We start from the raw sequence: 122,387 nt of genomic DNA, 5'->3' as shown, positions 1-122,387 counted from the left end.
AAAAAAAGTTTGCACAGAAAAAAAAAAACATAGCCCCCCCCCCCCCCCCGCCCCCCCCAGAAAATCAAATGGTTGCAACCTTATGTGTAATATGGCTGACTATATATTTGGTATATTATAAAATTATAAAAAAGGTATACATGTCCTTCATACAAAGATTACATCAGTTGTCTTGTGTTATTGCGTTGGTCTCAAGTTGGACCCCCTGGCATGTTAAAACCAATGATTTAAAAAATGGCATTTGCTGCTGCTCTATTTATGGATTGCACAAAGTAGGCTTAATATTCATGAACCTGTCCTGAATATGCATTTAATTGCCACAGGCCTTTAAACAGCAATTCATTATTACCATCCTGAGGGAATGCCTAGCCTAAACAAGTCATGGTTCAGTGATTAATGTTCAGTTTTGTGATTATGTATTTGTTTCTCTGAAACAAGGTAATTCTTCATGTTTATTTATGTTTTAATGGATGGAATGATTGTATGGTGCACATGTCTGTCTTACAAGGTTCTTCTGACCTTGACCTTATTTTCATGGATATTTGTTCATATTTAAATTTTGTGATAAGGATTATTTCTTGGATACTATAAGTAAAAGTTATAAGAGATATTAAAAAAAGGGTCAACTATATTTGGTATACAGAATGATTATATAAAGGTAAACATGTTTGTCTGATGAGGTACATCTGACCATGAACTTATTTTCATGTTTTTAAAGCGCCTGCAACTTTAGTGGCAAAAGCAAGACTATCTAAGCCATCCTACATTTCTTTTGTAGTCTTCTACAAATATTCACTCAGTTTTTGAAATTTTAATAACTCTGTACTAAACATGAACAGAAGTTTGTTTACAATCAAGCTAAGGCCGTGTTCACACCAAACGCCGTGTAGAGTAAACATGTTTACAATTAGTTTAGTTTAGTGTACACTGGTTTCACATTACATTTGTTCACATCTATACACCTTGTTTAGCTACCTGTACATAAGATTTGTTCCCACTTGTAAACTATCTGTCATTTAAATGTTCATTACGTAGAACTGAATTCAAAATTTTTGACAATTTTAGTTGCGGTAAAGGATCAATCATTTGACTCAAAATGGGGGTGGAAATGGAAATATTCCGATCCCCAATTTGATAAAAAAAAAAAAAAATGGTCATACAGATGATAAAATAAAATATTCTGAATCAAGAGTTTCCCCATACATTATAGTGTTAAATATTGAAAAAAAAAAAAGTATTTGATCACCAGCATCGAAAAAAAAAGGAATAAAAACGTTCGCGCGAAAAAAAAATCTGACTCAGATAAAAAAAAAAATAACCCTCCCCCATTTTTTAAGTTAAGTGGTTGCTACTTTATGAAAGCCATTTTTATAATTTGCAGTAGTTTGAATATACTAGAGACGTCTTGATTACGCATTAGAAAACGTTAGCTGCAGCATCGTGCTTACAGCCGAAAAAAAGGATTGAGATATTAGGGATCACTACATTTTTATCTTTTCTGTTTGTTTCAAATGATGATATTTCTTCTCCAAGGAGTATTCGGTAAAGCAATAGGGTAACGATTTTTTTTAATTTATTTTAAGTGTTATTTAACGGATCTGAGATACTAGACAAACGTATCATTTACCTCACACTTTTTTTAGTAGTGCATTTAGGCGTGAATCGTTGTTTGAGTAAAGACCAGTGGCGAATATTTATGAGTACGTCAAGCCGATTCGGGAAGACCTTTTCAAAATGAATCAGGCAGCAACTATTAACTTCATTTTTTGGAGAGGGTGGGTGGGGGGGGGGGGGCGTAGGGGCGTGGGCTATTGATTTTTTTTCAGTACAAATGTTGGTAACAAGTCGAAATCAATTTTTTCAGGGCCAAAAACTAGAAACTTTTTGTTTCCAAAACAAAATCCATAGCTCCCCCACCCCTTGCCTTATGTTTTATACTCAACTATAATAGCATAAAAACAACACAGAAAAAAAGTAAAAACACAAAAATACTGAACTCCAAGGAAAATTCAAAAAGGAAAGTCCAAAATCAAAAGGCAGATATCAAAAGTCCAAACACATCAAACAAATGGATAACAGCTGTCATATTCCTGACTTGGTACAGGCATCTTCTAATGTAGAAAATGGTGGATTGAACCTGGTTTTATAGCTAGCTAAACCTCTCTTTTGCATAGGCGGATCAGGGGGCCCTGTGGGCCCGCCCCCTCTTTGGTGGGAAAAAAGTGGTTGATTATATTGGGAATCATTGAAGCATGACTGGAGCGGGCCCCCTCTTAGTTCAGTCAGCGCCCCCCCCCCCCCCCCCCCCCCCACCCCCCCTTAGGAAAAGTTCTGGATCCGCCACTGACTTGTATGACAGTCGTATCAAATTCTATTACATTGTCAACGATACACCTGAACAAAACAAACATACTCAAAAAGTAAAAATGTCAAAAATAAGGGTACAGCAGTCAATATTGTGTTATCATCTTAATCACTGTAAACAACAACAAATGTAACGAAGAAGCACAAAAAGGCATATATCAAATTTAACATACTCATTTTGCTTATCTTATACGACTTTATTTATCTATCTAAAGTCTACCCGTAAAGGTATGACGGGATGAATAAGTACAGTTTCACGTCAAATGTATATCATAAAAAATAGACTTAACAGAAAAAGTAGTATTACTGAATAAAATAGTTTTGTCATTCAAAGTATGTCAAGATCCATAAGTAAAAGTAATATTAATAAATGAAATAATTTTGTCGTTCAAAGTATGACGTTTTACATAAGCACAGAGTCACGTCAAATGAATATCTAAAAAAAAACTGACTTAACAGTAAAAGTAATATGAATGAAGACAAATAGAAGAATACTATAACACGTTCTAAAACTATTCATAAAGTTCAAGAAATCATTATCATCATAACAAGACATTACAAAAGCCATTATTTCCATGATAAATATTTTAAAGTGTATTCATGTTTTCTGCATGGGTGACCGCTAACGCCAACATGAATTTATTTTGTCCCTGACAAACCAAGCTTTTACATTGCGGTCGCGAAGTTCTTTTATAAGTGTTACCAATGTTATAGTACTTTCCTGCGATTTTGAACATCTTTTGGTAACTGCTCTATTATTCCAAAAACCTTTCAATGTTTTGGCGGTTTTTTTCGCACTAGTTCACAGTGTACATATATTAAGGTAAATTTGGGTAATATTGGTCTGGTCTTCTCGCCTTTTTGCGAATACGATTGACATCTGTCATGACAGCTGAATATGATCTGAGTTTTCGAGCTTCATTGTAAATTTATAAAAGTCAAGTGTAACATCTGGACACTTTTCAACTACATTTTCCGGGATATTGTAAAAATCAAATTGTTCGATACTAATTTCATTTGGACTTCTAGAATACTAAGTCACCCTTTTGTTTGCCATAGTTATCCCTGGTGTGCTGCGAACACTTTTCTACCTGTTTTATCTGGTCATCAGTAGATTTAGTACCCTGTTCAAGGCGGATAACTTTGGCATTATTTGTAGTAAAAATGCAATCAATTTGATCAATTTTATTTAGTTTCTCTAGAAATGTGTCCATGCGTTTAAATAGTCAATCTTCCCTTGGTGGTCTCTGTTGTGAAATCAGTGATGGTGTAATAAGCCGCCAAACATGCTGCATACTATGTTGTGGGTACATTCCTGTTGTAAATCTATAGAGCAGGAATATTGCTGTGATAACGAGAATGAAGAACCCTGTTGGTACATAAATGTGTAGTAGCCTGATTTAATTGTGCTTGATTCCGGATGTTCATGTACCCTGTACCTAGTCAGGAATATGACAGTTGTTATCCATTCGGTTGATGTGTTTGGACTTTTGATTTTGCCTTTTGATTTTGGACTTTCCTTTCTGAATTTTCCTCAGAGTTCAGTATTTTTGTGTTTTTACTTTTTACCATGCCAAGAAATTGCCCCCGTTGAAATTCTGCAAACACCCCATAGAGCAAATTACATGGATGATTAATATTGACCATTCGGTATATGACCGTGTTCTAAGCAACACATAGATGAAAGTCATAAATTAATTTGTTGAATGAAATCAAAACTACCAATGGGTACCGTGGGAGGTCTATCGGAAATTTTTAGCCAATATTTTCTTGGCATGATTTGTTTATGTTAATTAATAAAAATACATTTCAGGTACGCTACGTCAACCTTTAAAGACCCAAATGTTGCAAAAGACCTATCCGACCTCCATGACAAATATGTTGTTGTCCCCGCAGATAAAGCCCCAAATAACATCGTTTTTGTGTGTAAAAGTCATTACATTAACTGCTTGATAAACGAATTAGGAATTGACAATTCACTTTGAAACTCAACATATACCCTCACGACACTTACCAAAGAGGAAATCCTGGATAATCATAGGTCTGTTCTGTGTTCCTTTGGAATTTCAACTGAAGATGAAGAACTGCATCTTCCATCACTGTATTGGATACCTAAACTACATAAGAGTCCTTACAAACAACGGTATATATTGCTGGGTCTTTCAAGTGCTCCACGAAACCTCTTTCTATATTATTAACATCTATTTTATCAGCAATCAAAGACGGGCTTCAAAGTTATTGTGAAACCGCCTATTCTAGAGGTGGCGTGAATCAGATGTGGATACTTAAAATTCCAAAGATCTTTTAGAGTACATACAATCTAACTCTCTTTCATCTTGTAACAGTATCCAAACATTTGACTTTTCTACTCTTTACACAAGTATTCCACATTCCAAACTAAAATACAAATTGAAAGATTTGGTATAACTTTGCTTCATAAAAACAATGGCCAACGTAGAAACAAGTATCTTGTCTTAGGGAGGGATAAATCCTACTTTGTAAAGAATCACTCTGATTCTAACAAAAAAATCCCTGAAACTGATATTATTTAGATGCTTGATTTCTTGATTGAAAACATATTTGTTACGTTCGGAGAACGTGTTTTTCAACAGACTCTCGGCATTCCAATGGGAACAAACTGTGCCCCTCTACTTGCCGACTTGTTCCTTTATTATTATGAGAGTGACTTCATGCAGAAACCTTTTAGGAAGAAAGATAAGAAGTTAGCAATATCCTTTAACTCTACTTTCCGCTATAAAGATGATGTTCTCTCACTAAATTCAAAATTTGGTGACTTTGTGGAACGCATCTATCCCATTGAACTAGAGACAAAGGATACTACAGGTACAGTTAAGTTGGCTTCATATCTTGACTTCAGAGATGGGTATGATTACTTTCAATGTAATTGATTAGATTACAATTACTTTGTCAATTGTACGATTAAATTAAATTAACAAGTACATCATTTCTGAAAGTATCTGATTAAATTAATGATTACATTGACAAAGTAATCATGATTACATCTGATTACAATGAATAAGAAAATTACATTTTTGATGTCAATGAATAAATGTTTAAAAATATAGCTATATAGATATAGGAAGATGTGGTGTACATGTAAGCCTCAATGAGACAACTCTTCATCCGAATTGCAATTTATAAAAGTATAATAGCATTTTTGAAAAGGATTTTTTTTCATAATTATAAAATGGTTACTTCAATTTTCATCAGTTTAATAAACCACAAATGTTCAATGTATATATACATGTACATGCACATTGTGTCTTGGTTATGACTTATCACACTTTATCGCCATTGATCTCTGAAAAGTTTAATGAATAAAGTTTTATGAATAATTTGCTGTCACTTGTCTTCTGATCTCTTCCAGGCTTTATATGAATTACAAGGTGCAATTTATGGAAGTTAAAATATGAATGAAATAAAGTTAACAGTTAAAAAGTATGCGATTTTTTTTTAATAGAATTGTTACATCATGTCGTAAACAAATTATAAGTTCTTAAATCATTGCATTTTGCATGTTCAAATCCATACCAAAATTTGTTTATTTAAAACAGCATGTTTGTCCAACTTTTATTTAGTTTGTGCGAATTAGATAATTTTTATCCTTTATCATATATGTATTGCCCTACAGCTATTCTCAATTGGTAATTGCAATAAAACCTTAATTAGTCTCCTACCTGTCAATTCAAAGTTGACAAAAATCACAATTTTAACAAAAGAATATAATTTAGGGTTTATAATGAAAAGTATTACTTGAATGTAACAGTTATTATCAAATGTATTTATGCATCTGTAAATTGTGAATATATTTACAATATCTTTATTCAAAGACTAGAGACATACAATTGTGTTATATGTCTCTGTTTTGGCTAATGATGAATTTTCAATACTGTAACATTTTTTTTTGTTAAGTATGCAAATCAATTAGCATGCTTAAAGTAAACAAAAATAATTTAACATGTAAAATATTTATTAAATATGAATAATAAAAAGTTCATTTATTGACATAAACACAGTTTTAGATTTTTTTCATTGTAATCAGAATGTAATCAAAATGTAATCAGGATTACAGTCTATTTTGAAAAGTTATTGATTAAATTAAATTACATGTAATCAGATTTGAGGCTGATTAATGATTACACTGATTACTTGACAAATTGTAATCAATTACAGCTGATTAACGATTACAATTACAATTACCCCAACTCTGCTTGACTTACATCTAGAAATTGACAATGAGGGTCGCGGTTGAAAAAAAAACTTTACGACAAAAGAGTACATTACATGTAGCCACATCAGGTGCCATATGTAGAGCATGATCTGCTACCATTCCGGAGCACATAGCTGTGATCACCCCTAGTTTTTAGTGGGGTACGTGTTGCTCAGTATATAGTTTTCTCTGTTGTGTTGTGTGTACTATTGTTTGTATGTTGGTCGTTTTCCTTTTTAGCCATGAAGTTGTCAGTTTTTCACTTATGAGTTTGAATGTTTCTTTTGTATCTTTTGCCTCTCTCTAACGGTGTCTCTTCTCAAATGTAAAAATCTGCTCAATCCTACTCACCTAGATGTGTTATTTACATTTATGCACTAGTCTATAATGGGTGTGTATTCAATTCCCCTGCATTTTCAATGTGTAAGGTACCGACTTTATAACCTATTAGAAAAATAAAGGGAATGGATATAAAATCAGTCCATGCACAACAAAAAGACACATAAAGAACCGTTTTTTATGCCCCACCTACGATAGTAGAGGGTCATTATGTTTTCTGGTCTATGCATCCGTTTGTCCGTCCGTCCGTCCGTTCATCTGTCTGTCCCGCTTCAGGTTAAAGTTTTTGGTCAAGGTAGTTTTTTTCTGAAGTTGAAGTCCAATCAACTTGAAACTTTATACACCTGTGTCCTATGATAAGATCTTTCTAATTTTAATGTCAAATTTTTAAAATGATTGTGTAAATTTCAGGTTAAAGTTTTTGGTCAAGTTAGTTTTTGATGAAGATGAAGTCCAATTAACTTGAAACTTAATAGTACACATATTCTCTATGATATGATATTTCTAATTTCACTGTCAAACAAAAGATTATACCCCATTTTTACGGTCCACTGAACATAGAAAATGATAGTGCGAGACGGGCATTCGTGTACTGGGGACACCTTCTTGTGTTTTGCTGTTATTCCTGTCTCAATTTAAAGTGACAGGGTAGCTTTATCACATACAGGGGGGAAATGTCACCCTACTAATAATGTAATGCGGTCCCTAGCACCGGTTAGGCGGAAATATTTGCAAAATTAATTCGGAGAGACATTCAAAGATGTAAATATACATGCATATGATCACGGAAGAAGGAAAGATAATGTGTCATAAACACTCATGACGTTTGTGTTTAAAAAAAAATAGTAGCCATATTTTCATTAAATTGATAAAGTTGGCTTCAAATCTTTTTTAACACAATCATACACTATTCTCTAATATAGTTCACGTTTCCTATATTCTCTGTTGGTTAATTAAATTCCTATGTATCTACGCTTAAAATATCCGTTTATTGATTTAGTTATATATATATATATATATGTTTACATGGATGTTCCTTGGCGAAGTAAAAATGCCGCATTTATGTTTTGAAATAAACTTTTGTATATGAGTTATTTCGATGTGTACTTGACTCAAATAGGTATTTATGTGGTTCTCGGTTAGAATGTACTATCATGTGATTGATATCTAAGTGGACATTTCTTCCTGTATGCATATCATCATATATTTATATATATAAAAGAAGATGAGGTATGATTGCCAATGAGACAAGAGACCAAAATGACACAGAAATGACAAAGAAAATACACAGAATATGTATTTCATGTATTGTGTCAAGTTAGAGAAAAAAAGACAATGTGGAGACAAACTATTCACAAGAGATCAAACGAAACAGAAACCAACAACCATGCGTAGGTCACAAAATGGCCCCCAACAACGGAGCAAAGCTCACACCTCACGGTCAGCCCAGAAAAAGACCCGACATGATAAATATAAAACAATTCAAACGAGAAAACCAACGGCTCAACCTATGTACAAAACAATGAACGGAAAACAAATATTAGTGTACAACACAGCAACAAATGACAACCGGCTTTGAATTGAAGATATACATCAGAGACCTATAGACAAGTTCTGGTTTCAATTGTTTAACATTGGTGTTTTTCTGAACCTTTTTTTTAGCTTACTTTATGCATGACATGGGTTTTGTTCCTTTTAGAAGACCGTATTGTAACCTAAATAGTCGTTGACTTCTATGTCAATTAGTCTCTGGTGGAGAGTTCTATGATTGGTAATTTTACCACATCTTATTTTCATATTAACTATGTCCTTCGTTTCAAGGATTTTCACCTTTTACAGTTTCTTCGCTGCATTTTTGCACCTGCTCTTCGTAAAGAACTTATAGCCTTTTTTAGTCTTGTATGTTTCTGGTGTGTTTTCTGATGTTCATTTATATGCTTCAGAGTTTAGTGCGACGTCCAGTTTCGCTGAACTAGTACATATGTTTGTCCAGGGGCCAGCTGAAGTCCCCCTCTAGCTGCAGGATTCTCTCGCTGTGTGGCATTAAGCTGTTGTCTGCTCTTTGGTCGTTTAAGTGTCTCTTTGACACATTCCCAGTTTCCATTTTCCATTTTATTCATAAGCTTATCAAAAGGATATTCAATTAAATGATTCATATTTATTAAATGCACAAATAAAAAGTATGTATTTTATAATACAGTTTTCCATGCTATACCGATCACTATTGTTGTTTATAAATTGGCATTTTTATTGTGTACTCTTTTACATGGTTGTCTCATTTGCAAACATGTCAGCCACATATATATCGAGAATGGAAGTGTTCAATTCTCAAAGAGACAACATCCCAACGAGAGAGCAGGCGACAACCCTATTTCATACTCAAACGTTAGTATGGTCCTATCGTTGTTGTGCGTTGCTACAATTAGGGAAATCATGACAGCATAATCAGACATTATGGTGGTCACCAAACGGTAGAAGATATTACCAGAATTTACAATATGGAGATTCTTCCCTTCTTATTGTATACTTTCCTTTTCTTATTGTTAGTGCATTTACCGGTATATACTATATACTATTGAAAAAGTGTTTAACCTCACAACTTCTGATTGAAAATAAACTATAACAAAATCTCGATTTATCTGTCATGTTTATGTATTCTTAACCTTCACTCATATATGTTAGTCAAATTCGATAGCCACCCTCTTCGCAATCTTCTAGGAAAGCGGCCACAATTAAAAGATGGACAAAAGATAACAGAGGGACAGTCAAACTCATAAATCGAAAATAAACTGACAACGCCATGGCTTAAAATAAACAAGACAAACAAACAAACAATTGTACACAAGACACAACATAGAAAACTATAAAGAACGAGCAACACGAACCCCACAAAAAAATAGGGGTGATCTCCGGTGCCCCGGAGGGGTAGGCAGATTCTGGTCCACATGTGGCACCCATCGTGTTGCTTATGTGATAAAAAATCCGGTAAAAAGTCTTATTCGGGGAAGTCACATGCATGAAAGGGAAGGGGATTGTTGTTACGACGTAAGGAATATATCTGATATCATTTGTGAAACGGTTATTCAATAACGGTCAACCAACTCTTGATGGCGTCCGCAAAACTAACGAAGGAATGATTTTAACTTCACTATTTAGAACTCTTGGTTTAATAGCTTCCTTGTGAGCAGCAACCCTCTATAAAGTAAATCATGAAGGTCACAATTTCAACTCCTTTTGCAAATGGTCCAGTTAAAGGAATCATACTATGCGCAAAATTGACAAATCGGTGATTCTGACGGCACAATTTATTACAAGCTGTTTATTTCAGAACATTTTGAACATTTTCTACAAAGCCAAGATATAAGCCTTTAAAGTTAGATCCCCTCTGGTGAATCTCACACGTTCTTTATAGTATTCTATATATATATATGCAGGACGGCTGCAGTGCAGGCGATTTGGTGTCACGATATCACAGTAGCATGGGTTTGAATCCCGGCGAGGGAAGAACCAAAAATTTGCGAAAGCAAATTTACAGATCTAAGATTGTTGGGTTGATGTTTAGACGAGTTGTATATATATATATATATATACGTTGAAAGTCCGGGGCGCCGAATGGGACTCCAGTGGTTTTGTACAAAATTCAATTCTGTCATAACAAAATCATTTTTGTCTTACAAAACTATGTGATACAGACTTGTTTTATGAAAACTTCAATTTGGGATGACAAAATTCATTTATGTAGACAAAAGTCAATTTTGTCAAAAAGCTATACAAATATAAACTTATTTGCATACAAAATTGACTTTTGTTACTTAATATAGATATTAAAACACAAAAGTCAATTGTGTGAGACAAAATTCTCAAAAACTCACAAAGTCAATTTTGTCTCACAAAAGTCAGTTTTGTTACTTTTGTTAGACAAAATTGACAAAATTAAATTTTGTCTCAAATAAGTCAATTTTGTCTCAAAAAAGTCAATTTTATCGCCGATTTTATCTCACAAAAGTCAATTTTGTCTCACGTAACAAAAGTCGATTTTGAAAGCAAATTAGTTCACAGAATTCAAACTAAACTAATTTGCATACAAAATTGACTTTTGTCACCCAATTTTCAAATTAGGTAACAAAAGTCAAGTCTGTGTAACAAAAATGCATTTTGTCATGACTGCATATTTTGTCCACTGGAAGATAATTTTGTATGACAAAATTTTAAATTTGTAGTATGTTACAAATTTTGTTAAACTAAACTCATTTTTGTTGAACAAAAGTCAATTTTGTCCGTACAAAATTGAATTTCGAGTACAAAACCACAAGAGCCCTGTACAGTGAGAAATTGTCCTTAAATGCACTCCGTTGAATTTCAGCAATTATTGACGTTCTTGGGAAAGGATATTGTGTTTCTGTATATTGGGGTGGGGGTAGTGGTGAGTCAGATCAAATTTATTTAATTTAGACACAAAATATGACATACTAGTATAATGAGTCATTTATTTATTTTTTTCTTTTGCACTTAGTTTTTATTTTACTCATTAGATTACTCCACACTGTAGAACATTAAACTTTTTCTTTTCAGTTATACCTTGAAAAAAGGTTTTCCTTAAATGAGGTTATCCGGATTGACTTTTGATTCCGCGCACAATCCAGTGAACGATCATCTGAAGTTCAGCGGCTGCTATTTCAAAATGACAGTATATTGATTGTGGACTGTGAACTTGCTGTTAGTATACGTTAGAGCATATATTTCGATACATACATACCATGAATAAAATAAAGTGAAAAGCAGAAAATTTCATTAAAGAATACACATAAAAAAATGTTTAATTATTTGAGTCCAAAAAGTTTTTTTTTAATTGCTCCATTGCAAATCTATGCAACTCAATGCTACATTTTAACGTAAAATAACCTTTTTTAAAAGGATAACTTAATATGTGCTTCGATACCGTTAAAAGATGGACGGAAACGTCTGTCTACTGTCAATGAATAAAAGAGCAATACATCTGAATGATTTGTCCGTGTTATCTGTCCTTCATAGTTGTTAATGAAAAGTATTTTCGGAGAAAAAGATATTATATTGTAGAATAAAGTATAGAGCCTAAATGATACAGGCAAAACTTTAAATTTTCTGTTTTGAAGTTAGAATTCTTAAACCTTTCCTCAATTTTTTAACCTCTTCATGGCATTACGGTTTTTCGTTTTATCATTTCTCTACGGTTAAGTGCAAAATATAGATGAAAAACATGAATCATTAATCGTTCAGTTTTTACCCAAATACAACTTATTTCAGAGACTTGTAAGCCTTTAATCATAAGCAAATTTATGAACGCTTAATACCAAACATCTTACAAAAATAGCATGGCACAAAGTTCAGTACATGTATCTAAATAAAAAACATCACAGAACACCAAAAAATCCATAGTACAAGTGAACGACGGCAATTCCACGCAGTATAGTTTGAAGTCAAAAATTGTACAGGTAGGAAAGCCATACGTTCATTTTCCCATGGTGAAGCCGTGTCTCTTTTCTGTTGTTAATTCCTTGTCATTCATAAAAAGGAACCGACGAACGAATTAGTCCTCATTCCGCTTAAAGATCGTCAAGAAAGAAACTTTATCTTAAAAAGACTTAGAAGCCATACAGCGTTATCTGGACTCTTATCAAGAAAAATCACAACCAGGTAAATCTTTATGTTGTTTACCATTTAGAATCCAATGTTGCTTGGGAAAATTAAATATGGGCTCTACAATAATTACGACCTGACAATTTACGCTGCCATAATATGCAAAATACCTATAAAGTTCAAAGTTCATTTTGGCTTATTACGGGTTGTATATTTCCTTTACAAGTGGGCTATCTGTAAAGTTGTGTGCGTATCTTCGACTTCTTTATCTGGAATTTCATGGTAATATAAACGTTGATTTATCGCATTTTACGGCCAACATGTCCTCCGCGCGCGCTATCTTTACCGTTGGGCAATACACAATCAGTGATAAAGTTTTATCATTCTAGTTTTCGTATCTTTGCTCTGCTCTCGAACCATTTAGGGAAAGTTTGTGGACAATAACGCATGTTGGCTTGGAATTATTTTAAACTTCTAAACTAAGGATTTAAAACCTTTCTTTCATCTTCCAAATTCAAAAAGTTTAGAAAGGGCGTGGTTATACCTTACACTTTGGAGTTTATTTCTACCATTTTTTTTTAACAATGTTTTTTGAATCACCGAACAGGTAAGAGGAACTATTTTTGAACCTAGTCGAAAAAATTGGTCAGCGAATAAAACAGAAACTGGACTTCAGTAAAAAATATGAGATCAGAATAATTAAACACGAAAATAATAATCTTCTTTTTTAAATGAAATCTTTTTTGTATTTCAATGTGTTATTGTTTTTAATTTTTGGAAATTGGCGACAAGTAGGTGTTTCTGCTGACGTTGTACAGTAGCTTATGTTCTGTTCTAATTTTAACAGGTGCGCGAGTTCACAACGACAGGTGACGAGAGACCAGCATACAGGTATATGGATTTGTGACTTTGAACCGTACAAGCTAAAACAACGCCTCCTACATTCGAACCGTTATACTTTATTTCCAAAATGACGGAAGTCGATCAAGCTTGGCAAAATAATTCACCTGAAGCATATTCAGATGAGGAAGCAGACCCAGCAGCTTGTGAAGAAATAACAGTCATATCATCTCAAGAACAAGAAAATTCTCAACCAAGTGATGATACGCATCATCACTTTTCAAGCGGTTCAGAGTCCACGGACATCAGGTCAAATTCTAATGTGGAACTCTACACGACGAACGGAGTAACTCCCCTCTGTCACCAAGTTGTAATACAATCGGCTGAATCTGCTGCCGAGACAGCACAAGCCGTGGAAAGTATAAGTCAAGAAATCTCTAGTGAGAACCCGGATGAGGACAATACACTGGCACACGAAAGCGACGGTAATGTGACATACACAGAGTACAATATACAACCACCGGGTACTTTGACACAATTAACACCCGTGCCAACGTTTGAAACTGCCACGGGGCATTTATTACCTAAAGAGGACGTGGAAGCATTTTTTAGCAACATGGACCGACCAACTGCAACTTCTGTGACATTAACCACGCCCAATTATCAGGCTGGCACGGGGAACGGTGAATTTACGACTCTGACACCCGCCCAGTCATTGTACCAAAATCTTCTATCGAGTCAGCATCAGGTCACTGATAACAACACAGCCTACAACATGACAGCTTTGTATCCCAACCCTCGGGCTTTACAGATGCAGTACGGGGTAACCACGACAGGATGGAATTTATCTGCCACGGGCGATGCTCTATACAGTTCTCCGTCATCCAGTCCCTCCGCTGGTAAATACAACAACTTCTCCATGACAAATGATCCCGGGTCTCCGTCCAGTGGCCGAAGTGATAATTCTGTGGACACACCTTACAGTAGACCACCCATGTATACCAACTTCATGACTCAGGAAGGAGTTCCTGGGTACAACTACACAATACCATATGGCTCTCAGGGTAAGTCTTTTATTTAACAAATATATACCTAGAATGTCCATTTACTTTATACCTATAGCATGCATGTATTTCATCCTTCCCCAAATTTCTAACCATATTGTTCACACAAATTAATATATTCGAATATCTTATTTCAATGTACATATTTTTAATGTATTTTAATTTTCTTTCAAAAAAATATGAAAAAAAAGTATTTATACTCATACCGTATTTCATGACTCCCTGAAAGTCCAACCATATTGTCTATATATATAAATTAGTTTATTTGTTCGAATATCTTATTTATACGAACATATTTTTAAACATTTTTATTTTTCGGATTTTTTTAATTTTATTTTGTATGTTAATTTCAAAGTCTAACCATATTATCTTCACAAACTAATTTATATATTCGAATATTTTAAAATTTTATATGGATACATTAATTTTTTTAATGTATTTTCTACTTTTAAAAATTATTTTCGTATGTTGATTGTATGCTTTCCCGAAATTCTTACCATATTTTCTACACAAACTGATATATAATATCTTCGAATATCTTCTTTTATCTATATGCACACATTTTTTATACATTTTTAAAAAATGAGTTTTTGTTTACTTTTTTAATGTTAATTGTATGTTTATTCATTAGTTTATTAGGCTGTTCTATATATTCGTGTTATCAAGGAGGGTTATGTGTAATTATGTGAACATGTTGTGGAAAGACTACAGTTGCTTTGCAAATAGAAATAAGAACATGGTTTTGTGGATATTATTTGAACATTGTCTTCGTGGTTTTTTTTGGGGGGGGGGGGGAACAGTTCCCCTTTCTGTTATTTTACTGCAATTTAAAATATTCCGGCATAGACTTTACCCATAATATACATTACTATTTATCATAACCGCTTAGAGTTTAAATAAGTAGAAATTATTTCAAAACTGTATATTGAAATTTATTAAAAACATAATGTAAAATACATATTTATTTAACATAATTGAGTGAACAATAATAGTTTGGTTAATTTTTATTTTTATAGAGTTGATAAATATAAATACTTATTTGAAAAAAATATGTGCATGAGTATTTTATTTTGAAAAAAAACCCACATCAATACATTTTTTTTAATTTAATGCATGCATTTTTTTTAATTTTAATAAAATCGTCAAATATGTACAGTTCAAAACATGAATAAAAGTCATTTATGAATAAAGCAGTTTTCGAGAAGAAAAAAAATTGTAAAAATGTAAGATAATTTTTTTTTTAATATTTTTTAAAGTTACAATTTATAACTCAAGTCTGAAGTATCATATTTACTGCTAAAAGTTTAATTTAGGAAAAAGATAACTTTCATAAAATCATTGAGTTTATTATGACCAGAGACATATATACACATATATGTCTCTGTTATGACCCAATGGTGTCATCATGTCAGCGGAATTTGTTTCTAATTCACAGACTCGTATAAATTCACTTTTAATTAACACAGTTTGTTGGTGTCAATTCCATCAAATATTTATTATCAAAGATGACATGTATATTGCCAGAAATTTAGTGGTCTTTGTAATTGCATAATATGTTTCATAAAATATGAATTTAATTTTATAAATAAAGATTAAAACTGTAAGTTAATATTTCTTCTTTTTTTTTTTTAAGGTTTTAAAAAAAAAAAAAAAGTTTTTTAATTTCGAAGTGACATTTATATATTTTCTTTCATTTTTTTTTTAATTTAAAGCAATATTCCTGTATAAATGGGGAAATATATATGGACTGCAGTAGTTCATGAACGTATCCACATTGAAACATGTATGTTTTTAAAAGATCTTCGCCGAATTCAAAAATGTATTTAAAAAAAAAAAAATTAAAAATAGTAAAACTATGTTTTTTAAGTTTTGTTACAGACGAAAATTCCAAATTCCAAGACAAAAGATTTTAAATTGTCCTGTAAACAACATCGAGATTAAAGGTTGTCTTATAAGGCGTTATCTTTTAAAAGTATATTGCAATGCAAACAAATTAATTAGCATATACAAACAAAATGGGCTTCAGTTTCTTTGTTATTGTTCAATGTAGATATTTTTTATTAACCGCGTTGAAATAGTCATATGAACAAACTCATTTGAAAAAATTCTTATTTATCAATGTGTATTGAAACGTTTTGTATATCTCTGATGTATATATGATAAGAAATTGTATCTGTTTATAAGAAACTTAAAAACTTATTTTTTTCAATCTTAAAGACCGAATTTAAGCTTATTGTTTGCTTATCCTTTCACAAATCATTCAAATTGGTTTGATAACCCCCCTCCCCAATCCTTGTCCAGAACTTGAAATTTGAATTTTTGAAGCAAAATTTACAAAAGACAGTATTGTTCTTCAATTAGTTCCCCTTCTAGTTCTCATCTAAAACTCTTGGAACCTCACAGAAAGATACAGCTCGAAAGATAACAAACATGTCTTGAAGTTGTATAGCTTTTACGTTGATATTGTTAAAGATATTTTCCCTCATTTTTTCTCATTTTACATTTGCATCAAATTGAATGTTCATTCTTCATGCATTGTTTTACACATTTCCTGCGCAACTCGGCCATACGACTTCTTTTGTTTTATCCATTTCAACATAATTTCACAATTACAATTGTATAACGAGGCGAAAAATATCAAATGGACATTTAAACTCTGCATAAGTTTAAGAGTATGAAATTGCATATTTTACGGATAAATATAACTCTAGTGTCCAGCTTCCTTACCAAGTTTGGCCGGTCACAAATTAATGAATTGAATAAATGAGTTAGTTTTTAAAACTTCATTCAAACTCCATGTATATGTCAAAGGGTGAGACCTGAACAAATCGTTAGGAAAATCAAAAAAGAATTATAAAACAAGGGTACCAAGCTGTTTTCTTTTTGTTTCATGCAACAAGAGTTTATACAAATTCAAGCATTTTTTTTTGCTAAACTTATCATAGTGTGTGTAAAAAAGCACAATACTGTAAAAAAAATGTCAGCCATCTTGAATTTAATAGTTGTATCTTGTACATAAAAGCTGTGACAGTAAGTCTCGAGTGTTTACAGTAACACAGATTTTAAAGCTATAAATTACCAGATTTACTGCCGCTTATTCAAATATTTACAATCATAAACATGTACTCTGAAGACTCAAATTATGAGAATGAAATTATGGTGCGTTTTAAATTTGCCGTTTTTATGAACCTACCAGCAAAAAACGTGTTCCAAATGATATTAAACGAAGAAAAGCAGTGTCTGCATTTTATGTACCATATGTATTCCTTTTACGGCATTTGAACTATTTTACATGAAATAAACCTATTTAGGTTTAAATGATTTAACCTTACCCTTTTCACAATACTGTTTGAAACCGATGATAAGTACATGTAGTGAATGGTGCAACACCATGCAGATCGAGACGTTTTGCCGTATCTGAGGTTTATTTTGGGATTTTTTCGATTCAGATTTCTGATAGTTGATTTTGATAGGATAATTCAAGTATATAAATCAATTTAAATGATACTGAGAACAGATTTATGTTAAAACTTGCATAAGACTATTTTTCTGTTTTGAATGTCCATATACTCAGGGTCTCCGCTTGGATTTTGAGGTCTTTAGGCGCATTTGCTCGATTTGAAAATCGACTATGTTTTGGGTGATATAGCAAGGGACAAATGTATTTATTACTAGCGATATCTCTTTGAAGGACTTAAGAATGCGAAGGAGTTATTACATATTTGACTGACTTTAATTTGATGATTAGGATATACAACTGACCACACCAACTTCCGAAATTTAACTTCGATGATATCTTGATTGTTGGTTGCTTAACTTCCAGTGGCAAATATTTCATGCATGTTCAGTACATCAAAAAGACGCAAAAATAAAGATACAACAAGGAACAACACATGGCACAGATAGCTTCACTTTGTACAGACACAAAATGTGATGGTTCTGAACCTGCTTAATTCAGGTTTTCTTTCTAAGCTTTCCTAGTATATGACTAAAGTATTAAGAAGTATACCATAATGCTACTGATATACTATTGGATTAAGATAAGAAGTTTATGTCTTGTAAATAAAGGGATTGACTGTAGTGTCTTGATAGGAGTTTATTTGTCATAGTAGTTTCATTGAAGCAGTCATTTATTTTTCTAAAAGTTGATTTCAAGGAAAAAGAATTGATATTTTTCTGTTTTAAATTTATTTCAAACCTTTTAGGGAAAAATAAATAAAAATAAAATCACAGTATTTTGCCAAAACTTTTTCTAGGTTTATAAATCACATCCCTTTATTTCATTTAACTTCAGGTAGCCGTATACATTGAGACGCTTTTAGTCGATTTTGACCTATAAATTTCCGCGAAAATCAATTTTGCTTTAAACAAATGACATGTTGTCCCTCGTAACCTAGCAACAATCTTAGACCGAGTGTTGTTTTGTAAAAAGTTTCATTATAAATAATCCAAGACTTGACAACTTACTGTTTAGGTGGATTACTCAAACTTTCTAAAACTTTAATATTGCAGTTGTTTTGTTTTTCAATTTAATATATTTTAGCTGAGTAGTTATTTTGAAACCCTTTCAAACACATTTCCTATTCATTGTATAAGTTGTAAATTTACGGATAACTTTGATGAATAACAATGCCAGTAGATATATATGAGAGATACGGTTGTATTTCGTTTCTTACCATTTTTGTATTGTCCTTTAAAGGACCGATTGTATCGAAACAACAGCTTAATATGAGAGATATAATATAATGAGAGATATAATATAATGAGAGATATAATATAATGAGAGATACAATTTTAAATCTATCTCTGGCCATTTTTTGTATTGTTCATTTTCGGACCAATACTTTTTTTCCGTCCCTCTTGTTCATTTTGACCATGTGTCGAAACTGGATAGCACGATATAAGATACGGTTTTATTTGGTCACTTTCCATTTTTATATTGTTCATATATGAGTCAACTGATGTCGGAGTACATATTGAGTTCACCCGTCTTCGAGATACGTCAAATCTCTATTTTAGATCTCTGATCTTTATTATAATTTCTGCAGTACATGATTGTAAAATAAATGTTTTATTTGCAATGAAAGTATAAAGCATAGACTCCGGCAGACCTATACTATACGTACTCGTGACTCATGGTAAAAAAATAGTTTTGAAAGTAAACTGGCACCACGGACCTATAGTTGTTGAATATCGCCTTTCTGTGAAATGTTAAATATTTCTCTTAAGAATGTTATCGTTATAGAAAAATAAAAATCACTCCCCTTTTCAAAAAAACAATCATTTCATTTTGGTTTACACATTGACCTGGGGTTTTTACTGTACAAACAAAGATATAAACAAAATTTCGATTTATTTATAAATTTCATCTGAAATTTTATTTTGTACAACAGACCTAAAACATTTAGACATGTCTTAAGTTGTTTCAAGTTCTTTATTGTATAAACATGCTAGACAAACATGTACTAACTAACATTTTTCTGAAATGAAAAAGGTTAAATTTATTCCACAACACTATTTTTTGTAAAGTTTTTTGCTTTTATCTCAATTGTTTTATTCATTTAAATGAAAAGTTCCACCGTAACTCCCGGACAATGTCTCAGTAGCGTTTTTAATATCGGAATTAATTTCATTAATTCAACATCAGATTTCGACCATTTTTTTAAAAATTTCGAAGTATTTTTAGTTAGTTAGTAGGTAAGTAAGTACATTTATATCATTTTAATATTATATAAATTAGACGGTTGGTTTTCCCGGTTTAATGGTTTTACAAATCATTTTATGTCATTTTTAGGGGCCTGTATAGCTTGATGTTCGGTGTGAGCTAAGTTACCGTGTTGAAGACCGTACTTTTAAAATTGTGTGCTTGGATGAAGAGTTGTCACATTGGCACTTATTCCACATCTTCTTATATCTTAATAATAAGATGTGGTATGAGTGCCAATGAAACAACTCTCCATTTTTCTATACAGGAATGTATTTAACAAAGTAAGAGACCAATGCTGATTTTGGACGCGTTACTATTCTCTTCCTCCTATTACAAACTCGAAATTTTATTACAGTTATATCCCTTTCGTTTGTTGTACTCGAAGAATACTGTATACGTTTGTGATTGCAGGGGTGTATGGCTAAACAAATTTCTTCTACATTTTTAAATGTCAAACATAACTTCATTTGTGAATAATCAAATTTTATTTTCGTCCATCATTTTAACCTGTATGTAGAATGAAAAACCTAAATAGGTCCTTTCTTTGAGAATGATTATTTTAAATTGACGGAACTGTATATTTGATGAGTTTGTGTGTTTTTTCATTATAATGTCAAGAAATCAAACGTACAAATTGCAATTTGTCGCCTAAATTGCTGTTGTCAATTACGAAAAGAAAACAGGGATAAAAAATACAGCTCTTATTGCATTTTCAGTTTAGTTTAAACATATTTATTTATAGTGGATTGGGAAACAAGTTTTGCAACTTATATTAATCCCTTTCCACTTTGCGGGTGCGTGTGCTGCATTGTAGCGGCATTAGCCTACTCTTTTTCGAAAATCTACAAGGGTGTCTTTAACGTGCAAGAGATGTGGCTCTCTCTTAACACGGGTCAGCCATTTATCGTCCCTTTCCGACGGACTATCATCGTTTCCTCAAGACCATACTCGCAGATGGTGTCAAGGGAGAGCCGAAAATTGAGTTCCTGAAATTTCCATCCCCAACGGGAATCGAACCAGGAACCTTTGTGTTAGTAGTCCGATTTTCATTTTCAGTTATAAAATACTTGGATTTGATTCCGTCATGTCTAAGTCTTACCTCATCAGTTTGTACCATAAATGTAAGGTTATAAGCATTTCATCATAAAAGTCTTTTTATAAGCAATTGCCATTATAAAAATTGCTTCTTATAATATTCAAGAATCTGACCCATTTTCGATACAGATATTTCCATATTCTATTTTTATGTTATTTACAATTACAAATATTTAATAAGTCCTTAAATCTATGTGGTTCATAATATAAATACAATTGTTTATTGGTATAGATATCATAAGAACAACATGTCTGTAAAAATATGAACATTAAGCTCTTTTTGCAGTTAACCGGAAAACAAAAAACATAAGTGTTTGAGAAAAATCTAAGCTGATAACACAATATAAGTATTTCAAAACAAATTTAATATAATTCATTTTATCAACATATATATAGTTAGGTATTGCTAAAAAGATCAAGAAAAAAAAAGAGACAAAGTACACCCACAAAACCCCTCGTATATGATGAAGGATTGTCTGAGACATAATCTAGGTTTTTACCAAGTGATAACCAATTGTTTTTTTGGCAAATGACGGCGTTGTCTCCCCTTTCAAAATTATCTGCAATGCATTCTCTAGAAATCAGATGAAAATAAACATGTCAATGCGTATATAATGACTGAATATTTCGTACACCCAATATCTTGCAATGTTTTTTATGTGGCTTTTGTTCAGATTTTAAAGTTCACTGTTCACTAAAACAACCTTATCAATATTTAAACGTATTTAGCAAACTTAAAAGTCCTTGGACATTTCGAAGTCCACAGGTCTTTTGGTCTTTGTGTCTCCCAATTTATTTTGAAATGCTTTTTGTGTACATGGTGTTTAAAATATTAAAGTTCACTATTCACTTAAACAACCTTATCAATATTTAAACGTATTTAGCAAACTTAAAAGTCCTTGGACATTTCGAAGTCCACAGGTCTTTTTGGTCTTTGTGTCTAGTTTATATGTGAACAGCCCAGACGTTGTTCTCTGTCAACACGGCAGTGTATAAAATGTGGTGCAAAGTTCTCATTAGAGATAAAATATTTCGTTGTTATCTTGTATTATCTCTGACCTGATGACAGAACGTACAAAATACGACAGAATTAGTCTCTTGTCATCGATTTTATATCTAAATATTTAATCTTTTTGATAAAATTCTAAAAGTATGTTATCTATTTTCTGTTTGTTTACATGCTGTTTTTCATTCATTAAGTTCATCGTGAATAATTCAGGTAGTTTTGTCATCGGCTTCTTTGCAATAATTAATAATGCATATACATGTACATTCTCGATTTAAACAGAATTAATGCAAAGTCGGAAAGTGAAGCCAAAACGTTCGAGGCATGCTTAATTGAAATTGAATAAAAACGAAAATATCCCTTCTGTAATGTACTTTAAGGAAACATGCAAAAAAAATTGAATAATAATAAGCAATGTCAAGTGGTAAAAAAATCACATTCATATCACTATATCTTCCCCACATTTCCTTTTGTTTATTTGCTAAAATGCTCAATTAATAGTCATATAATGGAATTGGGAATTTTACAATGCAGTTTGTCTTTTGATTGCCACAGTTTTCTTTGTTTGTCGTGGCATCGTAAAGTTTTTCTTCGACATGTGTGTTTAACTATTTGGTATCGTAAAGTTTGTCTTCGACATGTGTGTTTAACTATTTGGTATCGTAAAGTTTGTCTTCGACATGTGTGTTTAACTATTTGGTATCGTAAAGTTTGTCTTCGACATGTGTCAGTGTGTTTAACTATTTGGTATCGTAAAGTTTGTCTTCGACATGTGTGTTTAACTATTTGGTATCGTAAAGTTTGTCTTCGACATGTGTCAGTGTGTTTAACTATTTGGTATCGTAAAGTTTGTGTTCGACATGTGTGTTTAACTATTTGGTATCGTAAAGTTTGTGTTCGACATGTGTGTTGGACTATTTAGTATCGTAAAGTTTGTCTTCGACATGTGTCAGTGTGTTGGACTATTTGGTATCGTAAACTTTGTCTTCGACATGTGTGTTGGACTATTTGGTATCGTAAAGTTTGTCTTCGACATGTGTGTTTGACTATTTGGTATCGTAAAGTTTGTCATCGACATGTGTGTTTGACTATTTGGTATCGTAAAGTTTGTCATCGACATGTGTGTTTGACTATTTGGTATCGTAAAGTTTGTGTTCGACATGTGTGTTGGACTTTTTGGTATCGTAAAGTTTGTCTTCGACATGTGTGTTTGACTATTTGGTATCGTAAAGTTTGTGTTCGACATGTGTGTTGGACTATTTGGTATCGTAAAGTTTGTCTTCGACATGTGTGTTTGACCAATGGTATCTTAATTCAGCATCTCTGATAACATTTTGTCTTCGACATGTGTGTTTGACCAATGGTATCTTAATTCAGCATCTCTGATAACATTTTGTCCTGAACATGTATGAAATAAATGCCACTGGACGTTAAGCAACCAATTATCAAACAATCTTATAACCATTGAATTTGTTTTAAACTTTGCTAACCGTTGCACTAATTCATGCAACTGTTGGGACACATAATATAAGCCAGTACTTCCTTTTTTTGGTAAACATGCAGAAAAAAAAATTAACGATGTGTTTATTTTTACTCATTGTTGAAAGCCGTTTGCTTGTCTATTATTTCTAACATCCACTCATATCATTTGGTATTAAACTTGTTATCGACTGATAATAACACTTTGTTCATGTTTAAGTGTAGCGTAATACAAGCGGATACCAGTTAAATTTGGTCTTAGGTGATGAGTAGTCTCTTTTGCAATTATGCCACGTCTCCATATTTTAATGATTTTGCTGACTAGGAAACTTGCTAAAATTTCAATCATCTGCAGAACATAATTCAAGAAATGAGAATAGTTTTGGTTGACATGTGTAGGGGACATTGCTAATTAAATTGAAATTCATGATACAATTTAACAGTCAATATGTTTCCATTAATTCAACACATTGCTTTGATGCGTAAAAGTTATTAAGTTTTGTTTGTGTGACCGATAATGGCTTCACTTCATTCCTTACATGTAGATGTCTTACTTTTGGTAGTTTATTACAGTAATTTGGGTTTAACATATTTTGACATCTAACCAACACAGACATTTCAGGTTTATGGAGATCTTTAGAACTTTTTACCATGTAATTTATTTTTCAAAAATGGTTTCCGTGCTAAGCTTTTACATTATAAACAAGGATGTCAAGGCCGGGCTTTAGAAGTGAAATCAATTAAATTGTCCTCACTCTCAACCTGATCGACTTTAATGTGGACTCAGAATAATGTATGCTAAGCTCAGAGGCGTTCAGAAAAAATGTGCATGCTTATATAGGGAATCATTGAAGCGTGACTGGATCGGTCCCCCTCTTAGGTCAGTCATTTGGCACCCACTTATGAAAATTCCTGGATCCGCTACTGAAGCTTATAGAAAGGAATGTGTGTAGTATTACTATACAAATCATTGCTTATACATTGTAGTCTTACATACATAATATTTAATTTGTTGTTACTGCCTTTGTGTTATCTTTCAATAACTGAGAGTCAGTATCTCAGATTTGTACATATTTTTTGTGTCTTTGTTCATTGTGGGTTTTTTTATACCTTTATTTGTATTTGAACTTGACTATCTTTTCAGGGCTTGTATAGATGTGTGCTTTTTGGCTTGTTTCTATTTTTTCTAAAACGTCATTACTTCTCTTTTTCTTTTTTTTTTGTGACAAAAGTGTCGGTTATTGGTTTTGGGACGTACAGTGGGCGGGCGGGCGGGGGCAGCTTAATGTTGTCTGTGCATTAACTCATCAACCGTTCAACCAAAGCTTTTAAAATCTTTTAAATATGTTGTTACTGACAACAAAATTGAGGTCAAGTTCAATAATAGCCTTAAGAAATATAGTACGTCTTGAAGAAACTCTATGGAGATCTTCCAATCTGATATAATTTTCATATTTTTAACGGTTAACTACAGTCTTTTATTCCTTAAGTTGCTTTGCGGACCATTCTTGATGTTTTCGTAGTTTCATTTGTGCCTTTATCTGTTTCTTCCACTTGTACTTCTGATTTACTTTTCAATTGGTCCTAGTTTTATTGGAATTTTTAGTTTTTCGTTTTTAATTACATGAGTTATGACAACTCTTCGTCATAAAGAGAATGACGAAGAAGGTTGGCTAAAGATCAAACTAAATGGCCTTCAACAATGAGCAAAACACATACCGCAAAGTAAGCTTTAAAAATGCCCTAAAATTAGAAATATAAAACTATCAAAATGTCTTTTTTCGAACATTAATGTCTTTTGATCAGATATAACATTTGTATAAGATAGTTCTTTTACTATTTCAACAGTTTTAAAAAAAAAAAAAAAATCACATCTAAATTGTTAACGAATTTAATGTCATTGAATATAAAAAATACTGTAAAACGATGTCAAAGGGGAGATAATTCTAATATCACCTGGCATGCCAGTTAATCTGAAACTTGATACATTCAAGAGTATTTCATTACCCCACGCCAGCCTCTCTGAAGATAAAAACAGGAATGGCGATGTTCTGATAACAATTTCAAACAAACTTTCCATTCATTTTTTACAGACGAGGCAGCTACATACTTTGACATGGGGGAAGGCCGTGAGTGTGTGAACTGTGGGGCAGTGTCCACACCCTTGTGGCGGAAAGATGGGACGGGACATTATTTGTGTAACGCCTGTGGATTGTATCATAAAATGAATGGATTGAATCGCCAGCCAAATGGTAAACCGATCCAGTCACCCAGTAGGGTAAGTTTATTTAAACAAATATTTTTGCACATTTTTTTGTCCATTTAATAACTTTTTTTATTTTAATAGTTTCTTTATTTGCACTTACCTAGTCGGTACACTAATGTAAACAAAGACATATATCATGTGTGTGGCTCTTGTGTAATGTTTTGTTTACAGTTGCATGACATGATTCATCCGGGTTTTTTCTTTTGACTATGGTGTTTTTTATACGGGTTTTTGATATCGCCCTTTTGAACCTTCTCTTCCCCAAAAAATCAGGAAAATTCAAAAACAAATACTGTGAAATTTAACATATCTACATAGAACAATGCAAGTCATTCATTTTTGGGTATATCACTATCATTTTCCAAAATCAAATATATTCTGTTCAATATTTTCACTGTAAAAATATATCAATATCGATCTTTTGAAATTTTGGACCATTATACAAAAGGAAAAGCGGAAATGTTTATATATAGAAACAAACAAAATATTATCTTTTAGAAGTCTGGCCTTATTAAATATATGTGTAAATATGCATTATAGACGAGTATTATATAAACCTATTTGCACTGATTATGTTAATACCATTTCATACTGACAAATCATTTAATCCCTTCAATAAACATGACCTGTTGGGATGACATCGCCAAATTGTACCCCTGGTGAGCCTCATTGAACATGGCCAGTTTCTTGGATTAACAAGGAATGTGTTAAAATGGCATTATGCATGTCATCTTACGACACTCCTGGGTACTCAAACTCCAGATGAAAGTTTGAACAAACATGACATTGCCAAAAACTACTCCCCAATAGTGCCTCTTTAACTTTCTCATGGAGAGGGTGTCATGTTTCTGCATCTAGTAAACTTTCTTCATAAATTATTCACCAGCATAACAGGACACACGTGTTGAAATTCACCTAACATTTTGGACATTTTTAGAACTTTATTTGATATTTGACGTTAGGAATAAACAAACACATATAGACATAAATAATATAAGTTTTATAACTATATTTTGCGTTGTCGACAAAAAAAAAAATCCTAGTGTTTGTTGGTGTAGTTGTTTGGCACTGAAACTTATTCGGAACCGTATTCGGACCCCTCCAAGATGCTACAGATGTATCAGTTCGGAACACAAGATTTGTCTTATTTATTTCAGGAACAGGTGGAAGAAGAAAAACCAAAGAAATTTGAGAAGAATTTTGACAAGGTATACTTAAATTATTTTTTTTTATTTATTTTTATCTCATTTTATTTTTTATTTTATTTTTTTCATTTATGTTACATATCATTTTATGTATTTCTTCTTTTTTCCACTTATAAGATGATTTTCAAGTTAAATTGGCGTCAAATAAACATAATCTGTTTAAATTGTCATGTTCGTATATTTGTGGTTATACGTTACAGTTGTGTAAATACATTCTGACAGTTTAGGTGCAGGTGCGGATCAATGGTTAGTAAGGTTCTCCTGAGAATTAAGAATAATAAGACCTAATTTTAATACAAAATGCCTGTGATATAAACCTCATTAATTGACTTTTCTTCGTTTTATGGAGAGGATGTACTCGGCCATTTTTTTACCTGAAGTGTACCATCATTCCAAAAAGAAAAAAAGTTTAAAAAAAAATCTGTACCTACATATGCAATTTATGTGTCGTTGGATTGCTGTATTATTTTAAATACCTGACATCTTTTATTTATATCTTTTTATATGATTCAAGAGGACAGATATTTTAATGAAGTAACCCATTTCTTGAATATTAGTGAAATATATTTAAACATTATATATCCCTTAGTCTGTCTAAAACCTCTCCCTTGGATAAATGTTGTATTTTTCATTAGAATATTTTCATAAATCGAAAATTGGACAGAGTTCACTTGTATTTTTAACAGATGATAATATTTCTGTGAGTGTTCACCTTTTTCAACGCTTTCATAAAATGAAAAATTGGACATACTTCATTTATATTTTAAGCAGGTGATAATATTTCTGTAAAGTTTACCTCTCAGTTAGATATTTTTGGAATTGCAAAAAACAATGTTTATGTTTACATAACTGTAACTTGTTACTGAAAGAGGCACTTCGAATGTTGCTATACATTAAACCGTTATAATAACAACACTTAACCAAGATTGACATTAGACAATAGGATGAGGAGAAAATTGCGTAAAAATGGAAGACAAGGCTATATTTTAGTGAAGGGTTTTTAAACTTGATGCAAAACACGTATCGCCATGGTTATCTAGGCATAACTATAGCAGGGGGTTCAGACGGTGAAAAAACCCTGGATTTATTTCAAAAGTTTCAGTCCTCCCCCCTCTACATTTAAACTGACTAGACTCAAGTTGGCAGCCACTTTCGGCAGCCAATGAAGAAAGCAAACTTTTAAAATCGGAACTGGTTATGGTAAAGTTTTGAATAAATAATGCGTCTAATTTGTGTGTTTAATAAGCCAAGGATTCATAAAATATGCCAGATTTGTTAACTTTACAAAATTTTGGACAAGCATTTACAATTTTGAAATATCATAGAAATTATTGAATATGAAATAGTTATTGCTTCTTTGGTGTAAAGTTTGGAATGTATCAGTTTTCTCTCGCTCTTGACAGCCGATATGAATATAGATAAATAAATCTTTAGATAAATAATTTACCCACCTATGAAGTGTCAGTATTTATAGTTTAATGAATTAATTTACAGCAGTTACTAATTTAGAGATTGATGTATTACCCTCGTTTTTATCAATGAGCTTTTATACACCCAATCAAGTTTATATTGTTAGTGCGAAGTTTTTGAAGTGTTAACATTTATTGTTTCAATGTGGATGATAACTAATTTAAGTATAAGTATCAGATGTCCAGAGGTTGAACCTCGTCGGTGTTTTGGATTGATTTGAGATACAATTGGATCAAACATACAAAAATGCAAGCCCTACCTGGGCATTTCTCCATAGCAAATTATATATTTGTATTTTATTTATATATTTTACCAAACAAACAAAAAAGCAACGTATGTATTTTCTAATATTTGTTCTTTACTGAGACAAGTCAACTTAATCTTGAGAAATAAAGCCATGTCAGTTGTATACCTTTTTTTCAATCAAATTCTCAACACGGTTTTTGTTTTAATTCGTAATAAATTTATGTCGCCAACCACCTAATTTTATACACGTTTGCATAAGTTATTGTACGTGACCAAGAATATTCAAATTTGACTTGCTGCAGTGTGCATGTTTAAGGGGGTCATATTCCTCCAACCTTTGATGATTCGTAGCTTGTCCTGTATAGTAGATTTAATGCTGCTCCCTTTTGTTTTGCGAATATTTGGGTCAATATAAAGACAATGATGATGACCCTTTTTACTTCAATGAATAGGCGGATTAAAAGGAGGCCCAAGGTTCCCGCCCCTTTTGTTTTAAGGAAAAGTTCATCATTTAGGGAGTTACTGAAGCTTGATCGGAGAAGGCCCCTCGGCTAAGACAGTCCGTGTCACCTCCACTTTCTGAAAACTTCTGCAATGCATAAAAATATACAAAACTGTTGCGATGATTATCAGATTTTAGTAGTAAATCCGGGCCTGAAGGGTTCTTTAGGTGATTGAGTGTCTGGAAAGAATTATATTTCGGGTGTGTCTGTTAGTCTTAATCAATATAAATAAATCTTGGGTAAATCAGAAACATATATGTTTAAGGCCGTACTTTAACCTATAATGGTTTCATTTTTAAATTGTTATTTGGATGGAGAGTTGTCTCATTGGCACTCACACCACATCTTCCTATATCTATAGATGTCTCTTGGTAAATTAACTAAAAATTCAGTTCCTTGGTTTATGCATGATATTCGAGTAGTTTGATTTAAATATTTATCATGTTGATTTGGACTTTAGAAAATATTGTGTGTTTTATATTTTGTAATGAAAGTTGAACATTTACACCCTTGTAAAGAATTTCTAGCTATAGTAATTTGTTCTGTTTGGCCTATAGATCAAGTGTTTACTTAATATGCGTGTATTTGTTTTAAACTAATAAATCAGACATTAAACGAAACCGGCGATAGACACGTTTTGTATCCGGAAGTGGTCAACACTTCAATATTAAAAGAAAACTTAATGGTTTACCATGATAAATTACTAACTTCAAATAGTCAAACAAGTCTCCGTTCCGCCACGGTATACAATGTAATTAATAGAACGCAAAGACTAAAAACTCTTATAAAATCGATTCACATACATTCAAGTGCAACAAATCATTACTAATATAGAACAAAGCTCATTTGGTATTTAAATTATCAAGAATCCATCCTAAAAAAACAACTTGGTTTGTAGTCCTTGAATATTTAAGTGAAGTAAAAGGCTGTGTTGGTAAACGTCAACGAGACAGCAATAAACGACAAAAATCACCAAAAGACAGCATGTATATTTCTGCTCTTTGGTCTCGTTGTTGTCTCGGACACATTCTATATTTCCATTTCTCAAACGACACGGTTCACTTATGGCACAAAATGGCCTAAAAAATCAACTTTATCATAAAACACTAGAATGGTCTCAATTTGGTTCTTAAATGGGTCTATTTCAAAAGTCTAAAAGCTAAATATATCAATTCTTTTCATAAAAGTACATAATATTCTCCAAAGTATGCCCATTTGGACATTTTGTAAAAATATGATGATTTTGTGCTTTTTTCAGACCTAAAAGCTTTAGAAACACATTGGCCGACATCTACAATCAAAAATGGGTTGTAACCAAAAGATTCCAATTTTGATATATATTTCATCAATATAAAAACTTTTTGGATCGTAGATGGCGGCCAAGGTTAATTATGCCAAAAACAATTAAAATTATGGGGGAAATGAACCAATAAGATTATGTCTATTGAATTTATAAAAGTTTTGAATAAATCAAACAGAAACTGCAAAAATAGAAGCAATCATGAAGTATCAAATCCCCAAAAGATAAAAATGGAAAATACGTGACCATTTAAAAAACTACGAGAACGAGGTTCTTAATTTTGGACAAGCTCATCAATTTTTATACGACCGCAAATTTTGAAAAAATTTTCGTCGTATATTGCTATCACGTTGGCGTCGTCGTCGTCGTCGTCGTCGTCGTCCGAATACTTTTAGTTTTCGCACTCTAACTTTAGTAAAAGTGAATAGAAATCTATGAAATTTTAACACAAGGTTTATGACCATAAAAGGAAGGCTGGTATTGATTTTGGGAGTTTTGGTCCCAACATTTTAGGAATTAGGGGCCAAAAAGGGCCCAAATAAGCATTTTCTTGGTTTTCGCACTATAACTTTAGTTTAAGTTAATAGAAATCTATGAAATTTTGACACAAGGTTTATGACCACAAAAGAAAGGTTGGGATTGATTTTGGGAGTTTTGGTTTCAACAGTTTAGGAATTAAGGGCCAAAAAAGGGCCCAAATAAGCATTATTCTTGGTTTTCGCACAATAACTTTAGTTAAAGTAAATAGAAATCAATGAAATTTAAACACAATGTTTATGACCACAAAAGGAAGGTTGGTATTGATTTTGGGAGTTTCGATCCCAACAGTTTAGGAATTAGGGGCCAAAAAGGGACCCAAATAAGCATTTTTCTTGGTTTTCACACCATAGCGTTAGTATAAGTAAATAGAAATCTTTGAAATTTAAACACAAGGTTTATGACTATAAAAGGAAGGTTGGTATTGATCTTGGGAGTTTTGGTCCCAACAGTTAAGGAAAAAGGGGCCCAAAGGGTCCAAAATTAAACTTTGTTTGATTTCATCAAAATTGAATAAATGGGGTTCTTTAATATGCCGAATCTAGCTGTGTATGTAGATTCTTAATTTTTGGTCCCGTTTTCAAATTGGTCTACATTAAGGTCCAAAGGGTCCAAAATTAAACTTAGTTTGATTTTAACAAAAATTGAAACCTTTGGGTTCTTTGATATGCTGAATCTAAAAATGTACTTAGATTTTTGATTATTGGCCCAGTTTTCAAGTTGGCCCAAATCGAGGTCCAAAATTAAACATTGTTTGATTTCATCAAAAATTGAATAATTGGGGTTCTTTGATATGCCAAATCTAACTGTGTATGTAGATTCTTAATTTTTGGTCCAGTTTTAAAATTGGTCTAAATTAAAGTGCAAAGGGTCCAAAATTAAACTAAGTTTGATTTTAACAAAAATTAAATTCTTGGGCCTCTTTGATATGCTGAATCTAAACATGTACTTAGATTTTTGATTATGGGCCCAGTTTTCAAGTTGGTCCAAATCAGGATCTAAAATTATTATATTAAGTATTGTGCAATAGCAAGTCTTTTCAATTGCACAGTATTGTGCAATGGCAAGAAATATCTAATTTCACAATATTGTGAAATAGCAATTTTTTTTTAATTAAGAGTTATCTTTCTTTGTCCAGTATAGTAAGCAAGAAATATCTGCAAGAATTTTTTTTAATTGGAGTTATCTTTCTTTGTCCAGAATCAACTTAAATCTTTGTTATATACAATATACAATGTATATTCACTTTTTACTACCAACTGATAAATTTAAATAATCTTTACCATTCAGTGATAACAAGCAGTTTTTTTACATCTTAATATTTTATGATGTATTTAAATGAGTAGTAATTGTTGCAAACTCCATTAGAATATTTTAATTGAAATTAGTTTTGGAATAAGGGAAAGGGGGATGTGATTAAAAAATTGGGTTCAATTTTTCTCATGTGAAATTTCATAAATAAAAAGATTTTCTTCAAACATTTTTTTGAGAGGATTAATATTCAACAGCATAGTGAATTGCTCTAAGAGAAAACAAAAATTTTAAGTTCATTTGAATACATTCATTCTGTGTCAGAAACCTATGCTGTGTCAACTATTTAATCACAATCCAAATTTAGAGCGGAATCCAGCTTGAATGTTGTGTCCATACTTGCCCCAACCGTTCAGGGTTCAACCTCTGCGGTCGTATAAAGCTACGCCCTGCGGAGCATCTGGTTTTGTTTATAAGCTTAACTAGTTTTGTGAAATATAAGTCCTCTTACTTCTAAAACTCGGTCTTAGCGGACGATGTACAATATTAAATGGGTGAGGCGAGATAAGGTACTTTTTGCAATACATTTTGGCATTCCTGAAATGGGAAATTTACATTATGTTGTCTTCAATGTGATAGAACGGTTTACACTCTTCAACTTACAACTTACAACACCCGGGAACCATTATATCCACCTATCCATCTACCAATTTAACGCGTTTGTTCGCATAAATTAAATTGGACTGAGTCCCCCGGACTCATTGAAATAAGTCATATCAGGCATCTGATAGATAGGCGCAATGTTAAGCAGAGATCTACAGTTTTATATGTAAAATTCAATGAGGACCGCCATCGGTCATATATAAGAGGAGAATATACCATAGGAATTCTTGTACAGTAATGTAACGAGGAAGGTGACACCCAAACAATTGAAAGCAGACGTGCAATTTAAGGTTTCTTCATGATATACATATGTTTCTGACGACATCTGTTAATATATTGTTCTATAATTAGACACAAAACATATGGTCAGTGTTTAACACAGTAAAGATGCATACTTTCTCATCTATCATAGTATCTGGTAAATTAACGGGTTTGTTTTGAAGACTTACAGTGCTTGTCAACTACAATTACGAAAAGTCTGTCTCGTTTATCTTGTTCCATTCTTCCGTGATATGACTAGAACATACGATTTTATTTTTTCTATGAATGAAGAATACTACATAAGTACAAAAATGTAGTTTGTTTATGTTTAATGCTAACAAGTCGGTTCACACAACAGAAACATATAAATTGTTTAAATACATGTAGTTTAGTGATTTTGACTTTTGTGGATTTCTGCTTCCTACGTTTTGGGGGGAAATGGGGATGCAGAGGGAGTTATATTCTCTTTCGACCTCCTGTTACAATAATAGTAGGTCTATGCACTTATAAATATGGCTTTCAGAAACAATATATATAGTCTTTGTGTATTTTCCCTGTTTATTGTGTGTATATAAACTTGACCAAGGAACGTTTCATGAGTTATTTCTCAAATTTAAACAAAAGAACATGTCAGTTAACTATGATCTAAGATTCTTTAGCTGAAGATCAAGAACGTTTCTATATGATATATGAACTTAACCAAACACAAGGGGTATGAACAGCTTGCTTTTTTCTCCATGCATTTTATAGACACAGAGAGACCTCGGTCTTACCGTCTTTATGTATATGGAAGAATATTCATATTGATAGATTTTGAGAAAGCTTCATCAAATCTATCAATACGAATACTGCTGCACGATGAGACCAAGGTCTCATTGTTCTCTGTTTGGTGAATATATTTCTTATGATACTAACCCGAATAATTCAGTCGTTATATTCCGCGGATCTACAAAGGCTACCTCGTGTGGGAGAAAAACGGACACGGAATGGGCTTGAATTATTCGAGTTATTATGATACCGGAACATATTGGTTCTAAGCACATGTCTCAACGGACCAACTCTGATGTCACATATCTTTGCACATAGTTTTTGATGTTTGAATCACCTTTGAATAAAGCTTTCACGCCTTACATCTTAAAACATATTAATATGTAATCACAGGGGGAATGCGGTGAATAAAATCATGTGAAAAAAAATATCAGATTTGATGGGTTCATATGAATTACATTCTATTTATAGTGATACGCGCGTGCATTAAGTAATAAAACAAAATTTCTCATTAAATTGTATCAAAAATCTTTACGAAAGTTCTCTCTATGATTATTTCTATAAGTGACTCAGCTGTTTTTAAAGGTTTTTTGCGAGAACTATCTCTAAAAAGCATCTTTGTGACGCAGATTTATACAGTATAACGGTTGGGCGAAGATTTGAGAATTTGAAGCCAACCGTTTGTTTCTCGACTTAGAAAATAATCCTAGATATAAAATAAACAGAAGTAGATTCGGCATACAGAGCTTGAATAAACATAGATTGTAAATATCACAACACGGACTGATAATTAAACTAACTCAAATTCTACATTTCACTAATCACCAGAACCATCACAATTATGCCAAGAAAACATCCAAATACCAAACGAAAATAAAACTACTACCGGGGTTTTACATTTACTTATTTCAATAGACAAGTATTGATTTACCTAATGATAAACTGCAAAAAAAAAAAAAATTGTATAAATCTTTTATTATTGTTTTACCCCTTTGGCATGTCCTCAATTGTGTGTAAACATATTTACAAAGTTGAACGATCTTGAAGAAAATCAGAATTAATGGCCCTGCGGTCATATAACGTTTGAGTACGATTGTCGTACTCAGTCGTACTCAGAATCAGAAATCAACCAATCGAAATACTTGATTTAATGTTTCTACTTTCGAGTACAGTTTATTTACTCTGACTGCTGAGTCAAGTTTAACGCTGAACATTGATAACAAGATGGTGCCCGATCTTTTGATATTTCAATAATTGAGATTGAGATTTATTTTATTGGGTATTTCAGTGCGGATTTTTTTTTTTTATTATATTGCAACTTTTTATTCCACCAGTGACGCATTTCAAATCCTCTTTCCCTACTACAATTAGTCCATTCAACTGAATTTTTCTCTAAATTTGAACAATGGTGAATGTAGTATAAAACTGTCAAAAAATGCTTACTTTTTGCCAGATTGTTATGCGAAATTTATAGCTGTTTCATCCCACATAGGTCGGAGCCGCCACCGCGCTAATGACTTTCAAATTAATGACTGATCCGCCTAATTGGTAATTTAAACTTAATGACCAGGCCGTCTGTGATTCGTCAAGGAAAACTTCAATTAAGAAAACATTCCATATATTTAATGAGGTCAAAATGAACATTTTTTTAAAATAAAAAACAGAAGTTCTGTGGCAATGAAAATTTTAAAGATTCCATGTTAAATACGTGTTCGTTAATTTGTCTAACATTAATGACTTATTATTAAAGGACCTTAGGTAAAACCGAAATTAACGCGAGCTATCATATTATGTCTATTGTCTTAAAATGACTTCTGAGCAGAAATGATTTTTTTGTGTGTTAATTCGGATATTTGAAAGATACCAATAAAAGAACACTTTGAAGAAAAAAAATAGACGAAAATGGAATATAATTTGATTTTTCCAGCAGTTACCTAATACCAGAACGATTGAGAAAAAAAAATATACATCTTTATTGTTTATTTCCTCATATAATCTCCATACTTTTATAATTACATTGAAGAATTTATTATTCGTCCTACAGACCGCATTAAATGAATAAGTATACCAATAGTTGATTTTAAACCTGGATCAGTATAAAACCATGAATCCATCTGGAGAAACCGGGACCCAAGGAGTTTAAATTCCTAAAGTCGTGATATGCGTATTATATTTCATCCATATGAACTCAAAAACTGAAGTTTCTATTTTAAGTTTCATTCCAGGCAAAATTAAATGCATTAAGAAGAATTGTAGAGATTATAATTCATCAGGATATTATGTGATTGTGTTAAAGCTAAATGTAAAATTTATTAATAATAATTTTCCATTGAACGTCAACACGCTGTTCAGGATTTTTTTCGAGATTATGTTGAGGGCATCCTGTAAAATGCAGACTTGAGTATCAAAAGAAAGTTTTTACAAAATTAAATACCGAATCACATTGCAAATCACAATTATAAATTAATTGATAAGAAAACTATTAATTTTAGAAGTACTTAGGCTTTTTTACCTCAGGAATAGATTACCTAAGCTGTATTTGGCAAAACTTTCAGGAATATTTGGTCCTCAATTCTCTGCAACTTCGTACTTTATTTTTTTTTGTTTTTTAACATTTTTTTATTCCAGCGTCACTGATGAGTCTTTTGTAGACGAAACGCACGTCTGGCGTTAATATAAAACTTCAATCCTGGTATCTATGATGAGGTTATTTGCTCCTTACTATCAATTTTGTATTTAAGTGTCTTTCTCTTATTTGAAATACACCTTCAGAGATGATTATCTGTGAGGGGAGGGTCTTATACCTTATTTATTTTTTTGATGGAAATACAAGTTATGCATGTAAAATAGGATCCTCTAAAACTGTTTATGTATTCGGTTTCGTTCGTTTTGGAGTTCAGATAACATGATTCCTCCCCTTTCTCTCTCTTGGTTTCTGTTTTCTGTTTAAAATGCAATATAAAAGGAAAACAAGTGGAAGTTTGACTCCTTCAAAATAGCTATTTCAAGAGCAGTTTGTTTGTAATGTTGCCCGCTACTACATACCAAAGATAACCTGTACAATGTTATTATTCAGATGAAATATTAATTACAAAATATTAATATCAGATGCCATATCTTAGGGATCATTTAACAGGCCCTGCTTATTTTCACCGATGAAAGTTCCGAAACATTAATTCTGAAATAAATATCTTGTTTTTCGTATTATTTTTGTATTTGCTGATATAAATTCTTTTGTTTATAGAAAAATATTATTTTTCAAGCACATGCTTCTCTATTTTCAAGAATCAAAACAAACAAACAAACACGTTTTAACCAGTGGGAGTTATTCCCTATATCTGAAGATCATAAAGGTTCATCTCAATCATTGCTCAATATCCTAACTCGAAAAATTCGGTGCCCTCTAACGGTTTATATAGCCTTTCGATGTTCCAATGATACCAGAGACCTACGGTATCTACGACTAACATTCTACCAGTTAAAAATATCTGAGTTTTAGCTATCGTACATATTTGGATATCCTGTGTCTGCAACCAATTTAAAAACAAGAGAAAAACTAATCTTCGATTCAAATACCATTCCAATCAAGTCAGTTTGAGTTCTCCAATCCAATCTGATAAGTCATACCATATTTTTGTAGATGCCATATTTATATCCACTGCATTAGGCACGCTGTTCCAACTCTCCACGTTTGTTTGTTCAAGTTAAATAGGAAGGCGAGGGGATTATTGGTGCTTTTAATACATGTAATCGTTTAAACATTAGTATCCATGACAACACAATGAATAAGCATGACTAAAACAAAGGCTGTCAATATTTATATTATGCAAATTATAATTGAATACGTCACGTCTCTGAATGATACACGTAACCAGTGAGGATCGATCTTTCTTTTGATAAAAAATATTTTTTTCATATGAAGCTTTAAATTCAAGTTTATCTGAAACAAAGGACTTTTTTAATTACTAACGTCCCTGCTTGAACACATATTTAAACGTTACATTTGGAATCAATTCTTAAAATAACTGGTGATCTAAATGTCCGCAAAATATAATTTAGAAAGATAAAGGGTATTCAAACAAACATGCTAATATGATAAAAAAAATCATTTGAAGCTTCAAAAGCAAGTTTATCTTGAACCAGGGACTTTCTATACTAACGCCCCTGCTTGAACACACATTTAAATTTGAACAGGGGACAATGAAAACAATAAGACAAAGATAAGTTACATTTGGAATCAGTCCTTATAATGGCGATCAATTTATAACTGTCCGCAAAATAGAAGTGAGAAAAATGTTAAGGCTATTCAAACAGTTTGATGAATTGAGCACCACTAACACTTTTCTAGTTTTCTACTGAATACGTGAACAAATATTATGATTACAATATTTAAGTGAATTGGTTATCAACCTCGTTTTCCCGTTTCAAAGACTAAATGGTCTTTTGCATGTTTAAGTTTGTGATGGATGGCTGTTTCACTTCCAGCATAAAATAAAATATACATTCGAACCCATAACATCCCGCACTCAATTTGGTGACCAGTGGCGGATCCAGAAATATTCATTGACTGATTAAGAGGGGGCCTGCTCCACTCACGCTTCAGTGATTCCCTATATAAATAACCAAATTTTTCCCCAAAAGGGGAGAAGGAGCGGCCCCCTGCCCCCCTAAATCCGCCTCTGGTGACGCTACCACTAAGGGTGGTGTATATATATTGAAATGATGCTTGTTGACTTGTGACATTTGTTATGCATACCTGTATGAAGTAGACAATTTGTTGATTTTCCGAGTCAGATTCGTTTGTTTGTAACATTTTACCAAACATTACAAAATTATGAAGGGTGTTTATAAATTTAAGAGAGCAATACGCCTTATCCATTAAGAATGAGTTCCAACTTTCGGATGAGAAATGTAGGAAACAAAAATATAACAAAAAAGCAATCTCCTGTTCCATGAGGGTTCTTGGTAAAGAGTTTTAAAAAACTCTTTGAATGCGACAGATTCTACATGTTTCTTTATTTCATTATTAAACAGCAAAGGTTTATTGAATTGAGGTACACATTCTGAGAAAAAAAAACTATACTTTCAAATATTTTTCAGGTTAATAACAGAAGTCGGATGGGCTTGTCCTGTGCTAACTGTGGAACAACCACAACGACTTTATGGAGAAGGAACAGTGAAGGGGAACCAGTTTGTAACGCATGTGGACTCTACTATAAATTACACCAGGTATACAAGCAATGGTCTTTATATATAAATAAAAGAAGATGTGGTATGATTGCCAATGAGATACGTCTCTATAAGAGACAAGTTATTTTACCTTTCGCCAATAAAGCACAAAGCTATTAGATGTTCAATTCTTCATGAATACTGATTTGAACGTCACCATGAAGGTTATAATTAGAACTAAAATAACGACTTTGATATAAAAAAAAAGATTGATAGTTTGCAAGTTCCTGCATAATTTTGCCTACAATTTAATCATGTTTGACTGAAGTGTAATATTTTTTCACATTTTAGGTAGCCAGACCAATGTCAATGAAAAAAGATGGAATCCAAACAAGAAAACGTAAAGCAAAAATGGCGTCAAAAGCAGCTACTCCAACACGTGACATGAATAATACACCAGATCATAATATCATGACTTCATCATACGCAACATCTATGCCATATACAGGGAACCAGTCATCAGGATTACTAGATCTTTCCGTAACCAGATCAGACAATCAATTAGGTACGTATTGTCACCAGTACTGTATACAACTGAATTATACCCTAGAGAAAGCATCATACAGTTATTCCTTATCTTTACTGTTTTGTTGTTTGTTAACGTATGTGTTATAATGTTAACGAGTTTCCGATGACGGTAGATAGTCCTTATAATGATTGAGTCTGCTTGGTACATGTTTCATAAATCCCCATTGAAGCAAATCAATATGTTCAAAGACGTCATAATTATTTGGACCAGTGCCGAGTTTGCAATATGGTTTACTGTAGAAGTTGAAATTTAAGACTGCAAGTTGTTTTTTATTTGTTGACTTAAATTGTTTATACCATTTCTCTATTCTTTATTTATTTAGTCCCTTTTTCTTCATTCCTAATTTGAGCAGTCTAATTTTCTATATTTTGTTTTAATTTTTCACCCTATATTTTCAATCTTAATATTGTGACCCCTAATCAGACACATGGAAATCGGTAAAAGATTGATAGAACTTGGGTGGAATTCCGAAACCGTGAGTTCCATTGACATTCCGAGTTGACCTATTAAAGAATGCTTTTTTTTTATTGCAGTGACTGACATGAAGCATATCACAACATATCCTCAACTATACCAGAGTCACAGTTCTGTCTTAGCTGCTCTTAGTGCGCCACCTCCCGCTCTTCTACAGGTTGGTAGCCCTCCACCTGGCATGCTCCCATCTTTTCAACACGTCACATCCGGTCACATGACTGAATTAGAGCGTTCCATGACATTTCATTCTGATATGGTCTTGAAGCAAGAGCCAATATTTGAACCATCACCGCCAAAGGCTGTTCCCGTATCAGTTCCAGAATTAGAGGCAGAAAGTGAACTCAGGACCACTCCAAATGGCACACCACCTTCAGATATTACACCATTAAGAGCAGCCACAATGGTGTCACAGAATTAATGGATGATAGTTTGAAAACGTCTGCTTTTCGAATGGACCAGAGTAATTTTATAAATATACTCAGTTTTAAAAATAGTTTTAAGTACATATCAAATTTTAATATGAAATCAAAAGCATAAGCATTGAAAAATGTATTGTCTACTCATCTGTTGATATAAGAAAAATGTATAGAGAGCATCTGGGGTGGTGTTCTCGAAGGTATCTTATGACAAGTCTTTGTCCTAAGTCGTGTTCTCGAAGCTCTCTTTACTTATGATATATCTCATTTTTCGTCCTAACTTTAGGACACCCAATAAGGTGTCCTAAGAGCATCCTATCTTCATCCTAGTGTAATAATGTTTGGATTTCGCTTGTTGCTCATTATTTTACGTGGAAATGAACATGAAATGAAACGCACCATCGGTTATTAACTCGTATATAAAGAAATTGTGCATGCTTTTAAACTTTGAACTTCGTGTTTCACGATACGATTACACAGCAAATTTAATTCTCATTTCAAAACATATTGTTTTCAAGTTTAAATAACAATCCTTTTTCATATAATTACATTGGTAATTATGCATTTAATTCTGTACATGTTATTATAAAATTCTTAAACAATTTTATGAAATAATTTCGTCATTAATAAATGTTTTATCAAAAAATATCTTTAACGATTTAAAGTTTCGACTTAGGATATGTTTAGGACGTCCTAACATAAGACTCGTCTGAGAGAGCTTCGAGACACAACTTAAGAGTGTCCTAAGTCGATCCTAAGTCCATCCTAAAATATGTCTTATCTATGACTTAGGACGAATCTTAGGATACCTTCGAGAACACCACCCCTGGACTTCATATTCTTTGCTTTTACATTAGTTTACAAAGATGATATTTTTCAAGTTGTTGAACGTCTTTTATCTTTTATTTTGATGACAATTTTACCATCAACTATGAAACTGTTATTCAGTTTTCTTATGCTGTTACTAATCAAACAACCTCAAGAATTGAAAAGCATAATATATATTTCATGTAAATAAGTACGAATCGAGTGGTATTGTAGCATTCGGCAATCCTCGGTATAATTCGCTACTCTATTTCTTAGATGAGAGTACGGAATCGACCGAGATGTGACGAATGGGTATTGTAGCTTTGCTCAAGATATCGTGGGTAAACGAGGAAAGGGCAGTAATCCATGTAATACTTCAAAACTTTATATAAAACGAGAATTCCAAGTGAAGGCCTACCTCATTTAATAGAAGTATTGATCGTTCATATTCACTTTATTTTGTATAATGAAATAAGCAGATTAAATGGTTATAATTGCATTGTTATACAGTTGGATATGGTCAAATATATAAATAATCTTTATAATAAAATGATGAAATATAAATAAATAAACTGGATTTTTTTGTTATAGATTCTCGTGATTGCATTTCTGATTTATGAGTGTATGAAAATGTGTATTTTGTGTTAATGATTTCATGTAAAATTCCTATCATTTATTTTGCGCTGGAAATTAAGCAAACAACAATCATTCAACCTTTCTGTTTTATTTCTTAAATTACCCCGAGATTAAAATATAATAATTAGTAATAGATTTTCCATTCATGGTTTTTAGACAAATAATAAACATTTTTTTAACTGTTTTCTTTTTGAAGCAGTTTGGAACCGACCCACTTTCTTAAATTGATTTTGTTGGAATTCTTTTCTGAGTCTGATTTATATAATTTTAAGAATTAAGTGATAATTTCATCAAAACTGAGCATTTAGGTTATGAACAGTACAGATATTGATACATTAACAATTATGAAAATAAATTTTGATAGGTCTATATGCATTTCATATGAAACATTTGACAAGCTGGTATATATATTATTTGGAGTATTTTATTTATAGAACAGGGTATGCATACTGTAAATAGATTTTTTGTTTGGAAGATGTATTCAATTGCTTCCAATTTGTGATTGGAATTTGTATTCATCTTCAGTGAATTCGTTTGCATCTAAATATGTAAATTTTGTTTTGATTAGAAAGGTGCTATTTTTCTTGACATGTTTTAGTATTTGATAGATATATGTGGTGTGAGTGCCAATGAGACAACTCTCCATCCAAATAACAATTAGTTCATATAAGATAGACCAACAGAACATTTCACAGTACTATTGACAATATTTACTAAAGGGAGATAATCAAAGTTATTTAAGAGGTATGTCCTAACGTTCATTCGGCAATCCTCGGTAGATTCCGCTACTCTCCTTTTCTCCGTTAGATGAGGATACGGAATCGGCCGAGTTGAGACGAATGTCTTACGTTCTGTACTTAAAATAATCATATATGTGGAAACAATAATTTTCCCCCCATTATTATTGCATCGAATGGTTGTGTTAGATTATTATTATGGGAGACAATCAAATAAAAGGAATACCTCCAAAGTAGAAAAACTAAGAAGAAGAGAATAACTTACACATTTAATGGTTTACATAATGGAAATTATAAATAAAACAACACATTTAATGGTTTACATCAGTAATGGAAATTATAAATTAAACATTGGGATACAGCTCGTTCCTTTTTGAGTAAAGTGTTTGAGCTTTTGATTTTGTCATTTGATAAGAGACTTTCCGATTTGAATTTTCATTTTTGCCAATTACCGAATTGGTTCTGTCATAACTACATACATACGCAAGTTTGCCAATAGTAGACTGGTTCCCAACTGGACAAAATGGGCTCTTGCTCATGCAAAGCTTGCTATAAAGTTGAACGTGATATATAGGAATCTTAATGTTATTGAAAAACAACTTTTTTTTATTAAAAGTATTGAACTTCACAGAAAATTTAAATGTTATAAATAGATTTGTGAAATTTTCAGGTTACACACATTACACTTAGATGGCTGTTCCCCTTTACCCTTTATTGAAAATAAAAATGTATGCCTATACCTAGGGATACAACCAGTAAAAATAATCTAAATGATTACCAAGGGCGATCAGTATTCCGTATCAATCAAGATAATAGCACTTTTTAATAACAAATTATCATTTTAATTTTATTTTGCATAATTATGTCAGAAGGGTAAATATTCTAAACTCATATTTATTTCAACCATATTTTTCATATCATGCATTTAGTCAGTCCAGTTTTTTGCCCACTGAAATACAAGACTGACGATTTCAAAGATTGTTACAAATATATTTTTGGAAAGAGAAATTGTACGATGCCATCTGGTCGCGGACTTGCTTGTCAATTAGACTTTTCAGAATCTAAAGAATCATGGGTAATTTCATTGTTCGTACCCCAAAATGAAAATAACGTCAGGTCTTTGGTTGAATTTCCATTGTTTATGACATTTTTAACCAATCACGAAGGTGTACACTTTTGAAAATATTACCCAGGATGCATTACATTCTGAAACGTCCAGTTTGTCTCTGTTGGAAAAATGTCTCATTGACTAGCATAGGTACAACGTATTTTTATATTTAACAGATAGAGGCAAACTACTTTCTCAGATAAACAAAAATACAGCTACTTCAAACATAGTTCTCTCAGTACCAAAGAACTTAAGTTTTAAATTTCTTTGATCATTCATTAGAGTTGTGATAAAAATGTTGGTTGAATTAACATATATCAAGTTTTATCTTATTATTTTCCATATTTAAATGCTTTGTATTTATATACTTATAAAACTTTTATTATTGTTTATTTTAATCTAAAAATGTCTACAATGGACATATATTTTCATAGATAACGAAGGACTTAAGGTACCACTTTTTTATACAGTTAGAATAACTTTCAGTTTAGATGTTTTCTTTCATCTTTGCATTGGGTGTACTTCACTACACAAAATACTATACACACAGTTTTATCTGAATGTAAAGGTTATTAATTCAAGTTTTATTAATTTGATTTAAAGATTTGTTTAAAAATCTTATATTTTTTTCCACAAACATTTCACGATTTTCATGTGTACAATAATCTTATCAACTTTTATTCTGTCATTCTATACAACAGATTTATTGTTATTCATTATGTAGCTGGTCTGCAACTTTTAAGGAACATATGTTCAGTTCATCATAGAATTATATTGGAGTCATGTAAATTGTATATGTATTTGTCATTATATGTTTAGTCATAAGTCATCAGGCAGTTGGTCACGCTTGGACTCGTGGTATATTTTTTATAAACCACAAAAGAACCATCCTATAACCCTTACATTAGTTGTTGAGACCATTACTTGCCATTTTATGATAGATTTCCAGATAACAGGACCAACATGTCTTGCCTGTAGTTTGACAAATACATTCCATAAAATAGAAATTTGTTGTTGTCTTTATGTTCATGCCCCGCCGAAATGGAGGGGCCATTTAGTTTTATTATTGTCCGCCTGTACTTGTACACAGTGCTTATTACCACGAACACAGATCAAGCTTAAAAAGTAAAATCACAAAAATACCGAACTCAGAGGAAAATCTAATCGGAAAATCCATAATCACATGGCAAAATCAAATGACTAATTAGATATAGGAAGATGTGGTGTGAGTGCCAATGAGACAACTCTCCATCCAAATAACAATTTAAAAATTAAACCATTATACACCAAATACATCAAAAACGAATGGACAACAACTGTCATATTCCTGACTTGGTACAGGCATTTTCAAATGTAGAAAATGGTGGATTAAATCTGGGTTTAAAGCGCTAAACCTCTCACTTTGGTGACAGTCTCATCATATTCCGTTATATTTACAATGATGCGTGAACTAAACAGACAATTTTAAAATTTCACATGAGCATACAGGGTTAAACAATCAAAAGTATGTAAGAATTAATTTCAAAAATAGACCGAGATTTAAAATGGTCCAAAAGTTATATAGAATTTATAAGAATCTACAAATAGTTCATTCTACTACGCGATTGATTAATTATGACGTTTGTGGTTCAACGTATTTTCTAATTCATGATTGAAATATAATAGAACAATATCATAATGACGGGATCTTTTAAGGTACAGAGTCACGTTATAAGAAACAAAGAAAGCCAAAAAATCGCATATACAAACACACCAGAAAAAAATGAAAGATAATACAAACATATTGACGGGATGTTAAAAGTACCGAGCCACGTTAAATTACAGCCGATTGCATTCAGTGTGTAGGTAAATGTAATATCTTTGATTAGCTTGCTTGCTAGCTGAACCGTGAATCCATTATTAGATAAGGTATACTACCCTTCTTTCGAAGTAGCATAGTCCTACAGACAGATAGATTGGTTATCTGACTTGTCTACTCTGAAAGGAGGATAGTTTGCCAAGTCTTATTATGACTTCATGGTACAGCAAGCAAGCAAGCTAACTAAATATATATTACTTTTACATACACACTCAATGCAATCGGCTGTAAGCTGGCGTCACTTTTATCTTTCTAGAGTAATGATTTTTAGAAATTCAAAAATTGTGTATTTTTACGTTTCCGTCGTATAATTTAACTCTGCCTCAACCAAATGTTATGAATCTTAAAGATCCTTAAACAAAATTCTTATAACCACAAATCACAGAACAATATAAAAAAGATTTGGTACGATTGCCAATGAGACAACTCATCACAAAAGACCAAATTACACAGACATTAACAATTATAGGTTTCTATAGTGTGCCTTCAACAACGAGTAATGCCCGAAATGACAAATGTAAAACAAATCAAACGAGAACGCTAACGGCCTAACGTATGTGTAAAATAATGAACGAAAAACAAGTAAGTAACACATCAACAAACGACAACCACTGAATTACAGGGTCCTGACTTGGGAAAGGGACATTCCGAATGTTGCGGAGTTAAAAATGTTAGCGGGCGCCGAACCCTTCGACTTACCTGGTTCAGAGGTGCAACAGTACAGCATAAGAACGAGCTATAAAAATCAGTTGATTAATTCATCAGATGGATAGAGATTGAAACACATCTAACAAAAAAAAGAGTGGACGTGGCTGTGTACATGCTCATCGCAATAACGAAAAGACTATAACTACAGAGAGTACTCGAAGTTACTGACAGCTAGTTCTAAGCAAATAACAACTTACAAAAACAAATCATACATCTAATCCTAAATCATCAATAATGAATTTGGTGGCGTCATTTTTTCCATTCTAAAGTTAAGCTCCTCTACAAATGGAAATGTGTCCCTCTTTTTTTTACTATATTTTAAGCAAGGAAATAGTTGCACCATTTGCCGAGAGAAAAAAGAGAGGGTTATATTCGGTTTAGAAAATAATCAACAAAAAGTGCAGAATAAATGGCAAATTCAATGAATAGTAAAGAAATATACACCCCCCCCCTCAAAAAAAATAAATAAAAAAAATAATAAAAAATAATAAAAGATTAGAGAATGATCGGGTGATAAAATACCCCAAAAGTAAAAAAATTGTGCATAGCAGTATATGATCATCACGTAAATGAACTAGTGTTAATTTTCGTTTTTTGTTCGAGTAAAGCCTTCCAATTGATATTTTATCTTGTGGTGTTTATTTTGTGATGTTATGCTATGGTTTCAGAAAAAGGGAGAAGGTTTGGTACCATTAAAACGTTTAATCCCGCTGCAATTAAATGTTTACATCTGTCCTAAGTCAGGAATCTGATTTACAGTAGTTGTCGTTTGTTAATGTAATTTATACGTGTTTCTCGTTTTTTATATAGATTATATCGTTGGTTTTCCCGTTGGAATGGTTTTACACTAGTAATTTTGGGGCCCTTTATAGCTTTTTGTTCGGTGTTAGCCAAGGCTCCGTGTTGAAGGCCGTACGGTGACCTATAATGGTTTACTTTTATAAATTGTTATTTGGATGGAGAGTTGTCTCATTGGCACTCACACCCCATCTTCCTATATCTAGGTTTAGTTTTAAATTGATGAATTTCCAACATTTTTTTAATCCAATTCTTTATGATAATGAAAAAATGAAAACAACACGTTATATAAATTTCATGCGTCCGAAGCGCATCCCTGAATTTATCTTCGTCATGGACGCTCAACGTCAACTACTAGTATTTGAAAGCCAATGATGTACAAGAACCAAAAACAATTGAAGAGCTGTGTGTGATATATAAGTAAAATTAACAGCTATACAAATCTAGAGGTCAACGTCTTCAAATTGGACTAATGTCATTACAATTAGTAAGGTTTAGTTTAAGCATATTTATTAATAGAGGATTGGGGAACAAGTTTGTAACTTAATCCCTTTCCCCTTTGCGGGTGAGAGTACTGTCTTGTTGCGGCATTAGCCTGCTCTTTTTTCAAAATCTACAAGGGTTTCTTTTACTTGCAAGAGATATGTCTCTCTCTTCACACTGGTCAGCCATTTATCTTCCCCTTCCGATGGATTATTATCGTTTCCTCAAGATCATACTCGCAAATGGTGTCAGGGGAGAGCCGAAAAATCAGTCCCTGAAATTTTCATTCCTGACCGGGAATCGAACAAGGAACCTTTGTGTTAGTAGTCTGATGCACTAACCACTATAAACTCTCTTAGGTTTACACCAGAGCTTTTGATATTTCAAACTAAAACTGGTGTTATACCTGATGTATTTGCACCCAATCCGCACATACATTCATATAAACAAGACTATGTTTAGAAGCCTTAGTTTGATTATTTATTGATAAATTTAGTTATAGCGGTATATTTGGATGCATTCCCCGGATTATAAACGCCAGGTCCATGCAAGCAAAGTATTTTAATTCAACAAGTCTGACTTGAGAAGGCAGTAAAAGTTCCAAGGATTTTTAAAAAAGGGTTCCTTCCAAAACATGTACTTAAAAACGGTATCGAAAAGTAATAAATACCGTATGGTTGTCTATATTTGGAAATATACTTGAAGGCCGCACGGTGGTCAATAGTTGTAACGTAAATATACGTACAGGCTGTACGGTGACATATAGTTGTAAACTTCTATGACATTTTGCACAAAATAATTCAAAATAACAGTTACGACACACATTCATTTGTTCATACACAAATATTCTGAGTACCGTCTTTGTTGGTAGTTTATAAACTTGACGCACATTTCAGTCGTGATGTCTGCCAAATCACTGCTCTGCAACTGACTGTATATATAAATGTGATTTAAACATGCACATAAGTAATATTAATATTGCACAAATCCGATGTCCAACAACCGTTTAATCTCAGTCGAATTCATCTGTCGTTTTGAAGCTTGTTCCCTCGGGTCTGACTCGATTGCCTTTTGTCATCAACATGAAAGTCCGCGAAACACTTTTTGATGCGTTGTATGGAAACGGAGATTCCTGAAAAATATATGATAATTGTTATTAAGTACTTGCTATAGAATTTTAGGTATGTACAAATATACAAAACAACTTATAGGTGTGCATCTTCCTCATGTGAAAGACAAATGACTGTTATTATAAAAAAAGATGTGGTATGATCAGATTGCCAATGAGACAACTTTCCGAAAGAGACTAAATGACACAAACAAATCAACAACTATAGGTCACCGTACGGCCTTGATTAACAATGAGCAAAGCTCAAACTGCATAGTCAGCTTTAACAGTTTAAAAGGCGCCATTTGACTAGTGTAAAACAATTCAAACCAGAAAACTAACGGCGTAATTGAGGTACCAAAAATGAACGAAAAACAAGTATGTAACAAAAAACGACAACCACTGAAAAACCAGTAGGTTAATTTTTAACTGAATTAATGGTTAGATGTGTTTGCCTTACACATCGTGGCAAATATTTTAACCAATACCAGGACCAACACGTATATTAATACGACAGGAAGGTTAATTGATGCTTGCGTAAGCGAAAAATAAGAAAAGGGAGAGGAGAGAGGCGTAAGATACAAATCTTTTTTTTTTATAATTTTTTTTTAACACAAACTGACAATGGCAAGAGAAATTAAAAACGAAAACATACCACGACACAAAACAGAAAACAAAGATTCATCAACTCAAACCACCTAAAAAACGGGGGTGCTCCGGAATGGTGAGCAGCTTCTACCCCACATATGGCATCGGTCAGGTCGTGCTGCTTCGGAATGGTGAGCAGATCCTACTCCATATAAGGCATCGGTCACCTACTGCACATATGGCATCGGTCAGATCGTGCTACTCAGGGCTGCTCCGGAATGGTCAGGGGTGCTCTGGAAAGGTGAGCAGATCCTACTCCACATCATATGACATCGGTCAGGTCGTGTTGCTCAGGGGTGCTCCGGAATGGTGAATTGTACCCCACATATGGCATTGGTAAGTACAGTTCATCTCTCTCTCTCTCTCTCTCTCTCTCTCTCTCTCTCTCTCTTGTCGTTTGTTTATATGTTACTTATTTGTTTTTCGTTAATTTTTCGTACATAAATAAGGCCATTAATTTTCTCGTTTGAATTGTTTTATATTGTCATTTCGGGGCCTTTTATAGCTGACTATTCGGTATGGGCTTTGCTCATTTTGAAGGCCATACGGTGACCTATAGTGGTTAAGATTTCTGTGTCATTTTGGTCTCTCGTGGAGGGTTGTCTCATTGGCAATCATACAATATCTTTTTTTTTATCTATATTTTCATAACCCGACCAAAAATACTATTTGAAAAACTATATATACATATGATAGAAAGATGACTCATTTAGACCCAATTAAAACTGGAACTGTTTTGCGAAAGTTACTGTCATACACTTACCGCTCTTTCGACATGTTTTGGTTTCCGGTCCACTTTTGGTTCAGGCTTTGGTTTGGGCTTCTTTGGTTCCTGTTTTCTCTTTTCTTTATCTTTATCATTGGGAAATCCATAATCATAAAACGTATCGTATTTGTGGCCCTGGTAATCCTCGATCTTCCGTTTTGCAATGTCATCTGTCGTCCGTGTAGGGGAATACCCTGTCTTTTGCTTGAACGGGTCGGTAGGCTCACTAAGTGTATTAGTTTTCTTCTTTTCGAACGGATCGATGGTTGAACTTGGGTTATAAGTTTGTACTTCATAGAGACCATTCTTACTACTGATGTTAACCTTTGATGGAACATAGGTTTTACCAGCTGAAAATATGTATAATACATTAGCAAATAATTTAATTTTGGTTGTAACATGTCTTTTGATTGGTTATTTTTTCTTTCAACTCGTAGACATAATTATGTCATGTAAGCGTGACGTCGATCATACGTCTTTTTTTAAGGTTTATTCCTTAGAAATAAAATAAGTTTATATACGAAAATACACACACTAAAATGTGTGTTACCTTTAAAATTGATAGTAATGAAATTGAGAATGGAAATGGGGAATGTGTCAAAGAGACAACAACTAGACCAAATAAAAAAAAAAAACAGCAGAAGGTCACCAACAGGTCTTCAATGTAGCGAGAAAATCCCGCACCCGGAGGCGTCCTTCAGCTGGCCCCTAAACAAATGTATACTGGTTCAGTGATAATGAACGCCATACTAATTTTCAAATTGTACACAAGAAATTAAATTAAAATAATACGAAGACTAACAAAGGCCAGAGGCTCCTGACTTGGGACAGGCGCAAAAATGCGGCGGGGTTAAACATGTTTGTGAGATCTCAACCCTCCTCCTAGCTATACCTCCAACCAATGTAGAAAAGTAAACGCATAACAATACGCACATTAAAATTCAGTTCAAGAGAAGTCCGAGTCTGATGTCAGAAGATGTAACCAAAGAAAATAAACAAAATGACAATAATACATAAATAACAACAGACTACTAGCAGTTAACTGACATGCCAGCTCCAGACTTCAATTAAACTGACTGAAAGATTATGATTTCATCATATGAACATCAGGCACATATATGAGAAGAACATAACCCGTGTCATGCCAACAACTGTTATTAGAATAAATGTGTTTAGTTCCGACGCAAAGACCTTATCAGTGACTTAATATTAACTCCAAAATATGCAATCTTTAATGATTTGACAACAGTATCGTAATTATCTCCCTTCTTAATAAGTCTATTCAAAGGTTTTGTAAGTTTCTTAGGTGAATACTGACACCTTTGTGCTTTATAAAGAATATTTCCATAAAAAAATTGGATGTGAAATACCTGAACGTATAAGAAGTCTGCATGTTGAGCTATATTTACGAATGATGTCTTTATACCGATGATAAAATTTAGTAAATGTTTTGACTAGTTTGTGATATCGAAAACCCTGGTGTATTAATTTTTCAGTAATACATAAATTTTTCTCGCTAAAATCTAAAACATTGGTACAAGTTGAGATATATAAACACCGTAAGATGGTGACAAGGGATAAGTATATGCAAAAGAAGATGTTGTATGATTGGCAATAAGACAACTCTTCACAAGATACAAACAGATATATCGAACAAAACACAGGGTGGACGTGGTCGGGTACATGTATATCCAACAACAAAAAGACACTAATTACTGACCTGAGAGTACTCGCAGTTTCTGACTAGAAATGTTTGGTTGAGAATTAAACTTTATGACAAAAGAGATAGTTAAATAGTTTAATCCATCACGAATGACTTTGAAATAGAAATGTCGTCACTTTGGGCTTCTTCCAATCGGCATTGAAACCCTTGCCTTATATAAAAAAGAAGATGTGGTATGATTTCCACTGGGTCAATTATCCACAAAAGACCAAAATGACACAAACATTAACAACTATAGGTCACCGTACGGCCTTCAACAATGAGCAAAGCCCATACCGCATAGTCAGCTATACAAGGCCCCGATAAGACAATGTAAAACAATTCACACGAGAAAACTAACGGCCTTATTTTTGTAAAAATATGAACGAAAAACAAATATGTAACACATAAACAAACGACAACCACTGAATTACAGGCTCCTGACTTGGGACAGGCACATACATAAATAATGTGGCGGGGTTAAACATGTTAGCGGGATCCCAACCCTCCCCCTAACCTGGGACAGTGGTATAACAGTACAACATAAAAACGAACTATAAAAGTCAGTTGAAAAAGGCTTAACTCATCAGATAGACAAAAAATAAAAGTGGACGTGGCCGGGTACTTATACATCCCGACACAAACAGACACAATGAACAGATCTGAGAGTACTCGCAGTTATCTGACAGCTAGTTCAAAGCCACTAACAACTAATAAAAAAATCATGCCTCTAAGACTCAACACTCAATCCGTACACATCCAACATACAATTGATTTAGGGTAAAGACGTCATAAACAGCCAGAGAAGAACATGACCTTGTGCAAAGCCAAGTTACAGGTATCGACAGATTGCAGATTGTTTATTTGCCTTTCGGGATGTACAAGTACGTTCATGTCCAATCTGAATGACACCTATTAATCCGATGCCTTATGTAAAGAATATGTAACAGTATTTTTACCAAATCTTTCTAATTATATTGTTTTTTGTCCTCTAAAATTGCTTACTAGTAAATATACATTTATTTAAAGCACTTCACAAAGGGAGGAATGCGTTATAACATTTTTGATGAAGTATTTGCCACTGGACGTTCCCAAAACAACATTCATTTTATCAATAAAATATTTACACTTACAAGTTATACTTTTTTCAGTCTTGAAGTCCATTTTATAAATTAAATGAAATCCTGAACGAGTTCAGTAACACGACAGTACAGTTCTTCGTTCAACAGCGGTATACTACTGTTGCCTTTATTTTCTATTCTACTTTTGTACTGTACAATAAAAATATACTCTTCTGAAAATCACCAAACACTTGTATCGCAATAGTCTACTTTCGTTCGTGCTTTCGACTGAATTTTTACAACACTATATAACACAGTGTATGCGAATTGCCAAAAATATTAATTACGCAATATAAACAAATCTATCCGTTATCCTATCTGATTTTAATTCACCGTAAGACAACTTTATCAACTACAATTCTTATTCCTTAAACTATATTGTCCCCAAGATCCAATGCTATAAATCACCCCGTTTTGAATTATAATTTGTCAGACCACAATCCATTCAGAATGTCTTTTTTTTTTAAAATCTGTTTCCAGTAATGTACCGTTTGCTTTTACTTCTGTACACAATAAAACCGATCAAGCCTGTCACGATTTTTATCAGGTAAAAAACTTGTCTTAAAAAACCAAACGTCATCCGATCCTTGTTTCTATATAAACAGTAAAACACAAGTTATATATATACAGTAATATATCGTTAAACACTAGTAAATTGACTTAGGTTTTACTACAAGGCTAAATAATGTGAATTTTCAATCTCAAATTAAAAATTTAAAGGGAAAAATTCCGTGTTTGATTTTAAGTGCACCCGATTTTAAACCAGAAATGTCAAATAATCAGTATATTTCATCAGTAAGGTTTGAAATGTATTAAATCATAAAACTTTAAGAGTTTTAATGTCAATAAAACTATAGGAAAATGTCGATGAATAATTTATTGCAGTGTAAAGTTTCAAAATCAATGGTGAATGTATACATTTTATTTGGAGAAGTGTTGTAAAATCCATTTGATGTATTGTACAGAAATATCTGAATAGACAATACAGTGTTACAAATGATTTTTTTGTGACATTTTATCATTCCATCCACCAAAACACCAATCCCCCCACACACATTTTGAAGAAAAAAAACCAAACCCAACAAAAACAATAATAACTCAGAAAGAAAAAAAAAACATCAAGAAATATTCTTGAAACAAACAAAAGAATCCAAACAGCGCATTCCTGAAAGTCGAGTATGCATAAGCAAGACAAGCTAATAAAAACAAATATTTAAAAAAATATTATCAATATTCAGTGCATAACTAAAAATTCTAAAAAATGTAATACATATTTATTACACAGATGACTATTTTATTATCGAAATTTTCATTCATACATAAGTCACACATAGAGCAACAAATGTTAACAGAAAGCCAAAGTTTTATAAAAAAAATAAATACATATGATAAAATACTACAGTATGGAAGACGTCGATTTACGTCATAGAGTTAAGTAACCCAACTACACATAAACAACCAAAAATGACACCCTATACCAAGGTCAATATGCTGCCTTCAACAATAGACAGAAACCTATACCAGGCCCGTAGTCAGGAATGTCCAAGGGGTGGAGGTGTATATGGATTCGCGAACTTAACTTTAACAGACAGTAAAAATTCAAACAGAATGTGGTCTTTTTAACAGTGCTTATTTGTTTTCAAGAGGTTCTTACGAACCCCCGAACCCCCTGGCTACGCGTATGTGTTCAGTATACCAAGCCATAAACTGTCACCGGTACTATTACTGTGTAAATAAATCCATGCCGAGGTCAACAAGAGGCCTTTAACAATAGACAGATACCAATACAGTTTACCAAGCCATATGCTGGCCCCGATCACCCAACTGTGTGAATAAATCCATACCAAGATCAATCTGCGGCCTTCAAAAATAGACAAATACCAATACAGTGTACAATATATATCAAGCCATAAACTGCCCCCGGTCCTAATTTATTAAAAATGTGTGAATAAATTCATGCCATTGCCAAGATGCGGCATTCACTAATAGGCAGATACCAATACATTATACCGAGCTATAAACTGCCCCAGGTAATAAAACTGTGTGAGTAAATCCATGCCAAGGTCAATATGTGGCTTTCAACAATAGACAGAGACCAATACAGTATATCAAGCCATAACCTTTACGGATACAATAGAGAGAAAACTACAGACTAAGCAACACGATCTCCATCAAAAACAGGGGGTAATCTCAGGTGCTCCGAAAGTCTAAACAGATCCTGTTCCACATGTGGCACTCGTCGTGTTACCTAAGTTATTACAAATCCTGTAAATAGTCTAAATCGGTAGGTCACATTCGTCAAAAGGGAAGGGTATTGTAGTCACGACATAATGAACTTATCCGATATCATCTGTGAAACGGTTATTTCATAACGGTCAACTAACTCGTGGCGTAACTGTCTCCGGTACTAATACTGTTTGAATATATTCATGCCAAGGTCAATATGTGTCCTTCACCAAAAGACAGAGACCAATGAAGTATATCAAGATATACACTGACCTAATACTAAAACTGTAACTAAGAGCAAATCTATCAAGGTGTTTCAAAGGTGTGCCATCAACACCAAATTTCTCAAATGAATATATGGCAAACTGTTAAAAACTTAAATTAACACAGAGAACCGAAATCATTGCAAAACTTCTACAGAAATAGCGATATATGATAAAAAAAAAATAGAATGTTTAAAAATCAAATGAAATTCAATTTTGTAGAATGTTTTGCACAATAAAACTGTCTCTGTATCAAGTTCATTTTGGTATGTTTTAATACAACCGATTTATAAAGATCGGAACCGAAGTAGTATCAAGTGCTCAAGTTCTTGTTTAATACTAAGATGTAAACATATTATACTTGAACACTTTGAGATCTTCCCTCTCACAACAGTTACACCGTTCCGGTCATTAAGCTGATAAAACGTTTTAAAGATCTTCAATTGCATCAAATCTGATAATTTATAATTATATGTAAATATAGACATAGTTTGTTTATGAATGAGCTTCGTGATTTTTAAAACCCACTTAAATAAAAGATCATTTAAGATTAAATGTTGCTACATGTATTTATGCATGATCAGTGACTCAAATGTAATTATTTAAAGATCTTCAAAACAAAAAATATTTGCTGCGTATTTATTTCTCATTATTCACTCTAACTTTTTACGATAAATAAATAACTGCACTTGTACTACGAAACACAGATTGTTACGTTAGGGCTAAACCGTTTTGTTCATAATCGTACAATCTTCCAAAAGTCATATATATTTTTCATGATACCTCACAGTTTTCATCTTCTAAACCTTCTAAGGGAAACAGTAACGTTTAATAAACACAGAAGCGTGGCATCAAGAATTATGGGTGGCACTCCGTTTGCTTTTCACCTTTGAATAAGTAAACGAACCATGGATTAAACAAACAGCCAATAGAATAAAACGCCTTTTATGAATAAACAAATCACACTGGTTCCTTTCGAATTATTTTCGCATTCACTGAGCGGAGCAATCGGAACCACATAGCACTTTTCCGACTTTTGACAAAACGGCTGATAATTATCTCGACTCGAAAACATTTCTTTTTTTTCACCTCGCACTGTTTGGATCGGATGCAGCAAAGTTGTACTTGAATGGTGTCTTTAATTTATGGATAACTGTTCTAAGCTTACAGTTTATCCCTACCACTCTAAATCATCCTTAATTGTCACTTTCTTTGGTTTAACTGCAGTCGGTTTCTTTTTCATGATTTTATCTTCTTCTTTCATATAAAGTTCAAGTGTCCTCTGTATGACCTTGGCATGACATCTGTTCTTTCGGAATTTGCCATGGCATAGTACATCTAAAACCTGTAAGAATAAATACATGTATACATTTAAATTTGGAGAGCAGGGTAAAGGGATAGTATACCAACACAAATTGAAAACATATGACAAAAAATACTTCGATGTACTGTTGTTCAATATTATAAGTAAATCAAAAGGACATAATTTTTTCATAAATAAGCAGGTTTAAAGACGATTCGAAGTAAAAAAATAAATCTAAAACAGCTGATCTTGAATATGGTTCGACATCAGTTGGGAAAGTAACACAACTTTCAGTCGCAGAATCTTTTTTATGCTTCTTCTGTTTGCCTTTCGAAAAATGGAGTTGTCTTTTCTTTTCGATTTCTGAACTTTGATTGCGTCAGATAAAAAAAAAAGCAACGCAAAGAGCTAAAATGAAATAAAATATTTTGAAAATACCAAGAACAATTATGACGGGAATTCTCTGAGTAGTGCTTTCAGCGTACTTGCCGAACAGTCAATGTCACTCATGCAGGCAACCTTTCTATGTCCTTGTAAAAAGAAGCTTATGCATGCCGGTAAATAATGACACAATGATACAATGATTTTTAAAAAAATATATAGAACTCAGAAACACTTGTACAATGCAATTAAATTCTTAATCTTGACTTATGATAGCCAACGTTTGATTCAAAAGTCGAGTTGTATGATTTCAAAACATTCACTTGTATTTGATTCTTTCTTTCCGTGAACGACGGACGAAGTTCAATACACATATGCCCCTGTACTGTCCGCAGAATTTCCACGCAGTAGTTAAAACCGACACATTGTCGGGTTTAACCTGTGGCTGTGATTTAAGGTAAAATATCTTAAAATGTTGAACACTACAGAGAAAAGTCAACCAAAGAGCGGCGAATGACACCAAAGTAATAGTCATACTCATGAGGCGAAAACAAAGTAACAATGGCGTGGCAAATAACCCATACCAAAATGAAAGACAGGTAACAGTCTGTAAAACACAATATAGAAGACCAGCTAGATACCGAGCAACACGAATCCCATTAAAACTCGAGTTGATCGCAAATGCATCGAAAGACGGAAGTACAAGTAGATCCTGCCTTACATGTATATATGAAAAGCTAGCAACCCAACAACACAACTAAACAATCAAATCTAGTATGTACATATACCTAAAGTGGTTTATTATAATTAGGACATACACCTGAAGGGTTTTATTCTAGTAAGTACATATACCTAAAGTGGTTTATTATAATTAGTACATACACCTGAAAGGGTTTATCCTAGTACGTACATATACCTGGAGTGGTTTATTCTAGTGAGTACATACACCTGAAGTGGTTTATTTTAGTAAGAACATATATCTGAAGGGGTTTATTCTAACTAGTACATACACCTGAAGTGGTTTATTCTAGTAAGTGCATATATCTGAAGGGGTTTATTCTAGTAAGTACATACACCTGCAGGGTTTTATTCTAGTAAGTACATACACCTGGAGGGGTTTATTGTAGTAAGTACATATATCTGAAGGGGTTTATTCTAATTAGTACATACACCTGGAGGGGTTTATTCTAGTAAGTACATACATCTGAAGGGGTTTATTCTAGTAAGTGCACATACACCTGACGGGGTTTATTCTAGTAAGTACATACACCTGAAGTGGTTTATTTTAGTAAGTACATATATCTGAAGGGGTTTATTCTAACTAGTACATACACCTGAAGTGGTTTATTCTAGTAAGTACATATATCTGAAGGGGTTTATTCTAGTAAGTACATACACCTGCAGGGTTTTATTCTAGTAAGTACATACACCTGGAGGGGTTTATTCTAGTAAGTACATATACCTGGAGGGGTTTATTCTAGTAAGTACATATATCTGAAGGGGTTTATTCTAATTAGTACATACACCTGGAGGGGTTTATTCTAGTAAGTACATACATCTGAAGGGGTTTATTCTAGTAAGTGCACATACACCTGACGGGGTTTATTCTAGTAAGTACATACACCTGACGGGGTTTATTCTAGTAAGTACATACACCTGACGGGGTTTATCCTAGTGAGTACATACACCTGAAGGGGTTTATTCTAGTAAGTACATACACCTGAAGGAGTTTATTCTAGTAAGTACATACACCTGACGTAGTTTATTCTAGTAAGTACATACACCTGAAGGGGTTTATTCTAGTAAGTACATATACCTGAAGGGGTTTATTCTAGTAAGTACATACACCTGACGGGGTTTATTCTAGTAAGTACATATACCCGAAGGGGTTTATTCTAGTAAGTACATATACCTGACGGGGTTTATTCTAGTAAGTACATACACCTGACGGGGTTTATTCTAGTAAGTACATACAACTGAAGGAGTTTATTCTAGAAAGTACATACACCTGAAGGAGTTTATTCTAGTAAGTACATACACCTGAAGGGGTTTATTCTAGTAAGTACATACACCTGAAGGAGTTTATTCTAGTAAGTACATATACCTGAAGGGGTTTATTCTTACTAGTACATACACCTGAAGTGGTTTATTCTAGTAAGTACATACACCTGAAGGAGTTTATTCTAGTTAGTACATACACCTGAAGTGGTTTATTCTAGTAAGTACATATATCTGAAGGGGTTTATTCTAGTAAGTACATACACCTGCAGGGTTTTATTCTAGTAAGTACATACACCTGGAGGGGTTTATTGTAGTAAGTACATATACCTGGAGGGGTTTATTCTAGTAAGTACATATATCTGAAGGGGTTTATTCTAATTAGAACATACACCTGGAGGGGTTTATTCTAGTAAGTACATACATCTGAAGGGGTTTATTCTAGTAAGTGCACATACACCTGACGGGGTTTATTCTAGTAAGTACATACACCTGACGGGGTTTATTCTAGTAAGTACATACACCTGACGGGGTTTATTCTAGTAAGTACATACACCTGAAGGGGTTTATTCTAGTAAGTACATACACCTGAAGGAGTTTATTCTAGTAAGTACATACACCTGACGGGGTTTATTCTAGTAAGTACATACACCTGACGGGGTTTATTCTAGTAAGTACATATACCTGAAGGGGTTTATTCTAGTAAGTACATACACCTGACGGGGTTTATTCTAGTAAGTACATACAACTGAAGGAGTTTATTCTAGTAAGTACATACACCTGAAGGAGTTTATTCTCGTAAGTACATATACCTGAAGGGGTTTATTCTAGTAAGTACATACACCTGAAGGAGTTTATTCTAGTAAGTACATACACCTGAAGTGGTTTATTCTAGTAAGTACATACACCTGAAGGGGTTTATTATAGTAAGTACATACACCTGAAGGGGTTTATTCTAGTAAGTACATACACCTGAAGGGGTTTATTCTAGTAAGTACATACACCTGAAGGAGTTTATTCTAGTAAGTACATACACTTGAAGGAGTTTATTCTAGTTAGTACATACACCTGAAGGGGTTTATTCTAGTAAGTACATACACCTGAAGGGGTTTATTCTAGTAAGTACATACACCTGAAGGGGTTTATTCTAGTAAGTACATACACCTGAAGGAGTTTATTCTAGTAAGTACATACACCTGAAGGAGTTTATTCTAGTAAGTACATACACCTGAAGGGGTTTATTCTAGTAAGTACATACACCTGAAGGAGTTTAGTCTAGTAAGTACATACACCTGAAGGTTTTTTTTCTAGTAAGTACATACACCTGACGGGGTTTATTCTAGTAAGTACATACACCTGAAGGGGGTTTATTCTAGTAAGAACATATTCTAGGAGGGGTTTATTCTATTAAGTATATATACCTGGAGTGGTTTATCTTTTACTGTTGGTTCATGATATTCTGTCTCTTTGTCTCCGGGGAAGATGTTAGCCTGATAGCCTGGGTTTTCAAAGATATCTTCTCTCGTCTCAAATACATCTATGCCGCCACTTTTATGTGCTAGTATATCGTTGTCTGATTTGTTCTCAAATACGTCGATGACTTTTTTTGAAAATATATCGTTTGATTTCTTCTTGAAAATATCATCCATCTTTACCAAGACTCATTAAATACCTGCATACAAGACAAAGAAAGCTTTTTAATTGACAAAATGGTCGTTATATCTAGTAACACATGTTTAATTGTTCTGTGTTTAAGACCGTACATTGACATAATATGGCATGGTATACTTTTAATAAGTGTGACAGTAATGGAGAGCTGTCTCATTGGCACTCATACCAATTCTTCTTATATCTTATTAATGAAGTTTTTCCTAATATTAAAATGTGCTTTTTTCAAAATTTAATGAATCTGATTTTTGATTTATTATCTACAATGGACAGTAACTTTATGAAACGACGTTAGCATAATACTTTCGAATAGGGTTAACTTATATGAGACAGCAATCCAAAATACAAAATACAAAACAAGACATCTACAGTCAAAATTATACCAAATCAATATTCAATATCTCATGGTAAGTATATCTAACAACAACAATACAAAAAAAACCCGAACAATTGAATGCCAATTGTTAAATATACAAATACAAGACAAACAAAGGTCTCGACATCTGACTTAGGACAGGCGCAAAATAAAGACGGGGTCAATATTTCTTTGTGAGATTTCAACCTAATCACCTAAAGTAAAGGGACTCGAATATCAAGACTTTGGCTTCAAGGGTGATGAAGGACATTGAGAGACAGGCCATAAATCAAAGACTCCAAAGTTTTTGTTTTACTATCCCCGTATGAATGGTTCACTGAATATAAAGATGACAGAGGCGGATTTAGGAGGGGGGCCCAGGGGGCCCGGCCCCCCCCCCCTTTTTGGAAAAAAATTTGGTTGCTTATATAAGGAATCACTGAAGCGTGACTGGAGCGGGCCCCCTCTTAGGTCAGTCAGTGGGCCCCCACTTATGAAAATTCCTGGATCCGCCACTGGATGACATATAATTCACACACAAAAAAACCTGATTTTTTTTTTATAAATTTCTTACGAGAGTTTTCATGGCTAAGGTAACTGTATAAGGAATATAAGTAGTCGAATTAACGTTCCGAACGACAATTATTCATTAACAGTAAAACAAGATTTTGACAAGATTAAAGATTTTCCTTCAAATGAAAATGTATGCACACTTGTTTATAGAAAACTCAGTCATTCCAGTAAAAACACGCAATAATTTGTTTTGTTATAATTGATGTTTTACGTGACTTTAAAATTAAAGTGCTCGCCATGTATTTTTTAATGTCCGTTTTAATGTGTCCTTTAAATTATTCAATTAATACTACAACATTCAATTATTGAATAAAAAGAAAGCTTTTAAATCCAATCAAATTAATTGAACTGGAAATTGTCAAAATAATCCTTTATTACACCTACTAACTGAAAGATTGACTTACATATAATAATATCGTTTCTTATGGACGATTACAGATTCTATTTCTTGATTTTAGTTCTATATACATTCTACTATGAGTGTAAATCTTAACAAACAGATTTTTTTTTTACTGTAAACGAGAAAAATGTATTTAATATCTATAAACTTACAATTAATGCTCATCTTAATTCTCAATACACTGTACAATATTTGAAATATTTAAATCAAAATATTGCCTTTTGTTTTAATTGTAAAAGATGTTAAAGACGATAATCAATCGGACAAACTCGTAGTTAAAACTAACATAAGATGAACAGATAACATACATTTGTAATTAAATCATCAAACTGGTCCACTTAACTGGTCCCATATTTGCATTGATTGTCATCGTGACTATTCTCTGTCCCAATGTCCTTTTTGCATATCCTGTTTGATGGAATATTCATCAAGACTTATGTATGTTTTTCTGTACGGTCTGACAGACTTGGTGTATACCGAACAACTGACGAAACGCACCAACTACGAATACGTGTGAGTCTTAAATAGCGTGATATAGAGAACTAGAGGCTCTAAAGAGCCTGTGTCGCTCACCTTGGTCTATATATGTGAATATTAAAGGAAGCAGATGGATTCATGACAAAATTGTGTTTTGGTGATGGTGATGTGTTTGTAAATCTTACTTTACTGAACATTATTGCTGTTTAAAGTTTATCTCTATCTATAATTATATTCAAGATAATTACAAAAAACAGCAAAAATTCCTTAAAACTAACAATTCAGGGTCAGCAACCCAACAACGGGTTATCCTATCCATCTGAAAATTTCAGAACAGATAAATGTTGACCTGATCAACAATTATACCATATCAGATTTGCTCTAAATGTTTTGGTTTTTGAGTAAGAAGCCAAAAACTGCATTTTTCGCCTATGTTCTATTTTTAGTCATGGCGGCCATCTTGGTTAGATGGCCGGGTCACCGGACACATTTTTGTTAACTACATACCCATAAAATGATTTTGGCTAAGTTTGGATTAATTTGGCCCAGTAGTTTCAGAGAAGAAGATTTTTGTAAAAGATAACTAAGATATACGAAAAATGGTTAAAAATTTACTATAAGGGGCAATAACTCCTAAAGGGGTCAACTGACCATTTCGGTCATGTTGACTTAATTGTAAATCTTACTTCGCTGAACATTATTGCTGTTAACAGTTTATCTCTATCTATAATAATATTCAAGATAATAACACAAAACAGCAAAATTTCCTGAAATTACTAATTCAGGGGCAGCAACCCAACAACAGGTTATCTGATTCATCTGATAATTTCAGGGCAGATGTTTCTTGACTTGTTTAACAATTTAACCTCTTGTCAGATTGCTCTAAATGCGTCGGTTTTTGAGTTATAAGCCAAAAACTACATTTTTTAAACTAGATACCCCAATGATGATTGTGGCCAAGTTTGTATTAATTTGGCCCAGTAGTTTCAGAGGAGAAGATTTTTGTAAAAGTTAACGCCAGACGCCGGACGCCGGACGACAGACGACGGACGACGGACGCCAATTGATGAGAAAAGCTCACTTGGCCCTTCGGGCCAGGTGAGCAAAAAAAGGAGATGACGTATAATTTCCAATTAGACAACTTCAAATGTAAAAATAAAATAGACTAGAAAAAGTGTAATGATATAGAACAAATTGTAAACAAAAAAGGAGATGCCTAGATATTTAATATCCATATTTAATGGTATATCTCCCTTTATCTGATATTTACTTGCATTACGAGATTTAAACATTCTACGAGTTTTTGTGAGAACTTTACTGTACGATCTTCATACTCCCATTCATACATTTTGAATGAAAACATTGGACATTAATTTGCTGTTCGGTTTCATGATGATATTCTTGAAAAGAGCAGTTTGATTATTTTTTTATTTTGGACTTTCTGGAATAAAAGCACCACTGCCATCGCTTAGAAGCGAATTTTTCTTTTGTTGAATCCGTGGATTCATTGCAAGGCTATGCTTGAAATATCTAGGGGTTTTCTCAATCTTTTTGTTACACAAAAGCGAAAAATTATTAATACTATACATGTGGTGCGTTATTTGTTATGTTGAGTATATGATAATATTGACCAATTCAACCATTCATTAAAGTCAAGGTCAAGGACTTTTAGTAAATCACTAGACTGAAAACGATAACAACAAATGTATTTAAACAAATTGTATAATTGTTTTCCAAATTTATTGTAATGTTGTTTTTTTAAAAGTCATGGCAGTGTCGATTTATCTGTAATTTAATTTTCCTTCACAAATTAAATCCTTCGAAATAGTAAGACTTTTTGATCCTCGAATGGTCTGATGGGGCTAATATTTTTTTATTGTTTTTTTGTCAATGCTTCTAAATTTCAAAGAGATGCGTCTTTCCAAATGATTTGATTGGATCGGCCTCACTGGTATACTCTTTTGTAGATATTTATCTATATCTTTGATATTGTTTTCCGATAAAAGTACAGATGATTGGGTAAATACCCCGAATGAATGTTCACTGTCTAGGGGTGATATGAAATGTCTTGGTTTTTGTGCTATTGGGTTGTTGTCTCAATATATCACAGACCACAGAAATACGTGTCATCATTCCAAACGCATTTTTAAACTCCGAACCTACTGGTGTCAACATTCTCCCGAACCCCAAGATTAATTATAAATAATTATTAACAAGTTTAAGTCCTTTGTATTAAAAATTATGGAAACTAAGACCACAGTTTCATTGTCTATTTGAAAACACGTTAGTTAATTTCAGACCGTACGGTTGTGTATAATTGCTGGCATCATCTTCAATTGTACTCTGGTGGACAGGTGTTTCATTGCAATCTTACCACACCTCGTTATGTCATGTATCGTCCGGTTTTACTCAAGTAAATGATGGAAGGGAATATCCGCCATAATTGTTATCAACTGTACATCATAAGTATATCATTCTTAAATTGAGAAATGCAATTTCTTGAAAAGAAACATGTAATTTCTTAATTTGGTACATGTAAATTTTCCATCCGTTACATGAATTTCCACATTTCTTCAATTTTGAAATGTAAATTCTTTTAATGTGTAAACACAATTTCTTAATTTGTTAACGTATTTTCTTCATTCGTTACATGAATATTTACATTTCTTAATTTGTATCAACACTGTTGTGACCTGGGATGAAGAATTCGATTCTTGGATTGTTAAATAGCAGAACACAATCTCGGTCTATATCTTGATTTGAGACATTTCTTGATTTTTGAATACGTAATCACTTAATGTGTAAACACAATTTCTTAATTTGTTAACGTATTTTCTTCATTCGTTAAATGAATTTCTGCATTTCGTAATTTTTGAAATGTAGTTACTTCGTTTGAGTCACGTTTTGTGAGATGAATCTGTGTAATTGTTACCGGTGCTTTTCAATGAGAAGTTCCGTTTTGAAGGAAAAAATACAAGTTACAAATCAAAATGGGTCATTTTTACGGGAGTAGATCGATTTTTTTTTCTTCAGTGAAGATTCATACCATAAAATATATTTCCTCGTCCATTTTAACCAACTTTTAAATCATTTTGCAAAATAGAGCTGGGTGAGCTTTTCTTATCTCTTGGTGATTGTCGTCCGTTTATTTTTTTTACAAAAATATTCTCCTCTGAAACTACTGGCCTCAATAAAGCCAAACTTGTAGTCTACGGTCAATGTAGTGAACAACCTGCTTATAATTGCAACATAAAGTTTTAATTAAAAAAAAACCAAGTATGTTACTATCTACGAACAATATTCTAAAACTATACAAAATATGTTTTGCGGAAAGTGCTGTTATTCATGTAAATAGTTTGTAATAAAAGTAAGATTATATGCTTCACCTTATTTGCCAAAGTTGAATTTTTTTTTTATACAAAAACTGTTCTGTATTTTGTAAAACAGTTGAAGCAACACAATACATATATTTATCTGAATTAAAGTAAATATATTACAAATGCATCATTTTCCTGTCTCAAAATTTGTTTATTTGAATTAAGATATTGACCGATATTGTGTCCTGCTATATTTAACAATCTAAGAATCGAGTTCTACACCCCAGGTCACAACAGTGTTGGTATGATACTTACAAATGGAAAACTGTACTGAGTAAGATTAGCAAACTTAGTCATTAACCTACTCGGTATTTGAAAGAATTCTGCAACTGTGCTAAAGACTGCTGGCCAGTTACTTTTAAGACGGAGGAGGGATTCTCGAAACACATGTTTTGTCCTTTATATTATTTTGTTTTCATTTTCTTTCTTGAGCAAACATGTTAAGAATGTAAAAATGATAAGTGTTAAATGGTTGTTTGTTAATTTTTTTTTTCACAAATGAAAATTGAAGGCTTCTCGAGGCAAATAGCTACTCATGTAATTAGAGACGATCTCAGTTCGCAAATACCAGTTTTAGCTGTAACACTGATTCCATTTTCATTTTGGTTGCTAATCGGATGTGTACTGATTTGTATTTTAGTCGGTGCCATCAATACTTATTCATCAGTTCTAATAAGTTTTGAATTATAACTCACTGTTATTTTCTTAATTGGTTATATACTCCGTGCTAAACAATCCTTAGCGTATCTTTTTCAGAAAAACATACCCGATGATCTCGACCATCAACCAAGATGGCAGCCATATTTGAAACCAACTCATTTAAAGCAAATCTGACTGAGATAAAAACGATCATCAGCTCAAGAGCTATCTACCCGAAACTTTTCAGACGAATCAGACAACCCGGTGATGGGTTGTTGTCCTGAAAATGATAACTGTGCGGAAATTTAGCAGTATTTGATTATTATCTTGAATATTAGAATAGATAGAGATAAATTTAAAACGGCAAAATTGTTCAGCAAAATATGATCTACAAATAAGTTAACATGACCAACAGTCCCCTTTTGGAGTTTAACAGTCAATTTCACAAAATTCTTCTCTTAAACCAGTGGGTCAAATTTAACAAAGGTGGCCTTGGTTTAAACAATGAATCCCATGACCCCGCCCATCAACCAAGAAGGCTGCCATAGCTAAACTGAATAGAATATAGGGTTTGTACCAAGTCAGGAATATGACAGTTCTTTTCCATTCGCTTTTGATGAGTTTTGGTATTTGATTTTGCCATGTGATTATGGACTTTCCGAATTGATTTTTCTCTAAATTCAGTATTTTTGTGATTTTACTATTACTATAGAAGTCTGTGGGAAAATTGTTAAATTAACAAGTTCAAATTGTCACAACTTGAAAACTAATTTAAATAAAAAGAGGATTTAAGTTACTAATGTAAAACAACAATGGAATGACTTGCCTTTAGTTTAATTAAAAGTGGGTCCAATTAAACAAAACTTGGTATCAATCATTATTGGAATATTGAATACTATTTATTATTATTTTAACCTTATTTTACATAAATTTAAAAACCACACTAGATACTGGTGAACGACACAGGCTCCTAAGAGCCTCTAGTTTCTATAAAATACCAATTTCCGTCGAGTACATTTTAACACAATCCCACATTATTGTGGAACCACAACATACTATAAAACCAACTACAGACGACTTTTGTTTATTTATGCTTGCCTGATTTATTCCTCAATATTATTACAACAAATGAGTTTAAAACAGCATGTGTTTCATTTGGAGCAGAAACTGCTAACTCGTAGGTTCACCTGAGATTAACCTGTGGTGTATGGTGGGGTTCGTGCTGCTTACCGGTAGATTTTAGTGTAAAATGATGAAATTTGTAAAATGTTGTTTCTTTTCCCCGTTTTGTCTTGGCGTTGAACTTGAGTGGATAATTGTCTCATTGGCGAACATAACACATCTTCTGTTTCTTGATATTATGATCCAATTGAAAATTTCAGAAAAATAGATCTTGACCTGATAAACAATTTTACCTAATGTCAAAATTGCTTATAATGTTTTGGGTTCAGCGATTGAGGCCATGTAAGCTAAAAAGGAAAAAGGAAGCAGGCTAAAGACGTGTTATATGATGCTCACGACCCCTGATTTTACATGAAGCTTAAAGAGAAAAACTTATTACACTAAATCTTTCTAGCCTCTGGTCTGTTCCTTGGAAAATTGTATGAGGAATTGAATACCTGATGTGTGGATTACTTTTGTTGGTAAAACTCGAACAAACAATGCGTAAAAGAACGAATCGACACCGGTCTGATAACAAAGATCCGCAATTCAGGGTTCTTTAAATCAAATTTAATCAACCGGACCATGATCCTTCTTTATCTATGAAAGTACGCAGCATCCAGAAATTTATCACCACAGCAATAGCCCTATACTGAGAATTCCTTTCCGAAAAGATAGAGAAAATATCTGGGTATGGGATTTATGTACTTCAATGCCATATGGTTCTTATATGGCTCATATAACAACTACGTTTTGTCAATAACTTGGTTTATATCAGGTTAATTAGTGTGAATGTGTATTCATGTGTTGTTGTTGTTTTTGTGTTTTTTGTTGTGTTTTTGTGTCATATTTGTCTCTTTAGGATGGTTGCCTCATTGGCAATAATACCACATCTTCTTTTTGTTTTTATTTTCAGTATAACGGCTGGTATAGCTGGTATAGTTCTTTTCGTCTTTTTAAATCAGTGAGGACTGAAATTCATTCCTGGTAACTTTTATCAAATAGAAGAATTGATGCTTTCAGCATCGTAACGCTCTACATCAAAAGGAAGTTACATTTAAAATTCCAATTTATTCTCAAAAACCAGTCTGTTCCTATTTAATCATACAGTTAAACCAGAACCAGAGGATCTTCAGAAATACTACGAAACTGTTTACTCGCTAAGTAGTATTAACCATATGTTGATTCCAAAGGAACTTTTTAAAGAAAGAGAATTTTAAATTTCGATATTTTTTCTGAAATTAGTTATATCAGAACTTTTATTTGTCAACCCTGTATACCACCGTTCCCCATGTGAAATTGAAAAATCGTTTAAAAGAAATAATGTACAATGCTTTTTGTTTAACATAAAAACGGTAGTATACGCTATACATCTATTACGTTTTAGCTATTGTAAAACATATTTGCATTCTTGTCTTTCATTTCTGCTAATGCACTTTGTCTATGTGCCTTTTTTTGATACATTTATGACTTGAGTTTTTATTTATATATCCCGTTTTTGTGCTATTGTACTATGATACATTTGTGTAGTAATGTCAAATATTTTTTATAATATACTTGTTCTATATGCCATTTTGTGCTTCTATGTTACATATTTGTTTGTATAATAATGTTCACTGCTATACCCATACGATTGACATTTTTACCTTTTATGTCCATTTGCTTTGTTCATAAATAGGTGTCGATACAAAGTTATTTGGTGCGGTTGTCATACAAGTGAGAGGTTAAGATAGATTTATAACCAGGTTTAATTCTATATTTTCTTCCTAAAATGCATGTACTAAGTCAGGAATATAACAGTTGTTATCCATTCGTTTGATGGGTTTGAGATTTTGATTTTACCATTGGATTAGTTATTTTCCTTTTAGTATATATTCCTTTTTATTACACTTTTTATTCGAATTCCAGTATGATTTGCTAACAGTTTTCTTTTGACATTTAGAATTAATAGCAAAAAATGAATAATAAATAAATGGTTAATTAGATTTGATAATTTAAAAAATCTTATATGACTACTACTATTTTCCGCTAAAAAATGAGTAATGAAATGCAATTGTGTTCATTTATATATCAAACGTTGATAACTTCTGACATTTAACATAAAATGATAAAGAGAGGAAGGGCAAAATTCTCTTAGATTGAAATCAAATCACGGTCATTCGTTAGAGTCTCTGAATGTTTTGTTCTTTAAAAATCAACTAACAATCGGTTGTCGATCATAAATTGGTTGTTTCTTCCATTATACATGTTGATTCATATCTCTACAATTTATGACATACGTGATATAACTGCTGATAGGTATCATCTTTTTTTTAATAACTGATATTCTGTTTCTCTAATTTGATGACAAAAATCTTTCACCCGTATAATGAAATAAACACATCATTAGAGGTGTAGCGCCGTAATTGTCACAGGCATTGATACCAAGCTCTTTCTCTCTTGCTCTCTCTGAGCATTTCTATAATCTATAGTGTAATCTGTTACGCACAGTACATTAAAGGTATCACCACTTTGAAAGACTTCAACGTTGTAAGGCTTATTATTTTGTGCATTTCGTAATGATTGGCATACACACGATTCGTCTGGCGTATTAAATTATATCCCTGGTACCTTTGATAACTTTTATGCTTAAAATAACTATTATTGAATAAAGAACTTTATAGATACTCTTATGAGTCATTCTTTCCAGTATGTTTGTTTGAATAGCAGATGGGTTTCTATCCACTTATTTCGAATATATCACCTCAAAACATACAACACAAAATTACACGCAAGCAAACATAGCAATACAGACTGAAGAGGGATCCGCTCAAAACAAGAGACCGAATTCTTAACTTTTTGTTTATTCAACTGCTTTAGAAGACGGTCTGACACTTGCAAATCATATAAGTTGAATGTGTTCGGATTCAGAATATTGTCTGTGTAACCTTTTGATATAAGTAAACTTAACAATCGTTCATTTGTTATTATTCCGTTTGTATCTTCTTTCTCTATCTCTTTTCGCTTGAACATGTTGTTTTTTTTAAATACAGAAGCCAATGCTTGAAATTTATCTTCGTGTGACCTTGCTATAGGGGTACCTTTTAGTACTAGACACTCGGAAATGTCATCGAATCCTTTGGACATTGACACAAACAGAAGATATCTTCCATCTTTGTCTTTTTCATTAACATCCGCTCCTTGTTCTAATAGAAGTTTAAAAACATTACTTGAACCATGTTCACAAGCTAATCTCACGAGCGACATCCCATCTTGTCCTTTAGAGTTCAAATCTCCTCCCTTATCCAACAGAATTTCAAATGCTTCGTCATAGTCTCCCTTAACGGCACTACATAATGCTTGATTTATTTCCGCTCCCTCGTTTATCAACATATCTATCAAAGCAACATTTCCTTGTTGACTGGCCGCAAACAAAGGTGTTACGCCATTGACAGTTTTCATGTTCACATTTGCATTGCTTTTGATAAGGGAATTTACAGTTGTAATATCTCCACGCATGCATGCTTCATATAAAGGTGTCCATCCACACTGCATCCAATTTCTGGAACTGTCAAGTTCATACTTCTGAAAACTTGTTTCTAAGCAACCAGGCATACGAAATCTGTCTGCCTGCTCTGATTGCATTTCCTTTAAAGTTTTCATGTTGGCACCTTTTTCATACAAAATTCTTCCTATTTTTTCAAACCCAGCAAAAGAAGAAATATGAAAGGGGGAACGACCATATTTATCTTTTTTGTTGATATCAGCATGTCTCTCAATCAGATGTTTGACTAACCCGTAGTGACCACAAATGCAAGCAGTATATAATGGTGTTTCCCCGTCTATATTCGTTTGGTTAACGACAGATCCTTTATTAAGAAGAATCTCGACCGTTCCTAAATGTCCATCCCGACATGCAGCTGTCAAAGGTGTGAACCATCCATTCCGGGCATTCACATCAGCTCCAAAAGAAATAAAAAGATCAACAAGTTCGTCATAACCTCGTAAGCATGAAATGAGGAAGGAAGTAATCCCATTGTCGTCTTTTATGCTCACAATTCTCTTTTTAACCTCGTCATCTAAGGCTTTTACAACATTTACAAATTTATCTCTGTATTCTTTGTATCTCATTTGCACATTGTTCAAACACCAATGTATCTTTTCATTTTCAAGGTCCATTCTAAGCCTAGTATTGTACATTATTTCATCTGTTGACGAAATAGTAATTGTAAACTCACCATGTGTTTTTTGTATTGACTCTAGTTGTACACGTTCACGTATTAATTTATCATCTGCATATTTAATAATTGGCGCGATTAATGCTTTACCAAAATAACAACATAGAAAGTCAAACATTTTATCGTGTATTACTTTGTATTCATTATCTACTTTTATAAAGTAAGTGTCAACACAAGCGTCAAGTTTTTCTTTTATTGCGGATCGAGAGATGTCGCGACCTAATTTGCAACAATCAAAAATAACTTTTAATTTCCGTTTTTCCTGTTTATCAAAATCGATAAAAACATCGAAATTAGTTTCGTTGATTGTGCCATTGTGTATAACACATAGTAATAATACACAGAATTTTTCTTTGTCAAAAGTTTTCAATGTATCCCATTCATCCGAAAACGTTTTGTATGGACTGTTCAGAAACTCATTGACATCAAAGTTGTCATGCTGAGAGTACAAGAAGCACATTAATGGGGAGAATTCATCTTTTACTACAATATCCTTTAACAATTTGTCATTCTCTTTTAGATATTTCCTAGCAATTTTCAGTTTATCTTCAGAAGAATACTTTACTGCCAAATCAAAATGTACATTGAATGATTTTAATGCTGTTTTAACGTTTTCCTGTTTAAAGATTTCAGTACGACAAGTGGCTAATATTTTTGTGTTGCCCTTATTCAAAATATGATTGATAAATTCCTCAATTCTTATCCAGTTCTCAATATAATTGATGTTTGCTGTATATTTTCCATATATATCATCTACAAAAAACACTTGACGAATATCATCTTTATATCGCTTTTTGATATCTTTAACACTTCTACATGGTATAATTCTGTACCCTTTTTCATGGCATAAATGCAATGCTATATTTTGTGCCGCTAGTGTCTTTCCCATTCCAGATACTCCAATCAAAAGTAAGGTATGCTGGTTTTCCAGGAAACCTAGTATATCTGTTACTGTGTCAGTTTTAACAAAATCTTTACTGTTCTGCTTCCATCGTTCAATTTCGGGAATATCAGCATCTGAAAATACTCTGTAATTTAACCGGTCATGTCAATTCATACTATTTTCATAATGTAAAACTGAAATCTCTGGAACTAAAAAATATCGATTTTTATTTTATCATTATTTTTTATTTAATCGAAAAAGATTTTAAAACTATTTAACGTTATGAGTCTTATTTAGGTTTTTGAAAGTTTTAACATTATAAAATGTAAATCAATTTTGCCTAAACAGAAATTCAATATGCATGTTGTAAAACTTATAACTAAACAAACCATGTGAGGATTCATACTCCAATAACGTCTTCCTTTGTGACTCTACCGACTATAAAAATAAAAAAAAAGGACTAATGTCGACAAATAATTAGACATTATTTTCCTGACAGAAGGTTGCAGAATCTAGCTACTTAAACGGCCTATAACACAAACATTAAAAAAGCAAAGATTCATTGATATTCAACTGCTTCTTTATGCATAGAGTTATGACAGAAAAAAATATATATGAATCTTCTTTGTCAGAACATATTTCTTTATTGGTGCTGAAATGGCCAATTACCATGCCGCCATCAAGTAATTACTTAAAGCGAATAATGTGCAAGATTTTTGAAAACTAAATCTATGATTTATTATATCCTTCATTATGCACAAAACATTCTGTTACCAGATCGGTTAATTTCCCGGGTGTAAATAATTCGCCATCTATGCTCATCCGGGGATGAAAAAAATTATCAAAATTATTAACATTGGCCGAAATTAAGAAACAATAAATAAATTGAGTATCCAAAAATTAAAAGATTATATTGCTGTAGAAATAAGTGTCAAGTGGCAGTTTTAAGATTTTTTGTTAATTTTCCAGGTATAAAAATGAGTAAAAAACGTTTTATAAGAAATAAATTAGTTATCTTGGTGTAATAAGGGTATATGTAGTATGTAATTTCAATATGACCTTCTTCTTTTGCTGCGGAAAAACAGCCCTGTATGCGTTCCAATAAAGCATGGACTGTACATGATTGATGCCACAATTGAAATTACGACGTCAGCTGTGCTTTGAACAAAACCGAAAATCAAAAAGTCTGTTTGTTTGTTTATCGTGATACGATTGATTTTCTATAACGTCTTGGCTTCATTAATTCAAATAGATGTCTTTTTAACGCTTTGAAGTACAAAAGTTACACTTTTTCTATTATCATGCCATACTTTATGCTCGTTTTAACATTGATAGGAATTACACTTATCAACATTTTACACCTCGCTATCTCTCAGTATAAGGATATTGACAAATATAATGCATACCCATGGTATAACGAACATAGAGCATGGCATAAAATAATGAACTGCTTAATTGTACACTGGTGTAAAATGTTGTACAAGAATCGTGATAAAAGTGTTTTGCTATTAATCCAAACATAATATTTACTTTTAATAATACTGTAAAATGACCACAATTCCTTGATTGTCAAAAAAAAAGCAAATGCTTAGTTAAAAATAGAGAGAAGGTAACATGATAGGGCAATTACCTGCCGCTATGCATTTATCGTCAGCTTAGTCCTTGGTTAAAGAATTACCAATGTTTAAAACAAAAACACATGAAACAAAGTGTACATTTAGCAATGCATGTTAATTCAAAGTACGCTTTATATCTAACATATGCTGGCAACTATAATACATTTAAAATCACGGAAAGAAATGTCTCCCTTTATCATAACCCTACTGTAGCATAATCTTAATTAAACCTCAGTATCCTATTATTGAAGTTAGGTCAATCTGGGTCATATTTTTTTTGTAATACATATGCACATTTCTATACCACTATTACACTTAATATTGTCGACTCTTTGAAGCTGAGTAACAAACCTTAATTATCACTAAAAAATTAAATTATCATCGACCCAGGAATAAACCAGACCCAAAGATCAAATGTAGGTAACTTTTTTTATATTTAGATAAATTAATTTTTGATTTAACGCGTCTTTTGATTGGCTGACGTTGTTTTGTTTATCAGCCTAAAGACATAATATAGTCATATGACAGTGACGTCATCAATATTTTTCATGGTTTTCTCTCATTTAAAATGGAATTTAGAATTAAATTATAAAAAATAACTGCAATACTTTTTTCTGTCTATTCGAAGTAACAATAAAAAATGTGGTGCACACTGTAAACAACCCACTACGTGCGTTATTCAGAGTGCACCACATTACTATGGTATTTCGTCATAAACAGAAAAAAATTATTACAGTATATCCTTAATCATTAGATGTCATATTGATAACAATACTAGAATACAACCACGTGTTCTCCGTATTGAATTACACCTCAATTTGGGCCTGACTGTTTAATATTTGTAATATCAACTGATAAATTCATGCTGACTATGAGATGCACAGCTTTCAAAGTCTTGTTGTTTCAACCCGTCCTGATTTTGTTACTGCCTCTGACAACTTCATGTGTCATACTATTGGTATCTGGTTCGATTATGACTCGGTACTTTTAACTTTAATTGGTTTACTCAATAATGTGAAATAAAAGGTCCATATATAGTGTAATATGTAATTCTCAATATTATCCTATATTAGCTAAAGATTAAATTAAATTCATTAATTCGTCAAATGAGAGGTTAATTTTAAATACGTTTAACAGATTGTGGTAAATTTTAACATGAAACATGGAGATCGTTGAAGATCCTCGAAATACCAAACACCGGAAAACATCCCTTAATCATAAAATAGTGTCAACACTAAGTAATGTATGATTGATTCAAGAACATTATCAATGCATATGAGCATATAAGCTCGGAAAGGAAAACAAATACTTTTAGAATTACCAATACATATCGAATATAGATTAATACTTTCTGCTTGTTTGTGTTTGGTTAACTTTTAAATAAATCATTTAAATGTAAAGATCACAATAAAAAAAATAGCAGCACCATGAGCGCATATAATCACCTAAGTTTTATGAAAACTGCTCAGACCAAATAAAAGATATAGTCCAAAAACTTGAAAATCACCCCTTTTTATTAAAAAGAACTTCGCTAAATCGGAAAAATAAAATTTAAAATTTATAAAAATTGAAAGGGTACTTACATGTTCATCAATATATATATATAAATAATTCATCAAAATGTAAGAAAAACTGCTACAAGCACTTTTGAGTTATTGTACGAAAACGGGAAAATCCCCCTTTTATTTATGAATAAACACACATATCTTAAATATAGAAAAAATTAAAGGGAGCTAACGAGTATAACTGTTAACAATTATATCTTTAATTTGGGATAATACCTTCGAGAAATGAAAAACGTTATAGACATTTCTCATTTGGACCTGTCATTGTCCTGTCATCGGTCCAGTCAGTAGCGTAACCAATTTTCAGATAATACTTTGCTAGAAGTTTTTTGATTGATCGGCAAAAGTGCAAAACTAACTGTACGGAATGAAAAACTTATGGAATAGAATTGGAAACCAACACGTTGACAATTTCATATCGTATGTTCATACCATAAATGACACTAACGGCAAAACATACACGAGTTAAAATTAATGGCATACTGAATTTCTAATATTTGATTTATTACATACAAAAAGAAATATCCAAATTATAAGAAATCGATTTCATTATTGATTGAACAAAAAAGTCATATTTTAATGTTTGTTTATCTTGTAGCTAGAAACCATCATTCCCACTTGGTATTGCATTTGAAATTGATTGACTTAACAATTAATTGATTGATTATTACTTACTTTTTCAAGTGTGGAGATCCTTGTATCATTCTGACTTAACTTAGTACTCATTTCTGTGAGTTCAGAGCGTACTCTAGAAAACTCTGTGTCACATGATTTGCAAATTACACCCGCATATTCCACTAATACTTGTATCTCCTGTCGAATAGTTTCGACTAATTCTAGACCAATAGTTGTACCTTGGAAGAAACTTGTACCTATTAATAAATACAAGGAATTACTGAAATTATCAGACAAAACCGAAAATCATTTCACATAAATTGCCTGTATTGGTATAAAATAAATGATTGAGTTAAGCATGTTTTATATCGGCACAATCCTTCACCTTTGTCAGAATAAAAGACACCAGAGATATGCCACTGTGGAACATTCATAATACGATGAAACAAACAAAAAATCGAGTAGCAGACCAACCCGGAGGGAAAATCAGCTATAAGAGGAAAAAAATCGGAACAACTGAAACATTGACGTACAACAAAACGCAAATTGAAATGTAATGTAGATAACCGTAGGTGTTTTGACTTATTACAGGAAATTTTCAGAAACATTTGGGGTTTAACTTCCGACTTATATGATCATGTTTAAAATACTGTCAAAATGACGACGCTTCGTCACAGGTTTTGGTTTATGATCCGAATTTGGTTACGCTCAATCGATGTTGAGTAGGGGCATTAAGGCCTAGTTTTGGCCCAAGAAAATAAAATGTTTCATAACCATTTCAAATTGGTACATAATGTTTAGAAATGCATAGGGTCCAGAAATATAAATGAAAAACATAAAGATTTTTATCTGATGACGTCACAATTACGTCATGATATGTACTGTTTTCACAAAAACGATGAGAAATACAGAAATTATGCAGTTTTCTGTCTTCATTTCCGTTGTGGAAACATGCGGCGTAGTCGAGAAAGAACATAATAATTTAACAACAGCTTTATTATATCTATTGGCATAATCACATGAAATATAAAGTTGTTTCTTGGGTGCGCACACACTTTTTCAATCTGAAATATACTTAGAATTTGATGAAAAAACAAGGAAAATCACGAAATTTCACAAAATATGCAAATTAGGTCATGATTTGTTGCCATGGTAACTTGTTCGATGACAATTTTTTTTAATTTTTTCTTAGTTCTTAGTACCTTATACCTTAGTCAAGTTTTCAGTTAGTTAAAAAGATTATGTGTGATAACTTTTAAATTTGCAGTAACTTTTGGGCCAAATAAGGTTTATTTGCCGCCTTTGATGCATACCCCCAATGAATGTCTTTACGCGGATGTTTGAGGTAAAAATATTTAGAAATAAAAAAAACCACTTTTGAATAACGTATCAAACCACAAAGTAAATATTGACATAATCGTTGTTTTATAGTTAATAAAAACATGGATCCGTTTGGGGAAAAAAGAATATAAAAATTAAAAAAAAATAACGACATAAAATCTAAATGAAAGCAAAGTCCGAACACTTTAAAACGTATTCATTATTCAACTTATGTACATTTACCATTTGTTCTCCATTTGTTTAAATCTCCGATGAATTGATTCTCATCAGGTCCATTTAAGTTTAGAAGATATATGAAATCTTCAATCTTTTGAAGTGACAATGTGTATATCATTGCATTCCACTCTGTAAAATTACAATGAGCCCAAGGATTTCTGATAACTGATCTAGCCTAAAGTAGATACGAAGCATATATATATATATTTAGACGAGTTGTATATATATATAGATTCTTACATTGATACCAGTGGATTATCGGATTTATCCAATCGAGATAGTTAAATTATCAATTTTAAAGTCCGAGCCGCATCGGCGAGGACTTTAAAATTTATAATTTAACTATCGAGATTGGATAAATCCGATAATCCACGAGTAACTATGTAATAATCTGTTTCTCTAATGATTAATAAGACATTTTCTTTTTTTGTTAACCAAAAATCCCCTTCGAGTGCCTTTCACATTGCACGAAGTTGTCAATTTCATTACCACCTGTTATCATATTTTTATTCATTCAGTTAGCTAAAAAGGTCATGACCTTTGAAATCATCCAATGATCTTTTGAGATCACTAGCAACCACACGTTGATTAAATATTTTTATACAATGGGTTCGGAAAGGGATAAATTTCCATAAAGTTAGAGAAATATATATATATATAAAAGTCTATAAAAAGGACCAACCAGCAAATTTACTATGTACCGGATCGTCTAGAATAGGCGATACTATGCAGATAAGGAAAAAATTATATCAGTCTAAAGATTTGCACAACGGTACTGATATAAGGTGTTATTAAACGAAAATGTTGTTATAAAATCGTGTTGACAAATATTTCGGCTCAACAAATGGCCTTCTTCTTGTGTCACAAGTTTTAACAATACTGATACATAATGTACAAGGTGTGAAAATAGATCAGTAATAATACAGGTAAGTTTTGGTCGATTGATTTTAATCCTGAATATCAATCATTTATTGTTAATATACACAGTCACGTATATTGATTTAAAGTGTTTTGTTTAAATTATGATATTCAGGATTAAAATCAATCGACCAAAACTTACCTGTATTATTACTGATCTATTTTCACACCTTGTACATTATGTATCAGTATTGTTAAAACTTGTGACACAAGAAGAAGGCCATTTGTTGAGCCGAAATATTTGTCAACACGATTTTATAACAACATTTTCGTTTAATAACACCTTATATCAGTACCGTTGTGCAAATCTTTAGACTGATATATATATATATATATATATATGTGTGTATTCATACGATAATAAAATAAATGCATTTATACAAGATATATAAACAGGAATAATGTTGTCTTTTAATTAGGTTATATACAAAGTCATGATGTTATTCCTGTGTTAAGACAGGAATACTAAGACAACAATGTAAGATGTAACGATAAATTTGTTTCTGAGGTTTAAAAGTATTTATTTAAAAGTTCATATTTTATACAAAATAGTTTTTATGCACAGGTGTAAATATCAATCTATATTAAACATAGTTTTATTAGTTAGAGTATTAAATGAAAAGATGAGGATTTGTGATCCTTGTAGAAGACATACACTACCATATTTTGTACACAGATTTTACTTGACAAGACTCGAAAATAGTCTCGATAATATAGGGGAGGGTTTGGATCCCGCTAAAAGGTTTAAACCCGCCACAATCTGTATGTAAGTGCCTGTCCCAAGTCAGGAGCATCTGAGCATGTAATGCAGTGGTTGTCGTTTGTTGAAGTGTAACATATTTGTTTTCGTTAAAATGTTTTTACATAAATTAGGCCGTTAATTTTCTAGTTTGAAATGTTGTACACTTGTCATTTCGGGGCCTTTTAAAACTTACTCTGCGGTATGCGCTTTGCGCATTGTTAAAGGTCGTACAATAAACTATATTGTTAATTTTTTTTATGTTTACTGTATTTAACTGTACCCGACTTTACAATTTCTTTTTATCAAAGAATGATAAGTTTCTTTTGATAATTGTTCATTAGCAATAAATTTCTATTACGAAAATATTGGTGACGATTGTTTGTTATTAAATTATAGATTCCCTCAATTTAATGTTACAAAAATTATAACAATGAATCTTTCTTGTTTAATGTCAAAGAAATCGAAAATTGTCTGATAAACCTCGCTCAACTAAAGCAACAATTGCAAATCTTCATGAATAGGAACTTGAAATGAATATTGCAATACTGGTCTATCATAATTCACTCGTATGCTCGTTTAATAACACAAATCTTCAATCTGCTATTGATAACATTTATTTATTTAAGTTTGATAGGCTAGTATCATTTGTTCAAAACGCTGTTTTTATTACTTTTCTGTAAAATAAATATTATCATTTGGATAATAAACATTTCTGACTGGATATTATCTTAACCTTGATAATGGTGTTGGCAAAATCTTTTGCCATATATGGTTGTCTTCGTGTTAAATCACTGAACTACTAAATGTGTTTTTCGTATTCAGAATAATATAAATATGAAAGAATTTACAAACGTTCAATAATAATATATGCATATTCTTACGTCTTTTGCAGCACTCTGTACATTTACTGGAAATATGTCAATATTTACAATCATCCCAAGCAGAGCTGAAGAATCACAAGTCTCGTCAAACGCTGTGTAATTGGCCATATGGGTCTGGAGGAATAACTTTGACAAATCGACAGCGTTCTGCACCTTGTAATCGTATGTTCGATAACCACGAGTTGCCTTGTTGTTATTAATTGAGTCATAATTGAGAGGGATATTTCCGGTGCCATATGTCTGAAGACGTCCTTGGAAAGTCTGTAGGTCAATATGATCAGATGTTTTAAGTGAGTTGTAAAGATTCGTCACAATAGGTTCCACATATTTTCTTAAAGCTGGCGCTAAAATGCTGTGCAAACAAATACCAACCACGAGCCATCTTTTTTTGTCGTCGTCTAAGTCTCCTGGGGGACCTGATCAAATGTAAGTATACATTTTGAAATTTTTATCAATATTTTTGTTAAAATCTCAATGAAGGTAATAGCTCTCTAATCAGTATTTGACGCAAAGTAAACCACATGGTTTCTGTAATTCGTATTTGTCCTTTTCCTGACCTGTTGATTAATTTCATTAATTTCATTAATCAACGTTTGGTTCGTTTGATGTTCGTTTTTTTATTGGTTTATGACATCATATAGTCTTGCTTTCCTCCAAATTTTCAAGTGTGGCGTCATGAAAAAGGCGACCATGCCTGATGACGTTACATTAAAGAAAAATATAGTTATGTGGAGCATTGGATATTTAACTGTCTCGAGTGGTATAATATGGAATCACACTCTGTGCAGTGGAAAAATTTATATTCATGTATAAACAACCACAATTTTGTATACACGTTATTTAAATTAAAAAAGTGACTAAGCACGGCTGTCATTTTGTTAAACAAGAATAAATAATGGTGGTCAAGTATTGCGATTAGATCAAGATCTGGGATAGAATCGTGAATGACATGTTATGGAGATGACATATTCTCCGTCTGTAAATAATCTTATTATATCTATTATTAGAAATAAAAATTGCATGTAAAAAAAGTTAATATTCTAATCAATATCTGAGGAAATATAAGACTTAAATATACACCGTTTTTTGTTATAAAACCACAAAAGGCACAAGAGAAATAAAAAAAAAAAAAAACCATTAAAATTTTTCATGTATAATCTGGTTTTCTCATAGAAATATCGTTCAATACAACTGTTTGAAATAGTTCTTAAACTTATTTTGATTTAGTTTTAATATACAGAAACCTTGCAAAAAACGGCAATACTTGTAAACACATTTTTTAACTGTTCTTGAAAGAACGGGTACCTCATATGGATGATCGTGAAAAGATCGTGAAAGATGAGTTATCGCTGATCAAGATAATGCTCGAATCTTTCTTAAACCAGTGATTTGTTATGCTTGTAATCGGTATGTCAATAGATTGGATTTACATGACGTATTCCGCTTCACCCATATGCGTATGAAGTATAGAAATCGCTGTTAAGGTGAGGACATTTTTATAATTTCAAATTTGAAATTATCTCGTTTGTCATAGACTCTGTTTCTAAAAGATGACCGCTGTAGTCAATACTACATTGAATGATCTTTCTTAATCAATTTTAATTAAAGAAATCATTAAAGATTATACGTTATTTTAAATAATATGATTTTTTTAGTAATGCTATAAATACATTTTACTGGCCTATCTCTTATATAAAGATTAAGTTTCAAATATATCATTATAAATTACAATGTGACTTTTACAGTTACAAAATGTTTTTTTTTTTAATTTATCAAGTGCACATAAAGTCAAATCATTTTTGCAGATTATTTTAATTTGTTATTCCAATTTGTTCCACCTTTTAAACTACAGCAAATTTTCTCATAGATTATAAAGTAGAATAACCCTTTATTGCATTCACGATCTGATAGCAGATCTTTCACGATTTGATAACAATGCTTGATCACCGTTAGTTATTCTTTCACGACCAATTCTCCCGATAAAGCAAATGACACCCGATCTTAAGATGCTCAAATTTGGAAACCTCAAATAATCTTACCTGTATGTGACTGATGTTGGAGTGCACATATTTTTCGCTCTAAATCAACCGGGATTGAACACATTATTTGGGTCTGAGAAGCCATTCAACAAACACAGGGACTTTGCAAGCTGCTGGGTTTGAAAAAAAAAAACTAGGTATCAATTAATTTAGACTGTGTAACATCATGTTGATAATAAATCATGCATTATACAGTCCTACATACTATAGTCCTACATTATATAGTCCGTTATCACTGAGCGCCTACACATTTATGTTTAGAGGCCCGATGAAGCCCGCCAACGGATGTGGAATTTTCTCGCTGTGTTGAAAACCCATTGGTGACTTTTGGTTGTTTTCCGCTCTTTGATTGGGTTGTTGTCTCTTTGACACATGTCCAATTTCCATTTTCATACAGTCCAGCTTCTACATTAAATCCGTTTTGATTTGAAGTTTATTCTGAGTTCAAACCAGTACAAATGTTGATCGGTAATTTGTGGTCCTTATACACATTATATTTTAGATCATGGATAAAATTGAAACTCGATAACATAAGAAAAGAACTTCATGTTCAGTGTCTTACCATCACGTACTCAAATCCATCAGCGTCATTTTATCAACGAAATGCACGAGACTTTATTAATATAACCGAACAACTATCCAACTATAAGAGTATAATAAAGGAACAACAGTAACATCAACAAAAACAACGTACACACGAACTATTAAAAAAAGCAGCAATTTTGCATGCATGCTTATAGACAGCAGCATGCATGACAAATTCTCAAAAACAATATGCATTTGGTTTCGATTGAAAGGAAAAATAACTAACTAGTCCAATCCGTGATAATTAAAATACGATTTGATAACGTCAGTCTCATCATTCAACGGTTGATGTAAATTATAAAACGGTAATAGTTTAACCTAGTCACAATAAAATGTATCTCTAACAAGTCAGGACCCTTGTCAAATGTTGTTTTTTTTACATCTTTTAATGTTTTCCTTTTTGATAAAATCGTCGTCGTGCCATATATTCCACATCTAACTGACATGAAAAAGTGAGTTTGTTCAAACGGCTACGGTTATGTTAGAGGCATGAACAATCTATATTTACTTTGACCATTCAAAACATCACGTCATAAACAGTACAGCTATTTTCGTCTTCCTTCAACTTTAAGAAAGACAGTTACAACCATATGTTTTAAAATTATAACTTAATTAATCAAAGATACCTGGATACAAGACAATCTCAACTAAAAAAACCGTAAGCTTATTGTAAATTTCGGAGAAAAATGTCTACGTTCGATATTACAAAATGCGTTTTATGTTTCCTGTTCTAATAAAACATATTTGTTACATATAAACAGTAACAAACTGTAAAGGACCCCAAAGTATTACTAGTTTAAAACAAGATAAAATGGGAAAACAAACTGCTAAAGAAAGAGGGACGAAAGATACCAAAGGGACACTCAAAACTCATAAATCGAAAATAAACTGACAACGCAATGGCTAAAAATTAAAAAGTCAGACTAATCTATACAAAAAAGACGAAAAAAACCTCAACAAACGACAACTATTGAACATCAGGTTCCAGACTTAGGACAGGTACAACAAACTGATGCGGTTTCCAACCTTTATCCTTACCCGATACACTTGTAACATTACAACATCGAAAGATACTATGACATATCAATTGAAAACACAAGTGAACATACAGTGAACGAATAAATTTGATCGATGGCACAATCAAATTACAAAATCAATAAAATAAGGGGTGAATAAATAACAGTATCAGAAGTATACAGCTGTGAAATGTTGAATAATCACAGGAAGTAAATCGTAACATTACAGCCAATTAGAAAAAGTTACACAGGTTAAGGAAAATAAATTTGTTGTGAGGTGGAGAATAAAAACATTTTTCACAAAATAAATAATTTTGTTATTCATATTACGAGAAGACTTTGAAAGATTTTGGAACATTCTAATACGACACTGTTTTGTAGTTTTCTGATAATAAATCAGTTTCAAAACGTTACAGACATTGCATATAGTGGTCTTACTCATCTGTTTATGTACCGAATTGTGTCCTGTTTTCGATTGTGATAATTTGAAAGTGCATGTACATTCGTATGGCAGTTAATGTAATAAAAGAAAAATAGGATTACCTTGCGGACGCACCTCTTTTCTTTTCTTTCGGATATGATGCAAATCACTCAGTTTTAGATTTTCAATTTGATTTTTTTATCTTTGTCATATCGTTATGTCATATGAGAGATGGACTTTGGAATTATAATCTCTCGGTAAACATAGATTATATTAATAGCTGCGCATATTTCATGTCCCAGATTATATCCATACATTTAACATGTTTAATGAGATCTAAGCTTTTTTCTGTATTAACGTTCATCACGAACGCTTAATGATATATATATATATATTTGAAAGCCAGATAGGGGCGGGAGAAAGGAGAGAAGGGATAGAATGAAGGAGAAAAGGGATAGAAAAAGATGACAAAAATGTATATAAAAATTAATAAAAGAAAGCGGGAAGACAATAATTTTTATTAAATTGATAATAAAAAGCTTCAAGAGATCCGTCTGGGTAAAAGGAAAAAGCTTTAATTTATATTTTGTAATATATCTATCAACATCAATAAAACAACGAATAATTGAGTGACAATAATAAAAAAAAAACATATGCAAGACTAGCAAATGCCTGGGCACCTGACTTGAGGCGGATGTAAAAATGAGGCGGGGTCAACATGTTTTGTGTTAGATCTCAAAGAAATCAAGTGAAGTCCTGCCAATCGGTGAAAAAAATGCTCAAATAATGAGGAAAGCACCAAATTTTGCATGATGGTACATGTTTGTGTACAGAGCAATATTATCTATGAACCCATCTTCAACATTTGATATTTAAAGATGACTGCATACATTCTAAAATATTTTCGAGCATTGCACAAACCACAGTTGAATTGATGCTGAAAGCACAAAATTCAACACATTTGAATGATTTGGTATACTTAACAAGATTTTGTTTTGATCTATCTTGAAATTAAAGATGGCAGCTATTTTCAAAATGGCAGCTATGAAAAATAAGCAAATGTTCATTATTGAGAATTGACAAGCATTTAATCATTTTATTATAGTAAAGTTCCTTAGTCTCTGTTCGAGTACTGTATTGATTTTGCCTGGCTTGTCATTTCATATACAAAGTAGTAGCTGTCATAAAAAGCTGCAGTTGTAGATTTCATTGAAAGCTGCAATACTTTTTGTCTTCAGTCACACATAAAAAGCTGTGATTTTAGATATATATGTCCCATGATTTGATTCAGTGCCTATCTTATTTCTTGGGTTGAAATACTTTGCAATTTTAGATATTATACTGTGATTTGAGATTTGTATATACATATATCAGTGAAATGGCACGATTTGAGGAGATCAAGGACAATAACATTGAAATTGCAGAAACTGAATCACTTGGGGATATGTGGAAACTCACAGCCTAAGACTCTTTAACAGAAGACAACTCAGAAATGACTATTCAAAAATTGTACCAAGGAATTCTAACAGATAGGAAATATAATGCCCAAAGAACAGCTGATATTGACCGCAATATAACACAGCGAAGCCCGAATTGATAAAATATGTGTTGGTGCCATAACGATGCAAGCTGAACAGAAAGAGACAATGCATGTTATCAATGAACAGATGGAAGCAAAATCTCAGCAATTTCAGCAGTCTGAAGACAGGATAGACCACAAGGCTAGTGGTTAGCGCTTGGCTGAATTGACAGTCAGACCAATGAGAAATTCAATGTTGTGGTGAGACGGATGGACAAGCTGACAACCACTGGGGAAGGAGAAACATTTCAATGTAAAAGTACATTTGAACAGCAGGGTGTTTTCCAACAAATTGCATATGTTGTAAGTGAGTGTGTTGACAGCCAAAAAAGAAAGACGTTCAAAGTCCTTCAATGGACCGTAGCAAGTACAACGCAAGTACACCAAAAGTACATAACAAACTCCCAACCTTGGGTCTTTCCCCAATTTGTTGGTATGAATCATCAATCGAATCAACCCTGTTGAAGGAAAATTTGGTGTCTTCACCTAAAGTCTGAAGTCCTATATCAGGGCCCATGGCCCTGCATCAGATGGTTCAAATTTTATTTATCAACAACCTCCATTTAGTTCAAGGATACCAGCAAAGGGCGTATGTGTCTTCTTACGCACACTTACCACCTACTATGAATCAATCATCTTTGGTTCAGAGCAGCACATCATTACATAAACAATTAGCTGCAAGTGGATCATATCAAGTACCATTCATGTCGCAAATCCTCCTCCCAAATTTATGGCTTCAATTATGGCAACCTCGTCAGCTCCTGAAGCTCTTATAGGCTTGCGACAACAGCAAGCCGACTCCGCTGACTCCACAGGCCGATCAAAGAAAGGGCATAGGAAACCAAAAGAGCGTGGCAACATCTCTCTGGAGAGCGAATATATATTCGATTGAAGAGCATTATGGGACTACCGGTAGTCGACACTTGGAAAACAGGTAAGAAATGTGTAGGCTCCTAGATTGCCTGGCCAATGTTGCCTTGGAGTACGCCCGATAGGTAAACACAGATGATAATTCGAAAGCCTTAACAAAACCATTGAGGCAGCGCTTCAGCAAGAAAGACTATCAGACCAGATTGGAACCGAAGCATTTCTCAGAAGATGTAAAAACAAATATTCTGCAGGCATGTTATAGAGAGGTACCCAGAAACAAGGCGTTAACGAAATTTAAAAAAACTCAATATCAAACCAGATGGCGTCATATGGATTTAAGAGAGTCAAGTATGACCATCTGTAAGTTTTCTTAAAGGCGCAGTATCACCGACCGATAAAGGGAATACGAGCAGTTGTTTGGAAATTGAGGTGGGTAACCCGCCTAAAATTGTCACAACACTATCTGATATTATGCTTTCAACTTATCAGCGTAACCGTGGATTGTCTGATCAATATAACCTTGGGCCTTCTGATCAATATAATCGTAGAAGATCACCAGATCGATGGAAGATCATCTGATCAATATACTAATACACATGGAATATATACCAGGATACAGAGAAAATCAAAGCGCAACCACAACAACGGAGTCTTTTAACAGCAACGGGTCAGGCGGTAGGCTAACGATCGACTCCCAAGTCTATTGGCCATGAAACATCATCTGATGACAAAACCGAACAAAGGCCAATAGCCTTGTCCGATATTGTTGTCATACGAACCATTGGAAAAAGCCTAGCAGTAGGAGGTACTATATATAACCAAAATGTAAGCACGATTGTGGACACTGTTATAATAATAACATTAGTAAAAGGGACATTAATTCCAGCAGATAATGAAGATTCAGAGTCCACGCTAAGTGGTTTGGTTGAACAGCTGGTTACTGGGAAGATTATAAAGAAAACCTCTCTCGACATTGATAGGGTAAACATACAACGGGATGTATACACAGCGTTGTTAACAGACCATGTTATACTTTGGCTAGATATTTTTGACACACTGGGCGCAATGATTAATCTCAGTAATCCAACACTTACCATCAACAACAAAGTGATAAATACGGCATGTGTTAACAGTGGAGGTAAAATTTCAACTTAGCAAGTTTGCATATTGGGTTCGCACGTAGTTGGAAAAGGAAAAAGTTGTCCCGTAACAATTGTTAGTGATGACAATTGTCAAATCCCTCTGAAGAAAGGTTCACCTATTGGTTACAGAAATATTTGACAATATAGTGTGTACGGCAGATGAAATCCCGATAAGGGACGTAAGACGTGGCATTAAAGAGACACGTTACAATGCGCCCTCTGCACAGCCTGAAAGTTCAGACTAGTAACCTAATATACCACCACATTTAATTTCATTCAACCATACAAAATTGAAAGCAATAAAGAAAAATTACAATAACATGTTACATATTGATTAACATTTTCATTTTCACTATTTGTTTTTGTATATAAGAAGCCATATTTGCAAATGCATGTGTTCTAGACATAACTAAACTATTGTATTTATATTTCAGAATTAACAAATAACACATTTAAGAACATGAAGACCTTTTTTCAAAGAATCATTTCTTTTATTTCAGAAATTATACAGAATACAATCTTTCGGACAATTTGATACTTATAACGTTTTTGTCCGCCATCTTGAAAATGGCAGACATATTGGATTTTTCTGAGTGGGTCCATAGCTGAAATCAAAGGGCATAAAACCAAGAACTACTGTGCAAAGTTGCATGCTTTCATCATTAAGTGAGCAATTCTGCTCTATGTCTGCACCAATCAGCCGGACTATTGAAGGTACTTAAATATCGACAGTCTGGCTTCAAGCGGTGATGAGGAGCGTTGCGATAAAGGCCATAAATAAAGAAAAAAACTCCCGAGTTTTTGTTTTACCGTCCTTGTATATATGAATGGTTAACTTAATATAACGATCACATATAATTCACAAAAAAGACCATGATTTTTTTTATGAATTTCTAACGAGAATTGTCATGGTTAAGGTAATTGTATAGGGAATCTATGTCGTCGAATTAGAAAACCGAACGACAATTATTCAACAGCAGTAAAGCAAGATTTGGACAAAATAAAAGAAGTTTTATTTAAAAGAAAACTAAATTAAATTGTACACGTGTTTGTAGGAAAACTCGGTAATTCCAGTGAATAAAACACATTTTTTGTTGTTGTTGTTATAATTGATGTTCACATGACTTTAAACCGAAACTGCTTCCCATGTATTCATAAATGTTCTTTCTAACGCGTCCTTTAAATTATTCAATTTTAAGTCCAACATTCAGTTAGTGAATAAGGAGAAAGCTAGCAAAGCGAATCAAATTACAATTACTTGTAAAAGTGGCAAATGTAAATATAATTCTAAATTAACACATAAACTGCATTTATTTGAAATGTTGACTGAAATTAAGTAAACCAGTCTCTTTTATGAACGATTAAAGATTTTAATTCTTGATTTGTACTTAATATACATCCTCTTATGAGTTAAATTCATAAAGAAGGGAAATGATATATTAAGACTATACTAGTAATTTTGGGGCCCTTTATAGCTTGTTGTTCGGTGTGAGCCCAGGCTCCGTGTTGAAGGCCGTACTTTAACCTATAATAGTTTACTTTTTAAATTGTTATTTGGATGGAGAGTTGTCTCATTGGCACTCACACCACATCTTCCTATATCTATAAACGAGAAAATGTGTAAAATATCTATCAACTTACTGCTAATGGTCACCTTAAGCCTTTTGTTTTAAATGTAAAAAATGGTAAAGACGATTATTGGACAAATTCGTAGTTAAAACTAACATGAGATAACATACATTTAAAATTAAATCATCAAACTGGTCCAATCAATCTGCCAATCCTGTATTTGCATTGTCATCTTGCCTGTACATTGTCCCAAATGTCCTTTATTGCTGTGTGATAGAATATTCAGCATGTCTTATACGGTCTGACAGACTTCGTATATACTAAACGACTAAAAAAATGCATACACTAATTGCTTTTTTTTTTAGAGCGATCAAAAATCTTCTCGGATACTGTTCCCTGATTAAAGTTATGTGTCCAGTTTTAATACAAAAAATTGAAGATGGCGATATGTTTTATGTCCAGGTTCAAGGGTCTATCACCCCCTTATATCTCAGATATACCTACACTCCAAAATTTCTGCATTATACGAGTGTTTGTGAGAACTTAACCATGTTAGCTGTACTATCTCCATACTCCCATTCATATAATTTTGTATCATTTCACATGCATGACCACAATGGAAAATAACTTCGATGTTCAGAGTAATGATGATTCTTTTGTAAAAAAACAGTTTGATTATTGACTAATTTCCACAATTTTTTATTTCTTATTTTTGACCTTTTGGGATGAAAGCACTATTGTCACAATAAATTTTCTCTATAGAACCCTGGAATTGATTTCAAGGATATACTTGAACTGAATATTTATGGTTTTCACAAATATTTTTCAACACAAAATAAGAAATCATGAATACTAGTATACTGATTGTTTGTTTGACTTTAGTGTATACATATATCATACACATGGTTTAAGAGGGCACTTAGTTTTGCCGAAGAAACGTGAAAACACTGTGGCCACTTTGGAAAAACCATATTGCAAAGCTGGCGCTCATATCCTATAGTGTTCGAAGCACCCAATCATTGTACCATGTCAACGTAGCCCGACAATCACACTGAAGCGTGCAACATAGTTTTCACGGCACCAAATATGTGGATAATCATAGTTTGGTATTGCACAAGGTCATGTTTTATCTTACCGTTAATGCGTTAATGACGTCTTTATAATAAATCCATTGGATGTTAAATGTAAACTGATTTATATTTAAGTCTTACAATGTAACTACATGATTTTTTCTTTAATTGTTATTGGATTGAAACTACCTTTCAGTAACTGCGATTTTTTTATTTTACTCTTATGTTGTACTGTTACACCATTGTCACTGGTTTAGGGGAGGTTTTGGGCGCTCAAAATCATGTTTAAATCCACCACATTCTGTATGTGTCTGTCCAAAATCATGAGCCTGTAGTTCAGTGGTTGTCATTGGTTTATGTCTGCCATAATTGTTTTTCGTAAGAGAATGTATTCATATTTTTGATATCGAAGCCTTTTATAGCCGACACATGGTATGTTTTTTTTTCTCATTGTTGATGTCGTACGGTTGCCTATAATGGTTTACATTTACCTCATTTATTTTCATTTTGTGGGAATAAGCATTATGTGCAAGTTTCATATCATTTGGTTGAGGCAAAATCAGCTTTGGGTCGTTCGTATGAACGTACAGACGGACAAGGGTAAAACTTAATGCCCCGTCCACTACGGTGTGGGCATAAAAATGGCCTAAAAATCTAAGAATACAGAAATGAACAAACTCCACTCCAGATCCTCTGAAACAGCAATTCTTGATCATGGTCTTCTGTGAAAAATATGTTTTATGTTCCCTATATTCCTTTTGATAAATGTTGTGTTTTTTTTTTTAGTGTTTCTTAACATTGGCGGAACCCTTCGTTTTGCCTATTTTTTTGTAGAAAAAATCTGTTTAGCATTTCTGTAACAAATATCAAAAAATTTAGAAAGGGTGTGTCGATTTTTTATCAATGTTTTGTCGATCTTTAAATATTTTGCTAAATATGAGAATGTCATGCCATAGATAACCATTAGAGTTAGAATGAGAGTTTTTTGGATATTTTGTTCCAGAAATGACCAACAGGAAGTGCCTGTAATTTTTTCCCATTTGGTTGAGATTTGATGGTTTACCAAGCAGATATATACATATACCTGAAGTGGTTTATTCTTTACTGCTGGTTCATCATATTCTGTCTCTTTATCTCCTGGAAAAATGTTAGCCTGATGGCCTGGATTTTCAAAGATATCATCTCTCGCCTCAAAGACATCTATGCCGCCACTTGTAGGTGCTAGCACATCATTGTCTGATTTGTTTTCGAATACGTAGATGACTTTTTTCGAGAATATATCGTTGGATTTCTTTTTGAAAATATCATCCATCTTATCCAAGACTCATTATATACCTGCATACAAGATACAAGAAAGCTTTTTAATATATTGACAGGAGGGTCACCATATCTCGTCACATATGATTTTTAAGTGTTGCCCTTCGAAGACTACGGGAACTTGGAAGACAACAATTTACCAGCAGTAAAGTAAGCTTTTTGTTGAAATAAAAGATGAGTTTCTTTTTAAAAGTCTTTGTAAAAGTCTATAAGGGTAAAACCCAGTCATTCAAGTTTATAAAACGTATTCATTTTAATGTATTTGATACATATATTAAAGGTAGATGTGATATGTTTCGCATGACTATAAAATTAAATTGCTCCCAATGTATTTATAAATGTCCATTTTAATGCGTCTTTTACATTGTTCAATTAAAAGTATATAAAATTCATAATATTCAATTATTGAATAAGAAGAACACTTGAAAAATGAACTAGGAATTGTTAAATTTATCCCTCTTAAACATATAAACTGAACGGCTGTCTTGAATTAAATAAAACCATTTCTTATGAATGATTAAAGATTTTAATTGTTGATTTTATACATCCTCTCATGAGTTTAATTCATAACTTAGAGAAATGATACTTTAGATATAAGACGATGTGGTATGAGTGCCCATAAGACAACTCTCCACCCAAGTTACAATTTATAAAAGTAACCATCATAGGTGAAAGTACGGACTTCAACACGGAACTTTCGCTCACACAGAACAGTAAGCTATTAAGGGCCGCCAAAAATTACTAGTGTAATACCATTCAACCGTCTAATGTATATAAAATATAAACAAGAAACGAGAAACGCTATGTCTTCTGAACAACATCAACAAACGATAACTACTGTACATCAGACGAAAAAATGTATAAAATATCTGTAAACTTACATTTAACGCTCATTTTAAGTCTCAATACACTGTATACTATTAAAAATATTAAAATTGAATTGTTGTCTTTTGTTTTAATTGTAAGGTGTTAAGGACGATAATCAATCAGCCAAACTTAAAGTTAAAACTAACATAAGATAAAAAGATAACATGCATTTAAAGTTAAATCATCAAACTGGTCCAATCAAACTAGTCTCAAATTTGCATTGATTGCAGTCTTGCAGTCATGTCTTTAGGTTTCCCAATGTCCTATGTTGCATATCCTGTGTGATAGATTATTCAGCAAAACTTACAGGGTCTTTCTTTACGATATGCCAGACTTCGTATAAACTTATCAACTAAAGAAACGCACCAACTACATCAATGTCTTTGAAGGGATCAATGCACGTCGTGTGAGTCTTTAGGGCATACGATACAGTTTTGATCCCAAATGAAATTTTGATGAACATTTGCAAACAGGCTATGTTTTACCTGCTTAAATCAAATATTTAATAAAAAAATATATATCTGCATGTGCTATTTTTTTTTGGTAAAATGAGGTCGAAATAACAGATATTTGCTCAAAATTCGGATTTGTAGACGTAATTTTCCTCCCGACAGAAAGTCATTACTTTTTTGTTTTAAAAGATAAGCACAAGTTGTTTTTTGTTAAATTATTTCTAATTTCTCTTTTATATAAGTATCCTATAAATTTGTGAATTGTTTTTTTTTTTAGAAATAACTAAAATTTATCAAATGTTCATGAATGTGGAAAAAAACGTCATATTCTTTGCTGTATATTTATCAAATTTTAAAAAATTGCATTATTGACTTTTTCATGAAAATTGGTACAAATAATCTTCATACGTAATCAAACAAAATGTCATTTTAAAAAAGAGGTGTTCATGAACTCGCATTAAAGTTAAATCAGTTTGAATGATAAAAATCTGGTGAAAAATGCATTTTTTCCCTATAAGTCACAGTTTGACGTCACTAAAATAACATTTTACGTTAGCAACGTCATTACCTCCCCTTTAACGGTATCGTATGCCCTTAACGTGTTTATCTTTTAAAACAAAATAGTTATATAATTCTTTCGAAAGGAAAAATACGACATATCCGAATTTTGAACAAATATCTGAAATTGTGACTTTATTTTACACAACAGGTAGCACAAGACGGCATATTTTGTATTACATACTTTTTAATCAGGTGAAAAAAGGCCTACATGCACATTTTCATCAAAATTTCAATATGGGATTAAAACTGTATCGTATGCCCTTAGCGCGATACATGTACACTTCTGATAAAACAAAATAATACATGACTTAATTTAAACAGTATTTATTTATGACAAATGTCAAGATAAATGTTACAATGTTACATAACGTTCAAATATGGGATTCGGAAAAATGTTAAATACTTGAAAGCAAGGTTCAATGGTCTATCCCACTACATTCAATATATACTTGCATTACGAGATTTTAACATTCTATACTGTACTATATCCATGCTCCCATTAATATTATTTTTTATCATTTCACATGCATGAACACATTGGAAATTATTTGATGTTCAGTTTCATGATGATATTTTCGGAAAAGAGCAGTTTGATTATATTTTTTTTTACTTTTTGAAAGCACCCCTGTCACTGCCTTAAAAAGATTTTTTCCGTGGATTGATTGCAAGGCTATGCTTAAAATATCTATGGGTTTTCTCAATCTTTTTTAAACAAAAGCGAAATATTATGAATACTATACATGGCGTGCGTTATTTGTTATGTTGAGTATATGATAATATTTACCAATTCAACCATCCATTAAGGTCAAGGTTTTTTGATAAATCGCTAGACTGAAAATGATAACAACAAATATAAACAAAATGTAATTGTTTTCTAAATTTATTGTAATGCTATTTTTGTAAAGGCCATGGAAGTGTAAATTTATCTGTAATTTAATTTTCCCAAATAATCAAAATTCATTGTTATTGTAAGAATATTTTCCTCCTAGAATGGTCTGATATGGTGTACAATGTTTGTAATGCTTTATTTTAATGCTTATAGTTTTTGTAAGATATTTGTTTTTTCAATGATTTTATTCGATTCTAATTGATAAGTTTGGTGTAGCTTAACGTACTTTTTTTTTATCAAATTCATCTTATATCTTTGATATTTGTTTTTATGGTATATGCACGGATGGTTGGAAAAATGCCTCGAAGGAGTGTTCACTGTCCAGCGGCAATATGAAATGTCTTGGTTTTTCTTTTATTTGGTTGATGTCGTCCAACATATCACAGACCACAGAAATACATGTCACCATACCAAACGCATTTTTTCTTAACTCTGAACCGACTGGTGTCATAATTTTTTTTTTTAAATTGCGCTGGTTGTAGGTTTTAAGTATTAATGCGAAGTTCGCCCTTCTCTTTACAAGTACATGTATAATTAAAAAAAAATATTTTGATACAACTGCTAACCTTAAGTTCACCTAAGATCAACATCTGGTTTACGGTGGGGTTCCTATTGCTTAGTATCTAGTTATAATGTATTTTGTATAATGTTGTTTGTTTCTGGTCGTTTTCAGCTCACCAGGCCTGAAGTGCACCATATGAGCTTATGCTATCACTTAGCGTCCGTCCTGTCGTCTGTTTTTGCGGTCGGCGTCTGTCTTTGTTGTCGTAAACTGTTTCAATAATCTTCTCCTCTAAAACTACTGTGATAAATACCTTCAAACTTTAACTGAAGTATCTAAAAAGACTAAAGCAATAAAGGCAAATATAACATGTGATTAAAATGTCAATAGGTTAGGATGTATTAGCCTTTATATTTTCAGACAAACCGAAAAACCCATTGTTTGATTGCTGCCAATAAATTGTTAATTTTAAGGATTTTTTTGCAGTTTTTGGTTATTATCTTGCATATTATTTCATATAAGGTTAAAGTGTAAAACGCTAACATGGTCAGCAAAGTTATATCTACACACAAGAAAAAATGACCAAAATTGTCAATTGGAACCTTCTAGATTATTTGCCCTTTAAACCATTTGTTTCTCTTTTGTGCTTGCTTTACTTAAAAAAATTCTCGTTTGAAACTGCTGAATCGTTTTCCGCCAAACGTCGGCTGAATTAGTTGCAGAGTATCTAGTATAAATTTCGCATTTTATTTTTTTGTACGTAAAGTAACGTAGCCACTATTGCAATAATGAAACATAGTGGTAAAATGCATTTTTGTGCTTTTGATGACAATATGACAGATACAAAGAACATTTAAATGGCATTTTAAAGCAAGTCATTTACATATATGTCTTTGGCTTATAAACAGCTGTAAGTAACTGTGAGAACTCTCAGATATGTAATTTGTGTCTTTTTAAGCCCTTTTCAACTGATTTTTATGGTTTGTTCTTATGTTCAGCTGTTTCACAAATCTTCCAGGTTAGAGGGAATGTTCATGTTAAACGCCGTCACTTATGTGCCTTCCCGAAGTTAGGGGCCGGTAGTTCAGTGGTCATCGTTGGTTCATGTCTTTCATATTTGTTTTTCGTGAATTGTTTTGTTTCACATTAGGCTGTTAGTTTTTGCAGTTTTCATGTATATGTATTTTATTGCACACACTACGGTAGTTTTTGTTGAATGCAACACGGTTGCCTGTTTTTGCTTACATACACTTCATTTGAATGTTTGGTGAATAGATGGTATCATTGGCAATCGTTTGAACCTCGTGTTTTTGAGTTTGACTGTCCCTCTGGTATCTTTTGCCTCTCTTTCAGGTCTAGGTCTTTTATAGCACACAATACGGAAGGGTTTGTTGTTTGTCTCACGGTTTTCAATGATTGCTTACATTCACTTCAGTTGAACTTGAGTGGATAATTTTCTCATTGGCAATCATAACACATCTGCTCATTGTTTATATTGAGATGGTGAAACAATTTGTCAATGATGTAAATAAGAAATACAACAAGGTGTAACAAAATCATAAAGTTATCATTACAAAAGGTCATATAAAAATGAAAAAAAATAAGGCTAAAACGATAAATATCGAAAAGACTAATAACGAAATGAAAACATGCAGACAAATGAGACTGAGCAAGTATAACCTTCCTACAATGTTTCATTAAATCCCAATATGTATGCACTTGGAATATATGAGAGCTAGGGATAATTTATAGACCGACTGTTGACCTCAAAATTTCTTTTTTTAACATTTTGTAAGGTTGCTATCTCATCATTTTTTCCTGCATCCCTTAAATTCATAGAAATATTATGTTTTCATAAATAATAAAATCATTGTTCAACATGTTCAACATACCAGAGATTTCAATTATATATGTTGTCATCGTCTATTCCGTGGACCTGATCAGTTATTGGACATTTGAAGCTCCTGTGATGTTTGTTGACATAGATAACTTTGTAAAATACAAACTATAAAATGTAAGCAATCTATCAAGGTGTGTTGTGAAGTACCAACAAGCATATTTCAAACAAACATAAGATCCAATACCTATTTCTGCAGAAACCATTGGCAGAATGTTCCCCAATTCAGACCAACTTTCACAAAAGGCAATCAAAATTCAAATTTATATATACTTTACTACCCTATGCTTCAGTCACATATACCACACACAGCAAGATATTTTTTTAAATACCACTGACTTTGAAATAGTGTTTGGATATGTTCAGTAATATGCTGTGCAAACCTTTGACCAGCAATTGCATACTCTTTCCAATTGTTTTTTCATGCAAGAGTTCGGCTTGTTCAAGTATGAGATCGTATGGAGAAACTGCGACACGTACATGTAGGAATCGTCATGCTCACCAAACAATTTCTGAAGAAGACGACGATGAAAACGATGTACCAACAAATTATGTAAAGTCATACATATTGTTTGATGTTTAATTTAAACATATTTATAGTGGATTGGGAAACAATTGTAACTAATATTAATCCCTTTCACTTTGCGGGTGCGAGTATTGCCTCGTGGCGGCATTAGCCTACTCTCTTTCAAAATATACAAGGGTGATTTTTACGTGCAAGATATATGGCTCTCTCTTAACACGGGTCAGCCCTTTATAGTGCTCTTCCGACGGAATATTATCGTTTCCTCAAGACCATAATCGCAAAAGGTGCTAAGGGAGAGCCGAAAATTCAGTACCTGAAATTTTCCTCCGGAACGGGGATCGAACCAGAAACCCTTGTGTTATTAGTCAGATGCACTCACCACTACACCACGGCTCTCATGTAATGTATAAACGAAGAGATGAATAATTAGAACCTCGGTTTTCTGAAAATGTTGAAGGACCCTTGCAGCAAACCCCTCTGTGGGGTTTATAGTGGGCCATTGATATCACAATTCATGCCCATACACTTCAACAGAAAAATATATGCTTACCTATCATTTGATTTATTTAAACAATTTTTTTTAGTCAATTAGTGAAATATTTGCCGCTTGCAATCGGTATATAATTCAACAACGTACACGTATGTACAAATATCAATCGTTCGTCATTTTCTGTTTTGTCTTTGACTTTTTCTTGTCCACCTGAATTTCGCTAAATATGAGCTTTTGGTGGGTTTTTTTCCAAATTAACTCGAGACTGAACTGCTTTTGTTTATTCCTTCGTTAAAGGAGTAATGTCTTGCTTATTTCACATTTCAGATATTATTTCCTGAATATACAAGCTCTTTTGTTTTTTTTACACTAATGAAAGACTCAAATTCCAACTTTGACCTAAAAATAACAAATGTGCACAATTTCCGATTCTAGAACAGGCAAAAAATAAAGTTTATAATTCATGATTTGTCCAACAGTTAGGGGTGATCCATTAAAGTTAAAAAAAGAAATATGTAGGCTTGGTCATTCCACTACAATGTTTGATATGAAAACCTGATCTGTAAAAGTCAATTTTTGATGAAACAGGATAAAATACTATAACGACCATCTTATTTGTCGAATTTGATCATGTATATTTACCAAACTATCTCTAAGATTAACTTCATGGATCTACAATCTGTCGATACCTGTAACTTTGCATCGAACATGGTCATGTTTTTTTCTGACTCTTTATGATGTCTTTAAACTAAATCCATTATATGTTAGATGTGTACGGATTGATAGTTTAGTCTTAGATGCATGATTTTTTTGATTGTTTGTTAGTGGCTTTGAACTAGCTTTCAGATAAATGCGAGTACTCTCAGATCTGTGCCTAGTGTCTTTTTGTTGTCGGGATGTACATGTACCCGGCCACGTCCACTTGTATTTATGTCCATCTGATGAGCTAAGCCTTTTTCAACTGATTTTTATAGCTCGTTCTTATGTTGTACTATTATACTATGTCACAGGTTAGGGGAGGGTTGGGATCCCGATAACAATTTTAACCCCGCCACATTATTTATGTATGTGACTGTCCCAAGTCAGGAGCCTGTAATTCAGTGGTTGTCGTTTGTTTATGTGTTACAAATTTGTTTTTCGTTCGTTTTTTTTAATACAAATAAGGCCGTTAGTTTTCTCGTTTGATTTTTTTTACGTTGTCTTATCGGGGCTTTTTATAACTGACTATGTGGTATGGGTTTTGCTCATTGTTGAAGGTCGTACGGTGACCTATAATTGTTAATGTCTGTGTCATTTTGGTCTCCTGTGAATAGTTGTCTAATTGGATATCATACCACATCTTCTTTTTTTATATTCATGACGCTTTAAAAAATATATATTTTATTCACATCCATGCATTTCAATTATAAATACATAAAAACAAATATATTTTACAAACCCAAAGTCTGATTGACATGCGCAAAAGAACATCATACAAACATATTGATTATCAATAAATGCTGTCTGCTATTACTAATATGTGTAAACTTATATAATTTTTGTTGCGCAATATTGAACCCAAAGAAAGATATAAATCACTAATAACTATTGCAAATATAAGGATTATAGATAATTATGAAATGCATATAAGATCTACAACGTAAGAAAAGATGATGCACATCCTGGAATATGGAAAATGCAAAATCTACGCATTTCTATTCCGAGCGTAATTAATTCAAGAATATTTTTTTTGATTTACTGATATTAACTGCTAATTGAAAAAGAATATGAAATTGAAATATTACATAACATTTTTATAACAGTACAGCGATCAAGATTAAGTCTTATTTAATTTGAAATAATAAAAACAATAATACAATTGTCACACACTATTTAATACATTAGTTGGTTTATCATACAGATTTTAATATTGATGCTAAAAATGAAGTCACACTGGATTTTCAGACAGTCATTTATTTTAGACGAGGGATAAGGCAATTTGTCGTGACTCCTCAAATTCAAATATTTGAAAAAGAAGATAAGATAATCATAGGTTATTCTTTAGATTACAAAAAAACTACATATTTTGAAATGCTTAAATAAACCTTATGATAAGAATTGTCTGGATTTTTTCTGCATCTTGTCCAGTTTGTGATCCTTCTGCATGCAATAAGATTCTCTCAGTTAGATATTTTTACATTGTTTTTTTATGAATATCGATTTGATTGATTTAATTCTGCTGTTTGCTGCTTATCTGAATATAGTTAGTGGCTACATTCATCCATAGGATACCAACTGGCTACAATATTCTAAAAATGATACGAAGATGTATGAAAGTTTATCAAAGCTAAAAAACATCAATGATTATTTGATAGTCGGTTTTGACATGCGTCGCAATTGCAACTGAATTGACAGATCGGTATTGTATTCAGTGTATCATATCCTAGTTATTCATCTTTTACTGTTGCTTTCAAAAGATGTGAAAATTTATTTGCTCCGTTTGATGCCACATAAAGACGCATAACACAGAACTTCTTTTAAACTAAAATATATATAATAAGGGTTATAAAAAAATAAACTATCTGTCATATAATCTCATATTAATATATTATACAAAAAAAGAATGTAAACTGAAATATAAAAGTTCAGTAGCATGCCATTATCGACAGTTATCAGCAAATAAAAGTTAAAATTATCTTTTCGCTTCATTATCTGACAAAAGTTTGATTAATCTGGCATTTCCCATGGGCGTAGCAAGTTTCAGCGGTGTTCTGCCGTTTCTTATCCCTCCTATAGATATTCGCCTTCTTTTTTAATTAGAAGTTCGATCATTCTATATCGATTGAAGGAATGGATCCGGAACTCTTTGAATCGCAGCCGAATAACATAAGAGGAGTTACACCGTCACTGTTATATACATCAACATTTACCCCTTGGTCAATTAGTTCTTTTTACATTTCTATAATCTCCGTATTCACATGCTTAATGCAGCAAAGCTTGTGCGATGTTTCCCGTTGTTTCGTTCCTTTCTTCCCAAAGTTTGAAAATCTCATGATAAAAATCAAAATTTGATGTTCCTGTAATTGATTTTGTATCAAGTATTGCACCTTGCGCTATCAGAAGTTCAATTAATGTATAGGATCCACCGATGCAAGCAGCATCCAAAGCTGTCTGACCAAACCGACATATTGAATTAACATTACGACCAGCTCCTTTATCTAGAAGAAATTTAGCAGTGTCAAAGTAACCTTCCCGACAAGCATCATATAAGGCTTTGTTTAAACTGGCTCCACTTTCTAAAAGCATTTCAACTATTTTGTAATATTTCCTTTGTAGAGCAGCAAACAATGGAGTATATCCATATCGAATAATACGGGATGAATCATCAACGTTTTCTAATTTACGGTCTTCGAAAGTGAGGTCTACCTTTGCACCATATTTTAACAGAAGTTTAACAACTTCAGTGTGTCCTCTCCTACTGGCTAAACACAATGGAGTTTGTTCAAACCAAATACTACCAGTCGGTTCCTTTGATTTGAAAAACTTAATAGTGTTGATACTATTGAGCATTGTTTCTTCTATTTTCCCGGTCATACATGCTCGGAACAGATACCGGTACTTTTCTTGTGTAATACTAAATACTTTTTCATCCTCTCCTATATTCGCTACATATACAACTTCGCCTTTTAAGTGGAAATTGGAAGTATTTTGTCTATGAAAATGTTTGCATTCCTTACTTTGAAGAAAGTGCGATAAGTTATCATCTCCGGCAATATCAGCTATTATCATAGGTGTGTATCCATATTCATATATGTTCTTATAACTGGCATTATCTTGAAGAAGATTCTTAACCTTTTCAAATACTCCTAGCCTATTAGCATAATACAACATGGTTTTGTTAAAATTTGGTAGTGCATTTGTATAACCTTTTGATACAAGCAAGGTTAATAATTTTGTATTTCCTTTATCAAATACAGAAATCAGAGCTGTCTTATTATCATCCGCTGAGATGGCTATAAGGGACTTCATTTCTACCAGAAACTCTGATATATCATCAAAACCTTTATTCATTGATTCGAAAAGAGGGTATCTGCCATCCTTATCTGGTATGCAGTAATCTAAACCTTTGTCTAATAAAAGTTTAAATACTTTGCTATTTTTAGCAATGTGGAGCAATGTTTTTCCGTCTTCCTCTTTTTGTTTAAAATTCGCTCCATTTACAAGCAGAGTTTCTGCTATTTTATCAAATCCAAGTTTGCATGCAAAGTATAAGGGTGTTTTGCCGTCCTTTATACAGTGATAGTTTGATGTTGTGCCATTTTTTAAGAGTAACTCAACAATTTCATCGTAGCCATTATTGCATGCAATGCATATAGGTGCATGTTCATTGTCGTCAATTTGGTTTACGTCAACATCTTTTTCTATAAGATAATTGACTGCAAAAATTGAGCCTCTTTTACCTGCTAATGTCATGAGCGATTTCCAACCAAGTACGTTATCTTTTTTATAGCCTCGAGCTACTTCTTTACATACAAGAAGTTTGAATACGCTGTGATAGTTGTTTTGTACGGCTATTATCAATGCTTGAAATATTCCTGCTCCCTCATTCAGTAACATATCAATTAGCTGCCCATTGCCTTGTTGACAAGCTGCAACCAAAGGCGTTTCGCCGTCTGTGTTTGCCATGTTTACGTTTGCATCGCTTTCAATGAATGACTGGATAGTTTTAATGTCTCCCCGCGTACATGCTTCATATAAAGGTGTCCACCCGAATGGTAGCAAAGGTGTCCACCCGAATGGTAGCATATGTCTGGTAATTTCGGGTGTTTGACATGTTTTTAGTATGTTAACATTTGAATTGTGTTGAGTCACCATGCTTACTATATTATCATTCCCAGCAATACGAGCAGCATGTAGGGGTGTTTTACCTTCACAATCGTTCTTGCATGTGTCAGCATTGTTATCAAGAAGCAACTTAACGATTTGAGCAAAGCCTTCCTCGCATGCAATGAATAATGCTGTTCTCCCCCGGAAATCAACACAATTTATATCGCATTTTTTATTAATAAGAATTTCAACTATTTTGTCATGACCTCCATAAGTGGCTCCAATAAGTAAATCGCTACAATAACAAACGGTTGCCCCTTCGTCTATTAACAATCTTACGATGTTTTCATAACCACCTAAACAAGAAACATATAAAGGGGTACGATAATATTTATTTGGTTTGTTTATATCAGCACGTACCTCTAGCAGACGTTTAACTATACCGTAATGACCACAAATACATGCAGTATATAGTGGTGTTTCTCCATCAATATTAGTCTGATTCACCTTTGAACCTTTTCCAAGAAGAATTTCTACTGTCCCTAAATGCCCATCACGACACGCAGCGGTCAAAGGTGCGAACCAACCATTCCGAGCTTCAACATCAGCTCCAAAAGATATAAAAAGTTCAACAAGTTCTTCATAACCTCGTAAGCATAAAATAATGAAGGTCGTATTCCCATTTTCGTCCTTTAAGTCAATAAATCGTCTTTTAGTGTCATCGTTGAAATCCTTTACAACATCTAAAAACTTATACCTATATTCTTTATATCTCATTTGCACATTGTTCAAACAACAATGTATCTTTCCACTCTCAAGGTCCGCTCGTAGCCGTTCATTGTATTTGTGTTCCTCTGTTGAAGGTATAACTATTGTAAACTCACCATGTGGTTTTTGTATCGACTCTAATTGTACACGTTCACATATAAGTTTATCATCTGCAAATTTTAGAATCGGTGCAATGAATGTTTTACCAAAATAACAACATAAAAAGTCAAACATTTTGTCGTGTATAACTTTGTATGCTTTATCCACTTTAATAAAGTAAGTGTCAACACACGCGTACAATTTGTCTTTCAGTATAGACCGAGATGTATCTCGACCTAATTTGCAACATTCAAAAATGTTCTTCAATTTCTTTTTTTCATCTGTATGTAACTTGTTAAAAACATCACATATTGCTTCATCAATTCTGCCGTTATAAATAACGCATAGTAACAATACACAGAATTTCTCTTTATCAAAATATTTCAGCTGATTCCATTCCATTAGAAATGTTTCATACGGACTATTTAGAAACTCTTTAATCTCAAACTTGACATGCTGTGAGTACAAGAAGCACATTATTGGGGAAAAATCAACATTTCCCAAAATATCTAACAATATTTTGTCATCCTTTTTAAGGTATTTACTGGCTATTTTTATTTTATCTTTAAGCGAATATTTAACTGTTAACTTGTAAACATCTTTTCTTAATAACTTAAAAGCTTCTTGAAAAGCTTCTTCATTAAACACTTCAGTACGACAAGTGGCTACTATTTTTGTCTTGCCCTTTTCTAGAATGCATTCAACAAACTCCACAATTTTAAGCCAGTTCTCAATATCATTGATATTTGCTGCATATTTTCCACATATGTCATCTACAAAAAATACCTGACGAATATTTTGCTTGTATCGCCTCTTGATATCTTTAACATCAATACAAGGCTCAATTTTATACTCCTTTTCGTCAGATAACTTTAGCGCTATATTTTGTGCAGTCAGGGTCTTTCCCATGCCAGATACCCCTGTCAAAAGTAAGCAAGAATGGGTTTCTAGAACTCCCAATATATCTGTGACTACGTCTGTTTCGACAAAAAGTTTACTTTTCTGTTTCCATTGTTCAATTTCGGGTATATCAGCGTCTGTAAAAAAACTAACATTTTAACAGATATGTCAAACTAAAATCAAAAGCCAACCAGACCAAAAACAATTGATCTTAATACTTTATCATCGGCCCTCTAAATGTTAATTTGTCTTTATCCGGTAAAAAAACCCCCACAAAAGATAAAACTGGTATTGTTTAAATGCAAGAGGTGTATTTAACTATGGTACATAGTCAGTTATTTACAAGGAAACATTAACTATTAATTAGTCAGTATCACATAATGTACTTTCAACACGTGATTTATTATTTAATCACTAAAATAACACAAACGAAAACAAAGACCATTTTGTCTTATCCTTATTGACAATATGTGGTACTCTTTTTTTATTTTTTTTTTATTTTGCATTCTTGTTTAAAATTGCCCTTCTGTATTTGGTCTTTCTTTTATTTTCAAATTTCCTTAAATTGTCATTTCAAGTATCGACTCCGGTTACAGAGAGTTTCCAATGCCTGCTATGTTTGTGTTGTGTTTTCCATACTGTTTTTTCTTCTTAATTTTTTTGAATAATTTGAAAGTTTTTTATTGTTATTTTATGTTCTAATGATTTCTGCTATCGGTTATCTTTTAATTGTCAACTGATAAACTATTCTAATGGAATCATCATTTAATCTGTAGTCTGAGTAATGAATCCTGGTGCATGTAACTTAATGTTTGATGAAGCTTAATGTAAAACTCATTTTTTTTGTATAAATACACAATGGTTTTATTTTCTTTTTGTCTTGAATTTTGTGTTGTTGATATTTGTCAAGGTTTAATTTTTTAAGTAACAAAGCATATAGAGTTTTTTTTATAAAGTTGTTGATGATAAAAAATAAACATACCATTGAAGGATCCATATTCGAAAAGCGTGTTTCCTTGATGAGCAACTGTCTGCAAAAAAGAGAAGTTCCCCAGCTAACAAAATGCAGAGCAGAAGAATATAATTTTTGAAACAAAATTTCTTATAATTTTCAAAATGAAGATTTTACTACGTTTTTTTTAAATATAATTAAAGCTATCAGTCGTTTAAAATTGCCTAAATTTGGTTAGTTTGTTCATGAAAAAACACATTTGTGTGCAAAAATAATATTCTATAACATAGAATGTTGAAATAAATTGTGAATAGATTGGTTTGATAATATGTTTTAAGAAAATTGAAAGAAAACATGGTGTCACCAAACTTTTTTCCTTGCTACAAGTAGAAATATTAAAAAAAACTTTTTAGTATAGTATAAATTTTGTACCAAATCAGTTATCTTCCCTTAAATGACCCATTTGGTAAAAAAAATAAAAAAATAAAAAAACCAAAAGAAATAATATCAGTTAAAATATTTTGATTAATACATTAAATCAACAAGTTTTCTTCGTATAAATAAACAGTCTAACCATTTATTACAAATCTGTCTCCAAATTTGCAGATTTGTGCAAATAACTAGATCGATTTTGAACTGTGATTGTACATCGAAGATGGTGGTATACTATGAATCTACCTTAATTCAGCGTAAACAAGGGATGCTATAAACAGTTTCGTTAAAAAAAAACTAAGGGTTATTCCCCAACTAAAAAAACCAAACCCCTGTTTATTTACTCAATTGGTGAAAAAGTATCATGTTTTTTGTATTTGATTGTAAAAATCAGTTAATTAGCTTTCAATTAAAACAGATTAAATGATTGAAATAAATTCAAAATTATATTAAATATACATGCTTTGAGGGGAGAAAACAATGAAAATAACCTGTTTTTTTGGCAGTGAAAATTGAAAACTTATTTGCAGCCACTGTAGCTCTTTTCTAAGCAGGAGAGCGTACCCTGAAACAAGATTTTTTTGAAAGGCAAGGTAAAAACCTACAAATTTCATACAGTTTTGTTTATGAAAAATGTGCATGGATCATGTCTTCATGGTTGTGCACATGACCTGGTTTCAAGTTTTTTATGTTAAAATAAGACATTCCCCCCATGTTCATTGGATGGAATGTTTTTAATATCTTAAAGGTACACATTATTTTTATTTCATTATAAGCTAGAGAACATTCTGATTCCAGTTATATCTAGTATTATACAAGTATCTTTATTAATCAGTCCACCACTAAGGGTCACTTATGCATGGTCCCTCAAAATGTGACGTCATAGAAATAAAACTGTTGATTGCACCCTAGACATTCTTATACTATAAAAGCAGGATGCAGAAGGAAGTCAATAGACAAAAGAGTAAAATACCAGAAATATCAAACTCCGAGGATATCAAAACGAACTTGAAAACTTGAAAACTCAAACAGGGTCTCTTGTCGGAAACATGAAATAAGATTGTTTCGCTATACGCTTAATGCTTTATGTCATTCATATTGGATATGTTTCACTACGTTTTTAAATATTCATCCAATTTCTATTTCAGTTGAACTTATCACAAGACCGTTGAATATCCGAGTCAGACATATAATTGCAAACACATTATGTCCAACAGCGAACATATAACAGATGACTCAAGGTTGCAGTATGACCAGCATCTGTAATATTGAAATATACCCGATATATTTGAAAAAAGCGGTCGATTACAATAAATTGTGTGGTACAATATTCTTTTGGTCATACAAGAGTAACATCATAATATGTCCCAAATCTCTTATCAAATGTTCCAGGATTATAAGACCCTCGTTTCATCTACATAAGACTCATCAGTGACGCTCAGATCAAAATATAAAGCCAAATAAAACAAGTACAAAGTTGAAGAGCTTTGAGGACACAAATTTCAAAAAAGTTGCCACATACGGCTAAGGTAATCTATTTCTGGGATTAGAAAATCCTTAGTTTTTCGAAAAATTTAAGTAAAGTGTGAAAAAATATGATTGTTTGTCTGCTACAAATATATATAAAAGTAATACTGGTTAATATTATTTCGCTATAAACCGTCATTTTTTTTCTATGAAAAAAAGACTTTAATACATGTAAAATGATAATTTACGTTTTTTTTCAATCTATAACATGAAATCAAACGGGAAAAATTGTCATTACACCATTGAACTACATGTTGAGGGAGGTTTTCAATTGATACAATAATGTTTACATCAAGGCATATGGAATTTTTCGGAGATCGTCTATGCCTTATCAGAAGGTGCCTTTGTTTCGTTGTGTTTGCTGTAGGAATAATATTGCGAAAGGAGTAGGTACGTTAAGGACCGATTTTGGCATCAAATTTCAGGTTCAACTGACAAAAGATTTTGACCACTTTTCAAACACTTAAGTGTCTATTTAATTTGATACAATTAGTGTATGTGAAAGATTTGAACTGATTTAGTCATTAAAAACGAACCGTATCAAGCTCAAATATGAAAAATCAACCAATTATACCCGCCCGGAAAATGTCACTTTTTTTATATTTATGTCAAAACTGAAAATGACCGCAACCGTGTTCTCCCTCAATCTTTATATATGTTATGTATATACAACTTCCATTTTAATATTAAGTATATACACGAACGCGGCTACTTTTGTTTTACACGAATACCGTCTAAAATTTAACTAAAATGCTAAAATTGTGAAGATATCAGTAATTTAGCATGACTTTTAGATGCCAGGACCTGATATATGTTCATTGTATAGTAAAAAAACCCAACATACTTATGTAGCAGAAGCACTCTACTGTTAAATAAATAACTTAAAGTTGACATTTTAACAATTTTGTAAAACTGCTATATTTTGAGGCCAAAATGGGCTCTTACAGGACCATACGCAAAAAAAATACATTGTCCATTTAGGTGTTATACCACTATTAATTTCCCCCGTTTAATCCTGTTGAATTTGTATTTTTAAAACGATTGTGCAGAATTTATCTTTGGTTAAAATAGAAAAAAATACTCGGCAGAGTATAGCATTATCCAGGCCAGTGAAATAGACAAAATTTAACATAACATTTCTATACATTTAAAACAATATCCATTATTTGAAGTTAACCAATCAAATGTTCACCTCTTTTTTACTTGTGTGGAAGCTCTAGTAACCATGCAACCTCAAGTTTCAAAAATATTCTATAGAAACCCCAAATTAAAAAAAACAATGGCGCTTTGGAATGGTCGAAAAATATGTTTATGATCTTAACTTTTTTTTACGGCAATGTAATGTAGGATGAATTACCTACAACTGGTAAATTCAATAGAATATTTTGTATAGCCCATTTTCATGAGAAACTGGCCATGGATGTGATACAACATGATTTGATGAGAATATGAAAACATTGATTTATTTGAAAAAAATCATCTTCCATTTTGCAAGAGAATTTTAGATGAGAGATCAAATACTTCAAACTTTATGGTATATGGAGAACTAGGAAGGTTTCCACTAGAGATAAAGGTAAACTTAAGAATGTTATCGTTTTAGTTTAGAATGGCCAAAAAGGAAAACAAACATGGTAGTTCTATGTATAAGCTTTTTTTCATAGCATGTGCATCGAGTGGACCTTACACGTTCTATATGTTCATTATGTAACGAATGTTTTGGTGATGGATAATATTATTAATATTTATGTAATTATGCAAGTACGTTTATTGAACTTCGGACGAAAAATATACCGAAATGTTATACAGCATCCCCATCCGTACTGAAAATGCAAAAGACTACCTACTTTCATTTAGTAGGATGCATGTATCTTACAATTTTTACGATCTTCAGCGTACACTTTTGTTAGTAAGTTTGTGACTATATGTTAGAAATGAATTGCTATTACACCTTTAAATACATAGCACAATGTCAAGAAAAGCACACAATTAGCGCATCAAAGTCAAACACTTAGCTTTTGGCGTCAAATACATTTTTAGCTCGGTTAAAATAGAAGATATTCAATTCTGAAGTTTTAGTCTTTACCATCAATATTGTGTTGTCAGCTTGAATAGACTCATTTTGTCAGACTTTTACAATCAGAGATCAGACCTTGCTAAAACTATAGAGAGGATTATTAAAACCCACTGATAAAATACAATTGGGGACTGACTACATAATACTGTATTTGGTTGTCACTTACATTTTCAAGAGTTGAGATTCTTTTATCGTTGTGTCTTAATGTATTTCCAATTTCTCTGAGCTCTGTATGTACTCTTGAAAACTCTGTATCTGCTGATTTGCAAGTAACATCCGTATATTCCACTAATACTTGTATCTGTTGTCGGATTTCATTGACTAATTCAAGACCGATTGTTGTTCCTTGGAAAAAACTTGTACCTAGTAATATAAAACATATATAGAAGGAATTATCAAATATATTGAATAGGACAGCAAACACCAATAACCATCGAGATGAAACACCTGTAAAACAGATTAGTCCCATATAGCTCAGCATCTTGAAGGCGTTTTGTAGGATTTATCTGGGACGTGGAGATGGGAAAAAATACATATAGAAAATAAAGCAGATCCATGTCCACATGTGGCACCCGTCATTTTATGCATAAGAGGGAACGCTTAATATAATAAAGCTGAAGTTTCCTTTAATTTTACTTTCCCCTATAAAGATGATGTTCTCCTTTTAAATAATTCAAAATGTGGTGACCATGTTGAACTCATCTATTCCACTGAAATTTAGACATTTTTAAAATGTCGTACCTAAAATACCGCCCCACCCCTTTTCCCGAATTGTACTGATCAAGAGTTGTTATGAAGTTTTTGATGGATTTGGCTATTTTTTTATCACTTGTTATTTTCATTTTTTTTTACAGCACTGGATCGATCAGCTTGTGGACTAGACTATCAGTTCACGAGGGTATCATCAACACAGTAGATAGTACGTCCGTACATCTCTTTCTAGAATTGTCCGTGAATAAATTTATATATTATTAGAAACTTAGTTTTTTACTCCCTGAAGCAAGTTGATCTTTTTTACAATTTGTTTATGTCTGTTTTGGTAATGAAGTTCTTTAACAGTTTAGGTTCCTATACATACATCATTGTCTTTCAAATATTCGGCTATGGGCGTTCCTGGTGAAGGTAAATCCAAATAGCGCCTTGGACACATGCAACGTGTTGTTATTTTTTACAACACTGTGTCAATAACTCTGCTGGTATATATATAGCTCTTCAACTGTTCATGTTTTTATACACCCTTGGCTTTCAAATGTTATGCTTTGAGTGTTTCTGATGAAGATGTTTCCAGAAAAGCGTGTCGGACGCATGAAATTCATAATGTGTTTTTTAAATGTTTTTACAGGTTTTTTTCTAACCTGGTCAACACGACGGATGCAACATGTTAAGCAGGATATGTATATCTTTCCTGAGCACTGACTGGAAATCACTCACATCTTTGGTAGGAATAGTCTTGTACAGTCTTTAGTTTTCTTTGTGGGGTGTTGTAGACTATTTGTCTGTTGTTATTTTCCTTTTCAACCATGGCCTTCTTTGTCAGTTTATTTTCGTCTCATGAGTTGAAATGTACCTTTGGTATTTTTGCTTCTGGTTTAAGAGATTTGATCATCGGCAAATAGCTTTTGTCTTCATTTGATTCATAGCACTACTATTCATGTCTATTGATACGCAGATATCGTATCCGAAACTAATATAATATTATCATCCTAGAATTTTTTCTTCTTCCTCCTATTAATAGTTTAGATGAATGGTGTTAGTATAATTTGTACGTTTACTCAATAGCTTATAGGTTACACAAATCCAGTATCTGGGTTGCCCGATTTCTGAGTGTGAGTACCAGGATTTTAATAAATGACAAAGATTTTACAAAAGATAATTAAAGAAATACAGGAAATACAGGAAATGTTAGGAAAATAACCAAGAACACATTACAATAAGCAGATACTAGTAGTTAAATACCATTTGTTCTCCATTTGTTTACTTCGGCGATGAATTGACTCTCTTCAGCTGCATCTAAGTTTAGAAGGTTGATAAAATCTTCTATCTGTTGTAGTGACGAATTGTATTTTACTGCATCCCACTCTGTAAAATTGCAATGAGCCCAAGGATTTCGTATATCTGATCTAACCTAGAGTGTATATAATATATATGTGTACAGTGTCTACAAATAGCAATAATCAACATTCAATCTATCTAGGCGTGGATTAGCATGTAAATATACTGATGCAGTTACTAAAGAATATGATATACGTGCCTAAGAATGTAACTTTAACACACAAATGAGTGTTATAAAATTAGTTGTTATATTTAATTTTATTCACGCAATATTTCGCTTATATATATATTAACCTTCTATAAAGGAGTAGGTCCGGTAAGGACCGATTTTGGCCTCAAATTTCAGGTTTATCTGACGAAAGATTTTGACCACTTTTTAAACACATTCGTTTTTGATGCGTTTTGTTTTTTTGATTTTGCCATGTGATTATGGACTTTCCAAATTGATTTTCCTCTGAGTTCAGTATTTTTGTGATTTTACTTTTTAAGTGAAAATTTTAACAGATGTTGTCATTAAAAACGACCCAATTCAAGCTCAAATATAAAAAGTCTACCAAATATGCCAAAAAAATGTCACTTTTTAGATGGTTTTCGTCAAAAAATTAAAGTGGCCACATCCGTGTTCATCCTCAATCTTTATATATGTTATTTATTATTATAAAATACAACTTATATTTTAATATTAAGGAAAAACACGAATGCGGCCACTTTCGTTTCACACGAAAACCGTCTAAAATTTAACTAAAATGCTAGAATTGTGAAGATTTCAGTAATTTAGCATGACTTAATGGTGCTTGTTCCCGATATTTGTGCATTGCATTGTCAAAATCAGCCCACATTTATGTAGCAGAAGCATTCTACTGTCCAATGAATTACTGAAAGTTTACATTTATACAATTTTGTAAAATGGGGCTAGTACCTGATATATGTGCATTGTATAGTCAAAAACAGCCAATATGTATGTAGCAGAAGCATTTGACTGTACAATATATAACTAAAAGTTTACATTTTAACAATTTTCTAAAACTGCTATATTTTGGAGCCAAAAAGGTGTCTTACTGGACCAACTCCTTTCTAAGTACATCATTGGTATAAAAGCATATGAAACGTTTCTTCAAAACAACAGATCACGAAACTGACGATGAAATAAAATTGAGACAGGACATGGGGAATTTGTCAAAGCGACAGTAATCCGACCATAGAGCAGACAACAGCCGAAGGCCACCAATGGGTCTTCAATGTAGCTAGAAAAAATACGTATACTAGTTCAGTGATATTGGACGTCATTCTAAACTCCGAATTATACACAAGAAACTAAAATTCAAAATCATACAAGACTAACAGAGGCCAGAGGCTCCTGTCTTGGGACAGGCGCAAAATTGAGGCGGGTTAAAACGTGTTTATGACATCCCAACCCTCCCCCTATACCTCTAGTCAATGTAGAAAAGTAAAAGCATATCAATACGCACATAAAAATTCAGTTCAAGAGAAGTCCGAGTCCGATGTCAAAAGATAGTAACAAAATAAAATAAACAAAATGACAATCATACATAAATGACAACAGACTACTAGCAGTTAACTGACATGTCAGCTTCAGACCTCCATTAAACTGATTGAAAGATTATGTCTTCACCATAAGAATGTCAGGCACAATCCTTCCCGTTAGGGGTTTAGTATCATACTTTCATAACATATATGAGAAGAACACAACCCGTGTCATGTAAACAACTTTTTTTTTTAATAAATGTGTTTAGTTCCGATGCAAAGATCCTATAAGTGAATCAATATTAAAGCCAAAATATGCAATCTTTAATGACCTGACAACAGTATCGTAACTATATCTCTTCCTAGTAAGTCTGTTTAAAAGTTTTGTAAGCTTTTGAGGTGAATACTGACACTTTTGTGCTTTGTAAAAAATATTACGATAAAAGATTGGGTGTGAAATACCTGAACGCATACGATGTCTGCATGTTGAGTTATATTTACGAATTATTTCCTTATACCGATGATAAAATTTAGTAAATGTTTTCACTAGTTTGTGATATCGAAAACCATGGTGTAATTATGTTTCAGTAAAACAAACTTTTCTCGCTAAAATCTAAAACGTTGTTACATACCCGAGCGAATCGTCCAAGTTGATATATATAAACACCATAATATAAGATGGTGACAAGGGAACGTCACCATCTAATATTGGTTTATTAACGATAGGAAATAAAAAATCATCTCTTTTATCATAAAGTTTTGCATTAAGCTTCCCGTTAATGATATAGATATAAAGATCGAGGAAATGGCAATAGTCTTTGTTATCATAAGACTGAAAACAATTGCAGAAAAACACCAAAGTTTACAACTTTTAATTTTCTATATAGACCAATAGAAGAAGTTCCTATCACCTTGATATGCCACATGTTAATACAGTTGGTTAAATAAATGTGTCACGTAGTTTGCTAGAGGCCTAATACGATAATACGAGTCATACAGGGTCTGAGCTAAATTTTATTCGGGCCTTGCTGTCACCCAATATAGAGTTTATTGGTCTCATTAATATTGTATTCCTTCAGTAGCACTCGGTGTTACTAATAATACATGGTCTTGTAAAAGTTATGATAGTTAATGATATGTACAATACAGAGGTACAAATTCGGCTTGAAAAATCATAAAGACAAAAGTGTGCACTGAAGAGTTTCTTAGTTTCGGTTGGCATACACAAATGAAGCAGATAAAAAACTTGTGATAACAAAGGTTGCAAAACCATCAAACAGAAATCATTCAAAAACTATGCACGCTGTTATCCTTTTTCTCGGTTATATTAAAAGCTCTGTGTAAGTCATCGAGTTTCCGTGCGCTTTTTTAAATGAAACAAATACACATTAATTGAAATTAGCGAGTTGTTAATGTCATTTTAAAAGTTACTTTATTGTATGAATGTTTGTTACATTTCTCCGTTTATATATTAATCAAACTAGACAAATGTAAGATCTATTAATTGACAAGTTTAAATCAAGTTTGAAAACATACATTGAAGTTGAAAATATGCATCCGGTTACCGAATGATGTTTTTGCTATTGACTATGCGAAAATAGAAATCAAGTTTGAAGATACAGTGGACAATATGCATCCGATTTTCGCTTACAATTTTGCTTAGAAGAAATGAACAAATCATTATTCTTTTTATTACGCTGGCTTTTCAATTTTTATCAAACCAAAAAATAATCTCGAAACACCCATAAAACACGAGAACGCAAAACAAGCGTATAAAATACATAAACAGCTGCAAAGTGAGGACCAGCCTTACTAAGTGACAACACTGAATTGACAACTGTAGGGTTTATTATATCTCAGATAAAACAAAAAAGTAAAAACACAAAAATACTGAAGTCCGAGGATAATTTAAAACGGAAAGTCCTTAATCAAGTGGCAAAATCAAATGACAAAACATATCATACGAATAGACAACAACTGGCATATTCCTGACTTGGTAAAGGCATTTTCAAATGTAGAAAATGGTGAATTGAACCTTGTTCTATAGCGTTAAACATCTCACTTGCATGACAGTCGTATAAAATTCCTTTAAATTAACAACGATGCATTAACAAAACAAATAATTAAGGTAGGATAGTCAAAATATGGGTACAACAGTCATCACTGCGTCGCAATCGCTAAACAAACAAATATTTTACAAAAAAAAGCACAAGGAGCATCTATCAAATTTAAATCAAAGCGCTGTAAGCACTGAGGGCAGTTATCCATAAACCAAAGCAAACGTAATTATGAAAACTTTGGCAATGTTGCTTCAGCATCAATAATTCATATATAGTACATTTATGTTTATCTAATGAATTAATTATTGAGGCAAATAATGTATATGTAATCAAGGTTTCATAAGCAATGCATATATCAATGTATATTTTTATGGTGAGTCTGCAGTGGTACAACTTCGCAATGATTGTAGTTGTTCTACTTGGTAGTTAACGTTGGTTTTATTTGACTGCTAGAAGTTGACTTAGTACGAACATGGAAAGAAAACTGAGTTTGTGGTCTATAGTTCAAAAGTTACAAGGCCAAATCTGTAAAATATTCACTACTGCAATGATCAAAGGTGGGGTCTGACTGACCTGCCAAAAGTAAATGTAAATGAATTTTTATTTTGTCCAATACATGCATATACTAGTATATGGTTTAGGGGGTTGGGACCTCGACGGTTTTCAAGTTCTCAAACAGGAAGGGGTAGGGTGATCCTAGGGACTTCCCCAACATTTCATTTGATTTGTTCTATTGTCCCATACATAAATATGTATGGTTTAGGGGTTGGGATCTCATCGGTCTTCCAAGATCTCAAACAGGAGGGGGTATGGTGACCCCAGGCATCTCAACTGTTTTCATGTTTCCAAACAGGAGGGGGAAGGGTGACCCTAGGGACCTCCCCAACATTTCATTTTATTTGTTATATTGTCCCATGCATGAATATGTATGGTTTAGGGGTTGGGATCTCACCGGTCTTCCAAGATCTCAAACAGGAGGGGGGAGGGTGACCCAAGAGCTCCCCCTATATTTTATTTAATTAGTAATATTTTCCCATACATGAATATATATTGTTTCGGTGTGGGCATCTCAACCGTTTCCAAGTTCTCAAACAGGAGAGGTGGGTTGACCACAGGGTTTTCCCCTATATTTCTTTTGATTTGTTATTATCCCATACATGAGTATATTTAGTTTAGGTGGAGGATCTTCACCACTTCTAAGTTCTCAATCAGGAGGGTGTTCGGTGACCCCAGGGACTCTCCCTATATTTCATTTGAATTGTTATATTGTCCCATACATGAATATATATAGTTAAGGGGTGAGGATCTCAACGGTTTTCAAATTCTAAACCAGGAGGGAGTGGGTGACCTAAGGGACTCTCCCTATATTTCATCTGATTTGTTATATTGTCCCATACATGAATATATATATGGTTTAGGGATGGGGATCTCGACTGTTTTTAAATTCTATTACGTAAGGGGTGGGGTGACCCCAAGCAATTCTCCCTATATTTCATTTGATTTTTTATATTGTCACAAACATAAATATATATGGTTAAGGGGTGGGGATCTTGACCGTTTCCAAATCCTCAACCATGAGGGGGTGGGGATTTCTTGGACTGCTTGGACTCCCCCTATAATTTATTTGATTTATTATATTGTCCTATACTTGAATATATGGTTTAGGGTCGGGGATCTCGACCATTTCCAAGTTATCAAACCGGACGGGTAGAGTGGCCTAAAGGACGCCACCTATATATCATATGATTTGCTTACATTCAGGTATTATATAATCATGAGAATATAGTTGCCTTATTTGTCTATATTTTATCTATATTTTAAAATTATTTTTGATGAATATTGTTTTTAATTTTCATATATTGAGTTGTATTTTTTACGGTCCCTATGTTGATTCTATTGAACCATTGACACATAGATATATTTAAAATTGTGATATATATATATCATTGTTTTTTTATGCACTGTTAAGCGCTTATATTAAATGTTTATTAAGATAAGCGCTATATAAGCATTGTAAATAATAATACTAATAATTTGTGAAAAAAAAAGAAAGAAACTTCCAGCATTAATTGACCCTTCAAAACTGAAGAAAAAATACCACTTCAAAATTGCAGTTATATGTTTACACTTTAGAAGCATTTCACATTCATAATCATCATTTATCACTGATAAAGAAAATTTATACTGTGACCATTAACATATATATTGTTTATATCGTTTCCAGCTTTCACATCGTATTGGATTTTGACCTTAAAATTTGGAGTGTGTATAAAATATTTTTTGTTCTTTTTTTTCTTTTACATAAATCTTTTGGTTTTCAATTATAGTCCAGTGTTTATATTTGTTTACCATGCAGATGAATTTTGTCACCTGTCTGGATTTTTTCGTAGTTGATCTCCAAAATCCGGATCTACCCCTATCCGCTTCCGGAATCGGATCCGATAAAGTAAAATTTTGTCTTCTCGGCAGCAATTGTTATAATTGTGTTTACAATGTTGTTTTTGTCAATCAGATACGATTTTACTCGAATTTACACATTATTTGTCGGCGATTTTCTGTAAAAGATAGCGGTTGAACAAAATGAACATCGCTGTCTTAAATTATAATGATGAAAACCAGTTTTTAGATCGTTTATTTGGAGACTTTGGTGAAAAGGTTTGAAAAGTTATTTCTTATCTACTTTCATGTGTAAGGTGACTCCGTCGGGCGAAGCTAGAAACCAAGTCAAATTTCCGCGTGCAAAAGTGGAAGGTCGCGGACCTCGGACCACAGGTAGTTTGCACCCCTGTCTCCAAATTCACTGAAAATTTCGTCTTCTAATTTGAAATTGCCGCCAACAGCATGAACAGTTGAACTTATTATATAATAGACTACTGACGTAGTTGTACTACGTATTGATGACAAACAATATTCATACGACTTTTGCCATTTGGGAAATCTTAACTACTTGTCTTAAGAGATTTTCGGCGATTAAAAACTTCATACCATTGTTCTTTGACATCTTAGACAAATCACAAGTCATAATAAACTACACAATGATTTCTAATGAGCACTACTTCCTATGTGTAACTTACATAACATAGTAGTCAGCTAGATATAATAACAATGGTAAGTATTTCAACATGTATTGGGTAGAACACAAATCTAGGGTGCTCGCATAATGCAGCTTAACTGCATAAAAAAATCGCATTCATTGCTTCGCGTGTTTGACGTCAGAAAATGCAAAAGGCACATAGTAAGAAATATAAAATAATTTTGTCGTTCAAAGTATTTTCCAAAAATTATAATTTCACATCGGGAATGGTGGTATACAAGGTTTGACCAAAAGTTATGTTAGAACTTATTTCAGAAATAGACTCAGATTTAAAATTATTCAGATGTTCTTTAGAATTGTTAAAAATCCACATGTGGATAATATCACTACGCGAGTAAATAATTTTGTCGTTCAAAGTTTTTCAAATTTATAATAGAGCAATAACATACTGACATGTATTAAAACTATAACATAATGACGGGATCTTTAAAAGTACAGAGCGACGTCAAATGAACCAAAGATAAAATGTATAAAAGAGTTGCATCAATCATTGTAAAATCATGCATTAGACTAATTAGAAATTTTCAAACCTTGAATATAGATTAATGTTTATTCTTACATTTCTTGCAGCTATCTGCACGTTTCCGGGAAACTTGTCTATCTTGTCGATCATTCCAAGGAGAGCCGATGAATCACACGACCCATCAAAGGCTGTGTAATGTGTCATGTGTGGCTGGAGGAATAATTTTGACAAGTCAACAGCATTCTGTACTTTGTAGTCCCATAGAACTGTTCGAAAACCATGAGTTGTCTTGTTGTTATTGATTGCCTCATAATTTAGGTAGATATTTGTTGCGCCATATGTCCGTAAATGTGTTGTTTGTGTTTGTAAATCGATCTGGTCAGTTATCTTTAGTGAGTCGTAAAGGTTAGTAACAACGGGGTCCACATATTTTCTCAAAGCTGGTGATAATACACTGTGCACACAAATTCCAACCACGAGCCATCGTTTCCTGTTGTAATCCAAGTCATCTGGTGGACATAAGAAAATATTTTTTTTTATGATGCTTGACATTAAAAACGAACGTACAAAAATTGTGCGTCTTTTGTTATAGAAGTTTTGCATTTACTATTTGTTATTGTCTTTGTATCTATGATAATCGTGCAGTATTGCTGAGTTGATTTAGTCTAAGAGTTTGCATTGTTTTTTTTAAGAATACACTCAATAACAAAAGGAACGCACCACTTTCATTAGTTTCTTTGAAGTGCATTTTGTTATGTTGGATATATACTTTTTGTAAAGGATTGAATGGAGTCAAAATAAGGACACAAATCAAAATCGAATTGTCATAATTTTAATGTTCGACATCTGAAGGAAAAAAGAAGATCTTGCCGATTTTGTAAAAAGAGAATGTCGTGTGAAGATGTTCACATAAAAAAAAATATCTAATGTGATTTTGTTTTTTAGTTTCATACTCGAAATCTTGTCTTATGGCCAATTTAGAATTGACTTATTGCAGACATGATTTGTTTTACTTTGAGGTTGAAATTGTCAATGTGTACTTAAATGAAATTGTCCCTGTAAATTCTGCATGAATGTGAGGGTAATGCTTGAAATGTAACTCATAATATATTTCTACAACTCTTTAGCAAAAACAAAAAATTAGCAACAATTGGGTTGTTGTGTTATAAAATGAAAAGAACGACTGAAATTGACAATACAGTAGTTTTACGATTTCCATAAAAATATGTTGAAAGGTACGATTTGTTTGTTTCCGCACTCACTTGTGACATTTTTTTTGCTGTTTCAATGTTTCAAGATATTGAGATAACAGAGTTCGTCGGTTCCCATCAGTTTTTAAAGTCATATGAAACGCGAAATTTTTATAAAGTTGAATACATGTATATGTTATGTTCTTGAATGGCTTAATTTTACCCTAAAAGAAGTGAACTTGAACCTTTTGGAAAAGAAATTACTTAATATTATCAAAATCTTCATAAATGTACCGATATTGAATTATAGACCTTCAAGACAATAATTCGCCGATACATTACGGTATTCAGAGACCGTAACTTTCGTTATTTCTGCGGCCTTCGCAAATTACAATTATGAGGGACAAACCGTGATGAAAGAATTTAAAAAAATAAACCTGCTTTTGGAAAGTAAAAAAATGGAAACATAACGTTAAGTAATTTCTTGCGTCCGAAGAGCTTATCTTGGTTAACCTCCATCAGGAACGCTCAAAGCCACACATTTGATTGTTATAACATAATATATCAGAACACATTAATGCAATAAGTAAAGGAACAACTGTCAGGAAACGTTAAATTAACCAATTGGAACACATGGAAAATAAAAAAAAAACACCATGTCATTACTATTTCAAGTGCTCTTATTTTATTATTGATCAATGTCACGATCCAGTAAACCTTTTCAGAATACTCCAAAGTTGATTAGCTTGCGATCAACATTCACTGTATATCATTTGATGATAGTACATTATAGATTCGTAATGAATATAACATATTCCTTAATAAGTATATATGCATGCATTAGTTCAATAATTTTAATTAAATCGTTTCATATGACTTAAATGGAGCTTTGTTTGTCGTCTTCTCAATTGATTTTTGAAATTTGTACATCGGTAAACAACTGTTGCCTTGATTTCTTTATCAAAATGACAATATTCATACCTGTATGTGACGAATATTCTACATGTAGTTGATTTATTCTTCTTTCTAAATCAAAAGGTATAGAGCTCTGTATCGGTGCTGGTGCCTGATAAGCCATGTTTACCTACAAAACGAGCATTTAAATTTTCTGGGTTTTGCAGTTAAAAAAGATTTATCGGTCGTCCCTTTGTCTCTGTCACTATGCTTTTCGCTTTTTTTAAATACAACAATTGACGTCAATAACGTTGATCCAACATAAATAACTTTGACAATGATATATCACCAACGTCATAGTGATTGTACCGAGGTTGATAAGTTTGATCCGGATTAATCAAGCAAAGTTAACTTTCGATTTTCTTGTTGATTCTATCATAACAATACAAAAAGCACAAATATAACCAGATAAATAGATAATCTGGTTGTATGTTTCTGCATCTTGGTAATATGCTGAGGTATAAGCTGAACGACACGATATGAAGCCTATTTGAACTCGTTAGCTGCGGTTACTCGACAAAAGGCTTGATATTTTGACTCACACCAATATTAGTGGAGCGGCGAATGTTAAATAATTCGCTAAGT

The 122,387-nt window shown here is 32.7% G+C and overlaps 5 protein-coding genes across 8 annotated transcripts; 1 reads left to right on the top strand and 4 right to left on the bottom strand.

The window, feature by feature from the left end:
• Positions 1 to 12,492: 12,492 nt before the first annotated feature.
• Positions 12,493 to 41,037, top strand: LOC134690848 (uncharacterized). Of its 3 annotated transcripts, none has more exons than XM_063550963.1 (7): positions 12,493 to 12,607; positions 13,398 to 14,454; positions 25,835 to 26,019; positions 27,165 to 27,215; positions 39,312 to 39,440; positions 39,732 to 39,945; positions 40,503 to 41,037. In XM_063550963.1, the coding sequence occupies exons 2-7, from the start codon at positions 13,521 to 13,523 to the stop codon at positions 40,859 to 40,861; spliced, it is 1,872 nt and encodes a 623-aa protein (XP_063407033.1). In that variant the 5' UTR covers positions 12,493 to 12,607; positions 13,398 to 13,520; the 3' UTR covers positions 40,862 to 41,037. The 3 variants fall into 3 exon arrangements, with proteins under 3 accessions (XP_063407033.1, XP_063407030.1, XP_063407031.1); XM_063550960.1 differs by lacking the exon at positions 12,493 to 12,607 and adding an exon at positions 12,663 to 12,832; XM_063550961.1 differs by lacking the exon at positions 12,493 to 12,607 and adding an exon at positions 12,870 to 13,157.
• Positions 41,038 to 48,336: 7,299 nt separating this feature from the next.
• On the bottom strand, positions 48,337 to 53,959 carry LOC134690847 (uncharacterized). The gene is made up of 3 exons (XM_063550959.1): positions 53,352 to 53,959; positions 50,514 to 50,866; positions 48,337 to 49,126 (listed from the first exon to the last, which is right to left on the bottom strand). Exons 1-3 carry the CDS (start codon positions 53,380 to 53,382, stop codon positions 49,007 to 49,009), a joined length of 504 nt encoding a protein of 167 aa, XP_063407029.1. The 5' UTR covers positions 53,383 to 53,959; the 3' UTR covers positions 48,337 to 49,006.
• A 2,635-nt stretch (positions 53,960 to 56,594) lies between these two features.
• On the bottom strand, positions 56,595 to 93,679 carry LOC134689593 (uncharacterized). 2 transcript variants are annotated; one of them, XM_063549563.1, is made up of 3 exons: positions 93,644 to 93,679; positions 60,932 to 61,182; positions 56,595 to 57,173 (listed from the first exon to the last, which is right to left on the bottom strand). In XM_063549563.1, exons 2-3 carry the CDS (start codon positions 61,157 to 61,159, stop codon positions 57,006 to 57,008), a joined length of 396 nt encoding a protein of 131 aa, XP_063405633.1. In that variant the 5' UTR covers positions 61,160 to 61,182; positions 93,644 to 93,679; the 3' UTR covers positions 56,595 to 57,005. The 2 variants fall into 2 exon arrangements, with proteins under 2 accessions (XP_063405633.1, XP_063405631.1); XM_063549561.1 differs by lacking the exon at positions 93,644 to 93,679 and adding an exon at positions 62,815 to 62,944.
• LOC134689832 (uncharacterized) lies at positions 70,377 to 92,757 on the bottom strand. Its single transcript, XM_063549799.1, has 7 exons — positions 92,530 to 92,757; positions 81,155 to 81,415; positions 78,620 to 78,788; positions 77,117 to 77,313; positions 73,667 to 73,698; positions 71,191 to 73,405; positions 70,377 to 70,421 (listed from the first exon to the last, which is right to left on the bottom strand). The coding sequence occupies exons 1-7, from the start codon at positions 92,755 to 92,757 to the stop codon at positions 70,377 to 70,379; spliced, it is 3,147 nt and encodes a 1,048-aa protein (XP_063405869.1).
• Positions 93,680 to 101,907: 8,228 nt separating the features above from the next.
• LOC134689831 (ankyrin-2-like) lies at positions 101,908 to 105,528 on the bottom strand. Its single transcript, XM_063549798.1, has one exon. The coding sequence runs from the start codon at positions 105,526 to 105,528 to the stop codon at positions 101,908 to 101,910; it is 3,621 nt and encodes a 1,206-aa protein (XP_063405868.1).
• Between the last annotated feature and the right edge of the window lie 16,859 nt (positions 105,529 to 122,387).

This window comes from Mytilus trossulus, chromosome 11 (genome assembly GCF_036588685.1).
Source record: "Mytilus trossulus isolate FHL-02 chromosome 11, PNRI_Mtr1.1.1.hap1, whole genome shotgun sequence".
NCBI classification, from domain to species: domain Eukaryota; kingdom Metazoa; phylum Mollusca; class Bivalvia; order Mytilida; family Mytilidae; genus Mytilus; species Mytilus trossulus.
This window is presented reverse-complemented; position numbering and strand designations above follow the sequence as displayed.

What these genes read in the sequence shown, in the direction of transcription:
- LOC134690848 (XM_063550963.1), top strand. Translation starts at nt 13,521, where the DNA reads ATGACGGAAGTCGATCAAGCTTGGCAAAATAATTCACCTGAAGCATAT. An exon ending in TTGAGAAGAATTTTGACAAG is followed by an intron (nt 27,216 to 39,311) that starts GTATACTTAAAT and finishes AATATTTTTCAG; the next exon opens with GTTAATAACAGAAGTCGGAT. An exon ending in CAGATCAGACAATCAATTAG is followed by an intron (nt 39,946 to 40,502) that starts GTACGTATTGTC and finishes TTTTTATTGCAG; the next exon opens with TGACTGACATGAAGCATATC.
- LOC134690847 (XM_063550959.1), bottom strand. Translation starts at nt 53,382, where the DNA reads ATGGACTTCAAGACTGAAAAAAGTATAACTT. An exon ending in GACTGAAAAAAGTATAACTT is followed by an intron (nt 50,867 to 53,351) that starts GTAAGTGTAAAT and finishes ACATATTTTCAG; the next exon opens with CTGGTAAAACCTATGTTCCA. An exon ending in CAAAACATGTCGAAAGAGCG is followed by an intron (nt 49,127 to 50,513) that starts GTAAGTGTATGA and finishes TATATTTTTCAG; the next exon opens with GAATCTCCGTTTCCATACAA.
- LOC134689593 (XM_063549563.1), bottom strand. Translation starts at nt 61,159, where the DNA reads ATGGATGATATTTTCAAGAAGAAATCAAACGATATATTTTCAAAAAAA. An exon ending in TAAAAGATAAACCACTCCAG is followed by an intron (nt 57,174 to 60,931) that starts GTATATATACTT and finishes TTATTCTTACAG; the next exon opens with GTTTTAGATGTACTATGCCA.
- LOC134689832 (XM_063549799.1), bottom strand. Translation starts at nt 92,757, where the DNA reads ATGGATGATATTTTCAAAAAGAAATCCAACGATATATTCTCGAAAAAA. An exon ending in AAACAAATGGAGAACAAATG is followed by an intron (nt 77,314 to 78,619) that starts GTAAATGTACAT and finishes ATTTATTAATAG; the next exon opens with GTACAAGTTTCTTCCAAGGT. An exon ending in GGATCTCCACACTTGAAAAA is followed by an intron (nt 73,699 to 77,116) that starts GTAAGTAATAAT and finishes TTATTTTTATAG; the next exon opens with TCGGTAGAGTCACAAAGGAA.
- LOC134689831 (XM_063549798.1), bottom strand. Translation starts at nt 105,528, where the DNA reads ATGGGAAAGACCCTGACTGCACAAAATATAGCGCTAAAGTTATCTGAC.